The sequence below is a fragment of the Salvelinus fontinalis genome, chromosome 28 (genome assembly GCF_029448725.1).
Source record: "Salvelinus fontinalis isolate EN_2023a chromosome 28, ASM2944872v1, whole genome shotgun sequence".
Classification (NCBI taxonomy): Eukaryota; Metazoa; Chordata; class Actinopteri; order Salmoniformes; family Salmonidae; genus Salvelinus; species Salvelinus fontinalis.
The window spans coordinates 15381587-15495852 of NC_074692.1; the positions used below are offsets into that span (position 1 = coordinate 15381587).

Below are 114266 nucleotides of genomic sequence, written 5' to 3' on the forward strand. Positions count from 1 at the left end.
GAGCAGGCCAGAGGTGGATGAACGCAGTGCCCTTGTTTGGGTGTAGGGCCTGATCAGAGCCTGAAGGTACTGAGGTGCCGTTCCCCTCACAGCTCCGTAGGCAAGCACCATGGTCTTGTATACTCCTCCATAACCTTGGTTTCAACCACCGACAGGGGTTAGATGCGGCTGCGCGGAGGCGCAGAGTCTGCTAGCAGGTCGATGGCATAGTCTCAGGGGCAATGTGAAAGGAGACCTCCCGGAGATCCTGGTAAACCTCCGGGATGTCGACCTGAAGGGCATCCACAGGACACTCAACTGACGTGGAACCACAGGGTAAGGGAAAGCAGGTCTTCCGAAATCCAGGTGCCCAGGCAGTAATCTCCATTCTCCACCAGGAGATGGAGGGGTTATGGCGTTGAAGCCACGGGAGGCCAAGGATGACTTTGTGTACGGGTGCCTTAAGGAAGGGAAGGCTTTCTTGGTGCAGGGGTCCCATGGTGATGGTGAGTGGTGCTGTGATGTGTGTGATTGTCCCAGATCCCAGTGGTCGATTATACAGAGCTTGAACCGGAAATTAAGAGGTGAGCGGGTATGAGGTTTTGTTAAGGGAGGAAGCAAGGCCAGGTCAATGAAAGTCCCCGCGGAACCCGGAATCTACTAGAATTGTAGAAACAAGGGAAAGCCAGCTGATGAAAATCGGTACTAAAAGGGTTCGGTGGAAAGTGATGGAATACTCACACCTATCCCAGGAGACGGATGATCATGGGACCGTCCCTCTGCTCCAGTGGATCTCGAGTTGGGATGTAGCAGACAATTGAAGCTGGTGCCCCTCCTGACCACAATACGGACAGAGCCCCAGATGTTTCCAACGGCGTCGCTCAGTCGCAGGGAGACGTGTAGGCTCTGAATCAGAACGGTCAACAAAGAAGGGAGAGAGGTGATGAAGACTCCGTTGAACAGAGCCATAAACCTCTCATAGGAACCCAGCTCCTCCTCTCCGCTCCCCCAGGCGGCTGTAGCCGACTCCAACGCCTGTCCAGTCAGCAGTGAAATAACTGTGGCAACCTTGGACCTCTCGGTGGTAGTAGCGCCCATCTGATGAGTGAAATAGAGGGAACACTGGAGGAGGAAGCCACGACATTTGTCTGGGTGGCCTGCTGAATGGGCTGACGTGCTGGCTCGACTCTTGGTAGAGGATCCTTCGATTGTTGGAGGTGACGGCTCTTGAGGAAGATCTAGATGTTGAAGAACGCGGAGGACCTCATCCATCACCGTCGCCAGTTGTGCCAGCTGGTTGTGGTGTTGGCGAAGCAGATCTTCCTGTTCATTGACCATCTGGAAGGTGTCTCGGTTGGCTGCTGCTTCCATTTTGTGAGTCAGTATTCTGTAACAAAGACACAGGGAGTCAGGAAGCAGGTGCAGTCGGTGAGTTTAATATGAACGAACATAGCGAGAATACAAGCACAAGAGTAGTGTCTGAACATGAACACAGGGATGATCCTGCCTGATGGGTGATACAACAGAGTGATAGAGTGATAAAGGGGAAGTAATCAGGGAAGTGAGGAAGTCCAGGTGTGCCTGATGATGAGGCGCAGGTGTGCGTAATGATGGTTGCCAGGTGTGCGTAATGATGGGTTGCCAGGTGCGCGTAATGATGGGTTGCCGGACCCCTGGTGACTAGACCTGTGATGTCGAGCGCCGGAGCAGGGGAGAGGGAGTAGACGCAGCACTAAAAAGTATAACTTGCAAAACTTTTACAAATGTAATCTCTTCTATCTTCCCACTGTAATCTCCTGTGTTTGATTATTCTTTGTGTAAAAGGGGGTAAATAAATCCCTACATGCTTTTCCATTTCAGAAACATCACACAAAAGATGTCCAAGCTTCTGTCACACACTTGTTCACAATCTTGTCTCTGTAACGGAGTTAATAAGATGGTATCGTAAGCTCATTCCACAGCAAGCTTGAAATGTTGGGGATGGAGCTATCAAATCAAATTACATTAGATGTAACCGTTGGAATGTTGTCAAGGAGGGTAGTTACGTGTGTTGCTAAGCAGAGGATCACTGGTTTTAGCCCAGTATGTGGCAGTTGGACAATGGAGGAAGTAAAACTAGTAAGTGCACACTGACCTCATGTCTTCAGTGTATTCACAATTTGTTTATCACTTTTATTGAACATTTACAGTGCCTTCAGAAAGTATTCAGACCCCTTGACTTTTTCCATTTTTTTTACGTTACAGTCTTATTCTAAAATGTATTAAATAAAACAAGTTCCTCATCAATCTAAATACAATACCCCATAATGACAAAGCAAAATACCTTATTTACATAAGTATTCAGACCCTTTGCTACTCGAAATGGAGCTCAGGTGCATCCTGTTTCCATTGATCATCCTTGAGATGTTTCTACAACTTGATTGGAGTCCACCTGTGGTACATTCAATTGATTGGACATGATGTTTGGTAAGGTCCCACAGTTGACAATGCATGTCAGAGGCCTGAATGCTGGCCTGAATGCCAAGCGTCACGTCTGGAGGAAACCTGGCACCATCCCTACGGTGATGCATGGTGGTGCAAAAGTACAGAGAGCAAAGTACAGAGAGATCATTGATGAAAACCCACTCCAGAGTGCTCAGGACCTCAGACTGGGACGAAGGATCACCCTCCAACAGGACAATGACCCTAAGCACACAGCCAAGACAACGCAAGAGTGGCTTCGGGACAAGTTTCTCAATGTCCTTGAGTGGCCCAGCCAGAGCCCGGACTTGAACCCGATCGAACATCTTTGGAGAGACCTGAAATTATTGTGCAGCAACGCTCCCCGTTCAACCTGACAGAGCTTGAGAGGTTCTGTAGAGAAGAATGGGAGAAACTCCCCAAATACAGGTGTGCCAAGCTTGTAGCAACATACCCAAGAAGACTTGAGGCTGTAATCTCTGTCTATGGTGCTTCAACAAAGTACTAAGTAAATGGTCTGAATAGTTATGTAAATGTGATATTTCCATACATTTTTTATAAATGAGCAAAAATGTATAACGTTTTTGCTTTGTTATTTATTTATTTTTATTTTACCTTTATTTAACCAGGCAAGTCAGTTAAGAACAAATTCTTATTTTCAATGACAGCCTAGGAACAGTGGGTTAACTGCCTTGTTCAGGGGCAGAACGGCAGATTTTTACCTTGTCAGCTCGGGAATTCGATCTTGCAACCTTTCGGTTACTAGTCCAACGCTCTAACCACTAGGCTACCTGCCGCCCTATTATGGGGTATTGTGTGGAAATTGAGAAAAAAATGCTCTAACCTAACAAAATGTGGAAAAAGTTAGGGGACTGAATACTTTACGAAGGCGCTGTACTGTATGTGCAGTATCAATAGAAAAATTACACGGTTATCAGGACTTCAGTTAGAGAATCATCAGCTCTGTCTTCCTGGCCCAACTCCAAATGCTTTTGATGGGTCAAAAAGTTCCATCCGAGGGGCAAACGGATCACATAAATGCTGACTAAAAGGTTTAGATCACATGCACTTCAACTACCACAACTTTAACACCACAGAGTTCCAAATAATTAGTGATGTTTAAAGGGAAGCCATCAGCAGTTTTGAGGGCAATGTTGCAATTCAAACCTGGGCAAATTCTGCTGACTAACATGGGCCTGCAGACTTCCTATGTGAATTTCACATAAAAGGTGATTAATAGTTAATTGGAGTTTGACCTGACCCCTAGACTTTTAAAGTGACCGCATAGTGCTGATGTGCAGAGACAATACACTGAGTATACCAAGCATTAGGAACACCTTCCTATTATTGCCCTCAGAAAAGACTCAATACATTTGGGCATGGACTCTACAAGGTGTCGAAAGCGTTCCACAGGGATGCTGGCCAATGCTTCGTACAGTTGTGTCAAGTTGGCTGGATGTCCTTTGCGTAGTGGACCATTCTTGATACACACGGGAAAATGTTGAGCAAGAAAAACCCAGCAACATTGTATTTCTTGACACAAACCGGTGCTCGTGGCACCTTCTACCATATCCCATTCAAACTTAAATATTTTGCCTTGCCCATTTAACCATCTGAATGGCACATACACAATCCGTCTCAAGGCTTAAAATCCTTCTTTAACCTCTAAAAGTCTAAGTCATACTATAGCCCATAGAAACACATTGAATGACACATTCATAAATGGCAAAAAGGACATTCAAATTCTAAATAAGGAATATGGCTTGGAAGTGTCTGTCCTATATCTAGGAGATTTAGGACATATTTTAGTTGTTTCGGACACTTATTCAACCTCTTATCTTTGTTAGAAAAAAACTACATCCATACTTCAATTCACATACTAAAGTAAAGATCTCTTAATAGAAAATGACTCAAGTAAAAGTGAGTCACCCAGTAAAATACTACTTCAGTAAAAGTCTAAAAGTGTTTGGTTTAAAATATACTTAACTATCAAAAGTAAAGATAATTGCTCAAATAAATAAAAAACTATATTTGATCCTTATAGTTATCAAACCAGAGGGCACCATTTTCTTGTTTTTTATTTATTTATGAATAGCCAGGGCACACTCCAACACATAATTTACAAACAAGCCTGTGTGTTTACTGAGTCCACCAGATCAGAGGCAGTAGGGTTGACCAGGAATGTTCTCTTGATAACTGTGTGAATTGGACTATTTTCCTGTCCTGCTAAGCAGTCAAAATGTAACGAGTACTTTTGGGTGTCAGGGAAAATGTATGGATTAAAAAGTGCATTATTTTCTTTAGGAATGTAGTGAAGTAAAAGTAGAAGTTGTCAAAAATATAAATAGTAAAGTAAAGTACAGATACCCATAAAAACGACTTAAGTAGTATTTTAAATTATTTTTACTGAAGTACTTTACACCACTATAGACACGTTCATTTTGATTAATTAACTCCAGGAGTATAGCCTAGCCTGTAAAATAAAAGTGTTTTTTTGTTGTTGTAGAAAGCAACATGCATCGAAATTGGTTGATTTTGCAGCACTAATCATAAACACATGCGCATACACTGGAAGATGGGCCATGATATTTACTTTCTGCATCCCATGAGTTGTAGTGCTCATGAGAGCAGCATCACTAAAAACGATGTAGAACATGCTTTGAAACTTTATTTTTGATTATCAAACAATTAAGTAATAGGCCTAATTTAGATGATACACAACGCCTTGAAGAAAATGGTCTAGTTATCTGAAAAAGGTGTGCCTTTTGCTAAAAGAGCTGCAATTGATGTTTCCTGTAAACAGGCTATTAAGCTTTGCCTCTGGCGGCTACGGTCTTATGATTAGAACTGAACGTGCGTGCGCATGAGCCGTTAGGTTACTCTCCACCCATTGCCGAACAAATATAAGCCAACAAGCAATTTAACATATAACAACACTGGCAGCGCCACTTGATATAGACCTCTCCTCGGATGACTGTTTAGCCTACAAGTGGACAAGTGACAGGATACTGCGGATGCTTGCTTCCTAGACACACAGGCTACGCGCAGTCTTTTCAATGTCACCTACTTATTGCAACAGGAACAGTGGAGCGCCAGCCTTCGGAGAGACACTTTTTTAACACATTATTGGTGAGTTTCAAGCAACTTGTTTCTCTTATGGTTTTCAGAATTGGACAATTAAAAGGCTTCTACTCTAAGATGGTTTTATGTTCCACTTGTTTTAATTTCATAACTGGTTTTAGTATAAAGCACACGTGAAGCAGCCTAACCAGGCAGTTATTCATTGCAGGTTATGCAAGATACAGAATTTTCTGGTTGCCTAGTCGGCCTATTGCATAAGACCACTTTTACTGTGTTAGTCTATAATAACTTTATGTAGCATTCATGGATAAGGCCTCACTAAATCAAATAACACTGCTCTTGAAGTGCTTGAAATCTACTTTTGTGCTCATTTATTATATAAGTATGTTACTTTTATGTTAGTGTATGTTCACTGACAACTTGTGAAGGCCTACAGAAAGACTACTTTTATACTGTATTATTTCAGCGATTTAAATTAAATTTGAGCCATCATACATGATTTCTAAAGTACCATCTCTCAAATTACAGTACAAAACATAGACTCCTTAGGGTAATGATTCACATCATGGTTAACCCACCAATTCTTGGATGTGCTCTCAGTTCACAAATTAAAGGCCACTGTAAAAGAAGCCCAGACAGTTCACTAATGTTAAAGTCAATAGGTCAGCTAGACAGAGACTGGGCCAGTGAGCATGGTGGAGAGAATGGATTACTATCAAATGTCAAAAATTACAAAACAGTAGTTCTGTCTGCTTTTTTTTCACACATACAATGGTCATTAATTTGACCCCATCCAAGTTGTATCCATATTGACTTTGATCTGTCAGCAGACATGCTGTAACACTGCTGATCCATAGTGACTGTTTTGGTCCTGTCTGTTAACTCCTGGTCTAATATGTTTTTGTCACTTCAAGTATGTAATTAGTGTTCAATGCTGAAATTAAACAATGCTTTATATTTTCTAATTCAGTGTGGTGGATGAATCTTTTTGGTTGTTTTTTTGCAGAACATTGTATATCATCAACCACCTGCTGAGGCTACCACACAATGGATGTCCTTTGCATATCATCGCAGTGTCTAAGAAAACTCTCAAACCAACTTTGTATACTTAGATAACAAATATTGTTTTACCCTTCCCATTAGCCGCTTATTGAACAGAGCTCGGAAAGGAGTAAGAAAATAGCTATATTCTTTGATTTGAGGCAGGGTACCTGAAACATTTATTTATTGAATTCCAAAGAAGCAATATACCTCATTATTTATTAATCATATAATCTCGGAAATAATTATTAAGTCATTTTGAAACTATCCTAATATTTAGAATTTAGTTTTGAGATTCAAACACACACGTTGTTTTGCAATGGAGTCTACCACTATAGCATCTCTCGCAGCAGCCACCACTTTAGCTACCGCGGCCTATTCAAGCGATATGTCAGGCTACCTGTGGCTACTGATCCTGGGCTTTGTCATTGCCTTCATCCTGGCCTTCTCTGTGGGGGCTAATGATGTGGCCAACTCATTTGGCACGGCGGTGGGCTCTGGCGTGGTCACCTTACGGCAGGCCTGCATCCTGGCCACTATCTTTGAGACCGTGGGCTCCATGCTGCTGGGGGCCAAAGTCAGCGAGACCATCCGCAAGGGCATCATCGACGTGAACATGTACAATGGCTCCGAACACGTGCTGATGGCAGGCTCCATCAGTGCCATGTTTGGTGAGTGCTTATATGATGGTCACTGTTAGGAGTTCCGAAACTCCTTGCATGCTATATTGATTTGAAAGGTCTCAATGGCATTTGTTGATATCCTTTTGAAAAGGGCAACCAATTAGGATTTTGTTCATCCTTGTGTTCTACAGGTTCTGCTGTGTGGCAACTGACCGCTTCATTTTTGAAGCTCCCTATATCTGGAACCCACTGTATTGTGGGTGCGACACTTGGTTTCTCCATGGTAGCCAAAGGTCATCACGGGGTCAAATGGATGGAGCTACTACGCATTGGTATTTAAATGACTGTGGAGATATTCTGCAATAGGGACTTGCTCAGAAATTATAATTGTGAGATGACAAGACTATTAAAAGGGTGACATGTATGCATTGCTTATGACAAGTCTTACAATGTGTTATATCTGTATCATAATGCATCGTATATGTCTGTGTTAAGGAAAGTGACGAATAGTGTTAGTCAGAGACTCATTGAAATATGCATTGAAAGGATTCTCTTTTAAAATACCCCTATTTTCTCTCTGTAGTGGCATCTTGGTTCCTCTCACCTCTGCTGTCAGGCATCATGTCAGCAGTTCTCTTCTATTTTGTTCGTAAATTCATCCTGAATAAGGTAAGATGGATAAACCTGTAATTCACTATTGTTTATAGTGCTTCAACTTTCCCTTGGGGAGTGAATGTAGTAGTATGAAATGACTGTTTCAACACAACATGGGAAGTATCTGAGGAATATATGAAATAACAGTGATATTTAAGAAGAGATCCTTAGCTATGTACTCCGAGTCAGACCTTACCCATCCTGTCTTCCTCAGGAGGACCCTGTTCCCAACGGCCTGAGAGCTCTCCCTGTCTTCTATGCTATCACCATGGCCATCAACCTGTTCTCCATCATGTTCACTGGAGCCCCCTGTGAGTACAATACACACTCTGTCACAATGCACACATACACACCACCTACTTCATCCTCTCAAAACGCTCTCTCACAGCACTAATGCAGGGACCATTGACACCCCTGGAGCACGCTTGATGCCTTATTAAAGTGTCACTGGAGGCACCAAGAAGTCTGCTTTGATGACATCTGTAAATATTTCACTCCTATGTTTTGTCATTCAGCATATTTAACTACCTGAATCTTAGAAAAGCAAGCATGCCACTGTCAGAACCTCTGCAATGACATTTCTTATACTGTGTTTTGGAAATTATTTTATTTTCAAGTTGACTGAGCCACTGAGAGAAAAATGGATATTAAATGGGACATTTCCACTCCTTTGTGTTTTACTTGCAGGGCTGAACTTTTCAAGAAGTCAACTGGCCTGGGCCCTTCACTGAAGGCTGCAGGCCGGTGTATGTCATGGATTAATACACACCATAACCCCTGCACACAGCACACATTCAGCACACATAGACAGCAATATATAGGCTATTTTGTATGGTATTGCTCATTTAGCAGGATAATCATTTTTACCACACTCATTTTAATGCTTGCCCACATACTCTTTTCACATACACTTGCCCACTTTTTCTGTTTCTCAGACACTCACAGTATCACAACTGATGCTGATAATCTCACTCATTCCAACAGACACACGTAATCAGAACCACACAATTGGATGTAGTATCATTGAGAGCAGGGCTCTCCTACCCTGTTCCTGGAGAGCTACCGTCCTGTAGGTTTTCACTCCTACCTTAATCTAGCGCACCTTATAATTAGCTGGTTGATAAGCTGAATCAGGTTAGTTACAACTGGGGTTGGAGCGAAAACCTACAGGAGGGTAGCTCTCCAGGAACAGGGTGGGGAGAACCCTGATTGAGAAGATAAGAAGTGTTCTCTTGGGAGCGTCTTGCTGTATCTATGGCAGTAGGAGATTCAATGTCACTACATTACAGCATTTGACATCCTGTATATTTTTATTGTTCGTCTCTGGTGTTTGGCTCCCTCTCTTTTACTTCTGTCAAGTCTTCATTAAAATAGGCAGAGCTAGACATCTTCTTTTGCTTCATATACCACTATGAGACACTTTGAAAGAGCATCTCTTAATTACATTTACTAGTTAGCCATACATTAGTCTGTTACATTTCATTCTCTACCGGATTAAACAGGTAAGTATTTGATGAAAATGGTGTTACTAACCATATAGTATAAACATATGTTAATAAGTAGGAAACAAAAAAGTAAAAACAATTACTAGTGATTGGTACATAGTAATGCACTGGCCTATTTTAAAGTGACCCTAAATCACATAATCACTATGCCACAGCGCCTGTCTGACTCCCATTATCTGTTGTGCAGAGCATGTCCTCTGTCTGATACTGCTAATCTCTGAGGACGTACACAAACAGCTTAGCTGAAAGTTAAACATTTCTCAAGAAATTCTACCACGTGTCTCCCATCTCATGTGATCATGAAGTAAGCAGGGGCATAGAAATTACCAAGAAAGGACAGCAAGAGGGGTCATTTGGTTTGTACCATCCTAGTGATTATCAAAAAGGACTTTGAAGGCACATGCAATAGTACACTCAATAGTGTACTGGACACTGGCATAACTTAAATGAAAAGGTCACGTTCTATTTAATTACTGAGTTATGTACAATTTCTAATTTTAGAAAAGGCATCTAACCCAACTATGAATGTAAACTGAGATATGTTCGATGTTTTGTGCAGAATTTTGTTGCTATGATTGTGATAAAATACAGTGGGAAATGTTGACATTCCCATGGCAGGTGCTGTGTATGATGACCTTGGATTATGTGGAGGGTACATGTTTTAGTGAAAGCGTCCTCTGAGCATTCTGTTCTTTGTTCCCTTGTCGTGTACATAGTGCTGGGGTTCAACAAAATGCCATGGTGGGTAACACTGCTCATATCGCTAGGCTGCGCCCTCGTCACAGGCCTGGTCGTGTGGTTCTTCGTCTGTCCACGGCTCAAAAAGAAGATCAGGCGTAAGTGGCATTGCTGTACTTTTTCTTTCATTTGCAAAAAATAAATACTGGACTTCAAACTTGTGTTGATTTAAAGGGAATTGACTGATATGAAGATAATCCTGATTGCTCCCTTTCTGCCTTTTTGTCAACCAGGTAAAGTTGCCTCCAGCCCCTGTATGACTCCACTGATGGAGAAGACCCCTTCCAAACCTGCCCTACAGGAGCATCCCTCCACAATTCAACCTTGTGACTCTGTTCCCCAGACACCACCAGCCTATGAGAAAAGGGCAGCCTTTAAGATTGGAGGTTCGGAGGAGGCTGATCTGGACAGCAACATGGACACCAAAGACTTAGGCGCTAGCAGCGGTGAGATCCCCTTACTTTGTTGCAAGTGGCTAGTGACCATTTTAATTAGGGCACAATACATTATTTGTAAATGTATACATTTTATATAGATAAAGTATTATAATATTATTACATTACTAAAGTAAGTATTATAGTATTTGTACACTCATCTGTATTGTTTGAACTGAATGTATTGTTGCTTGTTATCCCTCTTAGGTATTAATGGCATGGGCCCCATGACCATCACAGACCCACACAGTGGTCAGGCTCACACTGTACACAAGGATTCAGGGCTCTACAAAGACCTGCTGCACAAGCTTCACCTAGCTAAGGTGGGTGACTGCATTGGTGACGACGATGGACGGCCCATACGGCGGAACAACAGCTACACCTCCTACACCCTGGCCATCTATGGCATCCATGGGGACCCCAGATACAAGGAGGGAGAGCTAGCAGATCAGCGGAGGAGATCGCGGCTGGACAGCTACAACAGCTACTGCTCGGCAGTAGCAGATGGTGGCACAGTGGCTAAGGAGGAGGCAGGGGCTGTGGGGCTGACACTGGAGGCTGGCCAGGACATACTCCAAGAGGAGGATGAGCTGGAGGTGGACCGGCCAGAGGTCACGCATCTCTTCCGGTTCCTCCAGATCCTCACTGCTTGTTTCGGCTCTTTCGCCCATGGAGGAAATGATGTCAGGTATGCTAGGATAGAGAATATAGAGAAATAATTACTCTGTGAATTATCATAGGCTGATTATAGGCTGTTATTCTCTCTCAGTAATGCGATTGGTCCTCTGGTGGCCCTGTGGCTGGTGTTTGAGAGTGGCTCTGTGGTGTCCAATGCCCCCACACCTATCTGGCTGCTGTTGTATGGAGGAGTGGGCATCACTGCTGGGCTCTGGGTGTGGGGACGCAGAGTGATCCAGACCATGGGCAAGGACCTCACCCCAATCACCCCCTCCAGGTATGCCATGCACTCAAACTGAATATCTGTGTTTTACGTAAGTCTGTGGGCCAATACAACAACATATCACATTGTTCAAACTCCCAATGTTTATTCGGTATGAATATCATTCATTGTACTCTTGTATCGTATTACACAGTATACTGTATAATCTCTTGTGAATCTTATTTGCTTCCTCCAGTGGATTTAGCATTGAACTGTCCTCAGCGCTCACAGTGGTAGTGGCCTCCAATATTGGTCTCCCTGTTAGCACAACTCACTGCAAGGTAATTCAACTTTAAATGTATAGATGAGTCTGTCCAATTTCTTAGCCTAACAACAAGAAACTGTCTATAGTGCTAAATCACTGTTAGAAAATATTTTGGAAAATGTGTGTTTTAAAACAACATAACGGAGGAGTCGCATGACATGTTAATAAGTAATAATTCATTCATTTATTCATTCATTCATTCATTGACCAGTGTGAGCCGGTAGAAACCAGTGTGAACCTGTGCATAGTGTTGAGTAAAGTTGTTTCTATTATGCTCACTCAGGTGGGCTCTGTGGTTGCTGTTGGATGGCTGCGCTCCAGGAAGGCTGTTGACTGGCGTCTCTTCAGGAACATCTTCATCGCCTGGTTTGTAACCGTCCCCATCTCTGGGCTCATCAGTGCTGCCATCATGGCTCTCTTCACCTATGTTATCCTGTGAGGTTCAAATGGACCTGGGATGACATTGCCTTCACCCCTGACGAGGGTCTACTACACTGCAGCCGGGGATACTGTTGTTTTCTCACTGACCATAGTTTAAAACTGTGTTGAAAAATGTGTGTTTCAGCATGTTTATGTTATCTGTACATATCAAGTCCTGACTCTGTTTCTTTGTTTCTTTATACACATGTGTTTACTGCACAGTATTCAGCATCATTGAAGTTGATTACTATGTAATGTTGATAATCTATCTATCATGTAATGAATTGTTTGAAAAATTGTAAAATGTCTAGTTTACAGAAGATCTAGGAGGTGTCCCTCCAATGGTGTTTCTAATAAAAAATTTGATTCAAAATAAAATGACATTACTAACCCATTTGTTGTTGGGGTTCTAATGTCAGGACACTTACCAGCAAGAAAATACAATGCAGTAAAAACGTAGACAATTCCTTTTAAATAGTCAATTTATATTTAGTTTGAAGAAATAATAGAAACAATAACCTCTGTCATGATTTGCATAGGCACATACAATACAGAGACATTGTAATCCTCATAAAATGTAGATTATTCTAGTCTTTCATTCACTTAATCAAGGTTGCCAGATTACAAACATTTATGCTATGTGCGGCACTTGGGTGATAAACATCTAGAGGATCATAATGAAATAGTGGATACCACTGGACAGTATTTTAAATCTATATGTAGGCTATTGTGTGTGTGTCCAGCTAATTTGACCGTGAGTAGGACTGAGGTGATCTGCCGCACAGGTATGTAAGTATTTAGTGATGGAAAAGATCTAGGAGATGATACACACACTAGCCTACATATAGATTTAAAATGCAATACATCATTTTGTTGACTATGAAATAGGCTGTGCAATAGAGATTAGACTATACACTACAACTATATTATTATATTGCAGTATGTACAATCACAAAGTGAATTGAGCAACTGCAGGCAATTTCATTACCAATTTTTTTAAGAATGGCTCAGCAGCCCAATTATTAGCTATGCCTTTGCTGGGCAGTATTCACAAACCTATATGATCTCTTGCAATTATATAATTGCCACCAAAGCCCAGTCTGGCTAATAATACAGTCAGTGCTGGTTGAGGATGAACAGTCTGGGATATGGACCAGGGACACAGTGTTGAGTGAGTTCGTGGGGCGAGTGCAATACCGCATGTGCAATAAAATAAATCATTTCTTAGCAGACGCAGCACTAACATATGGGGAGGCTAAACCCACTTTTTAATAGAGTTCAGATTCTAGAAAACCAAATCATTGCAATAATAAAAGTTGGCTGGAGCGGTGATGCTTCAACGAGTCGATAGAGGGCATTGTAGAAGAAAATGTAGCGTCGAATTTGACCTATAACACGGACGGAAGCGGAAGTAACGACTCTTGTTGTTACATCGTGTTTGTCGGGACGTATGGCCAACGCTTTTATTTACAAAAAGTACATCGCGTATCGCTAAGTGTATATATACATATATCTATAGATACAGAGAATTTCTGCTTATCTGTATTTATTGATCTAAAGCACACCAACATTGGCTGTGGAGCTAGCCAAATTTAGCGGGCTGCTCCGCAAACTAGCCATCGTTTTTCCAGTGTTGAACAACAAAAGTGCTATTACGTTCATTCAAAAATGGCAGATGTTACTGCGCGTAGCTTGCAGTATGAATACAAAGCGGTGAGTATGAAATTGAACTAAGTTAGCTAACGAGAACTATTTGGAAATATGTTCACTCAGGCTATTGTTTTGTTGCGCCTATGTAGCTAGTTCGCAGTATATAACTTTAGTTAGAGTAGCTGGACACAGCCTCTTAACTTTAACAACCAAAACTGACTAAAGTTACGGGTTACTAACCAGCCGTGTTTGCACGACCAGTTGCTAGCTAGCGAGACAAGTTAGCGAACCAACGTTAGTCTGCTAGCTAGACAGTTGATTGTCCAATGTTGGGAAACACGAATTCCTCAAAATAAGTTGTTTTTGTGCATCAGTAACTGTATAACCAGCCAACATAAGAATAACTTGGTGTAGGGAAGTTTACATTGCATTACAGTTACTCCTTTTATCTTTTGTCTCTTTTCCAATAATAGAACTCCAACTTGGTCTTACAAGCGGACCGTTCGCTCATTGACCGCACAAGGCGCGATGAGCCCACGGGAGAGGTGCTGTCCCTGGTGGGAAAGTTGGTGGGAACCAAGATGGGTGACAAGTCCCAGAGGACCAAACCTTCAATGCAAGGAGAGAAACGGGCAAAGTAACTACAAGTGCCTCTAAATTGTCTTTCTTGGTGCATGTCTGAGTCACTTCTTGACTAACTAACCCACATATGACTCTTCCTTCCACTATTGTCTTTTAATCTGTGCAGGAGGAGGAAGAGAGATGAGGACGGGCACGACATGAACAAGATGAAGGGCTTCACACTCCTGTCAGAAGGCATTGATGAGATGGTGGGCATTGTGTACAAGCCTAAGACCAAGGAGACTAGGGAGACCTACGAGGTCCTTCTCAGCTTCATCCAAGCTGCCCTGGGAGATCAGGTCAGAGAAACAACCAATAAGGCACTTGTGCAATTATGTGTCTGTCTCAAGAGTCACTGATTTGAAAAGATTGAAGAACACTGCAGACAATATATACTGGTGGAATTAACAACGTTCTATTCAAATCAATTGATGACTTGAATATGCCTGTGATGTGTGTCTGTGTCTCCGCAGCCAAGAGACATCCTTTGTGGAGCAGCTGACGAGGTGCTGGCTGTGCTGAAGAATGACAAGATGAGGGACAAGGAGAGACGGCGTGAAGTGGAGCAGCTACTAGGGCCCGCAGATGACACACGCTACCACGTGCTTGTCAACCTGGGCAAGAAGATCAGTGACTACGGGGGTGACAAGGAGCTGCAGAACATGGGTAAGGAAATGAACACAGTGATGAAGGAATGTTTACATTATGTTCACTCAACTGGAACATGCCTTTATTTCAGGCTAGTATTATGCACTCACTTCAAATGAATCAATGTTTCAACACACAGATGACAACATTGACGAAACATATGGGGTGAATGTCCAGTTTGAATCTGATGAGGAGGAGGGTGATGAGGACCAGTTTGGGGAGGTGCGAGATGATGGCTCAGATGACGAGAGTGAAGGAGAGGAAGCAGACTTGGGCTGCACCCTGACAGCCAACGTAAGACCCCTCGTTTACATGACAACACACACATCAGTGTTCATACTAAACTACAATGTATTTTTTAACCATTGCACTAATGAAATGCGTCTCCATGTTCCCCTGTAGCTTGGTGTGACAGGTGATGTGATGACAGCCAAGAAGAAGGAGCTGCACCCTCGTGACATTGATGCCTTCTGGCTCCAGCGTCAGCTCAGCCGTTTCTATGACGATGCCATCATCTCTCAGAAGAAAGCAGATGAGGTTCTGGAGATCCTCAAGGTGTGTGTTTTATTTGTTTTTGTGTGTCTGTGCGGATGCCTTGGTCTCTGACTGACTCTGTGTTTCTGTATTCCACAGACGGCCAGTGATGACAGAGAATGTGAGAACCAGCTGGTCTTACTGTTGGGATTCAACACTTTCGACTTCATCAAAATCCTTCGGCAGCATCGGCGGATGAGTGAGTACCTGTCATTTCCACAATGGCGAACATCACAGCCTGCGTTGCCAAATTTGAAAGGTCACTCATAATCAATTTATCTCCTCCTTCACAGTCCAGTACTGTACCATGTTGGCAAGTGCTCAGAGCGAAGCAGAGAAGGAGAAGATTATAGGAAAGATGGAGGCAGATCCAGACTTGTCCAAAGTTCTTTACCAGCTGCAGGAGACTGAGAAGGAGGATATTATTAGGGTAAGATGCCATCTTCATTGTTGCATTAATCACTGGATAAATCATTGTTTCTATACTGTGTAATATAAACATATTGGAACAGACTGAAATAAATAAACAAATGATCGCCTTAACATTTCATGTTAGTTCCCTTTGTCTCAAACAATGGCTGGTGTTCCATGTCTTTAGGAGGAGCGATCTCGCAGGGAGAGAGTGAGGAAGTCTCGTGTGGACAATGACTTGGAGTCTATGGACATCGACCACGGAGAGGTGAGGAGGAGAACCATGATTAATGCACACACTAATATAGCCCGTCTACCCACTGTGTAGCACACAGACGATTTGCACATACATTGCAAACATGACACACATGTTGCAATTCCACACGTATTTAATATGAATACATTGATGCTAAATACTAACTTGGAATCATTTACCCTCCCTCTCAGTCCATGGCCCCTAAACAACTGCTGGACCTGGAGGACCTGGCCTTCACCCAGGGAAGCCACTTCATGGCCAACAAGAGGTGCCAGCTACCAGACGGGTCCTTCCGCAAGCAGCGCAAAGGCTACGAGGAGGTGCACGTTCCTGCCCTCAAGCCCAAGCCCTTCGCTGACGATGAGGTGTGTGTTTGTGTGCGCGCCTGTGAATGTTTTATTTTTTGCTGTAGTCAGTACTGAGGCTTCTAGCAAGTGAATGGTCTTGTTTTCAAGAACTTTCTGCCAAGCCTCTTAATTTATTAACTGTGTTATTAGGTGCTGGTGGCCATTGAGAAGCTTCCCAAGTATGCCCAGGCAGGTTTCGAAGGATTCAAAACCCTGAACCGCATCCAGAGCAAGCTGTTCAAGACTGCTATGGAGACCGACGAGAACCTGCTTGTGTGCGCTCCTACGGTTAGTAAATAAACCACGGTCAATTATAATACTTCTCCCCACAACACACTGCTCTCTGCTCAGCACGCTGTCATGTTGCATATGTTTCGAAAGTGCCTTCAAACTCTCTTATGTTTTCTAACTTATCACTATGTATGGTCTCCCTCTGTCTTTTCCCCTGGGTGCCTCCAGGGGGCAGGCAAGACCAACGTGGCCCTGATGGCAATGCTGAGGGAGATCGGCAAGCACATCAACCTGGACGGAACCATCAACTTGGACGACTTCAAGATCATCTACGTTGCTCCGATGCGCTCGCTGGTACAGGAGATGGTGGGGAACTTTAGTAAGGTGAGACTTGTTGTCCTTTCAATGGGGTCAGAACTCAGTGTTCAATGCTGTCAAGGATATGAATTGCCAAGAAAGCTGTGTTTGTATAATTAATCATATGGCATAATGTCCTGTTTGATCAGTTTTGCTTGTCTCCCTCCATCCCAGCGTCTGGCTAGTTACGGCATCACAGTGTCTGAGCTGACTGGAGACCACCAGCTGTGTAAAGAGGAGATCAATGCCACCCAGGTCATCGTCTGCACCCCAGAGAAATGGGACATAATCACGCGCAAAGGAGGCGAGCGCACCTACACCCAGCTAGTGCGCCTCATCATCATTGTAAGTACAGACACTCTCAAACGGCCCTCTTGTGGACCTCATGCATAATCCTTCATGTTTAGTCAAACATCCCATTATTACATTTCCCAAGCATTTACATTCTTTTACATTATTTTTCAAACTAGTTCTAACCTCATTGGGTGTAAGTACTGTATGTAACGGAGTGTGTCTTATGGTCAGGATGAGATCCATCTGCTGCATGACGACCGCGGGCCAGTCCTAGAGTCTCTGGTGGCCAGGACCATCCGCAACGTGGAGCTGACCCAGGAGGACGTGCGTCTGCTGGGTCTCAGTGCCACCCTGCCAAACTACGAGGACGTGGCCACCTGCCTGCGTGTGGACCCCGCTAAGGGACTCTTCTACTTTGACAACAGGTCAGCCAGGGTTCTGGATGGAGGGACAATCTCTCCCACACTCATAATCCCACTTCAGTTTAACAGGTTTTATCGTGTGAGTGGTTGCATTGTCAGCATAAGGCTAACAGTTTTTTCTGTCCGGTAGTTTCCGCCCAGTGCCTCTGGAGCAGACGTATGTGGGCATCACTGAGAAGAAGGCCATCAAGCGATTCCAGATCATGAATGAGATTGTCTATGAGAAGATCATGGAGCATGCTGGGAAGAACCAGGTGAGGACAGCTCAGTCTCGTGTTCTTTTATTTTATTAAATTCTTTGTGTTTTTTTTATACCCCCTTTTCTCCCCAATTTCGATCTTGTCTTATCGCTGCAACTCCCCAACGGGCTCGGGAGGTGAAGGTCGAGTCATGTGTCCTCCGAAACAACATGACCCGCCAAACCACACTTCTTACAGGGATACAAAGTCACCTTTCTGCGAAATTTGCCGTTTTGAATCCAAAATAGGTGACCTGTGTGATTCGTGTAGATCCGATGAGAAACGTTTTTTTGTGTGGGGGGTGGGGGGGGGCTTTGGATGACCACTGGCTGTATGTGAACTAGTGATGCGCGTTTGGAGCAATACTGGCTGTATCCAAGGCTCAGCCAGTTGTTCACATAAAAGAATGCAGCACGCGACTGAAGAGATTGGCTAGTTACAGCATCAGCGCACGCTCTGGAAAGACAGCAGGAGAGTTGAAAGGCAGTTTACCAGTTAACTTACAGCAGCGCGTAACCTGAACGATAACTAAGGTAGGTGAGAAGCCTGACCACGGAGACGGGGGTGAGAAGGGGATGAAGCGTACTTCATGAGCTGTAACTGAAAAACAACTGGCATTTGGAACGTTTGAGGTGAGGGAGAAAGTGTGGTGGAACAAGTATTGTTAGCATTGTTAAGTATCTTGCTAGCTGGATCAAATTATCCGTTTGCTAGCCAGAGAAATGTTGAGCAACATTAGCCAACTTTACTGATCAAATAATTGAGTTCATATGTGTGAAAATTAGCAGACTAATAAAGTTAGACAGCTAACGTTAGCTAACTAACACTACATCAGATGAGCTAACATTAGTAACCTAACCAATTCACTATAATATTAACTGGTAATGTTATACGACTCCTTGCCGTTCCTCAAGTTATGTGTTAGTTGCTTACTGGACCCTGGCAATCTGTGTGACATGTTAACTAGCTAACTAACTACAATCTGTGAATTAATGTTTTCCCTTTACAGTATGTGGTTAATTTTCAGAATGAGAGAATTAGATGAAAAATTAGATGCTGCTTGTTAAACAAGTGTAGCTGGAGCTGGGCCTGGCTTAAACTGGATGCCACTAGGTGAAAGGAACACCACACACTTTCTCACTTTTTCAATACAGTGGATAAAAAGGGTTATGCCAGGTGTACTCTGCCTGAAAGAAATCAATTATGCCAACAAAGGGTATCATGCTGTGCTGGCACATTGTAGAACAGATGTACACAGGCAAAGTGTAAAATGCAGTGTAGGCCAAAGATATTGCTTTTGTTGGGTTGAACTTGACTAACACGTGTATGAGTGAGGGGGGATTATTACATTTTTTACTCAGTGAACTTTATTTTTGCACACATGTAGCCTTAGAGCAAAAATAGAATGCCTGTTTGTTTCATTCTATTTCTACTTAAGATGTTTTTTCCCCAAGTGTAATATTTAGAAGTGTGTGGTCACAAACGTTCTATTATAAAGGCTGTCATGACTAACTGCAATATTAATGTATTGTTTTTTTCTCAAGGCTTGAGTGTCATTTGCAGTGAAGTCTAGGCAACAAATAACATTGGATTGCTTTCTTTACATTTGTTTAGCTGTGAGTTAGTTTCACATTAACCACTTTTTATTTTACACACCGAGACGGATCATTTAGATCATATTCTTTGTTTAATTCGTTAACCTGCATTTCACCAGGATGGATTTCTTTTACATGTTTCAGTGCAAAAAAAGTGTCACCTTTTTGGGCCCTCACCAGTTTGCATCCTTGTTCTTAACACCCGCCCGCTTAACCCAGAAGCCAGCCGTGTTGGAGGAAACATTGTTCAACTGACAACCAGGGTCAGCCTGCAGGCGCACGGCCCACCACAAGGAGTCGCTAGAGCACGATGAGCCAAGTAAAGCCCCCTTTGGCCAAACCCTCCCCTAACCCGGACAACGCTGGGCCAATTGAGTCGTGCTCTGTAACCATCATCTGACTCCACATTGCGACCAAAACAAAACATGAGCTCTAGAAAATCCCAATGTCTGTTTATCAGAGGAAGAGCAACAGAGAGTTCCACAATCTAGTATCCTTGTGCTAACTTGTGTTTGTCAGGTGCTGGTGTTTGTCCACTCCAGGAAGGAGACTGGGAAGACGGCCCGGGCCATCAGGGACATGTGTCTGGAGAAGGACACTCTGGGGCTGTTCCTGAGGGAGGGCTCAGCCTCCACCGAGGTCCTCAGGACTGAGGCAGAGCAGTGCAAGGTGAGCTCATCTGACCTGGAGACTGATTTTAGCTGTCAATCTATGCACTTCATTGAAAACCAAATCTTACAATCTGATTATAAAAGTAAAATAAAAATTCTCTAAACAGTACATACATTTTTTTCATCCACCAGAACCTTGAGCTTAAGGACTTGCTGCCTTACGGTTTTGCCATCCATCATGCTGGTATGACCAGAGTGGACCGTACCTTGGTAGAAGATCTCTTTGCTGATCGCCACATCCAGGTTAGTCTCTTCTAAATCTCTACTAACCTCTTTCCCTTGCTCCTATACAGTCAGAGTTATTGTTACAATGTCACTAGACCTGTCCCACTGAAAATGCTTTGTCTGTCTGTTTCAGGTGCTGGTGTCCACAGCCACATTGGCCTGGGGTGTGAATCTGCCTGCTCATACTGTCATCATCAAAGGCACCCAGGTGTACAGCCCAGAGAAAGGCCGATGGACAGAGCTGGGAGCCCTGGACATTCTACAGGTTTGTCTGCATTGGCTGGATTAGATGACTGAGATACATACACAGGGCTAGACTTCATTGTAGCACAGTGTAATTTGTTAGCTAAATAATCCTCAAACTCTGGCCGTGTTTGTGAGTTTGAATGATACCTCTCTGTGTTCAGATGCTTGGTCGAGCTGGGCGTCCTCAGTACGACACCAAGGGAGAGGGCATCCTGATCACATCCCACGGAGAGCTGCAGTACTACCTGTCTCTGCTCAACCAGCAGCTGCCCATCGAGAGCCAGATGGTGTCCAAGCTGCCAGATATGCTCAACGCTGAGATAGTACTGGGCAATGTGCAGAATGCTAAGGTGAGCGTATAACTGGGGTTCACCCCCCCACAACCAGGGCTGTGTCGGTCACAAAGTTTCATCAGTCGGTAATTGTCAAGCAAATAACTGTCGGTCTCACGGTAATTGGCCGCAAATTAACAAACACATTTAGCATCTCCTGGCTTCCACACAAGGCCTACAAACCACTGATGAATCCATGTAATATAGCCTACACCTTCACAATAAATCAATTATTTATTTTAGACATGTCTAAAGAAGCATGATATGATGAAAATGTAGTCTATTACAGAAGAACAGAATAGCATAGAGTTTCCTTATGTTAGGTCCTGATCATGCTATGCCAAATGGATGTGGACTACACTAGTTCATTTAGCAGACAAGATTTGCCTAGAATTCCGTGGCATTATTTTATATTATGAAGAAAACAATTGAACAAAACTGAATGAAATAAAAAATGATATTTTGAGGGAGTGCGCACATGCGGTTATTGTGTCGAGCGGCTAACAAAGAAATAGGTACTCCTATATGCTTAGAGTTATTCATGTAACTTTAGTTGTTCTAGAAACGTTGGGCCATATGTTTAGATGTGTAATACATTGTAAGGCTGTGATGTGACTCTAAATGATGATTTGAAAAAAGTTGCTTGAAAGGCATGAGCTCTGCTTTGTTTTTTTTTGTGCAGACTGTACACACTCCAATAGTCTCTCATTCACAATTTGACAAGCACTTGATAATGCCTATAATTTCACAGCGGCATCCCATTTGTGTGGCCGTAATGCATCCTAAAAAAATCCATGCCTTGTGGCCGTTGTGCCCTTCTCCCTGAGTGCTGTGCGCTCCATCACGTGATTGGGTCTTTCTCACAGGCTATAAATGAAGACGGACACATTGGGGACGCATCTGTCGCGTCCTTATCCAATTCCGAGGTGCATATTGAAGATATTGGAAGAACTGCCCACATTCACTTTTCTATGCCAACATGAGGCCTAACGAACAGCAAAAGCACCAACCTTATGTCAATCTACTATCCTGCATAGTAGAGGTCGACCGATTGGGATTTTTCAACGCCGATACCGATTATTGGCCAATTAAAAAATATCTTGAAAAAGATTATTTAAAAAATGTTTTGTAATAATGACAATTACAACAATACTGAATGAACACTTTTCTTTTACCTTAATATAATACATCAATAAAATCAATTTAGCCTCAAATAAATAATGAAACATGTTCAATTTGGTTTAAATAATGCAAAAACAAAGTGTTGGAGAAGAAAGTAAAAGTGCAATATGTACCATGTAAAAAAGCTAAGTTTTAAGTTCCTTGCTCAGAACATGAGAACATATGAAAGCTGGTGGTTCCTTTTAACATGAGTCTTCAATATTCCCAGGTAAGAAGTTTTAGGTTATAGTTATTATAGGAATTATAGGACTATTTATCTCTATACCATTTGTATTTCATATACCTTTGACTATTGGATTTTCTTATAGGCAGTTTAGTATTGCTAGTGTAACAGTATAGCTTCTGTCCCTCTGCTCGCCCCTACCTGGGCTCGAACCAGGAACACATCGACAACAGCCACCCTCGAAGCATCGTTACCCATCGCTCCACAAAAGCCGCGGCCCTTGCAGAGCAAGGGGAACAACTACTCCAAGTCTCAGAGCGAGTGACGTCACCGATTGAAACGCTATTAGCGTGCACCCCGCTAACTAGCTAGCCATTTCACATCGGTTACACCAGCCTAATCTCGGGAGTTGATAGGCTTGAAGTCATAAACAGCTCAATGCTTGAAGCATTGCAAAGAGCTGCTGGCAAACGCACGAAAGTGCTGTTTGAATGTATGCTTACGAGCCTGCTGCTGCCTACCATCGCTCAGTCAGACTTAATTATAACATAACACACAGAAATACGAGCCTTTGGTCATTGATATGGTCGAATCCGGAAACTATCATTTAGAAAACAAAACGTTTCTTCTTTCAGTGAAATACGGAACCATTCCGTATTTTATCTAACGGGTAGCATCCCTAAGTCTAAATATTGCTGTTACATTGTACAACCTTCAATGTTATGTCATAATTATGTACAATTCTGGCAAATTAATTACGGTCTTTGTTAGGAATAAATGGACTTCACACAGTTCGCAACGAGCCGGGCGGCCCAAACTGCTGCATATACCCTGACTGCTTGCACGGAACGCAGGAGAAGTGACACAATTTCCCTAATTATAAGAAATTCATGTTAGCAGGCAATATTAACTAAATATGCAGGTTAAAAAAATATATACTTGTGTATTGATTTTAAAGAAAGGCATTGATGTTTATGGTTAGGTTTGGTGCAACGACAGTGCTAAATCATCACCCGTTTGGCGAAGTAGGCTGTGAATTGATGAGAAATTAACATAGTACAAAAGTCAACCTATTCTGTGCGAGAAATAAATATTCCAAACACAGTCTGGGACAGTTGTGGGATGTGATAGATCCCAAATGAATACAACCACTAGCATTAAAAACTTTTTTACGCGATGTGGCTGTTGCAACAGATCAGAAGATTTAGCTTAAAATGTTAATAAATTAGGCTTTTTCACATTATAAGCGCAACAATGCGCACATGGCAGTAGGCTATAAGCGCAGATATTCCATTAGCGGAAAATAGCATTTATCAAAAGTGACCGCCAATGCAATTATGCATGTACTGCTTTTATTATAAAGGTGCATTTTTATGGTAAAAATGATCTTCCCCAAACTTGAAACTCACCTGCTTCTTAAGTATGCCAGTTAGGCTCTACACCCCTTGTAAAGCAGATTAATGTCCTTAATTTTAAGAAGTTATTTGGCCACTTTAGTTGTGATACAAACCTTATTAAAACATATAGGCCTATGGGCTAGGCTACAGTACATGAGGTGTGCTACTATAATTTGAAAAAGTTGCCCCAAAAAAAGGCATTGTTTCTTATGCAGGGCATCATTCACAAGTGAAAATATATATTTCACGTGATATTGTCACCCATCAGACTATTCTTGATTTAATCTGGTCTTTACATATACAAAATAATATATGTGTTAAATTTGTTTTGATTTAGAATGGACAATTATCATGCACCTGTATCAAAACAGGGGTAGCGGGAAAAAATACATGTCTAATTATCGCCGATGTGGCGGTAATACGGTCACCGCAACAACCCTACCCACAACTCACCACAAATAACCATACAGACATGCTGTGGTGTGCTCTTGAGACTGCACTTTACCTGTACAGAAACTGGTCGGCTAGAATCATTAGTGCTCACTCCTCTCTCGTTGTCTCCTCATCAGGATGCAGTGAACTGGCTGGGCTACACCTATCTGTATGTGCGTATGCTCCGTAACCCCACCCTGTACGGGGTCTCCCATGACGACCGCAGCTCTGACCCCTTGCTAGAGCGCCGCAGGATGGACCTGATCCACACTGCAGCCAACGTGCTGGACAAGAACAGCCTGGTCAAGTATGACAAGAGGACTGGCGCCTTCCAGGTACACACCGCTCTACACATGTTATTTTTGTTCAGGCGGATCAATGACCAATTGTGAACTCTCATCAAGATTTTAAGATGGTGAACGCAAAGATTATGCTATTGATATGAATGAGACAAATTGATGTGCATAATAGATTATATTTTGGGCAACTTTTTCGCATCCCTCCCTGAAGGTTACTGACCTGGGTCGCATCGCCAGTCACTTCTACATAACCCACAACTCCATCCAGACCTACAACCAGCTGCTGAAGCCCACCCTTAGTGAGATCGAGCTGTTCCGCGTCTTCTCCCTCTCCTCAGAGTTCAGGAACATCACTGTCAGAGAGGTATGCACCACTCTGGGATACTATATCAATTACTAAAGCCTACACATTTTGGGGGTGACTTTTGGTTGGATCTACACAAAACTAGTTACTAGTAAAATGCTACAGATACATAAATACTCACATGTGGGGATTTATTTCAGGAAGAGAAGCTGGAGCTGCAGAAGCTTCTGGAGAGAGTTCCCATTCCAGTGAAGGAGAGCATTGAGGAACCCAGTGCTAAGGTATACTACATGTGTCAATGTTGTCACTGATCAGACCTGGGTTGAAATACTATTTAGGGTATTTCAATTACTTTCAAAGACTTTACATTTTTGTTGTTGTTGAAAAGACAAGCGCTTGAATACTGGAATGTATTTGGAAATACTCAAATACACTGACTCAAATACACTCCTGTGCATTTAACCCAGGTATTTGAAATAAGTATTTTTAGATCATTTCAAATAGTAGGCTATTTAGAGGAAATCCAATAGAAGTAGTTGATTCGGGCCACCTTATTTGAAAATACTAAAATACACAGAAAATGAGTATTTAATATACAACTACACATATATTTGAGCCCAGGTCTAACACTGATCAATGATATGGTACACCACTGCAGTATGTATTACTAGAGCCCTGTTGGTATGAACCAGTTCGGAGGTGTGTGTTCTTATTACAGATCAACGTGCTGCTCCAGGCTTACATCTCTCAGCTCAAACTGGAGGGCTTTGCTCTGATGGCTGACATGGTCTATGTGACACAGGTAAGCCCATGTCTGTTTGCTTGATTTGAGAGTTGTTTTAAGTATGTTACCAGCCTCTGACTGTTAAAGCTGGAATCCTTAGTTGCTACATTCATTTTTTGTGTAATTATTTTACAGTTGAAGTTGGAAGTTTACATACACCTTAGCCAAATACATTCAAACTCAGTTTTTCACAATTCCTGACATTTAATCCTAGTAAAAATCCATTGTCTTAGGTCAGTTAGGATCACCACTTTATTCTAAGAATGTGAAATGCCAGAATAATAGTAGAGAGAATGATTTACTATAGCTTTTATTTCTTTCATCACATTCCCAAGTGGGTCAGAAGTTTACATACACTCAATTAGTATTTGGTAGCATTGCCTTTAAATTGTTTAATCTGGGTCAAATGTTTCGGGAAGCCTTCCACAAGCTTCCCACAATAAGTTTGGTGAATTTTGGCCCATTCTTCCTGACACAGCTGGTGTAACTCAGTCAGGTTTGTAGGCCTCCTTGCTCGCACACACAGTTTTTCAGTTCTGCCCACAAATGTTTGATGGTATTGAGGTCAGGGCTTTGATGGCCACTCCAATACCTTGACTTTGTTGTCCTTAAGCCATTTTGCCACAACTTTGTATGCTTGGGGTCATTGTCCATTTGGAAGACCCATTTGCTACCACGCTTTAACTTCCTGACTGATGTCTTGAGATGTTGCTTCATAATATCCACATAATTTTCCTTCCTCATGATGCCATTTATTTTGTGAAGTGAACCAGTCCCTCCTGCAGCAAAGCACCCCCACAACATGATGCTGCCACCCCCGTGCTCCACAGTTGAGATGGTGTTCTTCAGCTTGCAAGCGTCCCCCCTTTTCCTCCAAACATAACAATGGTCATTATGGCTACATTTTTGTTTCATCAGACCAGAGGACATTTCTCCAAAAAGTACGATCTTTGTCCCCATCTGCAGTCGCAAACCGTAGTCTGGCTTTTTTATGGTGGTTTTGGAGCAGTGGCTTCTTCCTTGCTGAGCGGCCTTTCAGGTTATGTCGATATTGGACTCGTTTTACTGTGGATATTGATACTTTTGTACCTGTTTCCTCCAGCATCTTCACAATGTCCTTTGCTGAGATCTGGGATTGATTTGCACTTTTCACACCAAAGTACGTTCATCTCTAGGAGACAGAATGCGTCCCCTTCCTGAGCGGTATGACGGCTGCGTGGTCCCATGGTGTTTATACTTAGTTACTATTGTTTGTACAGATGAACGTGGTACCTTCAGGCGTTTGAAAATTGCTCCCAAGGATGATGTAAATGTAAACAAACACTGTATATCCTCAACATGGTTAACTATGATTTTGAAATCATGGATGGTCAGTCCTTGCATCCATATCTCTGTCTATGAATTTGAGAAAGGTGGCATTTCTCACGGCCTATCCCTCACTTTTTTACCAAAACAAAGGCTGGGTGAAAACTTTGTCTCACCTTCTGATTCTAGCTTTAACTGTGTTCTTCCTCAGAGTGCTGGAAGACTGATGCGAGCAATCTTTGAGATCGTCCTGAGCAGGGGATGGGCCCAGCTCACAGACAAGACCATGAACCTCTGCAAGATGATTGACAAGAGGATGTAAGTTAACCATTGCTGTTTATTCCTAGTTTTCACTGATTTAAGACGTTAGTCTACAGTCCTAGTGAATTACATGATGATGATACATGAAATGTGACGTTCTTCCCTGTGTGGATGTGTCCGTCCTACACAGGTGGCAGTCCATGTCTCCTCTGCGTCAGTTCAGGAAGCTCCCAGAGGAAGTCATCAAGAAGATTGAGAAGAAGAACTTCCCCTTCGAGCGCCTCTATGACCTCAACCACAATGAGATTGGTGAGTCTGCTCCAAATGCCCCACCTCAGACCTGCACCCACTAACACTACATTCTCATTGATTCATCCCCGGTTGTTAAAGTCCTTCTGTCCCTCAGGTGAGTTGATCCGCATGCCCAAGATGGGGAAGACCATCCACAAGTACGTGCACCAGTTCCCCAAACTGGACCTGGCCGTCCACCTGCAGCCCATCACCCGTTCCACACTGAAGGTGGAACTCACCATCACACCAGACTTCCAGTGGGATGACAAGGTCAGTGGTTCAGTGGCTATAGTAGTTTAACAGGATTCACTTACTGTAACACACACACAAACCGTTAACTGCTCTCTGTGGCCCATACAGGTGCATGGCTCATCGGAGGCCTTCTGGATACTGGTGGAGGATGTGGACAGTGAGGTCATCCTACACCACGAGTACTTCCTGCTCAAGGCCAAGTACGCCCAGGACGAGCACCTGGTCACCTTCTTTGTGCCCGTGTTTGAGCCCCTGCCCCCGCAGTACTTCATCCGTGTGGCCTCGGATCGTTGGCTATGTGAGTGACAATCCTCTGGCTAGATATTATATATATATATATATATATATGTGTGTTTTTTTTGTGGTTTAGAGCATTGGTCCAGTAACCAAAAGGTCGCTGGGTCAAATCCCCCAAGCTGACTAGGTAAAAAAAATAATGCCTGTGTGCCCTTGAGCAAGGCACTTAAACCTAATTGCTCCTGTAAGCTGCTCTGGATAAGGGTGTCTGCTAAATATGTAAAATGTAGTTAATTAAACTGTATGAGAAAATATAGACTTTAGAGGATGTCCATTGAAAATGTATCTCTCTCTCCTTCTCTCAGCCTGTGAGACGCAGCTGCCGGTGTCTTTCCGCCACCTGATCCTGCCAGAGAAGTACCCCCCTCCCACTGAGCTGTTGGACCTGCAGCCCCTGCCTGTGACAGCCCTCCGTAATGCCGCCTTCGAGACCCTCTACCACAACAAGTTCCCCTTCTTCAACCCCATCCAGACGCAGGGTAAGATGGCACCATGTTGGCTAACAGTTTCTAACAGCACCCATCTGACCTCAAAGACCAATGTGTCCCATTCAATGACTTCGATCAGGCACATGCCTCTATACCTTTTGGTGCTTACACTGGGAGTAAACTGTGTGGTATTGTCCGTCTTCCTCCAGTGTTCAACGCTGTGTACAACAGTGACGACAACGTGTTTGTGGGAGCCCCGACCGGCAGTGGGAAGACCATCTGTGCTGAGTTTGCCATCCTGAGGATGCTGCTGCACAACGCAGAGGGCCGATGTGTCTACATCACACCCATGGAGGCCCTGGCTGAACAGGTACAGTTATCAATATGGACTGTTTTTACATTTACATCGTTTACAAACGTTGGATTAAAGCAAGGTTATATTTTGGGTTCTGATGGGGCAGGACAGTAAAACTATGCTCGTGAGGCATTTAGAAATTATATTCCTCAAGAATCAATGGGTACATATCATTAATTTGGATGTAGGAACTGCACATTGCCCCCCTTTTTAACATAATGTTGTTTTCATCTGACTTCTAATTGTTCACACTGTTTACCCATTCCTTACACCTCCGTTTAATATCTTCCTGTGTGTGTCCAGGTGTTTGTTGACTGGCACCAGAAGTTCCAGGATGCTCTGAATAAGAAGGTGGTGTTGCTGACGGGAGAGACCAGCACTGACCTGAAGCTGCTGGGCAAGGGTGACATCATCGTCAGCACCCCGGACAAATGGGACATCCTGTCACGCCGCTGGAAGCAGAGGAAGAACGTCCAGAACGTCAGCCTCTTCATCGTGGACGAGACTCACCTCATTGGAGGAGAGAATGGAGTAAGGCCATGAATCCAAACTGATAAAACCTATATATCCACCTGCCTAGTGCTTTGATTAGATATAAACTATACAATACTTGTTTGGCATGTGAAGTAAAATACATTGATATTCACACTCATTGTCTTGCTTGTAGCCTGTGTTGGAGGTAATCTGCTCCAGGATGAGGTACATCTCATCTCAGATTGAGCGTCCCATCCGCATCGTGGCCCTCAGCTCCTCCCTGTCCAACGCCAAAGACGTGGCCCACTGGCTGGGATGCAGTACCACCGCAACCTTCAACTTCCACCCTAACGTCAGGCCTGTCCCTCTGGAGCTGCACATCCAGGTCTGAACCATGACTGTAATGTCTTAACATTTTATCATCATCAACCTGCCACCAATAAGGATTTGGCCATAAAATCTGTTATTGTTTGGCTGGGTAATATCATCTGCTCAATTGAACCTCATTGTAATGCCTGTCTCTCCTCAGGGCTTCAATGTGAGTCACACCCAGACTCGCCTGCTGTCCATGGCCAAGCCAGTGTACCACGCCATCATGAAGCACTCCCCCTCCAAACCGGCCGTGGTGTTCGTCCCATCCCGCCGACAGACCCGCCTCACCGCCATTGACATCCTCACCTTCTGTGCTGCTGACGTGGTCCCTCAGAGGTCAGACCCATAACCTCAGCCTTTAATCTCTGAGGGGTGCACGGGGTTAAAACTCTTAATAGGTATCCAGTAATGATAGGTGTAACCTGAGGTCTCAAAGCAGTAACATATGTCCCTGTCTCCCTGTAGGTTCCTGCACTGCACGGAGAAGGACCTGGCTCCCTTTCTGGAGAAGGTGACGGACGGCACCCTGAAGGAGACGTTGGCCAATGGGGTGGGCTACCTGCACGAGGGTCTGTCCACCACAGAGCGCAGGATCGTGGAGCAGCTCTTCAACTCAGGTACAACTGGCCACTCCATTAGACCTGCTGATGCCTAGTTAGGGGAATTATGGGCTATGGTTGTTAAATGACATGCTGTGTCTGGTCCTCGATCTGCAGGTGCAGTCCAGGTTGTGGTGGCTTCACGCTCCCTCTGCTGGGGAACCAACATCTCTGCTCACTTGGTCGTTATCATGGACACCCAGTATTACAACGGCAAAATCCATGCGTAAGTAGCTACGACACTGGTTTTGGTGATGACTACATTTCCTAATTTATACCCGTCAGAACCTCCTCCTGCCTCAGGTTGAGTGTGTGTTAGTGACCATGTCCTCTCTGTCCCCAGCTACGTGGACTACCCTATTTACGATGTGCTCCAGATGGTGGGCAAGGCCAACCGGCCCCTGCAGGACGATGAGGGACGCTGTGTCATCATGTGTCAGGGTTCCAAAAAGGTACATTGGCAATATCCTCATTTACTCGCCCTCTCCATTTTCACTCAGTCCCTCTCTATCTCTCGTACTCCATCATTCTGTCGTTTATAACCCACTCTCTTTTTCTCAAATGTAGGATTTCTTCAAGAAGTTCCTGTATGAGCCCCTGCCGGTGGAATCTCACCTGGACCACTGTATGCATGACCACTTCAACGCTGAGATCGTCACCAAGACGGTGGAGAACAAACAGGACGCAGTGGACTACCTGACCTGGACCTTCCTGTACCGCCGCATGACCCAGAACCCCAACTACTACAACCTGCAGGGTGAGACAGACACTCACAGCACTGCGACTGCTCTCTACTGTTGGCATTCTTACAGATGGGCTATACAGGTTTTCAGACTATATGCCTTTTAGTTGAAGTTGATTTATTTTCCAGACATACAGGTAACTGCCAAAATAAAGGAAACACCTAAATAAAGTGTCTTAATAGGGTGTTGGGTCACCACAAGCCAGAACAGCTTCAATGCACGTTGACGTAGATTCTACAAGTGTCTGAAACTATTGAAGAGATGCAACACCATTCTTCTATGAGAAATTCCATAATTTGGTGTTTTGTTGATGGTGGTGGTAAAAACTAGCTCAGGCACTGCTCCAGAATCTCCCATAAGTGTTCAGTTGGGTTGAGATCTGGTGACTGAAATGGCCATTTAGTTTACAGTCGTGGCCAAAAGTTTTGAGAATGACACAAATATAAATTTTCACAAAGTCTGCTGCTTCAGTTTGTATGATGGCAATTTGCATATACTCGAGAATGTTATGAAGAGTGATCAGATGAATTGCAATTAATTGCCAAGTCCCTCTTTGCGATGCAAATGAACTGAATCCCCAAAAAACATTTCCGCCGCATTTCAGCCCTGGCACAAAAGGACCAGCTGACATCATGTCAGTGATTCTCTTGTTAGCACAGGTGTGAGTGTTGGCGAGGACAAGGCTGGAGATCACTCTGTCATGCTGATTGAGTTCGAATAACAGACTGGAAGCTTCAAAAGGAGGGTGGTGCTTGGAATCCTTGTTCTTCTTCTGTCAACCATGGTTACCTGCAAGGAAACATGTGCCGTCATCATTGCTTTGCACAAAAGGGGCTTCACAGGCAAGGATATTGCTGCCAGTAAGATTGCACCTAAATCAACCATTTATCGGCTCATCAAGAACTTAAAGGAGAGCGGTTCAATTCTTGTGAAGAGGGCTTCAGGGCGCCCAAGAAAGTGCAGCAAGCGCCAGGACCGTCTCCTAAAGTTGATTCAGCTGTGGGATCGGGGCACCACCAGTACAGAGCTTGCTCAGGAATGGCAGCAGGCAGGTGTGAGTGCATCTGCACGCACAGTGATGCAAAGACTTTTGGAGGATGACCTGGTGTTCAAGAAGGGCAGCAAAGAAGCCACTTCTCTCCAGGAAAAACATCAGGGACAGACTGATATTCTGCAAAAGGTACAGGGATTGGACTGCTGAGGACTGGGGTGAAGTCATTTTCTCTGAATCCCTTTCCGATTTTTTTGGGGGCATCCGGAAAAAAGCTTGTCCGGAGAAGACAAGGTGAGCGCTACCATCAGTCCTGTGTCACACCAACAGTAAAGCATCCTGAGCCCATTCATGTGTGGGGTTGCTTCTCAGCCAAGGGAGTGGGCTCACTCACAGTTTTGCCTAAGAACAGTCATGAATAAAGAATGGTACCAACACATCCTCCGAGAGCATCCATCCAGGAATAGCTTGGTGACAAACAATGCCTTATCCAGCATGATGGCGCACCTTGCTATAAGGCAAAAGTGATAACTAAGTGGCTCGGGGAACAAAACATCGATATTTTGGGTCCACCACATATACAACTTGATTAATGACAAGTGTTTCCGGATTAGTATTCGTGAGCAATTTCCATTTTTTCCACGTCCACTTCAGGAAACTGCCCAGACCTTAATCCCATTGAGAACTTGTGGTCAATCCTCAAGAGGCGGGTGGACAAACAAAAACCCACAAATTCTGACAAACTCCAAGCATTGATTATGCCATCAGTCGGGATGTGGCCCAGAAATTATTGAAAGCATGCCAGGGCGGATTGCAGAGGTCTTGAAAAAGAAGGGTCAACGCTGCAAATATTGACTTTTTGCATCAACTTAATGTAATTGTCAATAAAAGCTTTTGACACTTTTTATTTTTATTTATTTTACCGTTATTTTACCAGGTAAGTTGACTGAGAACACGTTCTCATTTGCAGCAACTACCTGGGGAATAGTTACAGGGGAGAGGAGGGGGATGAATGAGCCAATTGTAAGCTGCAGTCAGACACTTATGAAATGCTTGTGATTATACTTCAGTATACCATAGTAACATCTGACAAATATCTGAAGACACTGAAGCAGAAAACTTTGTGGAAATTAATATTTGTCATTCTCAACTTTTGGCCACGACTGTACATCGTTTTCATGCTCATCAAACCATTTTGACCACTTGTGCCCTGTGGATCGGGGCATTGTCATCCTGCCCAGCATTTGTATACATGGCCCAAAGCATGATGGGATGTTAATGGCTTAATTAACTCAGGAACCACCTGCTTTCACTATACTTTGTATCCCTCATTTACCAAGTGTTTGTTTTATTTTGGCAGTTACCAGTATATGTGTAGTCTTCTGTTAAACTGCTGCTCTCCATCTCCCCTGCAGGCATGTCTCACCGTCACCTGTCAGACCACCTGTCAGAGCTGGTGGAGAACACCCTGCATGATCTAGAGCAGTCCAAGTGCATCAGCATCGAGGATGAGATGGACGTGGCACCTCTTAACTTGGGCATGATCGCTGCCTACTACTATATCAACTACACCACCATCGGTGAGAACTACCACAACCAACAACCCACTGTCACGAAATATGGCTGTATCAGTCACATCACCTATACTGTGAACCATCATTGAGTATATAACGTGTTGCTATGTACAACAGTTCTGGAGTTACTGACATTTTATTTGTGTTTGTATCAGAGTTGTTCAGTATGTCCCTGAACGCCAAGACCAAGATTCGTGGATTGATTGAGATCATCTCCAATGCTGCGGAGTACAAGAACATCCCCATCAGACACCATGAGGACAACCTGCTCAGACAGGTAAACATACTAATGCACATCAATAATCATAATATGCATTATGAGCAGACTCATAACCCACTCAAATACCCATGTAGAAGTGGAAAAAATGGAAATTGCTCACGAATACTAATCTGGAAACACTTGTCATTAATCAAGTTGTATATGTGGTATTTTCAGCTGGCCCAGAAGGTGCCACACAAACTGAACAACCCCAAGTTCAACGACCCACACGTGAAGACCAATCTGCTGCTGCAGGCTCACTTGTCCAGGATGCAGTTGAGTGCTGAGCTGCAGTCAGACACAGAGGAGATCCTCAGCAAGGTGAGGAGGAATGGCTAACAGCTCCCTGAATGAGACATTGATAGATACTCTGGTGGAATCTTAGCTGTGGTAAATGGGCTCTGTAGAGCAATCCACATATATTATGATGACATTTTGAGACGTTTTGGACATGGGCAAGGGTTTTTCCGGCTGTTCGGGCACAACTTTTTTTCTAGAGGCAAGCCAAAGTCGGAAGCCGAGAACTACGCCCCCTCGTTCGTCGATTTGGTCAACAGTAGGGATTCTTCAATTAATTTATTTGTAATTTCTCTGACGACTCGCCCTCATGCATATTTTTCCCAAATTGCACCAAACATCCTAGTCAGAAGCAAAATTGTTGACTAAGATCTCGCCTGCAAAAATGTGTAAATTAATTACAGATTTCTTGAGTTCTTTGACTTTTGAGGAAGTGTATTTTGGCTATGGCAGGGATCATCGACTAGATTCAACAGATGGTTGGGGGGCCAGAACATATTTACAAATATTTTGTTGACTGCAAGAAGCCCAAACATACAGTACCAATCAAAGGTTTGGAACACCTACTCATTCAAGGTTTTTTCTTTATTTTTATTTTTTTCTACATTGTAGAATAATAGTGAATACATCAACTATGAAATAACACATGGAATCATGTAGTAACCAAAAAAGTGTTAAACAAATCAAAATATACACTGCTCAAAAAAATAAAGGGAACACTTAAACAACACAATGTAACTCCAAGTCAATCACACTTCTGTGAAATCAAACTGTCCACTTAGGAAGCAACACTGATTGACAATAAATTTCACATGCTGTTGTGCAAATGGAATAGACGTGGAAATTATAGGCAATTAGCAAGACACCCCCAAAAAAGGAGTGATTCTGCAGGTGGTGACCACAGACCACTTCTCAGTTCCTATGCTTCCTGGCTGATGTTTTGGTCACTTTTGAATGCTGGCGGTGCTCTCACTCTAGTGGTAGCATGAGACGGAGTCTACAACCCACACAAGTGGCTCAGGTAGTGCAGTTCATCCAGGATGGCACATCAATGCGAGCTGTGGCAAAAAGGTTTGCTGTGTCTGTCAGCGTAGTGTCCAGAGCATGGAGGCGCTAACAGGAAACAGGCCAGTACATCAGGAGACGTGGAGGAGGCCGTAGGAGGGCAACAACCCAGCAGCAGGACCGCTACCTCCGCCTATGTGCAAGGAGGTGCACTGCCAGCGCCCTGCAAAATGACCTCCAGCAGGCCACAAATGTGCATGTGTCTGCTCAAACGGTCAGAAACAGACTCCATGAGGGTGTTATGAGGGCCCGACGTCCACAGGTGGGGGTTGTGCTTACAGCCCAACACCGTGCAGGACGTTTGGCATTTGCCAGAGAACACCAAGATTGGCAAATTCGCCACTGGCGCCCTGTGCTCTTCACAGATGAAAGCAGGTTCACACTGAGCACATGAGCACATGTGACAGACGTGACAGAGTCTGGAGACGCCGTGGAGAACGTTCTGCTGCCTGCAACATCCTCCAGCATGACCGGTTTGGCGGTGGGTCAGTCATGGTGTGGGGTGACATTTCTTTGTGGGGCCGCACAGCCCTCCATGTGCTCGCCAGAGGTAGCCTGACTGCCAATAGGTACCGAGATGAGATTCTCAGACCCCTTGTGAGACCATATGCTGACACATGCACATTTGTGGCCTGTTGGAGGTCATTTTGCAGGGCTCTGGCAGTGCACCTCCTTGCACAAAGGCTGAGGTAGCGGTCCTGCTGCTGGGTTGTTGCCCTCCTACGGCCTCCTCCACGTCTCCTGATGTACTGGCCTGTCTCCTGGTAGCGCCTCCATGCTCTGGACACTACGCTGACAGACACAGCAAACCTTTTTGCCACAGCTCGCATTGATGTGCCATCCTGGATGAACTGCACTACCTGAGCCACTTGTGTGGGTTGTAGACTCCGTCTCATGCTACCACTAGAGTGAGAGCACCGCCAGCATTCAAAAGTGACCAAAACATCAGCCAGGAAGCATAGGAACTGAGAAGTGGTCTGTGGTCACCACCTGCAGAATCACTCCTTTTTTGGGGGTGTCTTGCTAATTGCCTATAATTTCCACCTTTTGTCTATTCCATTTGCACAACAGCATGTGAAATTTATTGTCAATCAGTGTTGCTTCCTAAGTGGACAGTTTGATTTCACAGAAGTGTGATTGACTTGGAGTTACATTGTGTTGTTTAAGTGTTCCCTTTATTTTTTTGAGCAGTGTATTTGAGATTCTTCAAAGTAGCCACCCTTTGATGACAGCTTTGCAGAATCTTGGCATTCTCTCAACCAGCTTCGTGAGGAATGCTTTTCCAACAGTCTTGAAGGAGTTCCCACATATGCTGAGCACTTGTTCCTTCACTCTGCGGTCCAACTCATCCCAAACCATCTCAATTGTGTTGAGGTCGGGTGATTGTGGAGGCCAGGTCATCTGATTCAGCACTCCATCACTCTCCTTCTTGGTGAAATAGCCCTTACACAGCCTGGAGGTGTGTTGGGTCATTGTCCTGTTGAAAAACAAATGATAGTCCCACTAAGTGGAAACCAGATGGGATAGCGTATTGCTGCAGAATGCTGTGGTACAGTAGCCATACTGGTTAAGGGTGCCTTGAAGTCTAAATAAATAAAATACAGTGTCACCAGCAAAGCAGCCTCAAACCACCTTCATGCTTCACACTTGCGGAGATCAGCTGTTCACCTACTCTGCATCTCACAAAGACATGGTTGTTGGAACCAAAAATCTCAAATTTGGACTCATCAGACCAAAGGACAGATTTCCACCGGTCTAATGGCCCAAGCAAGTTTCTTATTATTATTGGTGTTCTTTAGTAGTGGTTTCTTTGCAGCAATCCGACCATGAAGGCCTGATTCACGCAGTCTCCTCTGAACAGTTGATGTTGAGATGTCTGTTACTTGAACTTCAAAGCATTTATTTGGTAACTAAGGAACTTATCCTCTGCAGCAGAGGTAACTCTGGGTCTTCCTTTCCTGTGGTGGTTCTCATGAGAGCCAGTTTCATCATAGTGTGTGATAGTTTTTGCGACTGCACTTAAAGAAACTTTAAAAGTTCTTAAACTTCTTAGGGCTGCAATCCCGTTAACGGGATCGATATGACAACAGCCAGTGAAAGTGCAGGGCGCCAAATTCAAACAGAAATCTCATAATTTAAATTCCTCAAGCATTTCACACCATTTTAAAGATACACTTCTTGTTAATCCCACCACAGTGTCCGATTTTCAAAAAGGCTTTACAGCGAAAGCACCACAAACGATTGTTAGATCACAGAAAAACACAGTCATTTTTCCAGCCAAAGACAGGAGTCACAAAAAGCAGAAATGGAGATAAAATGAATCACTAACCTTTGATGATCTTCATCAGATGACACTCATAGGACTTCATGTTACACAATACATATGTTTTGTTCGATAAAGTTCATATTTATATCCAAAAACCTCAGTTTACATTGGCGCCATGTTCAGAAATGCATCCAAAATATCCGGAGAAATTGCAGAGAGCCACATCAAATAACAGAATTACTCATCATAAACTTTGATGAAAGATACATGTTTTACATAGAATTAAAGATAGACTTGTTCTTAATGCAACCGCTGTGTCAGATTTCAAAAAAGCTTTACGGCAAGAGCACAATATTCAATAATCTGAGAACAGTGTTCAGCCACAAAAGGAAGCCATACAGTTACCCGCCAAATTGTGGAGTCAACAAAAGTCATAAATAGCATTATAAATCTTCACTTACCTTTGCTGATCTTCTTCGAAATGTACTCCCAGGACTCCCACTTCCACAATAAATGTTTGTTTTGTTCGGTAATGTCCATCATTTATGTCCAAATAGCTACTTTTGTTAGCATGTTTGGTAAACAAATCCAAAGTCACAAAGCGCGTTCACTAAAAGCAGACAAAATGTCAAAAAGTTCCATAACAGTCAGTAGACACATGTCAAACGATGTATTGAATCAATCTTTAGGATGTTTTAACATAAATCTTCAATAATGTTCCAACCGAAGAATTCCATTGTCTCCAGAAGTGCGATGGAACAGAGCTCCCTCTCATGTGAACGCGCATGGTCAGAGCATGGTCAGCTCATGGCAGACCTTACTCATTCCCATCTCCTTCGGCCACACTTCACAGTAGAAGCATCAGACAAGGTTCTAAAGACTGTTGACATCTAGTGGAAGCCGTAGGAAGTGCAAACTGACCCATATATATATATCCCACTGTGTATTCGATAGGCGATGAGTTGAAAACCTACACACCTCAGATTTCCCACTTCCTGGTTGGATTTTTTTCTCGGGTTTTTGCCTGCCATATGAGTTCTGTTATACTCAGACATCATTCAAACAGTTTTAGAAACTTCAGAGTGTTTTCTGTCCAATACTAATAATAATATGCATATATTAGCAACTGGGACTGAGGAGCCGGCAGTTTACTCTGGGCACCTCTGGGCACCTTTTCATTCAAGCTACTCAATACTGCCCCTGCAGCCATAAGAAGTTAATTTTCCAGATTGACTGACCATGTCTTAAAGTCATTTCTCTTTGCTTATTTGAGCTGTTCTTGCCATAGTATGGACTTGGTCTTTTACCAAATAGGGCTATCTTCTGTATACTACCCATACATTGTCACAACACAACTCATTGGCTCAAACGCATTAAGAAGGAAAGAAATTCCACAAATTAACTTTTAACAAGGCACACCTGTTATTAATTGAAATGCATTCCACCTCAGGTAGCTGGTTGAGAGAATGCCAAGAATGTGCAAAGCTGTCAAAGCAAAAGGTGGCTACTTTGAAGAATCTCAAATATAAAATATATTTTGATTTAACACTTTTTTGTTTACTACATGATTCCATGTTATTTCATTGTTTTGATGTCTTGAAATGGAAAAAGAATGTGTGGATGGGTCTAAACTTTTGACTGGTATTGTATATAATATTTGACTAAAACATAATTTCAAACCTTGCTTACATCTATCTGTATATGATCACGTGTCTCTATTATGCGTGGAAATAATTAAATAATTGGGAGCAGATTTCCCAAATGTAAAATAATTTGAAGCTGATTTCCTGATGTTTTTACAGTTTTTATACATACGTCTCAAAAAATATATTATTTGTATAAACATTTTTGAAAACTTGGGGGGCCAAATAGGCCACCAGTTGGGTAACTCTGGGCTACGAGATCTCAAAATGGTCAAACAGTACTATTGCTGCTTTTTTTCTCGTTTTTCAATCAAAGGTCTTTTACGGGAGTACGCAAGCACACTCGTTCAATTCGGCTAGCTGGGATCGGCTAGGCGCCAGCCAAACTGAAGCATGCTTACACCTTAAGACTGTGGTATGACCTAGTGTTAAACTGCTGAGAGAGCAGTGGGTCATTTTGAGTTATGCTAGTGTTTAAAATCTGTTTATGGTTCTGTCTTGTCCAGGCTGTGCGTCTGATCCAGGCCTGTGTAGATGTGCTGTCCAGTAACGGCTGGCTAAGCCCTGCGCTGGCTGCTATGGAGCTGGCCCAGATGGTCACCCAGGCCATGTGGTCCAAGGACTCCTACCTCAAACAGCTGCCTTACTTCACCTTGGAGCACATCAAACGCTGCACAGACAAGGTAACACAGCCACTACTGCCTGTTACTCTATCCATTTGTAACACTTTAATTTACCAGACAAGCAATGAACATCTTGCTCGGGTGTGGATCTTGAAGCTGATCTCTCGATGTATTTCTCAGGGTGTGGAGAGTATCTTTGACATCATGGAGATGGAGGATGAGGATCGTAGTGGGTTGCTGCAGCTCTCAGACACACAGATAGCTGACGTGGCTCGCTTCTGTAACCGCTACCCCAACATTGAACTGTCCTACGAGGTGGCAGAGAAGGAGAATATCAAGAGGTGATTTAAATGGGGGCTGTTAGGGGTATAGGGGAATCTTTGTGGGGAAATAGCTTGACTGAATATAAAGAGATCAGTACCACAGGAAACTGTAAATTTGCTTAGGAGTTTGATAATGTTTTTACTAGTTACTACTACTGCCCAGTGAATCTATAGAACATTGAGAATGAGAGAGAAACTGAGTAGGTGTCTGATCATATCTTTGTGTTCACAGTGGAGGTCCAGTTTTGGTTCTGGTCCAGTTGGAGAGAGAAGAGGAGGTGACTGGGCCTGTTATTGCCCCACTCTTCCCCCAGGTACCTATCATCACCACCAGCTTGTCAGAACTCCCATACTGATTTGTTCAAAAAGCACAAACTCAACAATGGCCCTTTTTAACATTTGATTGTTGTGTTATTGTTCCAGAAACGTGAGGAGGGCTGGTGGGTGGTGATTGGAGACCCCAAATCCAACAGCCTGATCTCCATCAAGAGGCTGACACTGCAGCAGAAGGCCAAGGTCAGTTAAATACCACACATCAATCTGATCTTGTGGAGCCAATGAATACCTGCAGGCAACTGCATATGTTTGACAAAATTGTTGCTTGTGGGTGTAAAAAGAAAGTAGACAAATAATCTTAAAAGTGAATGCCCTCTGTCAGCAGTGCTTGGCCTCACTCTGAGCCCCTTTCTCCCACTGCAGGTGAAGCTGGACTTCGTTGCACCAGTGCTGGGCATTCACAACTACACACTGTACTTCATGAGTGATGCCTACATGGGCTGTGATCAGGAGTATAAGTTCAGTGTGGACGTGAAGGAGGCAGAAAGTGATGGAGACAGTGACTCAGACTAATCGGGGATCTATAGAAGGAGAGAAGTCTCCCCAGACTGGGATCAGTAGGGATTGTTGGTTTTGTTTTAGTTAAGGCATACACGGGTTAGCTGAGAACGTCACAAAAACGATGTGCACGCTTCAATGGGGCAGAAGTCAGCGTTGTGATTCTGGATAGCTAGCAACAATGACAAGTAGCTGCCATATGGGGAATTGTAGGTGGCTAGTTTTATCTTGTTCTTGATACCATGTCTTGTTTTGAGGTGTTATGTCTATGCTAATATGGCTATAATTAGCTAACCAACAACTAACTATTTGAGACAATTGCTCATATAGATTACATGTCAACAATCTTAGCCAACCCTGTCTTTTTTGCCCCAAAGTTTTGCATGCGTCGGTTTTGTTGCTAAACCGTCTAGTCGTTTTTCCCCCCTTTATATGCTCTTGAGGTAGTGTTAAACTTTTTCTAGGTCTACAGTAGTTTTTGAATTTGGATCAGTCGAGAATAATGTATATAGTACCTATTTAGCGATGTCAACCACAAGGTTTGAATTGTACATGAAAGAAGCATACTATTTTAGTGAACAGTCATTGAATATTAAAGATGTGTCTACTATAACTGTTTCAACAACATGATTAATAGATTGACCTGTTTTTTTTTTGTAAAATGCTTGTGCAGTTTTTTTTTAACAATAAATAATCCAAATTGACCTGACTGCTTTGACTGTCAATTTAAAGGTAGACTAGCATAATGACGTTGCCACAAGTAGCACTGCAGATATTGCGATGAACGAGGTGTTAGACTTCGCTCTCACACGGTGTCTATGGGTTTGCTTCATGCTCTTTCGTGGTAGCCAAAGGACCGAAATTTACCTACTATGCATTTTACTTTGTGCATTTGTCATATAGCTGAGTCTACCTTTTAATATGAGGACAATAATCCTTACGAACAATTTGTAATTTTTTTAATGCAATGGTATTCCATCATCGCTTACAATTAAATGCTTTCTTTCCCTTACAACGTTTCTGGACAATTTTAGCTAGCACCAGTCCTAGACATCCAAACGTGCCGAACCACTCAACTTTGATTAAATAGCTATAACAATTTTATTTTATTGATATTACAAAATGCCTTTGGAATATGTGTAAATTGTATTGTTTTTCAAATACATAATTATGACAATACACATTTGGGACCCTTGAAACCACAATTTATGAAGCACAGAACAAGTGCACAGGAAGGAAAGAGTCTTATCAGTATCACATGAGACCAAGAAACCTAATGTTATAACAGGAAATTTCAAGAGACAAACAAAATACATGACTATTTTAGTGCTGGTAGCACCCTCAATTGTACAAGGTAAATTCAGCACTGTTAAACACTGGATGTCGAAGTCCTAACTGGCCCAGCATACTGTACATTTTCTCAGACCGCAGACTGGTAGTTCCAGACTGCTATCTCCCCATTGTCACTGCAGGAGACAAGGAGCCCAGCCTCCTTGGGGTGCCAGGCGATACAGTTGACATCCTGGCTGTGGGCCTTGGGTACATGGGCAGACAGGGAGAAAACAGGCTGGTCTGGGTCAGCCGTCTCATCCTCCTTAAACACACGCACTCCGTCATCACCACATGCAGTCGCCAGGGCACCGGTCAGCGGACACCTGAGTACAACAAATAAGTACTAAATTGGATCTGTGGCTGCATTTATCAATATATATGTTTTATATAAAGAGGATGCTCACCATGCAATATCATACACTGTCCGTCCATGAAACCCTGAAAGGGTGCAAACACATTTCCAAGCCGTGTCTGTGCCTTCAGTAAAAAAACAATCAGGTGTTAAATGGGCATTTATCTTCCTTTTCCCTTACATCATCCACACATTCACAGAGCATCTTGCCCACCTCCAGGCTGACATTCTTTCCAGATCTTCACAGTACGGTCATCACTGCAGGAGGCCAGTCTCTGGCCACTTGGGTCAAAGGTCAAACCCCAGACAGTGGAGGTGTGACCCTCCAAGGTCGCCCTGCACTCCCAGTCATCATCCTCTTCTTTATAGACACACACATTGTTGTCGTAGCTACACGAGGCCAGGAGCTGCGTAGAGAACATTTAACTTCAGTGGGTAAAAACACACAATGCAGAATACTGAAACGATTAGTCCAGAGAAGCCTTGCAATAGTGTTGGGGTGTGAAAGGATTATATAATGCTGCTATTTAGTACAAAGAGTGAAACAGTATGAAATAGGCAGTACCTCCTGTGTTGGGTGCCAGACAACATGCTTGACATCCTGTGTATGAGAGTTCACCACGCTCACACACTCATACTCATCCTCCTCATCCACTGAGAAAGATGGAGAGAGACTGTTCAAAACTACATACAGATACACAACAGCTGAATGTTTGTGGAACACAAGTAATGTGATAAAAATACAAGGAATTGTATTCCTATGTTAATGCAGCACTAACCCTCCCAGATCCAGACGCTCTTGTCTCTACTACATGTGGCCAGCAGGTTACCGGATGGGGCCCAGGCCACACATTTGACCTCATTCTCATGTCCTTCCAACACAGTCAAGCACTGAAAGAAAAATAAACAGTGTGATGCTCTCACGGGCCATATCTTACTATCATCATCACAAAGCATTTGGTCAATTGTCTGTGGACGACTCACCTCAAAGTCATCATTCTTCTTCTTCCAGATGCAGGTTGTGGCATCAAAGCTGGCTGAGGCCAGGTAGTTTCCACATGGGGACCATGCCACCTTTCTGACAGCTCGCTGGTGTCCATCCTGGAGCACTGTCTTGCATTCCCAAGAGTCACCTACACAGACAAAGGGGGTATTTTTTTCTGTTTTCCACCTCTGATATGGTTAATTTCACACAGTGGATTTCGGATATTTACCTTCCCTTCCCCATATCCGAATGGCCCGGTCACCACCACACGAGGCCAGCAATGTGCCATTGGGGTTCCATGCAACATACCAACAGCGGGAATCTGGATGCGCGTTGAATTTCTGTAGAAGGGCCAAAGTGTCCTTCATTGCTAACAAGCTTGCTATCTTGCTGTTACTGGCAACTGATACGCACAATGTGCAGCCACCAAACTAGTCGTAGCTATGAATGATACCAACAAAACCGTATCCCCAAGAAGATAATGCAAATATCATACAGACATAAACAATGAAGATAGCTAATATCCACTTAAAATACGATATTGTTATCCGGTATATGTAAATACATTTACCAACCAAATCCAAAAACGCTCAACCTCAACTTCCTACTTTTTCTTCCTCTTCGTATCTTAGTTACTGCTGGCTGCCAATCTAACGTCCATCTGGCTCATTACCGCCCCCCTGAGTACAGGGTGAACATTGCACGTGTTTCTGGTGTGTAGCTGCACAATAACCCAGTAGATGGCGGTAATAACCACAAAAGTACCTTGGTCTGTGATGAATAACAAGGAAGGAAACAATTTTACAGGAAGCTAGCTAGCGAATTGCCTGCCTTTTGTTTTTGTTTTTAGCGTGAGAGCTAGTATAAATCCTGATGTTCGCGGTTGAGATTGTAAGTATCATATCATCAGGTTGTATTTATTATGCCAGTTCACGTTACTGTTTTGTTTGAAGTGATTCAATTGGGATTGTATACTTAGCTAGCTAACGTTATACGTCTAAAACGAACTAGATAGCTAACTTCTGCTGCTAACAGGCCTAGTTCGAGATCTTAGCTAGTTAGAATGAAAATTATCGGTCTATTTTCTTAGTCATTTATCATATCACACCCAACAGTTAAAACGTATTTATTTTACAAATAATGTAACTAGTTGACCTTCATTATCGGTTTTGGTGAGCTGATTATTTCACAGGCGGAAGGGCGCATTGTTAAAACAAAAGCTGTCCGTCCTTTGAGTGACATAACATAGATATACATCAGGCACTGAGTCCTGGTTGAAGACAAAGCGGGAATTGAATGACAATGTATGCACCACCTGGTGCCACTGTCCCTGGAAACCGGCGAAGGAGAGGCGGTACCGCACTACCCAAGCAGCCAGAGCGAAGCCTGGCATCTGCCCTCCCCGGAGCACTCTCCATCACGGCTCTATGTACGGCATTGGCCGAACCAGCTTGGGTCCGAGTTCATGGAGGGACGTGTCCCAGGCAGGAGCTTGGAGTGGCTGATGTCCTGGGATACATTGACCCAAAACTCATGGAGGGTAAGTAATGATATTGTCAACATTGGCTCGAGCACCGAATGTGAAATCACGTTGGCATGTTTACAAGACCTGTGGTTTGTGTTAACTATCACGAACTTCTCCTAAAGATTACTGCGTGAACTCCCAGACCATCTTACTGATAAGGGTCATTGCTGCCTTCTGCTTCCTGGGCATCCTGTGCAGCCTGACAGCTTTCCTGTTGGATGTCTTTGGGCCCAAGCACCCTGCCCTCAAAATCACCCGCAGATACGCATTTGCACACATTCTCACAGGTATGTTTGGGCGGTGGAAGGGGGAGGGAATGAGCTTTTCAGCTAAAGAGTGTGAAAACAATTGCAAGGCAAGGTAGAAACAATGGAAATCAAAAAATGATTTTCCTGCTTGCTGTTATTTTGTATGTTTTCAGTGCTGCAGTGTGCCACAGTGATCGGGTTCTGCTACTGGGCCTCAGAGCTCATCTTGTCACTACAGCAGCAGCACAAGAAGTACCACGGATCCCTCATCTACGTCACTTTTGCCATCAGCTTTTACCTGGTGGCGGGGGCTGGTGGAGCCTCTATTCTGGCCACCGCTGCCAACCTGCTGCGCCACTACCCCACAGAGGAGGAAGAGCAGGCTCTGGAGCTTCTCTCAGAGATGGAGGAGAGCAGTGAAACATATCCTGCTGATTATGACATTGCCAACCAGTTCCAGCCGCCTCCTGCATACATGCCTTAATGTTGCCAGACAGCCGCCTCTTTCTCTTACATCCATGCTTCTCTATGAGTACCACTTTTGGCCTCGTAACAAACACATATACAGATATGTGATCCAATAATTGTACCAAATGGATATTCTCTGCAAATAGCTTACTCTCCTTTCCTTTATCAACACACTAATGAACACACTTATTTCTTGATTGTGGGTGCTTGAGTGCATGAAAGCTTCCTTTTATGATGGCAGAGATTCAATACTTGAATCTTATTTTCACCACTGAAGCTTTTAGTAATTTGCATGTAAATGGCATTAAGGTCTTGACCCTTACATGTAAAGCAAGAGAAAGTGGTAATATATGGGGTGTTAATTCATGCACTACTGTGCGGTTTGGGTCTACACCTGGTTATTGAATGATCAGATATGGGTTGAGACTCAACTTGGTATATGACAGTGTATGACAGTCATGGCTTGACAAAGGTCAAGTTTTGAACAAAAGTTTTGAGTTTCGACAGTGTGTCAGTAGTATTTGGCCCTTGGTTTGAAGCATTAAATACCCACCGAACATCCAAAACTTGGTGACTTGCCTGCCATTTGAATATTATTTGACATTTTATCAGTTAAACCAAATAAAAGGCACCAAGATTACACAGACACTGAATTGTGGACATTTATTTTTTAATTGAAATGGACCATTATTTAATAACTGCCTGTCCTTGGTGTGGTAAATGTGTTTTTTCTTTTTATGTGTATGAAAGGCACTGTTTTGCATTTTATTTAGTCTTGCAGTTTTGAACTTGGAAATTAATAGGTTTTCAATATTCTGTAAGATTGGTTTGTCATGGTAGTGAAAAAAAAGTTATTTTACATGATTATGGCTAGTGATTGAGGCACTCATTGCTGTGAAAGTAATTGGTGGAAAACCATGAGAAATGTGAAGTGTCTCATTATTTTGCAATGGACATTATTCAAGATGTTCCTATGTTGGACAACTAGAGGAACATTATTTTCTCATTTTAACAATGGGGGAAAATGGGTAGAACGTCATTGTAGAATCATCAATCCACAATGCATTGGTAATTTCATAAATTAAGTAATTTCACTTAAATATACACAACTGATTGACAACTCTTAATTGTACTTTGTGATTACTTGGCTTGAGTTATGTGACAGTTGTATGTTGTCTGTGCATGAGTTCTTCCCCCTTGATCCTCAAAATAGTGAGAATCTGATTGTAATTATTTGGGATGGAATCTTACACACACCTATCTTAACTTGTGTTCAGATTCAGCCCTGTACTGCTTACTTTTTTTATTTTTATAAATGTGATTAATAATATAGTTTTACCATAGGTGATTTGTTGCTCTATTGTTTTTTATTTTAGCCTTTCCCCTCATTGTTGCTTTACTTTCATCAGTCTGTAAACATGTATTGTGGACTGTTTATACAAAAGCAGGTCATATTCAAAATAAAAAAAGATATTGTCCAATTTTCTTTTAGATAATTGCTTTCAATGTAAGAACTGTAAATGTAGGCTCGTACCCGGCTCCACGAGGGTACTAAAGGGGCATGCTTCAGTTCGGTTAGCGCCTAGCCTAGTAGAACCGAACGAGTGTGCTCGCATATTCCCTTAAAAGTCCTTTGTTTAAAAACGAGAAAAAAGTGGTAATTGTACTGTTTTCCCATTTTGAGACGCTGTAGCCAGTAATACTTCCTCAAAATAGTCAGAATTCATCTAAGATTAAAACCCCCCTTTTAAATTATTATTAACAAATCAATACAAAAGGTACATGGGAGAACACAAGTGTGAGATATGTGTATAAAGAATATACAAAGGACAATTGGGCTAGGGGGGTACAATATCACATTACACATGGACCTTAAAGGGACATACACACACATTTATAATTCTTACGTTTTTTTTGTTTGAAGAGTATAGTTGTCTTACATTTACATTTAAGTCATTTAGCAGACGCTCTTATCCAGAGCGACTTACAAGTACATACATTCATACTTTTTTTTTTTTTTTTTTGTACTGGCCCCCCGTGGGAATTGAACCCACAACCCTGGCGTTGGTTGCAAGCGCCATGCTCTACCAACTGAGCCACACGGGGCCTAACAGCGGTCTTACAGTTCAATTTATTTTTTGTAAGGTAAGAAAATATGATGTTTTGTTTGTAAATTTACATTTGTGAATATGAAATTTGGCCAAAAGAATAATACAATTAATTACATCAAATTGTTTCAACTTATTTCTATCGTAGGTAAAGAATCCAAGCAGTACATCTCTCCATAAGTGTAAAATCTTCATAAATGTGTTCGATTATACATCTACTGAAGTCTTGCCACAGATTCATTACATGAATACAATGCCAAAAAAGATGCAACACCGTTTCTGGGAGGTCATTACAAAAGGTACAATTTGAATTCATGTTTTTCTTAAACTTCTTCATATAGTGGTTGGCAAGATAATATTTATGAATATATATATTTTTTTAAACGTCCTTAATTTTGCTAATACAGTAAGTGGGTATGTGTGTGGCAACACCCAAACTTTTTTTCAACAGATATGATCAATAAAACCATTCCAATAAGGCATGACATAAGGTATCCTGCTGAAAGAAGGCTTGTATTGTTTTTGGATGGACCAAAAGAGAAACAAATGTTTCCTGCTGATGAGTCAACAGGGTTCATCTTAGGTATGTTCCGAGGGTCAGGCCTTGACATGTTCCTGAATAATAAAGCAACACCTGCGGGAAAGGCATCTAAAACAATTGCACATCTTTAGGTGTTACAGGGATCTTGTAGTGATAAGAATTCCTTATAATTATGTAAAATACCCTCTGCAGCCGAAAAAAAACCTTGCCGAAGTCCAAAACGAATAAAAACGTCACAAAATTGTGTCATAATATGGGCTCCAGAGGAGGTCCGCAAAGTCTAAGGCACTGCATCTCACTGCAAGAGGCGTCACTGCAGTTCCTGGTTTGAATCCAGGCTGCGTAACATCCAGCCGTGATTGGGAGTCCCATAGGGCGGCACACAATTGGCCCAGCGTCGTCCGGGTTTGCCCGGGGTAGGCCATCAATGGAAATAAGAATTTGTTCTTAACTCACTTGCCTAGTTAAATCAAGTTTAAATAAAAATATATATGTACTAACTCTTCCGGCTAGGAAGCATGCGAACGCCAAAAATGTGCCACCTCAAATTAAAACTATTGCCAAAGACATTTATAACTAATCTGTGTTGTTTACAAAGTGGGAAGCATAGTGGGCCGAACAAGCAAGGAGCTGGTCAAAGTCAAGCGCGAGATCCTATTGACTCGTTGTAGCATACATTTGCATATTCCGTTAGGGAACGCCTCTTCTGAAGTGCACGACTGCACAAATGCGACCTTGCACTTTTAAACGACTTTTTATTTATGTTTTACTTTGGCAAAGCGTCAAGTCTATAAAACTTAGTGCATTGTGTTCATAACAGATTCTAGTTTTGGGAACATACAAATGTATTGAGATATTTAATCAATGAGAAAGAATGTTGGCTCGGTTTCACCTAGTTCCATCCTCTCCCATTACCCGCGGCAGGACTTCATCTCACTACCATATGTGGTGGTGAGAAAAAATTCTAAACGAATGCTTCAACTTTATAGCCTCTGTGACGTGTCTGGGTTACCCCTTCTGTCTGTGCTATTGCCCCCTCAGTTTAAGTTTTAATACATATGTGTGTGTCTGGGTATCCTGTAGAAAATGGCCCTCATGTTGAACTAGGTTTCCATCCTTCTTGAACCCACCTGTTCTTAGGGTGTCATCCTCACAGCATACAAACACAGACAATACAATTATTATTGATGATTTCGATGGAAAGATGGAAATCAAGGTTTATACTGAATAACATCAGATGTGATCAAATCAAAGTTTATTGGACATGTGCAAGATACTAGGCTAAACCTTGCAGTGAAATTCTTACTCATGTGATCTTCTCAACGGTGCAGTACACATCCACCATTACCTAAGGTGGCAATATCTGTTCATGACAATGCAATAACAAATGTCCCAGTGATGTGTATACCTGTATGTTTCGGCTGGCTGAGTTGAGGACGGTGGTCACTAGATTGGGCTGGGGAATACACTTTAATTTATGATGCAGAGACATGTTGTAAGTTTGTGTGTGTAAACGTCTGTGTGACGTTACAAAAGCTAAAAATTGGTTCCCCTTGAAGTCTGATAGTCCTGTCCAGCTTAAGGTGACCAGATTTCTGAAATGAAAACCGGGTTCATTTTCAGTTCAGCGGTCAATATATAATTAAAATATCCAATGTTATTATCTATGGGGGAAAAAAGGGGGACAATGCCTGTTTCATTTATTTAGTCTAACAGGCACACTGTGATAGACAGAGAAAACAACTATATTACAGAAACACTACAGACAAGACAGAACTGTCCGATCTGAACAGCCATTCAGTGGTCCTGGTAGTCTGGGTAGAATAAGAGCAGAAGAGAACATGAGCAAAATTGAAAAAACAGACAATAGTATATGTGAAATACTTACCAACATAATAAAGAAATAAGACGCTGATGAGGTTGGTAACTACATAATATACTTATACCAACCTAATCTGTATATTTCTCAGAAGAATGTATTTTATTCAGGATTGCTCTGTCTTGCTTCTCCATGAACTCAAGATTGCTTCTCCATGAACTCCTGGCAGGGGAGGTTAAAGTTTATCTTCACAATAAGCATGGCCTTGATGGTAGGAGCAGTGAACCTATTTCTTGCTGCTGTCCATAGAGCATTCATTTGGGAGAACACTCTCTCGACTGATGCATTACTTCCAGGTAAGCACATGACAACAGACGCTAATCTAGCCAGGTTAGTGTGTGGGATGTCATTCTATTTGAAGTGGGTAACCACTGTGCTCCATCTCTGACTAAGCGGTGTCTCAGATGTTTTCCATTCTTCAAGCGATCCCCCCTTTAGGAACTCTTGCAGGACAGTAACCTCGTCACACAATGCATCCTCATTGATGGTCACATTGGGGCATTTTTCCTGCAGTGTGCCTGCTGCCTTCTGGATCTCTTCACGCAGAGGTTGCCTTTTTAAAAGGAGACAATGTAAATCTTTTAGATTATCTGTGTGCTTTCCCCATGCTTGCAAGTAGTTCACAGCCGTAGTAAAGAATGATTGGGATGTTTTGAGAAAGCTCTCTTTAGACATGGCTCCATTTTCCTCTAGCTCTCTCAGAAGTCCTCTGACCAAAAATGGAATGAAGTTGTCATCACGTCTTGCAGTAAATTTTGCCTCAAAGTTTCTCAGAATTGCAGCGGAGTCCACAGCACAGTGGTCCTGGCCTCCAAGCATCTTGATCGTGTCACTGAATACAGTCAAGTTTCCATGGACAAAGGCCAGCCAAAGTTCAGTCAGTGGATCTTCGAACATTGTTCGCAGGACAACAGGGCATTTGTCTTCAGAAATGAAAAAGGATTTCAATGGCACATACATTTTCAGCACTCTTTCTAGAGCAGGGAGCATGGACAGCCAGCGAACATTGCTGTGTCCTAAAATGTTATGGTACTCCTGGCCAACAAACTCACAAAAGCCCTTCAGTCTTTCTACTCTGACGGTGAAAATATGAACATATTCAAATATCTTTGTGAGCAGATACTCAACATCATATCCAAAGCTGTTCTGGCCGTGTTATGAATGATGTGGGCAGGAAAACCTAAGCCAATCACCTCCCACTGCAGAGCATTTTTAACTTTGGTATGGACAATGACTCTCCCCAGCCTATTCAGTCGTCCAAAGTTGGTATTTGTTGTCGGCAGAGAATGTTTTCCAGGTTACATTTTTGGATGACCACCAGGACCTCAGCTGTAATTTCCTGTGCCGTTTCTCCATTCAATTCAACAAAATCAAGCAGTTTTGTTTCCACAGATGTGCTGCCATCATATATCTTACAATATCTGACTACTATTGGCAGCAGCTTTACATGTCCATGACTGGATGCATCAATGGACAGGGACACAAATTCAACCTGGTCTAGGTCCTGTGTTACCAAAGTACTTGCCCATGTTACTAACACATTACTTACTATGGCGTCACATTTTGTCCTAGCACATGTAAACTTTGGCTCATAAAGCTTCCATGTCAGTTGTGCTGTGCAGTCCATAGATCTGTAACTATGATTGTGTCGCATAGTGTGGTATGCAAAGACACCCTCCTGCAGCTAAACCATATTCTTCTTGGGAAGGCTCTACCTTCTTGAAGAATGTGGTGACAGAGGACATACCAACACGGGCAATCAGAGAGGCTTTATGCTTTTTCGTCTGCTGATGTTCTACCACTGCCGTTCTTCCCCGGCTGCCAATTGAAAGAGAGGATGCAGTGAACCATTCTATCGTCTTGACCTGAGCGTATTAAATGGAAATTCTCTCATCATGTTTATCATAAAAAGTGCATTTCCGTTTCTTGGAAAGAGTCATTGTATCTCCTCTGTCTGCTCTTCTTCACTCTCCTTGTGCCACTCTTAATTACTCTCTTAACTTTCTATTCTCCTCCTCTTTCCTTCACTCGTCTTCCTTTCCTTCACCTTTCCACCTCACTCTTCTACACTCTCCTTGCTTCACTCTTTTTACTCCCTTAAATTTTTCCTTCTCCTTCCTCTCCAATCTGTATTAATAAATAGCATACTATTAGATAACCAAAGTATTTTAACAGATTCCCATTGCTTGCATCATGTTTGTATTTTATCTCAAAAACATTGTTTGGAATAATAAATTGGCAGGCTCTGTAACCATCTTTACCTTTGCTCTTCTGTCTCCTTCACTCTTCTTCCTATCCAGTCTTCCTCCTCTCCTTCCTCTCCACTGCTAATGCTATCCATGAACATTTCTAAATATATTTTCACACTACTTATTATAATGCCAAACCATTAAAATTGTAATCTACAAAAATATTCTCTGAATTAATTGTGCATTAATTTAATATAATCATATTTTCAAAATAGCCCGTCCACTGCATGTTTACATGTGAACGTTTTTTTTAACCTAGCTACCATAACAGTAGCTAACTAACCTAGCTAGTTAGTCTACATAGCTAACGTTAGCTAGCATAACCTATTTAAAACCTTATAGAGCAGATCATCTATCTATATAATAAATTGTGACATTATAACATCACTAGCTAGTATCTCAAACGATTGTAATTTACCTGGCTTGAAAAGACGTTTGTGGTGATGTTGTGGGTTCACTTGATACTTGCTAGCTTCTGGCCGAGTTTTCCATAGCAGTTTTCTCTAAAACTATCGCAAGCAAGTAGTTAGTAGAAGAGTGAATGAAGCTGCTATAGAGAGCAGCCCCCTCTGTTGGCCTAAACAAGCACAACACGATTGCGACGTCAACCCGTAGGCTCTGCTGCCCGGTGTTTCTTGCCAAGTAAAATATTTCACTTTGCGGTCTGTTTTTAACGCACAGTTAAAAACGGGGACATTTCCGAGGACAGGCCACCAAAAACGAGGGACTGTCCCCGGAAAACGGGGACGTCTGGTCACCCTAGTCCAGCTGGTCTGGAATCAACTCAGGTATCTTCCACTATAAAGATATAACTGTAACGTCCTGACCAGAGTTCTTATGTGTTTTGCTTGTTTAGTGTTGGTCAGGACGTGAGCTGGGTGGGAATTCTATGTTGTGTGTCTAGTTCGTCTGTTTCTGTGTTCAGCCTAATATGGTTCTCAATCAGAGACAGCTGTCAATCATTGTCCCTGATTGAGAATCATATATAGGTGGCTTGTTTTGTGTTGGGGATTGTGGGTGGTTGTTTCCTGTCTCTGTGTTTGTATTCTGCACCAGATAGGACTGTTTCGGTTTGCCACATTTTGTTTGTTGTAAGTGTTCACTGTTTTTGTTTAATTAAACATGTTGAGCACTGGCTACGCTGTGTGTTGGTCCGATCCCTGTTTCACCCTCTCTTATAGTGAAGAGAGGGAAGGCTGCCGTTACAGAACCACCCACCAAACTCGGACCAAGCAGCGTGAGTACGAGCAGCAGCGGCCCACTACACAGGAATCCTGGACATGGGTGGAAATTCTGGAGGGTAAAGGACACTGGGCTCACATTGGAGAATATCGCCGCTCTCGGGAAGAGATGGAGGCAGCTAAAGCCCAGGAGCGGTGGTATGAGGAGGCAGCACGGAAGCGTGGCTGGAAGCCCGTGAAGAAACCCCAAAAATGTCTTGGGGGGGGGGGGGGGGGGCTAAAGGGTAGTGTGGCGAAGGTAGGTAGGAAACCTGCGCCCACTTCCCATGCTCACCGTGGAGAGCGGGAGTACGGGCAGACACCGTGTTATGCGGAAGAGCGTACGGTGTCTCCTGTACGTGTGCATAGCCCGGTGCGGGTTATTCCACCTCCCCGCACTGGCCGGGCTAGATTGAGCATTGAGCCAAGTGCCATGAAGCTGGCTCTACATATCTGGCCTCAAGTACGTCTCCTCGGGCCGGTGTACATGGCACCAACCTTACGCATGGTGTCCCCGGTTCGCCAACACAGCCCAGTGCGGGTTATTCCACCTCCCCGCACTGGACGGGCTACGGGGAGCATTCAACCAGGTAAGGTTGGGCAGGCTTGGTGCTCATGGGAGCCAGTACGCCTGCACGGTCCGGTATATCCGGCGCCACCTTCCCGCCCCAGCCCATTTCCTCCAGTTCCAGCACCCCGCACTCGCCTTATGGTGCGTGGCCCCAGCCCAGTACCACCAGTGCCTACACCACGCACCAGGCTTCCAGTGCGTCTCCAGAGGCCTGTTCCTCCTCCACGCACTCTCCCTATGGTGCGTGTCTCCAGCCCAGTACCTCCAGTTCCGGCACCACGCACCAAGCCTCCTGTGCGTCTCCAGAGCCCTGTACGCACTGTTCCTTCTCCCCGCACTCGCCCTGTGGTGCGTGCCCTCAGCCCGGTACCTCCAGTTCCGGTACCACGCACCAGGCCTATAGTGCGCCTTGAGAGTCCAGTGTGCCCTGTTCCTGTTCCCCGCACTAGCCCTGTGGTGCGTGCCCTCAGTCCGGTACCACCAGTTCCGGCACCACGCACCAGGCCTACTGTGCGCTTCAGCAGGTCAGAGTCGGCCGTCTGCCCAACGCCGCCTGCACTGCTCGTCTGCCCAGCGCCATCTGAGCCATCCGTCTGCCCGGCGCCATCTGAGCCATCCGTCTGCCCGGCGCCATCTGAGCCATCCGTCTGCCCGGCGCCATCTGAGCCATCCGTCTGCCCGGCGCCATCTGAGCCATCCGTCTGCCCGGCGCCATCTGAGCCATCCGTCTGCCCGGCGCCATCTGAGCCATCCGTCTGCCCGGCGCCATCTGAGCCATCCGTCTGCCCGGCGCCATCTGAGCCATCCGTCTGCCCGGCGCCATCTGAGCCATCCGTCTGCCCGGCGCCATCTGAGCCATCCGTCTGCCCAGCGCCATCTGAGCCATCCGTCTGCCCAGCGCCATCTGAGCCATCCGTCTATCACGAGCCTTTAGAGCCGCCCGTCTGTCCCGAGCCTTCAGAGCCGCCCGTCTGTCCCGAGCCATTAGAGCGTCCGTCAGTCAGGAGCCGCCAGAGCCGTCCGTCTGTCAGAAGAGCCGCCAGAGCCGTCCGTCTGTCAGGAGCCGCCAGAGCCGCCAGCCAGTCAGGAGCCGCCAGAGCCGCCAGCCAGTCAGGAGCCGCCAGAGCCGCCAGCCAGTCAGGAGCCGCCAGATCCGCCAGCCAGTCAGGAGCCGCCGGCCAGTGAGGAGCCGCCAGAGCCGCCAGCCAGTCAGGAGCTGCCAAAGCCGCCAGCCAGTCATGAGCCGCCAGCCAGTCATGAGCCGCCTTCCAGTCATGAGCCGCCTTCCAGTCATGAGCCGCCCTACAGTCATGAGCCGCCCTACAGTCATGAGCCGCCCTACAGTCATGAGCCGCCACTCAGTCATGAGCGGCCTTCCAGTCATGAGCCGCCAGCCAGTCAGGAGCCGTCAGCCAGTCAGGAGCCGCCAGCCAGTCAGGAGCCGCCAGCCAGTCAGGAGCCGCCAGAGCCGCCAGCCAGTCAGGAGCCGCCAGCCAGTCAGGAGCCGCCAGAGCCGACCGGGAAGTCAGGAGCTGCTAGAGCCGCCAGCCAGTCATGAGCCGCCTTCCAGTCATGAGCCGCCTTCCAGTCATGAGCCGCCTTCCAGTCATGAGCCGCCTTCCAGTCATGAGCCGCTTTCCAGTCATGAGCCGCCCTACAGTCATGAGCCGCCCTACAGTCATGAGCCGCCACTCAGTCATGAGCCGCCTTCCAGTCATGAGCCGCCTTCCAGTCATGAGCCGCCTTCCAGTCATGAGCCGCCTTCCAGTCATGAGCCGCCCTACAGTCATGAGCCGCCCTACAGTCATGAGCCGCCCTACAGTCATGAGCCGCCCTACAGTCATGAGCCGCCCTACAGTCATGAGCCGCCCTACAGTCATGAGCCGCCCTACAGTCATGAGCCGCCCTACAGTCCGGAGCCGCCCTACAGTCATGAGCCGCCCTACAGTCCGGAGCCGCCACTCAGTCCGGAGCCGCCACTCAGTCCGGAGCTGCCCCTCAGTCCGGAGCTGCCTCTCTGTCCGGAGTTGCCATTAGTCCAGAGCTGCCTCTCTGTCTTGAGCTACCTCTCTGTCTTGAGCTACCTCTCTGTCTTGAGCTACCTCTCTGTCTTGAGCTACCTCTCTGTCCTGAGCTACCTCTCTGTCCTGAGCTACCTCTCTGTCCTGAGCTACCTCTCTGTCCTGAGCTACCTCTCTGTCCTGAGCTACCTCTCTGTCCTGAGCTACCTCTCTGTCCTGAGCTACCTCCTAAATCATGCCTTGGGGAGGATTCTTAGGCCGAGGTTGTGGGCGAGGGTCGCCACTCAAAGAACGCTAAGGAGGGGGACAAAGACAGTGGTGGAGTGGTGTCCTCGTCCTGCGCCGGAGCCGCCACCGCGGACAGATGCCCACCCAGGCCCTCCTCTTGAGTTTTAGGGGTGCGTTCGGAGTCCGCACCTCAGGAGGGGGGTACTGTAACGTCCTGACCAGAGTTCTTATGTGTTTTGCTTGTTTAGTGTTGGTCAGGACGTAAGCTGGGTGGGAATTCTATGTTGTGTGTCTAGTTCGTCTGTTTCTGTGTTCAGCCTAATATGGTTCTCAATCAGAGACAGCTGTCAATCATTGTCCCTGATTGAGAATCATATATAGGTGGCTTGTTTTGTGTTGGGGATTGTGGGTGGTTGTTTCCTGTCTCTGTGTTTGTATTCTGCACCAGATAGGACTGTTTCGGTTTGCCACATTTTGTTCGTTGTAAGTGTTCACTGTTTTTGTTTAATTAAACATGTTGAGCACTGGCTACACTGTGTGTTGGTCCGATCCCTGTTTCACCCGCTCTTATAGTGAAGAGAGGGAAGGCTGCCGTTACAATAACTCAGAGACAGACACACAACTGATAATGTAGCTTAGCTATACTTCATAAGAATGTGTCATGACATCATGTGTTGCCATGCATAAATTACAGTATTGTGATAATCAGATTCCATGTGAGGCTAAGGTATTCACCAGATGCATTCTTTCGCTCCCTCTCATATTAGCTAGCTACTTCTCTCAAACTCACGATTACACACAGATGGCTTCAACCTAACAAGCTTAGGAAACATCAGTGTCGTAACATTAGCCATTTTGTTTGCTAAATAGCTAACTAGCAACCTAGGTTAGCTAAAAAAGCAAAAACAGCTAGTTAGCTAGCCACGTCCGCTAACTCAACGATTTACGATATACTTGAGTTTAGCATGGTTGGCTAGCTAACGTTAGTGAGAGAGCTATGTAGATCCTGTAGCCACAATGGAGCCGAATTGAATCTAATCTATATAGCTAACTAGTTAGTTTAGCTGCTGTTATTATTATATCGCTAGCTTGCTGCAGTTAGCTCGTTAGCTAACTATCTAGCAATATCAACAACAAACAAAAATGCTCAACCAACCAAAACATAATAGGCAATTGTAGCAGCACGTTATCACATCAACCCGCATTTCTTCCAATCCGTCCCCTGGACTCTACTAGCTAGTTATGAAGTTTGCACTTACAATCGTACGCTCTCCTTCCCATAGAAGTCGTCACTCCCGGTTCTCGTTGCATAAGCAGTTCGAATCTCCCAATAATCACTCTATTGCGGCATTGCCTCATCAGTTGTTAGTTAAATATTACATTTTACAATCGAGGTATAGCACGCATTATGCCTCATACCCTAGCGCCGATTGGCATGAGAGAAAGAGTGATCTTGGGTCTCATCAAACAGAGCCTAAACTCCAACATAGAAGAGAGAAGGAACGAACTGTGCTGAAATCCCGTCTGAGAAGAGTGGTGCTGTAGGACACAACATAATAATCACAAATTATGCTTCCCTCAGTTTTGAACCCAGTTCACTGAATGGTGACCTCACGTGTAAAGTCTGAAATAAGTAAAGGTTTAAAGTCTGTGAATGATTCACTCTTGAGTTTCATCTCACTGTTACCAATAAAATGAACATGGGTGCAAATTGGATAGTTCAGGACCCCGTTCAAGACTTTTCAATGTCAAATCATAATGTCACATTCTGGTACATTCAGAATAAAACAATTTATTCAATACAAAAATAAAAACGACAATGACAAGAACCAAATGAGCAGATATTGAAAAAACATCCAGTTTGTACAAAACATCAAACTTATTTTAAAAAATGCCAATGTACTCCAAATGTACAGATCTACAACTGCTCCATAAGTATAATACATGCTTCAATTCTTTCCTTTTATGAAATTTTATAAGAAATATCTCTCTTGGTTACTGTAAAACAGTTCTATTATAAAGTACAGTTTTTTAAAATTAAATAACAAATGTCAGGACACAATTTTGGATATAAAATGTACAACAATAAATGGAGACTTCTTATTCCAGCAGAATTCAGCTTAATGGAGTATATTCACAGTGTGCTTTTCACATCAATAATGTGAACTTGCATGTAAACATTGTTGCATATCAAAACTCATGTTAATAAATATACAATAATGTTCAATAATGCTTATAGTACAAAAGGTGATGACATACATTATACACAGTACTTAATCTCAAGCCATATTGTTATTCTTGAATTCCAATAATTGAATATAGGCCTAGTTTGGGAATAATGTTCAACCATATTTGTGAATGGTGAACTACCATTTTTTTGGACAAAGGTAAAGCAAAGATGATACACAACCTGTCCCTGTCATGGACAACTTCATAACATCTTTTTCATATGATCAAGGATTAAGATGTTGAGTTGCTATGGTACCAAAAATACAAGGTGTAATTGTCTAGGGCTACAGTACATGAAAACATTGACACATAAATTACAGCAATCACTCAACACTTTCCTGTTAGTCTGAAATACTCTGCTGAGAAAACTGAGTATAATTACAAACACAACAATGAGGGAGATTTACCTGTTTAACTGGGAAATGAATAAACATGTTTTTCTGCTCAGGTAATGGTGAGCTAGCTACCCACTCACTGTAACAATGCAACACAAAGATGAAGGCTCGCTCACTCAAAGCTCATGTCATTTAGGTGGCTAGTACTGTACTAAATCTTCATATTCAGTGTTTTCACATACAGATCCATACATTGTCATAAACTGACTTATGTTTTCATCAAATTTGTATAAAATGGTGGTGGAAGCAAAAATACTTTGTCCTTGATGTGAAATACTCCTTGGACTTGAAATACAGATCTCAGGCACAAGTTATAGCTTGCCACCATTAGCTGGCCAAGTGGTTATGTACAAGCATGAATCCAGTGACTTTTCCAATATCTTATTTAAAGAGGGCCAACTGTGTTTATTGTCCAAGCTTACCAAAAGCCCATAAAACACTTGTTGTTTTGGTTTACATTTGTACTTGCCTCTTTGAAAGGTCCCTGGTCAGTTTCACCAAAACACAAGAAATGTAAATATCCAGCATCTCATAACAGGCTCCAATCAGGGCAAAGTATTATTCTGTGTCAATAATGATGGCACACCACAGGTATCAATATCTGTGGCAATTGGTGTGTACGATGTGAGCCATATGATCAAGCATATCCTTTCTCTTTCAGTTGGTTACACTTTTGACAGTGTTCCGTCCACAGAGGATCGAGTTGGATTGTCGAGGATTTGGATTTTGAGGTGTTGAGGTATCATGAAGCTTCAAAAAAGATATCCAGCATACATCCAGGACCACAGTACTGTCAGTTCTCTGCATCTGAGAAACTATTTGGTTCCTTTCTTTGACATATCTGAAACACAAAATGTTAAACACCGTTAAACACATTCCCAGGACAAACAATATAAGATTCAGAAAGACAAACATCAAAATACTGTGAGATTAGGATTTCATTAGCTAGTATAAAGTGGTGCTTTGCTTAAAAAATTGAGTGTTTTAAAATGAACAGAAAAAGTGAACGCACAATTTCACAACAGATGGATGAAAACTAGCAGGGATAGAGGCAGGCAGTGAGAGGTCAAAGAGAAGGTGAGGGGGTAACAGTAGCAGGCAGAGAGGAACGGACCAGGGTGGGCAGGCAGTTAGAGCAGTGCTGAGTTGGAGTCAGAGTCTGTGTCGGAGGGGAGGCAGGGATCACTGGTGCAGGAGGATCCCTGAGAGCGCCTGTACTCCTGGTACTCCAGGCGGAGTGCGTTGAAGCGCGCCTCACTTAGGGAGCGGGTGTATTGGCAGTGTGGTAGGTTGGAAACTGGTGGACTGACTGAGGGAGGAAGGCCTGAGGGGCAGGATCGAGAGGAACAGCATGGAATGGGAAGAATCATGGGTACAACTCACATCACCACAACCACAACAAAAGGTACATGATATGATACATTCAGTGTGGTGAATAATAAAATACAATTGTCTTACCTTTCCTGTAGAGGTCCTGAAGGCCAGCCACAGAAAGGACTCGATCATGCCTGCCCTGCCCCCTTCCCTTCCCTACCCCCGCCTGTGGCTTCATGGCCTCCAGGACTTCCAAATCTACACAGACATCAGCAGAATCCCACTCATAACTCTCATCTACTGATGTGTTCCTTCTAATGACAGACACACAAAACAAGTAGTCAGAGTCAGACATACAGGGGACAATAGCAATAATTTAACAGTAAATCAATAACATTTTGGCAATATCCTCAATTTCTTCAGCTGTGAAGACACCTGTGTGTGATGTTGGACTGGTGCGGTAGTTTCACCTTTTTTTTCTCCACTCACGTAGATCCATCTCAGCTCTGTGTCTCTGTGTCTCACTTTCCTCTGTTGTCTCCGGGGAGCTGAGAAGGATGGGAGTGATAGAGAGGGACTGACGGAGGAGGCCAACGCTACCTCTCCCACTGCTCTGACTGGCATAACTGGCCCTCCCTCCTTCTCTGTTGTCTCTCATCTCTGCCTCAGCCCCTGCCCCCTTCCCTGTCCCTCTCTCTGCCTCTCTATGACTGTCTACATCCCTGGCTAGGAAAGGGCCACCCCGGTAGGGTGAAGGCCAGCTATACATCCGGGGCAGGTTGGGCCTCGGTTGGCCCCTCTTGGACTCCATTGGTCTGGGGTAGTCTCCCCTCATGCCTGGTCTGGGTGTGTACTGGTCTGGTCTGGGTGGGTACTGGTCTAGTCTGGGTAGGTACTGGTCTAGTCTAGGTAGGTACTGGGGTATTGAGGAGTTCATAGAGACATATCTTTGCTCTACAGACCTCAGAGCATCCTGATATGTGATAGGCGACGTGGCGGCATCAGGATAAGCACTGGCCTGTCTACATGGATCTGATAAGTCTCGTCTAACAGAGACTGGGGGTTGTCTTGGTGGGTACATGGAGGGGCTGAGGTAGGTATAGGAAGAGCTGGCTAGGGATCTGTCATACCGAGGCCTCTCCAAGGATCTGTCAGCATTCAGAGGCTTCTCCAAGCTTCCTACACTCGGTTGTCTAAACTGGACCCCTTCCCGCCACGAGGGGTCTGGTCTGGAGAAGGAGGATGGAGGGGTGCGTCCTAAACTATACGATTTGACCCGGACGTCTGGGTTTGGGAACTCATCCCAGTAACATTTCTCTGAGACATAAGTCCTTGGTCTTTCAAAATGCTCCCATTTCTGTGACCCTAAGCTGATGGACTTTTTTATGAATGGACGAGGCTGTCCCATGCCTGAAAGTGTTCTGCATGGGCCAATACTCAGAGATTTCTTGATGAACGGTGCAGGGTGTTGATAGATCCTAGAGGCTATTTTATTAGTCCTGTTGCCCTGAGAATGAAGTCTTTGGGATTGTTCTGAAGCTGACTCTGGTTTCCCTGCAAATGTATTAGTGTGTTTAAACACAACTTCTGCCATGCTTTTAGCTGCACTAGCCAACGTCTGGGCTGGACTTAAACCAATTCTCGTTGGTGGTCTCTCTAAGCATGTGGTCTTTTGACTAATAAGTGGTTGTGACTGCTCATAATAACGATAATTCCCTGTGTATTCTGACCCGGGTGCTAGTTTTTTTGACCTGTCTGGAATCGCAGCGCTGTGGCTTGAATCTCTTGCTTGCACTTGCAGAGAGTATCTATAGTCTGGCTTCTCAGTTGCCTTTGAAGTTCCTGCTGGACCAACAAAGTGTCTGTTTTCTAAAAAAGAAACTGTGTTTTGGCTTGAACTTTTCTCTAGCTTCTCCTGCACATCCCAGTTTTTTGGAACCACGTCTGGCTTACCTTCCAGAGACGTCTCTGTCTGTGGCTCTACGCTTTTGCAAGCAGTGTCTGTGAGTTCAGATTCATCCCCAGAGTTGTCCACACTCATCTCAATGAAACCCGGGAGGCTCAAATACTCCAGAATTGCACTTGTCTGCAGTGGGGACATTTTGGGTGCCTGGGTTGCCGGCTTATTCTTGAAAGACTCTGTTATTCTGGCAGCAGAGAACTGGGACTGATCGCTCTCACACGCTTCCAGAAGAGTTAAGGGGGAAATTTGACTGGGGCTGTCACTAAAAAGAGCCCTATCACTCCTTCTGGAGCGTGCCCTGACTCCCTCTCTCTCCTGATCAGGGTTTGAAAGTGAACTCCGAGGGTCATCCCCAATTTGATCACCTCTCACTTTCCCTTTGGCCCCTGCTTTGTGGAGCTCATATGGCAAGGTAGAGTAACCAGAGGGAATTTGATTTAATCTCTCCCTATCATCCATTGTCTCTGTTCTCTCAGACAGACTATATGGTGCAGTGCCTGGGTAAGGCTGGCCAGAACTTGTGGCCCTCACTCGCTCTGCTGAAACAGATCTTTCAGCTGTTGGCTCCAGATGCTGTGTACCATAAGCAAAGGACGATCTTGGCTTTAAGGCACCTCCCCCTGACTGTTTTGTCTCCCTCCAGCCCTCCTCAACCATAGACCTTCTACGATACATGTCCTGCTCTTTTTCTACAGTTCTGTCAGGACTCCTTGACCTGGCTCTGCCTATGTTTCTCTCTGTTCCTTGACTGATAGGTGGGCTTTCTGAGGTAGGGGAGAGCTGAGATGGAGAGGTGCATTGAGTGACTGGGCAGCGTGAGCAGTCCACATGTAGTGAGTCCTCCATGGCCAGCCCAGCATGACGTTGGTGAGGATGTTGGGATCTTGGTGTGGTGCTCTCTAAGGGGCTCTGCACTGGGACAAGGCTGCTGATAGAGGTGACTGGGCTGATGTCCCATTGGATGTAGGAGGAAGGGAGCCGGTCCATTGGGCTGCTGGTGTTCCCAAAGTAGCAGGCCCTCCTATAGTCCGACAGCTGATGGGTCTGCCCGGACGCCTGGTGGGCTTTGGGACGTAAGGTAATGTCCTGTGGCTTCCATATAGGATCCTCATCCCCTGGACTGCCCAGTTCTCTGTTAGGGCTTGTTGCCTTTTCAAGCTGGTTCTCCTCTTTCTGCCACTCCCTTTCCCTCTGGCTGGCAGTATAGTTATCCAGCTCCCTTTCCATCATCTCCCTCTCTTTGGCCAGCTGCAGACACTCTCTGAGGTTATCCTGCTTTTGTTCACTTGTGTCAATCTGTGAGACCAGTGTGCTGGCGTTAGTCAGCTGGCTCTCTCTCTCCATGGGTTGGTAATCTGCTAGGTGATGCCTGTCCATCTCCAGCAGTCTGGCTGTCCTGCCCAGGCTGGGGAAAATGTCCTCTGGGTGCCCAGATCGGTATCTTTTCAGGGAGTCACAGACTCTCTTCTCACTCCTATCGGAGTGGAAACTGGCTCTCTCCAGCAGAGCCTCTGAGAAGCCCTGCTCGTCATCAGAGTAGAAGCAGCCGTGACGGGAGAAGTTCCTGGCCATTGCCCTCACTCTGCCCGGGGAGGCAGGGGGCTTGCTGAGTTCTGTAACCTCCACTGTCAGGGGGGAATCCTTTCCCTCTCCCCTCTCAGAGCTCAGACTGCTGGACTTTGGAGAGTCTCTGAAAGATGTCCGGTTGCTCCCTGTGCCGCTGCCTCCCCTATTGGTTTGGGTTTGTAGGAAGACTGTCTTCATGTTGGAAAGAGTAGGCGCCTCTGGCAGGGGTTGGACAATGAAACGTCCATCTGGGCCTCTTAAGATGGACTCCAGAGCAGAGGGTGAGGGGTCCTTACCCCCCAGGTGGCTCTCAAAGAGGGTGTAATGTGGTGGGGGAGTAGAGCTGGACAGGAGCTGCCTGCGCTGGTCCTGGTACTCTCCACGGCTGCCTTTATTGAAGGAGGAACGATCAGCCTGGGAAGACGAGGAGTTGGGGAAGAAAGACAGGGTAGGACAAAACTTGATCTTCAGGATGCTGTCGGGGCTGTCAGAAGGCGAGCGAGCTCTGAGGAAGAGAAGAGTCATAAAGGAGGAGAGATGAGTTAAACAGTACAGGTTAATGCATTATTACATTATTGTCTCAAGCTTAGAAGAACCATATGTAAGGATGCATTCAGTGGATACAAATAGTTATGGTTGTTATGAGTAGCAGATCAAATAAATACACATTCATTTGCAATGATTCTCAAAAAAATGCACAATAATGAAACATGGGTTGGTGAGAAGACAGCCAATGCAATGAGGAAAACATGCTGGTAAGGATGGGAACTTACTCTGGAGAAAGACTCTTCTGGAAGGCAGAGGGTTGATCTAAAAAGGTGGGGAAGGGTGAAAAGGTCAAACAATGGCACATGTAAAATAAACAAATAGATGGGATGAAAAGAAACGCTGTCAACTGAAATACACTGAGTATACAATTCGTCGGGGCATGGACTCTACAAGGTGTCAAAAGCGTTCCACAGGGATGCTGGCCCATGTTGACTTCAATGCTTCCCACAGTTGTGTCAAGTTGGCTGGATGTCCTTTGGGCGGTGGACCATTCTTGATACACACGGGAAACTGTAGTGTGAAAAACCCAGCAGCATTGCAGTTCTTGACACAAACCAGTGTGCCTGTCACCTACTACCATACCCCGTTCAAAGGCGCTTAAATCTTTTGTCTTGCCCATTCACCCTCTGAATGGCACACACATAATACATGTCTCAATTGTCTTAAAGCTTAAAAATCCTTCTTCTTCCTCCCCTTCATCTACACTGATTGATTTGGATTTAACAAGTGACATCAATAAGGGATCATAGCTTTCACCTGGATTCACCTGGTCAGTCTGTCATTGAAAGAGCAGGTGTTCTTAATATTTGTATACTCAGTGTAGATTAACATGCATAGCATGCAAAGGAACCACTTGACAGTTACAAAGAGTTGCTCCAGTCACCAAGGCTTTGGAACTCCAACTTAGTAGGCTTTGAAAATACTTTCTTAAAGATAACTTCTAATAAAACAAAAGCTTGAAATTCTCTGTCTTAGTATCAGAAAAATGTTAGGATACAACAGTCTTTACCATCTCTCCTCTTCCTGCGCCGATGGGCTCTTCTGTGACTCATAACATAGGCTGTCACCAAGGAGAGGATGATTGCCACGAACAGGAAGCACACTCCACCCAACACACCAGCCAATAGGGGCTCTGGGACAAACTCCAAGAAGCTTGGCCGGACAGGGTACATCGCCATCCCTGCAACCATACCAGGCACAGTGTCTGAGTAATACACTACCAACAGCGTAGACAGCTGTTGTCGGAAATACCTACGCAATACATTTATCAACATAATGACAAGTGTCATGACCATTGATTATTATCAAGCACAATTGATATACCTGCTACATAATATTTAGGAATGTTTAGTCTAGGATTTATGAACCTAAACAGTGTTTCCATCATGCAGTTGATCACAGCTGGCTGTACAGTAATGATACTAACCTGTGGTGTTCACATTGACAGACTCACTGGGCTCACTCAGTAGTTTGTTGCTGCGAGACATCAATCTCAGATCATAAATGCAGTCCTGAGAGGGGAGAAGGACAACTGTTTAGTAGCCACAATTCTGGGCAACGTATCTGAAAACACATTAGAGTTTGGAGGTCATAGCCTTCAGATTACTGTTCATTACACCTCATTTATCAAATAGTCAGTGTCTTCATTCATTCTGCCAAGGTCCAAAATTATCATCGCCTCTCACCCTCAGTAATCCTTGCACCAGTAGTTCACTCTGGTTGGTCTTCACAGCACTGTTGAGAATGACCCATTGGCCTCTGTCCCTCCGAGCCTGGAGGACATACCCAGTGAGTAGTGTGGCCTGGGACTCAGGAGGATACCACTGCAGGACAATCCCCAGCACTGTCCGATTGGCTGACAGGAACAAGGGAGGGTTGAGAGTTGGTAGACTGGTTACCACTGTCGGTGGATATGTTGGCAGGGCTGTGAAAGTGAGACAGGATAAGATCAGACTTGTACATACAGTAAAAATGTAGATAAATGTCCAATACAGACAAATTAAGGAGTACTTTGTCAGTTAAAATTTGTACTGACCCTGCGTCCTGACAGAGGTAATTTCACTGAAGGGTCCGGAGCCCAGTTTGTTCTGAGAAAGGACACTGAACTGGTAGCTGGTGCCAGCCAGCAGCCCTGTCACCAACAGGTGGGACTTGGAAGTGGGCACGGAGATAGATCCCCACTCATGTTTCCCTCTGGAAGTCTGCTTGACCCTGGGGGCAAGAGGGAGGAACAAAGAGATTCAACCACCATGTTCCAGAGAGCAGTGTTGAGTTGAGTCTCATTCTGATAAACATTGAGATGAGTTACTAACCAGACAGTGAACTTCTGGGTGTATCCTCCATCAAAGCCAGGTTCCCAGGACACATTGGCCTGGTTCATCCCAGTACTGACTGATACAGATGAGGCAGCATGAGGGCTGGTGCCTGGGAGAAAGATGAGGAGAACAATGAGAATACACCAGCGGAACTGTACACACCAGTGTCTACGTAAATAGTATAGCATGTCTTGTACCATGTTGCTCCATGCAGTGGGCACTCACCCAGCACCAAGACCACAGTGGCAGTGCCGACGGTGGCCACACGGTTGGTGGCGAGGCACTCCCAGCCCCCCTGATGATCTTTGCTGAGAGGCTTCAAGAGGAGGGAGCCATTGGACAGAACAGTGTACGGGGAGCGAGGAATGGGACCAACCTACAAATGAAAGGGACAACATGTAGAGATAGCGTAAGTAGAGAGAGAGAGAGGGCTATGATTTCTGGGGTTCCTTCAGCAATGTCTATCAGGGACACCTCACCTTGCTCCAGGTGATATTGGGAGAGGGGTCTCCATCAGCTTCACAGGGGATGACCAGCTCCCCGCCCACCTCCTGCAGGTACTCAGCACGAGGGGACACCGAGAATGAGGGTGGGTCCTGCAGAGGGAGAGAGTTTTAAGTCTATACACTCTCAGAAAAATGTTCCCTGGGGTACAAAAATATCAAAATACGCATAACCTTCAGATACACAGGAGATACACAGTATACCAAACATTAAGAACACCTTCCTAATATTGAGTTCCCCCCCTTTGCCTTCAGAAAAGCCTCAATTCGTCAGGGCATGGACTCTACAAGGTGTCGAAAGCGTTCCACAGGGATGATGGCCCATGTTGACTCCAATGCTTCCCACAGTTATGTCAAGTTGGCTGGATGTGCTTTTGGTGGTGGACCATTCTTAATATACATGGGCAACTGTTGAGAGTGAAAAAGCCAGCAGTGCTGCAGTTCTTGACACAAACCGATGCGCCTGGCACCTATTACCATATCCCGTTCAAAGTCACTTCATCTGATGCAGCACTCCACACTTAACCAGCATAACTACCACAGCATTCTGCAGCGATACGCCATCCCATCTATGATGGAGTGCTGCATCAGATGACCTAGCCTCCACAATCACCCGACCTCAACCCAATTGGTTTGGGATGAGTTGGACCACAGAGTGAAGGAAAAGCAGCCAACAAGTGCTCAGCAAGTGAACACCTTCAAGAGTGTTGGGAAAGCATTCCAGGTGAAGCTGGTTGAGAGAATGCCAAGAGTGTGCAAAGCTGTCATCAAGGCAAAGGGTTTGAAGAATTTGAAATATAAAATATATTTTGATTTGTTTAACTTTTTTGGTTACTACAAGATTCCATATGTGCTATTTCATAGTTTTGATGTTTTCACTATTATTCTACAATGCTGAAAATAGTAAAAATAAAGAAAAACCCTGGAATAAGTAAGTGTGTCCAAACTTTTGACTGGTACTGTATACATATTTCCTGAGATTTCTTATATCTCCTAGATATAGGACAGACATGTCAAAACCTTACTGCTTATGATAGATTTTTTACTGTCTTTTTGCCATTTCTGAATGTGTTATTCAATGCTATGGGCTTAGTAGTAAAGGCCACATTCAAAATTTTATCAAATTGTTTTTAAATATATTTGTTTTATACCTAAAGAGTTCCTAAAATTCGAAATCAAATCGCTAAATAATCCATGGTATGACCATCTTAAAACAATTCCATATGTTAGCTTAGTAGTACGAACAGCAAGGATTTGACTATATACCTATAACTAATGGTACCTTATAGGGTACCTACAGTGACAAGCGTTTGTAACCCTTTAAGTACAATTCGGTACCTTTTTTTGTGTACACATTTACAGGTAGCACTGTAATCCATAACCAGGGAACAGAGGCCTGGGGTACAGCCTTACCTGCAGGATAACCTTAGTGGGTTCAGACTGGCCCATGGTCCCGTAGCTGTTATAGGCAGTACAGGTGTACATACCCACTGCATTGTCATTAGCTGTGGCTATAAACACAGAGCCCTCGGCGTTCACCAACCAGCCAGGGAACTGAGCAGGCAAAGACAGAAGGAGAAAAAACAAATATGAAATACAACAGAGATTAATGGTTGTGTGATAAGATTCATGTTGCCCTGATTGCCTACATTGTCAAGGTTTAAGTTGTTCCCATCTTTGGTCCAGTTGACAAAGATCATGGGGGGCTCAGCCTGGACTGGGCAGAAGATGACTCCTCCCATGCCCGTAGGTAGATACGTCTCCCTGGGCATCCGGCCCACCCTGGCAGGGTCTAAGAGAGATAGAGGAAGTAGATACAGTAAGTCACTCTCCCAGAGATGGACTAAAACACACAAGCCAGGAAATCAAGACATGCATAGCCATAGTCAACCACAATTCTTACGTTTGACTTTGAGGTGTGCTGAGGCAGAGGGTGAGGTCATCAGCCCATTGGTTGGTATACAGGTGTAATTCCCAGTGTCCTCTGGGACAAGACTAGGGATGAGGAGTGTGCCGTCCACTAGGATCTTCACACGTGTCTTAAGATACCTGAGGACAAAACACACACACATCACAACCCGGCCTTGAGTTAGTATCTTCTTAGTTGCATTATGCACCATTGTCTAGGGATTACCTGTGGTGACAATGCTGCTTCCGGTATTTAACTGATTTACTAACAATCCAATTAACCTGAATTGTAGTGCCAATGGCTTTGTACGATTACATGGAATCAATGCTTGAAAACATAAATGCACAACATAAGAAAAAAGGGTTCAAAAAGAGTTCTTCGGCTGTCCCCATAAGAGAACCCTTTTTGGTTTCAGGCAGAACCCTTTTGGGTTCTATGTAGAACCCTCTGTGGAAAGGGTTCTACCTAGAACCAAAGCGGTTCTAGCTGGAAGCAAAAAGTGTTCTTCAAAGGGTTTTCCTATGGGGACAGGCAAAGAACCCTTTTAGAACCTAGATAGCACCTTTTTTTCTAAGAGTGCAGTATGATTCTCACATATCCCTGTAGCTACTATAGTTTGTGTTTTTTGTGTGTGTTTGTGTTGTAGTCAACTCACTCTATATGGTAGACATTCTGTCCCTGTTTCCACCACTCATAGGTGAGGTTGGACGGATAGGCCTCAGCTTGGCACTGTAGAACTGCATCCTGTGATATGTTGAGGGTGGTGTCCTCTGGGGCGATAATGATGAGTGGAGGACCTATTTTGAATTTGGGAGATTTTCAGTTACTGCATGTGCTTTTATCTGGCTGTAAAACAAGTGATTCAACTGATTAACCGTAATGATACAGTTATTCTCATGCCAAATAAAAGCTTCACAGTCAGATCACGATTTGATGTGACAAGGGCAGTGCATTTATAGACCATACACCACTAGATGGCAGTATGACAGTAGCTCTGATCTGAACTCTATTAGCTATTCTTAAAGAGAGATTCCCGCATTTGTTTTTCTGCTGCTCATTAAAGGACAAATCCACTCAAAGACTATCTTTTGGTATTTTTTTCATTAGTCCACTGTTGATACAGTCCCAAAATGTTTTGCATGTCAGCAGTTTTCAAGAATTTGGATGTTCAAAAAGCAAAGTGTCACTTGCCACATCATCATATGATGCAAAACACATCATTTGATGCAAAACGCATCATCGTGATGATGTGGCAAGTTACATTTTTGCCGCCTTCACGTGCTCTTCGGAACTAAGAAACTCAGACATTTCTGACTGGTTTAAAATAATCAAATGTACATTTATTTAATTGGGTTAACTGCCTTGTTCAGGGGCAGAACGATTTTTACCATGTCAGCTCAGGGATTCGATCCAGCAACCTTTCAGTTACTGGCCCAACGCTCTAACCACTAGGCTACCTGCCGCTATAACTGTAACCGTGTTGCAGTTATACACGTGTCGCCTTGATCCAGTTAGCAATCTTTTGGGCACCCGAGTGGCGCAGCGGTCTAAGTCATTGCATCTCAGCGCTAGAGGCGTCACTACAGACCCTGGTTCGTTTCCAGGCTGTATCACAACCGGCTGTGATTGGGAGTCCCATAGAGCGGCGCATAATTAGGGTTTGTCGTCCGGGTTAGGGTTTGGCCGGAGTAGGCCGTCATTGTAAATAAGAATTTGTTCTTAACTGACTAACCTACAAAAAATAGCTATTCGGAAATGTTTCCGCGTTCTGACTAGCACGTAAATATGGCATTAGCTTCTTGACTGCTGACATGCTAAACATTTTGGGACTATATCAACAGTGGACTAATGAAACAAATATGAATATATTTCCTTTAAGAAAAAACTAAGATTTGAGTCTTGGTGGTGTGGTTTAATGTGGCTGTTATGTTCACTTTATCATACCCTGGCAGTAAGAGTTGTTTTTCCCTCTTGAGGCACGGTAACAACAAAACAGCCACTACCACTTCCTCAAAATAGTCAGAATTAATCTAAAACGAATCAAGAAATCTGTCTATTTTAAATCTAGCTAAGGCAGGGGTGTCAAACTCATTCCACCGAGGGCCTAGTGTCTGCAGGTTTTTGGTTTTTCCTTTCAATAAAGCCCTAGACAACCAGGTGTGGGGAGTTCCTAACTAATTAGTGATGTTAATTCATCAATCAAGTATAAGGGAGGAGCGAAAAGCCGCAGACACTCGGCCCCCCGTGGAATGAGTTTGACACCTGTAATCTAAGGTGTTTGGTGCAGTATTTCTCAAGGAAACATTTGTGCATGAAAAACTAGTCTATTACCAGAGTGTGCATCTGTCTGGCAGTGTTTCATAGTGTATCATGTTACAAAACAGGTCGTGACCTTGGGACTATAAGGTTTTATCTGCGCAAAGCATAGTTCTGAGATATTGAGCATCCCAGTTTTCACATCCCAGATCTCAGAACAGTTTTGTAGTGAATGCTTCTTTCATAACCCATTAAGGTCTTCGTCCATAAAGGTACCTAGAGTACAGAGTATCAAAATACTGAAACATTTTAGTGGGTTGCAAAAGCAGATAAAACCGTATGGCTCTGAAATGTCAATCTGGGTTTAGCCATAACGTTCTATCTGACACTTCTGAATTAGACATGTTCCGTTTTTAAGAAAACTGTTATTTTCATACATAAAAGATAGAATAACACTATTTTACCCAGATAGAGTCAGAACACATCATCAAATACATTAAGAAATGTATTATGATTATCAGACCAACTACTGCAATCACTGAACAACGATGTGACAACATCATTTACTTTAAGATTTTTGACAGTGTTGTTTTTTTGCTTGTGTGCCATTATTGCTGGTTAGACTAGCCTAGTCCATACTTAGAGTGAGATGGCAAAGACATACAGTATGTTTTGAATGGTCCATCTGTATTTGTTCAGGCTTGTTATTGGATTGCAGATAGAACATTGTGTTTATGCTGATATAACTTTTTGGTAGCCTAGCGGTTAATAGCGTTGCGTCAGTAACCGAAAGGTTGCACTAACTGAGCTGAAGTGTCAGCAGAGGGAGGACCTTTCTGCCTCTCCCAGATGGTTAAAAAATAGTCAGACTCTGACCTTTGACCTGCAGCTGGGTAGTATGGGTCAGATTCCCTTCCGAGTTGGACACCTGACATTTATACATTCCTGATGTCTCTCTGGTGACGGTGGCCAAAGACAAGGTGCCATTGAGTACCTGAGCGAGAGAGAGAGCAAGAGAGAGAGCGCGAGAGAGAGAGCGAGAGAGAGAGATGCTTTAAAACATAACCAACAACTTCATCCAACAACAGAAAACATACGTTTTTTTTTTTTTTTTTACATACCGCCATCTTTTCATGTTTCTCAATTGGGGTCTCATCTTTATGCCATATAACAGTTGGTCGAGGATTGCCATGGGCACCACAGCTGAGGGCCAGGGAATCCCCTTGCAAGACTTCTACAAAGGTAGGCGGAGTCTTGATAAATACAGGTGGGGCTGTAATAGAGGAACAATTGATGATCTTTTAACAAATGTATCACAATTAGCTAGCTAGTTAATTAACTAATGTGTAACAATTAGATAACGAATGGCAAACTATGAATTCTGTTATTGCTACATCTGTAAGCTAGCCATGGCCTTTGTGCATTACTTGGAAATAACACAATACTTGCCCTGATGATATCCTATTTGATGCATGAAGGAGACAGAAAAAAAGACAAATGGAAAGAAAGAGAGAATGGGAGGTAGATAGTAAATTGGAGTGGCATGTGTTTTGATGTCAGTGTGGATGGGAAAAACAGAATAGGAAAATGAGAGAAGGAGAGAGTGACAGTAGGTGGAGAGTTGATCCAGGACAAGAGAAAGAGAGAGTGACAGTAGGGGAGAGATGATCCAGGACAAGAGAAAGAGAGAGTGACAGTAGGGGAGAGATGATCCAGGACAAGAGAAAGAGAGAGTGACAGTAGGTGGAGAGAAGATCCAGGACAAGAGAAAGAGAGAGTGACAGTAGGGGGAGAGATGATCCAGGACAAGAGAAACTGCAACACAAATCACTGTTTTCCCTTTAGCCCCCACTATCCTGGTGAGGTCACATGCACTGTGTCTACGTCCCCTGTGGCTCCTAACAGACACTCCTGTTTCAACGTCATCCCACAGTGAACAGCAGAACCAGACAAAGATGAGACGTGAGCACTGTGTAAAACACTGAGCATTATGCAACAACAGCTCACACACCGCAATAAGACTCCATAGGAAGATAAACAGGAGAGGGACTGTCATGCTCCAGCCTCATGCTGAGGATATTTTAAAGGGAAACATTGATGGTTGTAAGCAGCTGGAGGATTTCCTGTCCTGTAAGCGCTAGTCCAGTTCCTCTGACTGCCACAGAGTCCCACTGAGCTGCACCTGTGATGGAGAGGAAGGTCCAGGTGCCATTGCGGAACTCGTCGGTGGTGCGGTCCAGGAGCAGGATGCGACACTCGAACCAGCCCTCGTCCTCCAGGCTCAGCCCCTCCACCAGCAGCGAGGCCCCCCGGGTCAGAGACACACGGCCTGGGCACAGAGAGAGACAGGGAGCCCCCAGCGTCAGAACACACAACCAGACTGCAGAGGCAGCACATGCAAACAGAGGGCTTACCAAGCAGAGGACACAGGCATCCAGTTTCACAAAAGGCCACAGTCAAAGTCCAACCTCATGGGTTTTCAGCTAGGTTCAAGAGGACATTAACTATGCTGTCCCATAAAGTTTGCTGTTAGTATCAAATATTCAATTATGCATTACATCCATTCCCAAAGAGGTTTGGACTCGGGGCTTTTTGGTCTGCTGAATGGAATGAGAAAAATGGCAGGGAGATAATACAATTTCAAGAGAAGCCAGAGACCTTGGGTTAGGGAAGTGCAAACACATGATTCACTTGTGACAAGTAAAGCAAGATTATAGTTGAGGAAGCTTTACTATGTTATTTAGACCTCTTGTTGTTTACAATACGAAGAGTGCAGAAGGCAGTTTGGTACCAAGATCAACATATAGAGAGAAGCTCCTACCAATGTCAAAATGTCAAGATTTCTTATGAAATGTACCACCTGTTTTTATTTATCGTGGAGGAGCATATGGCAGAGAGAAACAAACACAGAGAGCGGAAGACACCCCACGTCTCTCTATTTCTCACTCACACCCCTCTCTTTTTCTTTCAACTTTGAAACATGATCTAGTGGTTGCCTGGTGACTGAAGCCTGGTTTTCAGGGTACCCACCCTTTTATTCTGTCTCTCAATTATAATTTTTTTTCTCCCAAATGCAGGGTTTTAAATGATAGAGGATGTGTATAGTACAGTACATCAGGGGAAAACACATGCACTTAGCAGGCAACTGCCAAGCAGTTTGAAAATAAACAGAGCAGTCACAGAGAAACCTCATGCATCCCCTGAGAACAAAACAAATGCAGGCCTACCCAATCAGTTACCTATAACTGTAATAACGTGTGTAGCTTTATATGAGCAGAGGAGAAAGTGCATGGCTTCTAAAAACAGGAAATAGACTTAAGGTTAAGGGAAGGGTTAGCTAACATGCTAAGTAGTTGCAAAGATGCTAATTAGCCTAAATGCTAATGTTGTCTGTGATGAAATTTGAACACGCAACCTTTGGGTTGCTAAATGTTCACGTTATACACCCATTCACCCTGACCAACCACCCTACTTCCATTTTTGCCTTACCATACTAAACACAACATATCATACTAATTTGAGTGTCCTGGATTTTAATTTACTATGTTACTTCTAGTCTATGAGACCAGGCTGAGCAATAGTATAGGGAAATTATCAGACCAAAGGTAAGGACACAACAGTTCACCTGACACGAGACTGAATCCAAAAACTTTTCACAGCATTTGTCAATGATGAAATCTGAAAATACTCAGTAACATAATACAAATATTAATTGTAATTTTGGAGTAGGTGCAAGATAAGAAAAAACGATTTAGAGGGTTTGAGTGAAAGGTCTAACTGGTGTCTCCAAGTGGCCACACCCCTCTGCACAGCTCTTAAGTCATTTCACTGCACTTTTATGACTCAATGAAAGACCCTTCAACTATAAGGTGAAGGAATTTGAACGAATTGAGGAATTTAAGCAAGCACACTTGTAGTTTTTTGTTTGGAAAACAGCCCTGTGTCCCCACCATCACACTGTTGGTTGTTATAAATCGTTTTAAAGTTGGGTCAGGTGGGCATCATTTGAAAGATTGTTCTATTGCCAACATGGCTAGCTAAGTTATAAAATACGATCTTACAGTGTTAGGCTTTCAAAATGCACTTCAGAGAAACATAGTCTCATTCTGTTCAGGATAACCCAGGGTATAACGCATGTCATCCTTGTAACTGGTTCCCTCATTTCCCTCACTCAGACAACAACAAATGTGCAAAAGTAGCCCAATTAGCGGGAGGGATGGGGGCATCTTCTTGTCGGGCGCGGTGCTCAAATTTATTACGGCTGTCAGTCAAAAACCACCTATATCATGTATAGCATGTTACTGTACAACCACTGCATTCCAACTTAGGCGCTTATCAATGACAAAAATCTGCCATTTACAACCCGTATATGGGATGACAGTGGCTGTGAGTGGAAAGGGCTACACATATTTTTCAAGGTGAAAAAGTTGGACCAATCAACCCTGACAAGGAATATGATTAGGTCTGATAAATGCTTAGGCTTTATAAGCCTCTGTAGTAAGCAATTATAATAGATAACCAATCGAACTCTAGAGCCTACAGAATCTGGATAAAAGACTGTAGGCACCTTGTACACTAAATCCTATGATTGACAACACAATGTGTAAAAAGCCCCTATTTGAAACCTGGTCTGTTCATTGAATAACCATGAGAAAAGAAACAGAGTAGCACCCTCATCATTGAATCTTTTCACCACACAATCTTGTAGTTCAGCTCTTGCGGTCATCTCTCCAGGGTGTTGTATGACAGAGATTTATTGAATTCATGTCAACCTTAAAATTATGCCAAAAAACGTCAGAGGAAAACCCAATAGCAACCCTATTCAGCTTTCCAGGATGTTTTCCCTTCAGACAGCAGTGAACAGAGGTAGCCTTGTGATTAATTATGCACCCACAGGGTGCAGGGTGAAACACCACACTGTGTTTAAAAAGGAATTATAGTGACTAACAATTGACCCCACATTCCTGACTGTGGCTGTTGCTTTGGTTAATAGTAAGGTGTGCTTGCCGAGGCAGGGATTGATCTGCTTAAACACAGACCCAACCCTTACTGGGCGGCGTTCAGTTTGTGCTTCCATAAAAAGGTCCCTTTAATCCTAGGTCAGTGTTACCAGGAGAACTGACAGAGCACTCAGAGAGAGGAAATGTGTGCTGAAATGATAACAGGTGTATGAAAGACTTCATCCACTGGCTGATATCTCAAAGTGAGGGATCCTCCCTGAGCTGCCTATTTCCTATGTAGGCTTTTCCCCAAACAGCAATGGAATTGATTCTACACCTAGTGAGTGAACTGGAGGAAAAATACTTTCATGTGCAACACCACACAGACTCTTTCTCACACCACATCCCTGTGTGGCTAAATATTGCGGGATATTTTAAGCTCATTAAGATTTCCAGTACCTCTAAGAATGGTTAAGAAACAAACACAAACCATGGAATTTTTAATGGCTAATTAAATCCAAATGCAAGCGAGTGCTAGTATGTAGTGCCAACTGGCTTACCAATGGGGAATTTCTCATTTGACCATCAAACACTTAACCATTTCTTGCTCCCCTCCTGCCTGTCCATCACTACAAAGGGACTGCAACCCCCTTCCCACACCACCCCTCGTAATTCTCTCAGGTTACCATAGTGATGAAACCAAGAATACCCCAGGCTGGGCGTTTAAATTTGAATTCAGTTGCTGTAGCAACGGGGAGCGACGGCGGCAAAACACTGGGAAGGGAGGGTCGATGACAGGGGTTTGTGCCTGTGATTTGAAAAATGACACGTGGAAGAAAACCTGTTTGGATTTAAAGAATGGGTAAATGGCTTGTGATTGGTAAAACAGTGTGAAATGGAAAGAGAGTGAGAGAGAGAAAGACTGTTTTCATTTGAATCTGTGGTCAGACAATAGCCCTTGACATAGAGTGACAAATGCAGTTTAATTTGAATTTGAATATTTATTTTCTAGCCATGGTAAAAATTGCTTCCATTCATAAAAATACAATTAGGATAATATACAAATAAATATGTGCCCTGTCAATGATTGCTTTTGTTAAGATGGACAGACAGGTCTCTACCACATTATTTAAAATATGTTCCAAATTTAAACTGTGGAGAATTTCCAATCCATCCCAACTCAAAACAAAAATATGGGGATCTGAATACTAATCAAAGATGACCAAGTATTGATCAAAACGGTTAAGTGTCCCATCGCTGCATTCCACAAGGAATACAATGAGAGGTTATGGAGGGAATTTTGATCAATAATTCACCGACTGCTACCAATGAGTGAGAGACCTCTATGACCTCAGTGAGCCTGCAACACTCCAGCAGAGACATTGATCACTCCCCCTTCGTCTGCATTAGCACAATGTCTAGAGGTCCTCTACACTAGTCTCTACACAACACAGATCCAGAGAAACAATAGCTGCTGCTTTCTCTTGTCTGTTCTCCTCACTGCTTTTCCACCCCCAGATATCACATGACGGCTCCAGTCTACCTTTAAATGAGCTTCTATTCTGGGTGGTGTGCAGTGAAGGGTGCAAAATAGAAACACTATAATCCACCCACATCTCTAAAACATACCACCCTCTTCACATTAGCCAGAGTCAGGTTCTCCCCTACTGGGTGGCAGGTTAAAAATCACTCAGCTCTTTCTGAGCTGCACCGCTCACTGCACTGCCAGAGAACTGGCTAGCCTGTACTCTGACAACCGTTTTTATGTAACCATGGCCTGGGGGTTTTAATATACAAGGACTCTCTCTGTGGTGTACTGCATTGTATTTCAAATCACTGTGCTCCCATGCTTACTTAATTGAAACTAGTGTTAAAATCATATTAATTTTACCCACATAATTCTAGTGACCTCGCAGTGCTAGCTGTGCCACTAGATATTCTGGGTTCGAGTCCAGGCTCTGTCGCAGCCGGCCACAACCGGGAGACCCATGGGGCGGCGCACAATTGGCCCAGCGACGTCCGGGTTAGGGGAGGGTTTGGCCGGCAGAGATGTCCTTGTCCCATCGCGCACTAGTGACTCCTGTGGCGGGCCGGGTGCAGTGCACGCTGACAAGGTCGCCAGGTGTACGGTGTTTCCTCCGACATATTAGTGCGGCTGGCTTCCGGGTTGGATGGGCATTGTGTCAAGAAGCAGTGCGGCTTGGTTGGTTTGTGTTTCGGGGGACGCACGGCTCGACCTTTGCCTCTCCTGAGTCCGTACGGGATTTGCAGCGATGAAACAAGACTGTAACTACCAATTTAATACCATGACATTGGGGAGAAAAAAGGGTAAAAAAATATATAATTGACAAAAAAATGGAATGTTGTAATGCGCGGGGATACAGAATTTCATATGCTACAATAACAGTGACACCTATGGAGGAAGACAGATCATTCTGAGAGGCCTCAGTTTTGTTGTTCTTTGTCTGTTCCGTATGTGTTTAAGGCAGTGGTGCATTGTGGGATGTGTTTTGATTTGAATACAATCATAAGTCTGGGGCTGGACCCCAGCCCCTGGCAGCCCATCCCCTCTCTTCCTCCAAAATGTCTCTCTTCAATCCTCCTCTCCCCTAATCACTTTAACCCTCTTATGAATAGCTCTTTGTCAAAAGATTACAGGTAACTCTGTCACTCACACTCTGTCCGACTGTGTTAACCCCTGCTCACATGTTCAAGCCACTGCTTGACACATCCAAACTTCAGCACTCAGACAACTTGGCCAACTTCAGCATGACCTGCCATTGCCTGAATCAAGAGAACATGCAATCTAGTCAACCATGGTCTGTGACAGAGCACGAAAGTGTGTCAGTGTGTCATTGCTGTTTTTAACAACACTGTATTTGACACTTACTAAAACATGACTTAGAAATCACCATGTGTATATGTTCATGCACATGTGAGTTCTCTCATAATCCCTTCTGTATTCCACACATGATGTGCTGGTAAATGATTCACAGTTAGATTGACTTTCCAAAATATATGCAGCATATTTTGGGGCTCATTCAGGCAAGTCCAACCTCTTTACTTGCATACTAACATGATGCATCAGTTTAAACCTTTTTAAGTGAATTCTACATAATGAATCAAGCCTTTCAGCGGTGTGTAATAACACACATTTTAAATTTAACTTATGGCCCTATCCTTGTAAATCACTCTTCCAACAGTAGGTAACAGAGACCTGGCTCAACCAAAGCTTCTCTCTTCTCTCAGGTCTGGGATAAGGTAGAACGTCCCAGGAAGTGTTTGGGACTGAGAGAAGGCTTTCATACAAAAGCTCCCAGGCAGCACAATACTGGGCCTGATCTCCTTCCCCCTGCTCTGATCCCAATCCCATGGGACACACCTACAGCGTTGTGACAGAGCCTTTGTCTTGACGGATCACCTCAGAGCTGGAGAACCTGCCACAACCTCACTTTACCCCAACCTACATGTACAAATGACCTGGACTAACCTGTACCCCCGTACACTGACTCGGTACCGGTACCCCCTGTACATAGCCTCATTATTGTTATTTTACTGTGTTCCTTCTTTAGATCTTTTATTTTTACTTTAGTTTATTTAGTAAATAGTTTCTTAACTCTATTTTCTTAAAACTGCATTGTTGGTCAATTAAGGGCTTGAAAGTAAGCATTTCACGGTAAGGTTTACACCTGTAGTATTCGGCACATGTGACAAATAACATTTGATTTGATTTGATGAGCTCCACGGGTCCAGCCTGGGTTCTTCTCTTATTGTGTCACTGTTTGGCAAACGTCTCCCTGGTCCAGTTTCAGCAGAAATGCAGGCTGCAGCTGGATCATGTGGATCGGCCTCAGCTGCCACCTATGTTCTGGCTTAGGTGGTCAAATAGGGTTATGTTTACTAATGAAAATGTAAATTCCAATTAAGATTTGTGGTGGAACAAGGCTAATTTATTGAGGTTCTTTAATGTGTGTATTTGTATAAGGGTGAAACAAAGCTATGACTCCCCCAGCGTTTAGGGCTCACACTGAGACCGAGTAATGGGGGCCTGCTGGGCTGAGTCTGGGTTTTTTGCTGCTGTCGTTCTACCCCCTACACACCGTCTCCTCTCATTTACTTCAGCAGAGAGGACACATTTGATCTTTTTTAGAGTAAGTGCCTCTGACAGGGCATCCAGTGCAGGGAGACTCACAAGCCAGCCTGGACTAAACATTTCCTCAACAAGCACAACTCGAACAGACTTCACCAGTCAAGTTGACTGCACATTCAGTCACTATTTATTTGTCTGTTCCTCTGTTTTGTCAGGTGATTGATGTTCAGTCCTCCAGGGTATGTTTAGAAAATAGACACAGAGGGAGAAGGATGTGGTACTGGGAAGCCTCCTTCAAAAGGGTTTCTGATTCCCTCCAGAAATAAGAGATTTGCAGAGCAGCCTGCACAAGTAATCTGTCTGTGTTTCAGAGGGATTGGCTTCTAATGGGGTCAACAGAAGAACATTACTCTGTTGCACAGACACAGACATAGACACAGCAAACACTCCTCAAGCACTCACTGTCATCAGAAATACACCTGATATCCTACCGGAACAACTGGACGTTAAACGCATGCCAATATTATGTCCTCATCCAAGATAACGCTTCCTCTCATTCTGTGACATTTTTAGGTTGGGGGATGGCATCAGGGCAAGATTGTACATGAGAGACAGAGATGACAGAACAGTCTTATAGGCTCTAAATAAGGTTTAACAACAGTGAGTCAATTCTTCTCCTTACTAAAAAGTTGCTTTTGTTCATCCCTGAGCATAGACTACTTGAGACAAAGACCAGGAAGTGGTTGTGTTTCATACTGTCTAGTGAGGTGGGGCTGTGGTTAAATCCCAAAACATTTTAATTTGAGGGTAGAATATATTAGATCTGCAGTGCTGATACGCTTCACATGTTGCCATCTGCCTCCAGAGGAAGGGGAGCTGAGAGGATATGAGGCAGACAGGGGTTAAGCAGAGCCCAGACACACAGAGAGGGAGAATATCCCTCCTCAAAACGAAGTAATAAACCGTTAGACTGTTGTTGTATCTTTTCTGTTGTTTTTACCCCCATAGATTCAGTGATGAATTCTGGGTCATGGAGCATCACATGATAGCCCTAAAACAATAACACTGTTAATGGCCTATCTATGGGTGGGTCAGACAGACTGCCAGACATCTGTTGGCCAGTGCTCTCCAGGCCATTCCTGAGTGGTCAGAGTCTGGTGTGTGTCCAGTGCATGCCAGGGTCCATTTGATCTTCAGTGTGATAGCTGAATGTATCTAGTGATTGTTTTTAAATGAAAACGAACTCTAGGTGGACTTGAAAAGCTTCCTGCCAGTTCAGTGACCTAGATGAGAGGGTATGGGATTTTGGAGTATTGGCATGGGCTCTGTCAGAGGACGTGGGGTGGGGTGGTGGGGGTGACATAGCCTTTGTCTTATTTCTCCGAGAGACAATGACTAGATTATGGTACTCAATGAAAGAGAACTCTAATATTCCATATGCTTCATCCATCCTCCTTACAGCTAAACAAGGTCACTCCTCTGAATACCAAGAACAAACTGTCAGACCACCAGCCCCCACCTCAGCCAAGCCTGTCTCAATTTAAGCCCACTCTCTTCAATCCATACTCCACTTGCACTCACATAAACACACACACACATACAGACACACAGACACACACAAACACACATCCACACACAGCCCCGCCTGTCATCCCACCCCCCCTGACTAACATATTTCCGTCCTCGCCTAGTCCCTGTCCCAGTGCCCTGCCCTACCACACACAAACACACACACACACAAACACACACACACACACACACACACACACAGTCTAATTACAGGACTCTTAATTGATTACCTATTTGGAGTATTCTCACCACTGAAACCTTCCAGCATTCAAAAATACCAGTGTAGCCCCCTTCCCCATCCCAACTCAAAACAAATCAGCTTTACTTAAAGCACATTCCCAGCCAGTTCCTCGTCAGGGGAAAGGAAGGCTGAAAGGAAGGTCATTGAAAGTTGTTTTAAGACAATGCAACCTTATTGCACGCAATCTCTTCAGATATAATCAGATACATTTGTCAGGTCCTTCTCTTCACTCCTTTGAGATACCACAACTGCTATCGTCGCGTCTAGGTAATTGAGGTTAAACTCTCCTTTGTCCTTTTCCCATACGCTGCACTGTAAAAAATCAGTAAAAACACTGGGCTGTCGTGTGCAGGCAAATGGCTCCCAATAAACAAACAGGACAAAAGATTCAATTGCACCAGGACTCTGAAAGTGAGAACCAAAAGGTTCAAATGTTCAGTCATGGTGTATAACTGCAATTACCACAATGCCTTTCCTGTGCATTGCGTAATTTGAAATAAAGCAGTGCTAAGACATAGATCTAGGACAAGAGGACTCACCCTTGTAGTTGGGATGCACACGTGGTGCGTACACTCCGAATTTGATGAGGATGGGAACATTGTAACCCAGGCGAACCCACTCCACCACGTGCAGTGGGAACAGGTTTGGGGTGGTGGCTCCTGTAGAAGGGGGGGTAAGACTGCAACTGAGCTCTGCAGTCCCCCCAACCCTGGCTCGTACCACCGCCTCCACACCCTGGGACGTACCTGAGGAGAAAGCACACAGGTAACAATAATACCACGGAGGAAGGCTGAGCATGACTGGTGAATCTGCAGTAAAACATGCTAATGTCTGAACGGTCAACAGTCAACACCCACAACATAAATCAATATTTAAGAGCTCCTTAACATCCATAAGCTATGTGGATCTGTTCCACATAGGTTTGAGTGTCATGCAGAACCAGATAAACTTTGAGTTTTTTTCTAAATGCATTCAGTGGAATTTCTGGTTACACATTCCAGGAAGATATTGAGCAAATATTCCATTTATTTTTTGCAGGGCAGAGAACTGATGATAAAACTGTTTTGCCGCAAAAGCGTCGCTTCATGAGGGGGAAGGGGAGGACAAAGACAGGAGAAACAGGGCTATAACCAAAAGGCATGGATAGAGAAAAACTGTAAGGAGATTGAGAAAATAACAAGCAGTAGGCCAAAGGGGAAAGAGACTAGAGTAGATAGCATAAACACACATTTAAATGTGAATAAATATTTATGAGTTGGATGCCAGCCTGAAAATCTCCAGAGTATGCTCTGTTTAAAACAGGCACACAGAGGACATGTAAAACAATGGTACTCCATTTGGTGACAAGATCACTAGGCTGCAACCGGCTCTGTAGACATGCTGCAATCTCATTAATGACACTTGGGCCAGGGCCTGTGTTGTGTTGTCTCTGCACCTCGTTTAGCCTGGTGATTAAGTACTAATCTTAAAGGGCTTACCTGTAGTCTTTATATCGAGCAAAACACGACAGCGAAGGTACAACACTACATAGACTATAGACCCCTCTGCGCAGTCAATGTATGCATTGTACAATATGCTGAGTTTCCCTGTACTTGGGCGGGAAACAGCTGTGAAAGAGCAGTAGCCAATTGCGTGTTTGTGTTTGAGTCTGTTATTAAAGAATGTGAAACAATGTTGTGTCTGTTCGCTGCTTTTCATTAAATCATGTTTGGCTATTTTTTTAGGCTATGGCCTAAAATAAATGTGCTAATATGGGCAGAATATTAGGCTTGCCTATAAGCCTATAGCCTACGGACATTTGATCAGTTATGGAAATATTCAGTCCATGCAAAAATATAAGAATCTAGTAAAAGGCCAACATATTTTTCAATAAAAATTTAGTATTTGTCACATGACTATAGAAATGTAAACAGTGTGGTTTTAGAGACTCAATGTATGACTGTATGATTAAAGGGACTGCAGTCAATCTGTTACTGGGCTCACACCATCATTATCATTATCATTAGGCACTTCACATAATTCAAATTCCATCAAGTCACATGCACAATTCGATCGCCCGTCATTCATTCATTGTCATCAGTAAGGAAAGACACATTGGGTCTAACAACACCATAGATCTAGGAATATGATGTAATACCTCTTTGTCATGAAATGTCATAACCAGTTCATTTTGTTAATAAGCCCACTAGGCGACTCATTTGTTGTATGTCCTGAATAATGGTAAGGAAAATACCGTTGGCTGTTGGGCAATAGCAATAGGCCTACACAATTGTGCACAGTGGACTAGGTGTTGATGGGTTATCTCCAATTTAACTGGAGAACACAACTATATCCCAGACAATGCTCGGATTCGGATCCGAAAGGTGATGAACGGCCTCAAGGAGAGAAGCCTGGAGACCCAGGAAGAAACCGACCAGGTTGCGGACCGTGGTACACACGGTTTGAGCTTATTTGGGGAGAAAATATATTCTTTCAATGGCGACCCGTCATTCAGGGCAGGTGGGGCAGAGCATGTTTTGAGCCCAAAATCTTTTGCAAAAAAAGCAGCAAACAAACATTTTTGGGGGGGGGGGGGGGGGGGGGGGGGGGGCATTTCTGTTTTGCATGTTATTTTGGCATTAATACGTGTCACATGTCAGTTTGCAAACAATGTCAAAAATGTATGTATTTAAGCCGCATACAAAAGCCTTGTACAAACATGGTCTCTTTCTGTTTTCTTCAGTAAGGCAGCTCCAAAATGCAGGTGTTTCAGCCCAGCTCAGTGCTTTCTGTGGTGGTGGGGCAAGCCAGCAGAAAATACGGCGCAATCAGTGTTCTATCACTCATGGGGACACATTTCCTCTTATCCTCTTGTCGTCCCCTTATGCCATAGCTTGTACATCTCAATTGTCAGTAGAAACCACATTTGTTTAAGCAAGTCAGCCATATCAGCTATGTTTTTTTAAAGGCAGTAAATGAGGCTGAATGAACTGTTTCGCTGCCAGACAAGGCTCCGCTGATAGCCAGGTGTAGCAGTGGTCAGGTGTTGGGACTGCCGTTGGGACAGCTTTATGTAGGCCCTAACAGTTTGTGGGCACCGTTTTTCACTGTTAAAGTGCAATTAATGTAATGTTTAGTGTTGTGATGTGTAATGGATTTGCTGGCATGCATCCCACCTAAAAATGTTTTTGCCCCACCAAGATTGCCATGCTAAAATCGCCAGTGCAGTCTTTAAAAAAACACAAAAACACATTGTAGAAACTAGAAAAATACCTAGATATAGTATAGGCTGTTTTTAGCCTTCAGCCTTTACATAACCATATGAATTAATTTATATACAATTTTCTGCCCATATGAACGAATGCATATACAATATTTATATTCATACGTGACTTAAATGAAAATCAGTAAACATAAACATTGCTTCACATTCTTTAATAACAGACTCATAAACACAATCACGCAATTGGCTACAGCTCGCTTCACAGCTTCCCAGGGAAATTCAAGGCATTGTATGCCTCACGCGGACAAAAGAGTAGTGGAAGGAGTTCGCTTCTGCTGCACTGTTCTCTGTAAAATATAACGCGTTGCGGCAGTGCTTTGCTCAAAAGGGGACACTCCCTGATAGATGGTAGGGCAGCAGGCCCCTCACCCCTCCCTCCCGATCCACAACCCCCTGGGGTCCACACATGGCCTCGCTCCACTAAACTCCCCTCCCCCTAGAAGCATGCTTTTTGGATGGGACCAGTATAAATCCCAGATTAATCTAAATCCGCACCATCAGATTTATTTTGTACATTAGGATTTCACCCCATTCCCTTGTACACACTTGTGTCTAGACCCCCGACCCCCTCCTCATCACTTTCCCCAATCTATGTCACGTGTACATAGTGGCTGATGTCAGAGACTTATCAGTATGATGCTTTGAATCATATGTTCTAGGGAGTGCATTCAGAAACGTCCTCCAACCAGTACATGAGAGCCAAGGCCTTGGACTCTTTGCCATTACTTAAGCGTCCATGTAAACAAGGAATGTAAAGAGAGTGGTATAAACTCCAGAGGAAAATATATTGGTAATTAAGGGTGGAAAAGGATGAAGAGAGACAGAAATGGTGAGAGGCAGATAGAGAATTGAATGAGAGGATTTCTCGAGAGGCACATTTTATATGATTTACAGTACATAACTTCACTATATTGATGTACCATTGTAATAGAAATGTATGAAGTGAATTACTTGGGTAGCTAGGAGAGCAAGGCAGGTGTAAGGAGAGAAACCAATAAAATGTTATGAGCATAGCAAATGCACTGTGCAGTATTATACTTACGCAGCAGACAGAGGGCAACAGCAGTGGTGACACCCAGAAGCCACAGCCTCTCCAATCCCATCGCCGTCCCTCACACTGCTTTACATATCTCCCAACCTGAAAACACAGAAACACACACATTCAAATCAAACCTCTGACATAAAGTAACACACAGCCTTCAATACTGTACAAGGACATTCCCACTGCATCTGGCATCAGACAAGACCAAGGTAATCCTCCAAGTTAACATCAACCCTAAAGTATTTCATAATCCCTACTTCAAACTGTATTCCAGTCTGTTGACGGCTTGATAACTAACTGTATTCTGTAAAAAGTCTTTGCCCACTGCAAAATTGTATGTCTGTTTTATGATTTGGATTTGGATTAAGGGAAACGTGCTTATTCAAACTAGCTTTGGGAGTGAAAATATATTGATGTGTGTGTGTGTGTGTGTGTATGTGTGTGTGTGTGTGTGTGTGTGTGTGTGTGTGTGTGTGTGTGTGTGTGTGTGTGTGTGTGTGTGTGTGTGTGTGTGTGTGTGTGTGTGTGTGTGTGTGTGTGTGTGTGTGTGTGTGTGTGTGTGTGTGTGTGTGTGAGTTTGTGTGTATCACCATTAGACAGACCTGTGGGTGTCCCTGTCACTGATATGGTCAAAAAGATGAACCTTCTGCCTGTGATTGGTCCAGCTCATACTGTAGGTCTTGTCTCATGCTAACTGGGCTAACAGCTTTAGACAGGTGACACATGCAAGAGGAAAACATCAGGGACATCTCTGCTTATCTCGTCATCCCAACCCCAGTCTAATGGTCAATGCACTTTCAATTCATATTTACTCTTGTGTTTCAATATATTTGAAAAACATTCACAGTATTCGAGAAGAGAGCCCTGTAAATTCCATGAATGTCATTTCTATCTCTGACATTGTGCATTATTGCACCGACCCACTGAATGTGAACTGAATATTACTGTAACCAGACTGCTCAATAATCCACTTCCTAGAAAGAAGAATGGATGGAGCCTGACAATGCAAAGGGTCAATAAAGCTCTGAAAACTGAATCTGTGTTGCATTGTCTGGCCCATGATGTGTTAAAGTAGCAGCATACAGCTTAAAATCATCTACAGTTTAAGCTTTCACCTTTCCTCCACACACACATATTCACTGTATCCTCCCACACACGTAATTCAGAGTCACTAATACCAGCTTATCACTAGTGTAAGTTAATTACACTAATATAAGGAGGCTATTTTTAGAAAGCTAGGAAGTGTAATAGCAACAGATATGCCAACTCAACTCACGTGACCCATTTGGTTTCATAGTAGTAACCTGACATAGTAAACAGATCTGGGAAGAATAGGTTAGGGATATTGTTATCCTCTGCACTTGTCTGATAAGGGTATGGGACTCAGCGGGACTCTTTAGTCCTGTTGGGAATTAGCCATGGCATCTGTCCTGAGTTGGTTTAATCAGTGTGATATTTATCACTGATTTGGTGGCAAGGCAACAATGATGTTATTATATGAGAGTAGCAGAAATGGCAACATGGGCTATGTCATAACCAAAACAAAAGTCGCTCCTCTCTGAATGGAAAAGGAGCAACAGAAATTGTTTCACAGGCATACATGATACCTATAACTTGCTCTGACAGGATAGAGATGGAAGGAATAATGATGTCCTCTCGTTCCTGTCTTACGCCTGAAATGCCAAATTAAATCGAACAATGCCCATCCCATTCAGTTTTTTCCCCCTACTGCACTAGCTATTGTGTCATCATCCCTGCAAAGTGACAGAAACACACTATTACTTGTCACTGGAGCTGATTGCACAGCACTGCATCATTCTCTGAGGTAGAAATAGTCTTCCTAGGTAACAGTTTTCATCATTCAGCCACATGGCATCCAATCGAGCACCCAGCCAACCAACCCCCTCTCATGTTATGTTGCTGCTATTGAGGGAAACCTCATTTAACTGCTAAAATGTTTATTTTGGATAGCTCTTTATACATGCTTATCACCTATAGGTACTTATATCACCTGTCAAATTCTTTAGAGTTTCTCCAGCCTTATAGTTGGTGCTTTGACAGGGCAGTTGAGAGGGGAGAGCCAGACTACAAACCCTGCAGAGAGAGCCTGTAGGGTTCCAGGTCTATAGGTGTAGACAGGAGAGACAGAGTACAGCACCCACCACTATTATGTGGCTTCAGGTATGACCTGTTTCCCAGGGCAGGAAGTCATTTAATTAAATGCAAACAGAGGAGGCCTACAAGATGCTACATCATACGTAGTAAGGAGGGGTTGCATAGGTCACTGATAGTATACATGTTAAATGACAGAGCTTGGAGATGCACAGTACACAAAGCATCATATCAAAGTGCCTTTAATCTCATAAAGGAAAAGCAAATTGGGTGCCTTTAGAATGATTATCTCTCTATCTTCAAACGAATGAGAGGACTCAGTGTTCTTTCTAAAAGCATATTGTCAAGAGAAATCATTGCAATTATGGGAGCTGCTCAAGGAGGGTTCTGATTTTGCTTCTTCAATGAAAAAGTTGCTGGTTGCATACAAATACACCAAGTCAATTATTATGAATTATTGGATTATGTTAATATTGCCCAACAATCATTTAAGTTTATTTGACTAAAACCTGGCTTTAGTTTACAGGGTTGGGAGTTGTAGCTAAGCCCCTCTTATACAGTCCTGAACAGCAGACAAATGCAGCTCTGCCAGGATCAACTGTACATGGAGCAGATGCGGGTTAGGAAGTGAGGGGAGCTGAGCCTGAGGGTATCTGAGGGGAACACGGAGACGTTACATAAGTGTCTAAGTCACACAAAAGAAGCCATTGAGGGAGATCCGGACCGTTCTGTCATACTGAGTAAGACTGTTCTGTCAGTACACAACCGATACACAACCTCAGACACTCAAATAGTCTGGGCCTTTTCTCCCATACGTCTGGCAATCAATGCAGTAGACTAATACACACTTACACAGAAGACATTTTACTTTGAAATGACAGTGTAAAGACTTTCAAACCTGTTAAAGCTGCAATATGAAATTTTTTGGGCGACCCGTGAAATGTGAGTTAGAGACCTGTCATTCCCATTGAAAGCAAGTTTAAGAAGTGGTAGATCTGTTCTATGTGCTCCCGTTCTTAAGTTCAAACAGCTGAAATGGAAAATATTCGTCCGAGCAGTTTAGATGGTATTATTATTATTATTATTATTATTATCATTATTCTCTACACGATGACTGCTTGTTTTGCCACTTAAACTGAAATTAGGCCAACCAGGAAATGGCGGAGCGATTTCTGCATATTGCACCTTTAAGAATAGTTGCATCTCTTACTGGGCTTCAATGAGACAAATGACTTTGGACTGCAGCCTTGTGAACACCTAGTCTAATCCAGTACTGCTGCTCCCAACCTTAATAGTGTAATCGAATTAGAAATCAAAGATAAAGGGCATCTGTCAGCAGCATGCTGTCCTGTATATGCTTTTACAAACAGTTGGGGAATGTTTATTAAGCACTGCTTGCCATAGCAGAGTGACAGCCATTGATCTAACTGACAAATGTACCATACCATACCAAACCTTCCATCCATGCCCTGTGAGAGAGCCATCATACATAAATCCATAATCTATCAAGACTGTTGTCTTCTCCTCAGTAAACAGTTGTCAGCAAATACTGTACCATAACCTGCCAGATTGTTCTGTTTACAGGGATGCTTGCCATTTTGATGGCATTATAAATAACATGGATGGTTTATCCCATCTAAATTTGGCACAGCGTGTATGGCACAAATTTACAGTAGCGCTAAGGGAGCAAATGACAGACAGGGCTGAGCTGGATCTCACAGGTAGGATGCAGCACAGTTTGAAGAGCCCTGCATTAAGAGGTAAAGAGGTGAAAACATGGAGGGAAATTATCCCCCCAGGCCAGGCCAGGCCAGTAGTAAGCCCACTGAGAGTAAACCCCACCACCCCCAAAAAAGTTTTGCCGAATTCGCACCCAGACAAAACCGCAAATGTGTACATCAAACTCATAACAATCGAACACGACACTATCCATCTGACTAACTCTCTACGTTCACACACTTGGTAATACATACTAAGAATATCCTATCGGCCTAGCGGCCAAGGCCCATCTGTGATGTTGGTGATAGAGACGGACCTGATAAGCAGCTGTATTACTTTCTTAGTAATCCTGGTTAATCCTGCTTGGGCCATGGCCTCAGAACAGGCCTGCTGGGTTTGATGGGGGAACTGATGGCCCTATTGCAGGTGCAAAGAAAGAACACACCTACTAGTAAATCATAAACAAATAAAGAATTCATCCACTGCACATCCCACCAGATTACTTCATAAAAGGAAGGGATTAAGACCAACAATCAACATTTTACTGACCAAATTAGCGAGTATAGAGACCAAACTCTTCTTTCAAGGTGTAACTTAGTGTAGTGGGGAGAGAGAAGAGATGGATACGTCTGTCATCATTGAGACCCATTATTAATAATAATAATAATAATTTGGTTGGTGCTTATATTTGTGTGTATTGTACTGTACGCATGTGTGAATTGGATTATTATTATTTTTTTCATATCCAAACTCCCTCTGATACACCCTCTACATCTTGTGTACTGACATCCTCCATTAATTCAACCAGCCCTTTAGAGTAGCTTGCCCCACCCCATGACCTCTGGTGGCCATGCAAACCTTCATTTAGGGTCAACCACTGCATTGATGTGAAATGAAGTGTCTCAAGGCATAGATAGCTGATTGCTGCACCTGAGCTAGAATACTTCACACGCAATAACCACATTGGCCTTGTTAGAAGAAGGAGAGAGACAAAAGTGAGATGCTGCCCTAATGTATTGGTTGATCGAAAGAAAGCTAAAATAACACTAAAGAACCCATTTGGTTCTGGAGGTTCATTTATACCTCACCAAGTCAACTCTTACCATCTACGACTGAGAAACACATTCATAGTTTCCAACAACACTGCAGATTGAAATGTCCATGTCTATACAATGGTGCCTTTTACACTGCATTCAGCTGAATAGGTCTTTATTTGCTCCCTTTTTCTAATCTCCTTTAGGTTTTCCCTCAAAACTCTAAGCGGTTTTGTATCAAATCCGTGCAAGAAGCAAAAACTTGCTTTATTACACCTCGATGCTAAATAATAACGTTCCTTTTGCAACTAAAACAGAGTTTCTATTGGACAAATTCTGTTTGGTTCCATTTTAATAAATGTTTTGCAACAGAATCGGTGGAATAAATACACCCCTGATCACCCGTACAGCAGTTACACCGGGCCCCAGTGGTAATGAATTAATAAAACTGAACACTTACCTTGACTTGGAAGAGTTGCTGTGTTGGATATCTTTAGCCAGCTAGCTAACATTAAGTAGCATTCCTCTCTGTTTGAGTCAGCTTGTTGAGTAGGCTAAATTAGCTGCATTAGCTACATAAGTGAAAGGTAAACTAAAAAGCTAAAATACAACAAAATATAGTTATCTCTCTCTCTCTCTCTGCTGCTTCTCCTTCATTTTTGAAGATTTTTTATTTTCAAAACTGTTCAACTATTGTCCTTTCTCTCTTTGAGTCAACTACTCACAACATTTTATGCACTGCAATGCTAGCTGTAGCTTATGCTTTCAGTAATAGATGAATTCTCGGATCCTTTCATTGGATGGACAACATGTTAGTTCATACTGCAAGAGCTCTAATAGGTAGGAGGACGTCCTCTCGAAGTTGTCATAATTTCTTGTATTGAAGTCAATGTACCCAGTGGAGGACGGAAAATAGCTGTCCTCTGGCTACACCATTGTGCTACCCTAGAGGGTGTTGTTGATGCTACTGTGGACCTTCATTGCAAAACTGTGTTTTAATCACATATTTGTTGATGTGAATATAGTCAGTACAGTTTTATCTAAAAAATGATAACTTTTTTTATGTTTCACTATTTTTATTTTTATGAAATTCACTGAAGAGGATGGTCCTCCCCTTCCTCCTCTGAGGAGCCTCAACTGTGCAGAACATAGAACCACAGAGTCCGGTAAATCACTAAGGCCCATGGATGAACTGAGCTTTACAGTTGGACTTTGGTCACCTGAGTAAGCAATTAAAATCTACAAAATCAGCAATAAAAAAACATCACTGATACAATGGACACTTTACTATATCATGAAATAAGTGCCATGGTAGATAACTGAACTATTTAGCATCAATGATGCCCTTGTGTCATGACTCATGAATTGCCACAGTTCAAGTGAGGATATCCAGTATAAGTAATTCATAAACATATCAAACAGAAGAACTGAAAGACACAATACATGGTCTTTCAGATTGAAGTCAGTCTCAATAGCCAAGTGTGGATTGAACTGGTGACTCATTATGGAGTAGTGTAAGCAAATATGCATCATATTCTGTTGGGTTTTTGCCTTTATCCACATTGGGGGATGGGAGGGTTTAGTAGCAGATGCTGTTTTCATTGATCAGTTTTCAAACATAAAGAAAAAATATAATATGTGGCATCAAGGCTGATATCTGAATGCAGTAAATAAATCAAGAATAGGAATAACATCATATATCAGAAAATAAATCTGAAAGTCATTGTTATTTTAGAGTAACTAGATGGTTTGTTTACAAGGATGCCCCATGTCAGTCTCCATATCAGGCAACAACAACAAAAACAGGTGCCTCTATTGTCTGACATGGACTGGGAAGGGACCCAACCTGAATACAAAATGACCATTCTGCTGTGATTGAACATTGTTCTCAGTATGCATTCATTTAATGCATTAATTAATCTTAATTTCACGAAAGGCTATGAATATTCTACCTTGTTCCAAACCTACACTTAAAAGCTAACGCACGCTAAATAAATCACACCTCAACCTGTAATCATAAAGCAACATGTCTAGAGCAAAATGATCAACAAGAACGGACATCAACACAATGCACTTCAGGGAATAGTCTGCTTGTCAGACTGTTTTAACTGTAGGTTGAATAGGCTACTTGAGACAAAAGTAGAAAGCTACAACGGAATCTTTGTCTAGACTAAAAAAAGGGTGAGGAAATGTGTGTTTGTGAAAAAAAAGTATATTCTATTATAAGTGAATGTACATTTGCAATAAAAGTGGAACACATGTGTAACTCACATAAACTGTTATTCACATGTAGAATGTGGCGGCGTCGATTTACCTTGCTTGAGGCACTTCTCTGAGTTGACCAGAATACAATCAGTCCATCGGGTCCTTTGCTTTTTTCAGCAGTTGACGTATATAGGCTTTCATTGGTTATTCTAAAGTTTGATACGTTTGACTTAAAAATGCAGGTGTTCGCATATTTTATAACAGCGTGAAACTGTCTTTCACGAGCCCCTGATAGGTGCTGACTCAACAAGAGTGAAGATAGGAAAAGCTCCGTTTAGATGTAGCTGTAGCAGTATTTCATTCTATTCTAAGTCATTAAATCCAATATAACGACAGAGAAAAATTTAAGGAGTGCCTAGATTCGTTTATAATCATTTGAAAGTTTCGGAGCATATTTCAATTTTTCTCCTTCTTGCAGCTTTGTCCAAAGTTATCCAAAGTGTAGTAAAAAGGAGCAGTAGAAAAAAACTATCTGAATCCATTAAGCACATTTATTTAAGTAATGCGTTGCTCAAAAAAATCCCCAAATGATGTGCACCTCTCAGTTCTACCCTACAATGACCGAGAACGTGTAAGAGTATAGTCGTCTATTCATGCACCACGTTCCTCGCGGTTTCTTACCCTTCCTCGTATCTCCCTCCTCCTCCCTAAGATATGCACTCCGTTTGAGCGCTCCAGACAAAAGCGCTTTTCCGTGGGAGAGGACTTTTTGGAGACCCTAACAAAAGAGACATGCTATACAACGGGACACGTCCATAAACAATGACAATGTAATGTTGCCTATGCCCCCAGTCATACATTTTTAATAAAGGTCCAAATTTAATCCAAAATGTCTTGCTTCTGTTTTTCTCATGTCTCTTTCCGTGATGCAATGATCAATAACGGCTTTATTACAGGGGGAAATACTTTGGCCCACAAAGTTACAACAAAATGCCTTCACAACATCACTTTTTTTTTTAAATCAATATGGGTGGGATAGTTTTCCTATATGAATAGATGTCCCTCCAACAACTATTTTTTTAATGGTTTGGGGTCTGAGGTCGTTGGGGTAAACTGGTCCTAAAGACCCTCATTTAGTGGTAATCTCGTTCCCAAACACAGAATAGCCTGTGCGCAATAGCCTGATGAGGTTACCTTAGTGGCAACGCCCTACATGCTCGATTTCGGCAAAACTTCATCTACACTACCAGTAGCATCATTTACCCAAATATGTCAAATAATAGCTCTCAAAGAAACACAGATCTTACATTTTAGAAACATTTGGTTCAGACAACATCAATGGTTGTCGGTAGAATATTGGGTTTGTTTTTTCCCGCTGAGAAAACTTTGGAACACCACATGGGGGCGTGAGTTGACACAAAAGTGAAGATGGTTGTTTATGATAGTCTTTTTTGAGCTGGTGCACAACCACAATTGCCTTTCTTTTCAACATATGGATACACTCCTGGCTTCATTGCCAGTGGCAATGCCTCTCAAACTTAGTCAGTAGATATCTATACCAGACACTTTGAGCTCTGTATTGTTGTGTGACTACTTTTCCCTCTTGACTCTCACAGGCCTAGCAGCACAGCATATGGAGATCAAAGGATTGGCATTAATCGCATAAGATACTCCTACCAGCAAACCCTACAGGAAAGCACAAGTGACATTTCAACAGAAAAACAGTCAACTTTCAAGTTCAGCCATAATGTCTCAAACTCATGGTTCTGTTTATGGTTACAGTGATCAGGACTAACAGTTGGACAATACATTCAACTCATGCCTCCCTCACAGCACAGCTAAGTATTTTATCAGCACAGAAATGACATCCTTCTCTTTTATATGTTGAAAAAAAATGCATCCTAGAAACACATTTCCAATTGATCCGTCAACTAAAAAACATGTTCTTTGTTAGAAACAATAACACAAACATATCTAAACTAAATATAGTAATCAATCATAATGAACTATGGTGGTAATTCAGTCAAAGAACAAAAAGTTAAGACATTCTATGATTAACATAAACATGAAAGGACATCTGCTTTAGGACTAACCTAGATCCCCGTCTTATTACTGGATTCAACAACACTATATCAAAATAACACATGACTCTGTTAAGAGTGGCTCAGTCATCAAAATCTGGTATATCATCATAGGAGTAACCACGGTAGCCCTTTGATGCATAGTAAGCTATCCGCAGGTGATAGAATCCAGGAAGGAAAACCAGGATTCCAATGATGAGAACAGGCACAGTCCGGTCAGCATGCTGAAACGAAAGAAGACAGATATATCAATATTTTATAGATTTTCTAAGGAACACATTAGAATGTGTCAAAGTTAACTGTGTGAAAATGTATTTGTTGTAAAACATGACAGGAATGTACAAATAGACTTAATTGTCATACTCACTGTGACTTCAAAGTATCCTGCCAATAGGAGGGCTCCAATGGTGATTAACAGAGAGCCAATCAAGAAGAGGCCAGTGGCCAGTGCAATGGCTTTGTATGGGACCTTGGGTGGGCTCTTTTTGAACTGGGGGGATAAACATTACTTAATAACAACATACTACAGAATATCAAACATTTTGTAATTTGTGTTTCACCAAACCATCCAAAAAGCTTTTTTCCAATACTGATATTACAACATTATTCCATATACAGGGTTGATTGACGCAATAACGATATTGTACTATGTCTATAGTTACATAATGATGATGATGATAGATTCCCATAATTGCCATGGGCAGTTCATTTCAAATGGCCTATAGATTCGAGAAATCCATTTCAACCCTACCAGGCCCATTCTAGCACTCAAGCCCTTACCTGCAGGTCAATGTAGCCGTCATCATCACTGGCTAATTTGGAGTACCTGACATTAGTGTTGGGTATTCCATGTGTTACACTGTTGCGAGCTGTCATCTTTGCTTTAAATTACAGGAAACAAAAGTATCACTCTTGCTTAAAAATGTTGCATTGTTCTGTTATATTGGCAGCCGATTGTATCCTTTCCTATTGAGAAATGCTACACTGATGGCGCCCGCCTTGTCAGCTACAATGTTGCTTCTCTCGATAATTAGCCTACTGTAGCCTACGTTGCAACCAAGTGTAAATAGAAAGAATGGTACCGCCGTTTCAGATAAGAAGTTAAAAAGAGAGGTAGCCTAATTCTGTAGAAATCAAAACGATGGTCTGTAGTCCACCTAGCTACTCATGCTGAAGTGACCTCTTCCGTTGTTTCGTCTGTACAACGCCTGCGCAATGCGCGTTTCTTTTCTCCACATAAGAGAGGTGTATTCATTACGGAAATCGTTTACCGTTTAAGAACCAAACGAAGCAAAACAGAGCTAAATGAAAGTTTATATTAGACGAATTCCATTTGCTTTCGTATGAGAAACGTTTTGCATCAGAATGGGCAGAATGAATACATTCCAGGTCCCTAAAGTGTATTGGAAGTAAGCTACCACTAAGGGGCGCTGCCGTATCACAGCTGAAAAACAATTTGGTACCACTCAAGTGGATCACAAAAATGTAGGCTATATAGGCTATATCTTGTGATCCTCACCGGCAAACCTACTGTTCCTCTGGAGCTAGGAGAGAGGAGCTCTCACTCTTACCGCCCAGGGTAGTGCTGTTTATTAGTCTTTGTATGTGGCATAAAATAAGGATTTGACCTGGATGTCACCATAAGGACTATTTCAGGTAGATTGTAGATTTAGTTCTTAAATTAATCTTAAATTACAGAGCGATAAAGAGGCCGCATTCACCTACGAGTCCCTATAGTGGCTATAGTGGTCCTGATGTTATTTCATGTGCATTTAATAACTTTTTTGAGCGTGTGAGTTCCTCTTTGTCAAAGAATATTTAGAAAACTGATGGAAATCCCTTGGATTACGTTAAGTGGCATTTCCCTTCTCTGCTTCAGTTTGATCCTCCTGATGTAGTGGATGTAGGTAATGGAGGTAATTGCTAACTTAAAGATATCAGCAGCAGGTCATGATGAGATTGGTTACTCTTTGGTGAAATCAGTGTCTTCCTCGTATATCTCCACCAAATCTATAAAATAATGTATTGTTCCTGAAGATTTGAAAATTGCCAAAGTTATCCCCCTCTATAAATCTGGGAATCCAAGATCTTTTACAAATGATTGGCCAATTTTAGGACTAGAAAAATTGGTGTGTTGAAATATTTAAATCAACACTGCATTCTATATGAGCACCAATATGGTTTCCGTAAAAACTACTGAAACTTGTGAATAAAATCTTTAGTCGTTAACAACAATGAATACGCTCTTGGCATCTTTTTAGATTTATCCAAAGAGTTTGACACGGTTGATCATGAAATATTATTATATTAAATATTATTACGTTTTTCATGATTATACATTTAATTGGTTATATAGTTATGTTCATGATAGAGAACAATTTGTTTATGCAAATAACTGTGCATCTACCAGGGCCAAGATATCATGTTGTGTGCCACCGGGTTATAATTGGGCCTTTGTTATTCCTAATCTATATCAATGACCTTGCTGCTGTGTCTTCTATCGTACTTCACATTCTCTTTGCTGAGGATACCAATTTGATTTTATCACACAATAATTTTGATTCACTAATTAATGAAGCAAACTCAGGTAAGGCCACATTTTCCGAATGGTTCCAGATAAACAAATAGTCTTTAAATGTTACAAAAATGCAACTTTATTGTATTCACTAGTAAGAATAAGAAATAGTGTTGTTTTTTTTAAAAAAGAGCCCGAATTTCAATTGGTGGGAATGAAATGGAACAAGTCACATCCACCAGATTCCTCTGAGTTCTAATTGATGAAAAGTTATCCTGGAAAGATCATATTCAATTTGTCTGTAGCAAAGTGATGAAATCTGTTGGTATCATCAGAAAGATTAGTGGTTTGGTTCATCAGGCTTGTGTCCTAACTCTATACTATAGCTTAATTGACCCATATCTCATTTACTATAATATTGTCTGGGCCAGTACATATACCTCGTACCTACACAAATTACTCATCATACAAAATACATTTGCAAGACTAGCCACCTCCTCTAATTACCTGGCTCCATCTGCACCTTTGTTTAAGAAACTTGTCTATTTACAACATTAATGTACGCCAACTATGCACGTTCATCTACAAATACTCCTACCTCCCAGACAGTTTTGTAACGGCTTCGAGGAGTAGTGGGTGGAGGAATCAGGAGCAGAGAGCAGAGGTAGTTCAATCGTGATCTTTTAATCCAGAACTAAAAGTAACGGTAACGCCAAACACTAAGGCGCATCACTTTAAATCAGTCCAAAAACAGGACCAACCAGAGAAAATAGTACACACGAAACACACCACATGAACAGAAATACAAGCCCGCACAAAAGCAGGCGGGCATACCTGGTTTAAATAGCCCAAATCAAAACCCAAACAAGGAACAGGTGTAACAAATCAGACAAAACTAACTGAAACAGAAAAGGGGATCGGTGGCAGCTAGTAGACCGGTGACGATGACCGCCGAGCGCCGCCCGAACAGGAAGAGGAACCACCTTTGGCGGGATTCGTGACAGTACCCCCCTCCTGTCGCGCGACCCGGAGGGCGAGGCGCAGGGCGATCCGGATGGAGGCGATGGAAATCCCGTAGTAGTGATGGATCCAAAATGTCCCCCACCGGTACCCAGCACCTCTCCTCCGGACCATACCCCTCCCAGCCCACGAGGTATTGCAGGCCCCTCACCCGGCGTCTCTAGTCCAGAACAGCACGTACTGTGTATGCCGGGGACCCCTCGATGTCCAGAGGGGGAGGAGGGACCTCCGGCACCTCACCTTCCTGAAGGGGACCAGATACCACCAGCCTGAGGAGAGACACATGAAATGAGGGGTAAATACGATAGTAAGAGGGGAGTTGTAATCTATAACACACCTCGTTTATCCTCCTCAGGACTTTAAATGGCCCCACACACTGTGGCCCCAGCTTCCGGTAGGGCAGGCGGAGGGGCAGGTTTCAGGTTGAGAGCCAGAACCTGTCCCCTGGTGCGAACACAGGGGCCTCACTGTGGTGGCGGTCAGCGCTCTTCTTCTGCCGTCCACTAGCTTGCTTGAGAGATTCCTGGACTGCCCTCCAGGTCTCCTTAGAGCACTGCACCCACTCTTCCACCGCAGGAGCTTCGGTCTGACTCTGATGCCACGGAGCCAGGACCGGCTGGTAGCCCAGCACGCATTGGAATGGCGACATGTTCGTGGAGGAGTGGCAGAGTGAGTTATGTGCCACTTCCGCTCATGGGACGTACCTCGCCCATTCTCCTGGCCGGTCCTGGCAATACGACCGCAGAAACCTACCCACTTCCTGGTTCACTATCCACCTGCGCATTACTCTCGGGGTGATAACCAGAGGTCAGTCTGACCGAGACCCCCAGACGCTCCATAAATGCCCTCCAAACTCGGGACGTGAACTGGGGACCTCGATCAGAAATGATGTCCTCCGGCACCCCGTAGTGCCGGAAGACGTGGGTAAATAGGGCCTCCGAAGTCTGTAGGGCCGTGAGTCCTCTCCGACCACAGCAGGTGCAGGAGGAGCCTCCTCCTCCGGTCCCCCTTGATGCAGCCCCCCCTAACTCCATCGGAGTTGGGGCAGGAGGGCTGGGAGGTGGAACTGACAGGACCCCTTCTGAACGCCCGCGGGCAGCTAGTAGGTTGTCCAGCCGGATTGACAAGTCTATGAGTTCGTCGAGGGAGAGTGTGGTGTCCCGACAAGCTAGCTCCCTGCGGACGTCCTCCCGGAGGCTGCACCGGTAGTGGTCCATCAGGGCCCTGTCGTTCCACCCCGCACCAGCGGCCAAGGTCCGGAACTCCAACACGAAGTCCTGCGTGCTCCTCGTCTCCTGTCTGAGATGAAACAGTCGTTCACTCGCCGCTCGGCCCTCTGGAGGGTGGTGGAACACGGCCCGAAAACGGCGGGTGAACTCCGGGTAGTGGTCCCGAGCCGAGTCTGGGCCGTTCCAGACTGCGTTGGCCCATACCAGGGCTCTACCAGCCAGGCAGGAGACAATGAGGCTCACACTCTCTTCCCCTGAGGGAGTCGGACGAACGGTAGCCAGGTATAGCTCGAGCTGGAGCAAAAACCCCTGGCATCTCGCACCCCGCGAGACGTAACGCGCTGGGACCAGACATCGCCGGAGGAGGAGTGGGTTGCGTCGTCGGTGGAGGAGCTGGTGGTGAAGTAGGCAGACCACTCCTCTCCCATCGCTCCATTCTCTCCATCATTTGGTCCATCGCCGAACCGATCCGATGGAGGATGGCCGTATGATAGAAGACGCACTCCTCCATTGATGGAAGAGGGGTGGTCGCTGCTCCTGCTGACTCCATAGGTTTGGTGCGGGCTTCTGTCACGGCTTCGAGGAGTAGTGGGTGGAGGAATCAGGAGCAGAGAGCAGAGGTAGTTCAATCGTGATCTTTTAATCCAGAACCAAAAGTAACGGTAACGCCAAACACTAAGGCGCATCACTTTAAATCAGTCCAAAAACAGGACCAATCAGTCCGGAGAAAATAGTACACACGAAACACACCACATGAACAGAAAAACAAGCCCGCACAAAAGCAGGCGGGCATACCTGGTTTAAATAGCCCAAATCAAAACCCAAACAAGGAACAGGTGTAACAAATCAGACAAAACTAACTAAAACAGAAAAGGGGATCAGTGGCAGCTAGTAGACCGGTGACGACGACCGCCGAGCGCCGCCCAAACAGGAAGAGGAACCACCTTCGGCGGGATTCGTGACAAGTTTACCTAAACCCTTCAATGGATTCTTCCAGATTCTTTCTTTCTGAAATCCATCTATATAACACAAGACACTATGATAACCTTCACCCTCCCTACTGCCACACCTCACATAGCCAATTCTCTATCAGATACAGAGGCACCATACTCTGGAATTCTTATCTTCACATTGCCAAAACCTCATCATCTCTCAATAACTTCAAGCGAAGACTGGGGGTCAGCTTTATGAACCAAACTACCCAATAATCTCCACCATGTAGCCTAACTCTCACACACACACACACACACACACACACACACACACACACACACACACACACACACACACACACACACACACACACACACACACACACACACACACACACACACACACACACACACACACACACACAATCAAATATGTTTTTTCTTGTTTTCTTGTTTACTGAGTACATTATGTACAATTATAATTAATATGGTTTGTTTAACTGATTGAAGACATTATTTTTTAAATTTATATTTGTGGTGTGGTTTTCATATTACCTACCATATTACCTGGCATTCTTCTCGGCAGAAGATGCTAGCCTACTGGCTTGGCGACACTTACTGACAACGTCATTATCTGTCTTTTCATAAAATCAATAGATCTATCACATGTAGGTTTACATAATGTGATACTGTCAGTGATGTTATTAGTTAGTTAGTGCTGAAATATTCAGTATATTGTGATTTAGTATTGGTTTTAGTTGACAGCTTTCTCTACATCGTCTTTCCATGCATTATTTAACTTATAACCTTCACCTTGAGGTAGCTGTCAAATCATACACGATTATACATGTTCGCAGTATAGTGCATAGTCATGACTCATTTATTTTGTATGCATACAGATGCCATATCTTAATTTGATCATCCTGTTGTTGCAGGAATTTTCCTGCAGAGCAGAAAAGCAAACTTGCAGTGCATTCAAGGTTTAAAAAGGCTTCTAAGGGACTGTACGTTATTTATAATGATGGATACCTGGAGAAAATATGACTTCTCTGAAGTGAAAATATATCTTTACTCGATCCTCCATGAACGCTTGAAAAAAAATCTATTGACCATCCCCTATACCCAAAATAACAATTAAAACATAAAGTGGATAGCAGAGAACATGCCATTTAACCTCACTCTTATGACAGACCAGGACCTTAGATATGCAGTTTTAGAAACTGTTTTGTAAGCATTACATGGCAAAGTAGCCAGAAGGTTGTGGATAATGCAGACCGCATATCATCAGGTAGGGTGAAACTATAATTTTCAAATGTATTCTATTTTATTCCATGATATTGTTGTAACAAAAATAGATTTCTGTTGACAGTGATTAGGGCATGGGAATATAAATGAACAAACTAGGCATGCATAGTTCACCGCATGATCACCAAACCTGACTGGCCAAACTCATGTTTCTAAAAGTGAATTCAAAAGGCACTGTATAGCCTAATAAGGCATTTTTCATTTCATGATTATTTAATTCTAAGCCATATTTTTTTACATTTCACTTTATGTAGTCTAAATGCGAAATGTATAGGCATGTTGTTACATGCTGTTGTTACATGCTGAGTGTTCCTTCCAGTGTCACGTTCTGACCTTTATTTTCCTTTGTTTTGTCTTTAGTTAGTATGGTCAGGGCGTGAGTTGGGGTGGGCAGTCTATGTTATGTGTTTCTATGTTTAGGTCAGACGAAGAGGAGGAAATCTGCCGTTACAGAAACACCCACCAACAAAGGACCAAGCAGAGTGGTAAAGGACAGCAGCAGCAGCGGCAGAAGACACAGGATTCATGGACTTGGGAGGAGATTCTGGACGGCAAAGGATCCTGGACTCGGGCAGGGGAATATTGCCATCCCAGGGCAGAGTTGGAGGCAGCGAAGGTAGAGAGGCGCTGGTATGAGGAGGCAGCACGGTGACGCGGTTGGAAGCCCGAGAGTCAGCCCCAAAAATGTATTGGGGGGAGCACACGGGGAGTGTGGCTAAGCCAGGTAGGAGACCTGAGCCAACTCCCCATGCTTACCGTGGAGAGAGAGGGTGTCGTACTGGTCAGGCACCGTGTTATGCGGTGGAGCGCACGGTGTCCCCAGTACGCGTGCTTAGCCCGGTGCGATACATTCCAGCTCCTCGTATCGGCCGGGCTAGGTTGGGCATCGAGCCAGGTGCCATGAAGCCGGCTCAACGCATCTGGTCTCCAGTGCGTCTCCTCGGGCCGGCGTACATGGCACCAGCCTTACGCATGGTGTCCCCGGTTCGCCAGCACAGCCCAGTGCGGGCTATTCCACCTCGCCGCACTGGCCGGGCTACGGGACGCATTCAACCAGGTAAGGTTGGGCAGGCTCGGTGCTCAAGAGCTCCTGTACTCCTTCACGGTCCGGTATATCCGGTGCCACCTCCACGTACCAGTCCTCCGGTGACAGCCCCCCGCACCAGGCTGTCTCTCCGTTTTCTCTCTACAGTTGCTCCCGCCTGTCCAGCGCTGCCAGAGCCTTCTTCTTCTCCAGCGCCGCCAGAGTCTCCTGTCTATCCTGAGCCGTCTGAGCTGCCCGTCTGTCCTGAGCCGTCTGAGCTGCCCGTCTGCCCAGCGCCGTCTGAGCTGCCCGTCTGCCCAGCGCGGTCTGAGCTGCCCGTCTGCCCAGCGCCGTCTGAGCTGCCCATCTGCCCAGCGCCGTCTGAGCTGCCCGTCTGCCCAGCGCTGTCTGAGCTGCCAGCCAGCCAGGAGCCGCCAGAGCCGCCAGCCAGCCAGGAGCCGCCAGAGCCGCCTGCCAGCCAGGAGCCGCCAGAGCCGCCAGCCAGCAAGGAGCCGCCAGCCAGCCAGGAGCCGCCAGAGCCGCCAGCCAGCCAGGAGCCGCCAGAACCGCTAGCCAGCCAGGAGCCGCCAGAGCCGCTAGCCAGCCAGGAGCCGCCAGAGCCGCCAGCCAGCCAAGAACCGCCAGAGCCGCCAGCCAGCCAGGAGCCGCCAGAGCCGCCAGCCAGCCAGGAGCCGCCAGCCAGCCAGGAGCCGCCAGAGCCGCAAGCCAGCCAGCCAGAGCCGCCAGCCAGCCAGGAGCCGCCAGAGCCATCAGCCAGCCAGGAGCCGCCAGAGCCGCCTGTCATGCCATATTTAGGTTGCCTGTTTTCACGCCACACGGGACTGTTTCGGTTAGGTTACTTTGTTATTTTGTATTTTTTGTCGTGTTCAGTGGATTGTATTAAAACATGGACACTTACCACTCTGCGTCTTGGTCCGATCCCTGCTACACCTCCTCTTCAGACGAAGAGGAGGAAATCAGCCGTTACATCCAGCCTGTAGCGTGTCACAAATCCTTCACAATTTATTTCTTCAATGACACGCTATAGCCTTGAAATAAGAATAATATAGCCTAAATAATTCACTTCCGTTCCTTCTTAGGCTACCTGGCTTGCTCCTGACTGATTTGGAGTAAGTATGTTGTTTAATCACCTGTTGAAATGTTGAATATCAATTGATAGCAGTGGAGTGTATTCATGGTTGCCAAAGGAAGCTAGGCTTCCCCAAATAATGGACCAATAAAATATTGACTTTTAAAAAAATAATTGAACTTTCCTCTCTGTGTTTCATAATTTTCTTTGAATTCGCAAGAAGCTGAATGTTTCTCACATGAGAAAGCATCCGTGCGAGCAAAACAGCGCCCCTCTGTCTCTCTACGTATAGGCCGTCTATCTGATGCTGTCTGGTCGAAACGAGTATCACATTGTTGCTGCCTGTAGCATTGAAGACAAGGGAAGCCAGCAAGCTTTTGTTCTTTCTTGATAAAAAGGTATAAAACATTAGCCAATCAGCTGTGGGCTAAACAACTGTGAATGGTCCTGGCGCACCAAAAAAAGTGTCAAGTGAAGCCAGCTTGGCATCATTCCTATTCAAATCCCATTGAGAGCATATGTCATTGACAGAAAAACTTGATTTGTTTCATCTCCTTCTGTTGTTGTCCTCCGGTGACTAGCTAGCTAAAATAGACCTTTTCCTAAATTAGCCATGGATAGAGATAGGGATTTGGACTTGTGGTTTTACTTAATTCTCCATACTGGCCAATGATTATAAGGCGATTCAATATAAGTTAAGTTCAATATGTAGCTAGATGTAGAAGCCTAATGTTAACTAGCTAACGATGCCCATGAACAGAAGTTAGGCTAACGAGCAAGCGTTTTAGCCAGGTAAAAAAAAATATTAGCGTGTACTGTATGACAAAGTGATAGACCGTTTCGTCAACATGAAAGAGAGGAGGATGGCATTGGTGTTTCTCTACAAGTAGGGTGAGTCAACATGTTTTTCTACTTGCATGAACACGCACCCACACACACAGAAATCAGAACCATGGACAGCCACATATTTAGCTTAAATTGATTGGACTAAATTGTTTTTGGTATCTTTTAGTTGTCACTGTATTAGACTAATTAGAGGTGATTTAACGATTTTGAAATGTTGAAGTTGAAATGGTGCTGGAATAGTGGAGGCAGCTCTTGTTTTCTTTGCGACTTGCGGTACCTGTGGTTCAAAATCAATAATTGTTTAGTGGTCCAAAAATGTCGGCTTCCCTAGTGATTTTACCCACGCACCGCAACTGATTGATAGTGACAGAATCACACATTACTTCCCAAGCATAGTCAATGTTTTCTCTCCTCAGGTATAGAAGGTTGTAGCGCAGCCTCTGAATGTCATACAGACAAACCCATATGATATCCCATATGTATCGGAGTCACGTCTTTCCCTGGAATTTTAGAGTTTGTTTCTAGCACAAAGCATTGCGGACTAAAGCGTTGTTATAGATCGCTTTATATAATCAGGTCTATAATATATATATATTATATATATTATATATATATTAAACTAACAAGGGGTTGCCCTATGCTTTTAGACATTTTCTTTAACAAAGACCACAATACCCTCACATTACTCCTCAATTCAAGCACTGGTTTTAACTTAACACTTAACCAAACCATTCACTGACACTGAGATATTTGAAGGAGTGCATGGTGACTGAAGGAATTGGCAGACACAATATATGCATAGTAGACTATAATTTTGTCTGTCAAACTTATTTAACTTTTTCTTGAATGGGAAGAAATAGGTTCCAACATAAAGCCCCTCTTGTTCTTAGTAGCCTAAATTACAATTCAAATGAAGACATTTTAAATGAAGCCATCTCAAATTGGCCTACTTTCAGCACCTGCGCTGTCCATCTCTGTGGCTGCCAAATTCATAGTAAATGATGTAAACATGGCTTATTGTGAGGTCAATAACTCTGATAATTAGCTTCCTTATGGGCAAAGAAAACATATTGTTTAATAATACAGCAGTAACAAGCTTACCTCCAGTCATCTTCACTCTCTCTCTCTCAAACTGAACAGGACATCAGTAGGCCTAGTCCACACCACAGATATAGCATTTTTTGGACACAATATTTTGTTGTTGTTATAAGAAGCCCCTGAAGTTGTTATAAGAAACCCCTGAAGTGACACTGGTACACAGCACAGCACAGCCAGGGCAGGCCAGGCCAGGGCTTATGATTGGGAAAGCATATCACTGCAGTGTATAATGCAGTGTAGCCTAGTTTTATATACACCATCCCAGCAGCGCAAAAACTCGGGAAGGAAGAACATTTTCTTAGAAATATTACTTTGCCCTGCGCTTCTCCGAGCATGCTATTCGTGTTGGCCTATAGCCTACAGTATAAGCTATGGATCATTTGATTGCGACCATTCTAGGCGCAGTTGATATTGTGCGCCCAGCTGAGAATCAGGAATGAGAGGCAGCAATGGGCACACATCGAGATATAACAAGCAACTAATTCTCAAACACTGAGCAATATGACATTTAATCGATTACAAATTACATGACCCTCCCCTGGACTTAATAAAAAAATACTAAACCCTCCCCCTGACTGAAATTGAAAAAGCATGACCCTCCCCTGTTTTCCTCTGGGTAACAATTGTGTAGATTTCGACCTCTCCCTAAAGTTTGTAATTTTTACTTTGAATTTTCAAACTCGATTTGCGCTAACAAAAAATGTATCAACACCTACACAAATGTTTCATTAATTATAATCCACATAAAATTCTCATTTCCTTTTATTGCAAGATTATTTTCCTGCTGTAGCAAACTGGCTCAAATTAAGATCCTAGATCTGTATGAAAAAAAGTCAAATCAACAGATGGTAACTGTATTAGAACCTCCAGCTACTGCATCTGTCACTTCCTGTTGTTTGTGCGAATAAAATTAAGAAGCTCTGTTGAAATAACAATCAAAACTGTGCAGGGATCACCTCCCACCCCTACTCAAACACACACACACACACACACGCACGCACGCACGCACACACACACGCCATCAGTTGCACCTCAACAGCCTTTGTCAATAAACATGAAATGGTGCACATTTTCATAGTAATCCATGTTAGACATTCATTTTCATACGATGACAACACGTCAGATTGAATTGGCAATTACTGTTATCTGAAATTGTTATCTAATATGGTTATATCACATCCTTTGCCCTGAGGCTTGTACTCAGATATGGATTGATGTGCTTAAATATACTGTTTCTCTTATTCAGGGCAGTGTTTCCTTTCTCTAATTTTTTTTTTTTTTAATCTCTGTATATTTCTCCCATATATTTGTCTCTAACTTATCTTGCTTTCAGTCAGTTAGACAAATACAAACCCCATCTCTCATCTTTGTGTCCAGTGCATTTTGAAGTGGCATGTTTTGATATTTTTTTATGTTTTATGTACTGGACATGGTTTTACGGCTTGGTTTCCATCGCAGTATCCTTATACACATACTTACTGAGGTACATTCCATGTGCACCATTCACTCCCATGCTATATTTCTGTTCTCATCAAATTGCCTCAGAATAGACCAGTCTTTGCAGGGTCAATCTTGTCCAGAGCTCTGTGTTCTGTAAAAATATCAATTAGCCCTCTAGTCAATGTATGTGATACGATAAGTCGACTTTTTCAATTAATGGTGATATTGACTCAACAAAACAATTAAAGGCCATCACTTCCCAGAATATGTTGCCGTTGACCAAGGCTGTGTCTCAGACAGTGTTTAACAGACTAGAAATGATTTGATTATCTATCCGGGGTCTGTGCAATAAGAGCTGTGACTGATCGCTCTGCACAGGTCAATAAAGTAGATACACTTGGTGTTGTCTGAGAAGAGAAAACAGGGCAGAGGCAGACAAAGTCTAGTCAGGTTACCTGATGATTCAAACACACAAAGAATAACAATGCTGCACGACTTTTACACTGATAAATAATTGATGTCGTTGCAGATGATAGAGGGAAATTGTCTTCCTTCCCTTAAAAATACTATATTATTCCACATTGCCCCTCTGGTCCTGGGAAAATTGGACCATCAACACAGACAAACTAGAGAGCCCCGTTTAGGAAGGAGTGTCTGATAGCATCGTCACAGTACAGCCCTCCAGCTAGCTAGCGGGGAAACAGTGATATGAGCACTTTGCCAGGGTCACACACAGCGTTCATGGAGTAAATGCTCAGATTATGAATTATCTTACGGCTAAATGTGAGTCAAACAAGGAAGATTTAATTTAAATATCTGAGGACCCGTTCCGCCGCTACTGTGATAGACTGTTATAGAGTTGCTTTGTATGAAATAAATTAATCTCTTGTCTGGCAAGTTATTAGAATCTTGAGACAACACATATCCATCTGGATACACACATACGACACGTACATGCTGCTATTTGTATTGTCATCACACTTTTGAAGTGAAAAACAATACAATCTTGTTCCTCTGGTCTTGATGTTCTAAATGTTCTCTTTTACAATGCAGTACAGCATTTAAACAGTACAGTGCCTTCAGAAAGAATTCACACCCCTTGACTTATTCCACATTTTGGTCTGTTACAGCCTGAGTTCCACTGATCTACACACAATACCTGTCACGTTCCTGACCTGTTTTCCTTTGTTTTGTATTCATTTTAGTTGGTCAGGGCGTGAGTTGGGTGGGTTTGTCTATGTTTGTATTTCTATGTGGGGTTTTGTGTTCGGCCTGGTATGATTCTCAATTAGAGACAGGTGTGTATTGTTTGTCTCTAATTGAGAGTCATACAAAGGCAGCCAGGGTTTCACTGGTGTTTTGTGGGTGTTTGTTCCTGTGTCAGTGTTTGGGCCACACAGGACGGTTGAGGTTAGTTAGTTTGTTGTTTTGTAGTTTGTAGTGTCTTGTTTGCTGTTCTTCATTAAAAGATGGCTTATTTCCCTCAATCCGCATCTTGGTCCTATCCATGCTCCTCCTCGTTTGAGGAGGAGAACAACATTGACTGCCTTTACAGAAACACCCACCACAACAGGACCAAGCGGATTGAGGAGAGAGAGAAAGAACTAAGGCACTGGACACAGGAGGAATGGTCTTGGGAGATCATGGACGGAAAAGGACCCTGGGGAAGGGTTGGAGAGAATCGCCGCTCTCGGGAGGTGAAGAAGGCAGCCACAGCCCAGGAGCGGTGGATTGAGGAGGCAGCACGGATGAGAGGCTGGAAGCCCGAGAGGCTCACCCAAGAATTTCTTGGGGGGGGCTAAAGGGGAGTGTGGCGAAGCCGGGTTGGATACCTGAGCCAACTCCCCGGGCTTGCCGTGGAGTGAGAGGGCGTCGTACTGGTCAGACACCGTGTTATGCGGTAAAGCGCACGGTGTCCCCAGTACGCGTGCTTAACCCAGTGCGGGCTATTCCACCTTGCCGCACTGGGAGGGCTAGGTTGGGCATCGAGCCGGATGCCATGAAGCCGGCCCAACGTATCTGGCCTCCAGTACGTCTCCTCGGGCCGGCGTACATGGCACCAGCCTTACAGGTGGTGTCCCCGGTTCGCCTGCATAGCCCAGTGCGGGCTATTCCACCTCGCCGCACTGGCAGGGCTACGGGGTCCATTCAACCTGGTAAGGTTGGGGAGGCTCGGTGCTCAAGAGCACGTGTCCTCCTTCACGGTCCGGTATATCCGGCGCCACCTTCCCACCCCAGCTCAGTACCACCAGTGCCTACACCACGCACCAGGCTTCCAGTGCATCTCCAGAGCCCTGTTCCTCTTCCACGTACTCTCCCTATGGTGCGTGTCTCCAGCCCGGTGCCTCCAGTTCCGGCACCACGCACCAAGCCTCCTGTGCGTCTCCAGAGCCCTGGACGCACTGTTCCTTCTCCCCGCACTCGCCCTGAGGTGCGTGCCCTCAGCCCGGTACCTCCAGTTCCGGTACCACGCACCAGGCCTAGAGTGCGCCACGAGAGTCCAGTGTGCCCTGTTCCTGTTCCCCGCACTCGCCCTGAGGTGCGTGCCCTCAGCCCGGTACTTCCAGTTCCGGTACCACGCACCAGGCCTATAGTGCGTCTCAGCCGGCCAGAGTCTGCCGTCTGCCCAGCGGTGCCTGAACGGCCCGTCTGCCCAGCTCCGTCTGAGCCATCTGTCTGCCCAGCGCCGTCTGAGCCATCTGTCTGCCCAGCGCCATCTGAGTCAGCCGTCTGCCACGAGCCAGTAGAGCCGCCCGTCTGTCCCGAGCCAGTAGAGCCGTCCGTCAGTCAGGAGCCGCTAGAGCCGTCCGTCAGTCAGGAGCTGCCAGAGACGCCCGCCAGTCAGGAGCTGCCAGAGACGCCCGCCAGTCAGGAGCTGCCAGAGACGCCCGCCAGTCAGGAGCTGCCAGAGACGCCCGCCAGTCAGGAGCTGCCAGAGACGCCCGCCAGTCAGGAGCTGCCAGAGACGCCCGCCAGTCAGGAGCTGCCAGAGACGCCCGCCAGTCAGGAGCTGCCAGAGACGCCCGCCAGTCAGGAGCTGCCAGAGACGCCCGCCAGTCAGGAGCTGCCAGAGACGCCCGCCAGTCAGGAGCTGCCCGCCAGTCAGGAGCTGCCCGCCAGTCAGGAGCTGCCCTACAGTCCGGAGCTGCCCTACAGTCCGGAGCTGCCCTACAGTCCGGAGCTGCCACTCAGCCCGGACCTGCCGGAGTCCCTCAGCCAGGACCTGCCGGAGTCCCTCAGCCAGGACCTGCCGGAGTCCCTCAGCCAGGACCTGCCGCCCCTTATCCCGGTGCTGCCCCTTGTCCCGGTGCTGCCCCTTGTCCCGGTGCTGCCCCTTGTCCCGGTGCTGCCCCTTATCCCGATGCTGCCCCTTATCCCGGTGCTGCCCCTTATCCCGGTGCTGCCCCTTCATTTAGGTGGGGTTAGTGGGAGGGTGGTCATTGGGAGGGGGATAAAGAAGCGGGGATTGATTATGGTGGGGTGGGGACCTCGTCCACCGCCAGAGCCGCCACCGTGGACAGACGCCCACCCAGACCCTCCCCTAGACTTTGTGCTGGTGCGCCCGGAGTTCGCACCTTAAGGGGGGGGTTCTGTCACGTTCCTGACCTGTTTTCCTTTGTTTTGTATTCATTTTAGTTGGTCAGGGCGTGAGTTGGGTGGGTTTGTCTATGTTTGTATTTCTATGTGGGGTTTTGTGTTCGGCCTGGTATGATTCTCAATTAGAGACAGGTGTGTATTGTTTGTCTCTAATTGAGAGTCATACAAAGGCAGCCAGGGTTTCACTGGTGTTTTGTGGGTGTTTGTTCCTGTGTCAGTGTTTGGGCCACACAGGACGGTTGAGGTTAGTTAGTTTGTTGTTTTGTAGTTTGTAGTGTCTTGTTTGCTGTTCTTCATTAAAAGATGGCTTATTTCCCTCAATCCGCATCTTGGTCCTATCCATGCTCCTCCTCGTTTGAGGAGGAGAACAACATTGACTGCCTTTACAATACCCCACAAGGTCAAAGGGGAAATTCGTTTTTAGAAATGTTTACAAATTAATATAAAATGTAAAGCTGAAATGCCTTGAGTATTCAACCCTTTTGTTATTGCAAGCCTAAATACGTTCAGGAGTAAAGATGTGCTAAACAAGTCACATAATAGGTTGCATGGACTCACTTTTTTAATGATTACCCCATCTCTGTTCCCCACACATACAATTATCTGTAATGTCCCTCAGTCAAGTAGTGAATTTCAAGCACAGATTCAACCACAAAGACCAGTGCGGTTTTCCAATGCCTCACAAAGAAGGGCACATATTTGTAGATGGGTAAAAATACAAAAAGCAGACACTGATGATCCCTTTGAGCATTGGTGACATTAATAATTACTCTTTGGATGGTGTATCAATACACCAAGTCACTCCAGAGGGGAAGGAAACCACTCAGGGATTTCACCATGAGGCCAATTGGGATTTTAAAACAGTTACAGAGTTTAATGAATGGAGTAACAACATTGTAGTTACTCCACAATACTAACCTAAATGACAAATATTCCAAAACATGCATCCTGCTTTCAGTAAGGCACTAAAGTAATATTGCAAAAAAAGTGGAAAATATATAAACTTTTTTTCCTGAATACAAAACATTATGTTTGTGACAAATCCAAAACAACAACACTGAGTACCACTATTCATATTTTCAAGCATGTTGGTGGCTGCACCATGTTATGGATATGTTCGTTATCGGCAAGGACTAGGGAGTTTTTGGGGGATAAAAAGAAACAGACCAGAGCTAAGCACAGGCAAAATCCTAGATGAAAACCTGGTCCAGTCTGCTTTCCACCAGATACTGGGAGACAAATGCACCTTTCAGCAGGACAATAACCTAAACTCAAGGCCAAATATACACTGGAGTTGCTTACCAAGAGGACATTGAATGTTCCTGAGTGGCCTAGTTACAGTTTAGACTTAAATCGTCTTGAAAATATATGGCAAGATGTCTGTCTAGCAATGATTGACAACCAACTTGACTGAGATTGATACGTTAAAAAAATTATAATGGGCAAATATTGTACAATCCAGGTGTGCAAAGCTCTTCGAGACCGACCCAGAAAGACTCACAGCTGTAATCACTGCCAAAGTGATTCTAGCATGTATTTACTCAAGGGGGATCAATACTTATCTAATCAAGATATATTAGTGTTTCGTTTTTTCTTGGGGTGTGAAAACTTTCTGAAGGCACTTTAAATGATGCATTGCGTAGACTTTTTAACCATTTTCTGGTATAGATTTCTGGTAGTGCAGAGAGCGCAAAGAAAATGTCTGTGGGAAACATTTATTTCCTTGTATAGAATTTTTGAGTAAACAAAGCTACTAAAATGTATCGGTATTGTTTAATTAATGATGGCCCAACAGTTCCTTCTGGAATTTGGTAATGGAATCTTAAATAATGGTGTATTGATGTGAAACTGATAGATAATTACTCTGTGATCAGATATAACAGATGGTTAGACTTGATGGCAAGACTTGATGACTTGATGGCAACTTTGAACATACAGATGTAATGGCCATTTTAATTGGAAAAATATTAGTACTGGTATTTTTTTTCTGTTTCAGGGTGTAGGCATTGATTTTCCTTTTCAAAACTCACTCATTAAGACTCAAAAGACATGTCACTAAAGCCAGTAAAACACATCAATATAGTAAAATGATTCAACCATGTGTGAAACCAAGCCCT

The 114266-nt window shown here is 44.0% G+C and overlaps 6 protein-coding genes across 7 annotated transcripts; 3 read left to right on the top strand and 3 right to left on the bottom strand.

Annotated features, from left to right (window-relative positions):
* The first annotated feature begins 5329 nt into the window (after positions 1-5329).
* On the top strand, positions 5330-12534 carry slc20a1a (solute carrier family 20 member 1a). Its single transcript, XM_055886777.1, has 11 exons — positions 5330-5568; positions 6527-7232; positions 7376-7516; positions 7768-7853; positions 8053-8149; positions 10060-10179; positions 10315-10527; positions 10723-11203; positions 11285-11470; positions 11652-11736; positions 12004-12534. Exons 2-11 carry the CDS (start codon positions 6881-6883, stop codon positions 12157-12159), a joined length of 1917 nt encoding a protein of 638 aa, XP_055742752.1. The 5' UTR covers positions 5330-5568; positions 6527-6880; the 3' UTR covers positions 12160-12534.
* A 1008-nt stretch (positions 12535-13542) lies between these two features.
* On the top strand, positions 13543-41736 carry LOC129826251 (U5 small nuclear ribonucleoprotein 200 kDa helicase-like). Its single transcript, XM_055886778.1, has 44 exons — positions 13543-13853; positions 14264-14427; positions 14539-14710; positions 14885-15077; positions 15199-15353; positions 15462-15614; positions 15693-15792; positions 15887-16023; positions 16192-16272; positions 16452-16625; positions 16758-16895; positions 17067-17222; positions 17370-17540; positions 17721-17914; positions 18042-18165; positions 20265-20414; positions 20549-20659; positions 20775-20906; positions 21049-21237; positions 24531-24728; positions 24904-25056; positions 25197-25277; positions 25715-25798; positions 27297-27403; positions 27537-27655; positions 27753-27907; positions 27998-28187; positions 28492-28665; positions 28824-28984; positions 29273-29500; positions 29637-29828; positions 29973-30151; positions 30281-30432; positions 30532-30640; positions 30758-30866; positions 30982-31171; positions 33564-33728; positions 33878-33999; positions 34159-34302; positions 39759-39935; positions 40056-40216; positions 40431-40512; positions 40622-40714; positions 40898-41736. The coding sequence occupies exons 1-44, from the start codon at positions 13809-13811 to the stop codon at positions 41045-41047; spliced, it is 6414 nt and encodes a 2137-aa protein (XP_055742753.1). The 5' UTR covers positions 13543-13808; the 3' UTR covers positions 41048-41736.
* Positions 41737-41974: 238 nt separating this feature from the next.
* Positions 41975-44409, bottom strand: LOC129826252 (probable cytosolic iron-sulfur protein assembly protein ciao1-A). The gene is made up of 7 exons (XM_055886779.1): positions 43931-44409; positions 43701-43849; positions 43496-43607; positions 43282-43370; positions 42931-43123; positions 42769-42841; positions 41975-42687 (listed from the first exon to the last, which is right to left on the bottom strand). Exons 1-7 carry the CDS (start codon positions 44067-44069, stop codon positions 42453-42455), a joined length of 990 nt encoding a protein of 329 aa, XP_055742754.1. The 5' UTR covers positions 44070-44409; the 3' UTR covers positions 41975-42452.
* Positions 44410-44496: 87 nt separating this feature from the next.
* LOC129826253 (transmembrane protein 127) lies at positions 44497-47423 on the top strand. Its single transcript, XM_055886780.1, has 3 exons — positions 44497-45241; positions 45349-45513; positions 45648-47423. Exons 1-3 carry the CDS (start codon positions 44998-45000, stop codon positions 45956-45958), a joined length of 720 nt encoding a protein of 239 aa, XP_055742755.1. The 5' UTR covers positions 44497-44997; the 3' UTR covers positions 45959-47423.
* An 11108-nt stretch (positions 47424-58531) lies between these two features.
* Positions 58532-95409, bottom strand: LOC129826254 (protein turtle homolog A-like). 2 transcript variants are annotated; one of them, XM_055886781.1, is made up of 22 exons: positions 94082-95409; positions 86903-86998; positions 83138-83344; positions 73941-74087; positions 72880-73031; positions 72635-72752; positions 70158-70299; positions 69497-69642; positions 69243-69385; positions 69007-69147; positions 67570-67686; positions 67316-67466; positions 67088-67199; positions 66811-66986; positions 66461-66699; positions 66202-66286; positions 65785-65955; positions 65000-65036; positions 61168-64731; positions 60842-61011; positions 60498-60707; positions 58532-60224 (listed from the first exon to the last, which is right to left on the bottom strand). In XM_055886781.1, the coding sequence occupies exons 2-21, from the start codon at positions 86961-86963 to the stop codon at positions 60514-60516; spliced, it is 6273 nt and encodes a 2090-aa protein (XP_055742756.1). In that variant the 5' UTR covers positions 86964-86998; positions 94082-95409; the 3' UTR covers positions 58532-60224; positions 60498-60513. The 2 variants fall into 2 exon arrangements, with proteins under 2 accessions (XP_055742756.1, XP_055742757.1); XM_055886782.1 differs by lacking the exon at positions 60498-60707.
* A 293-nt stretch (positions 95410-95702) lies between these two features.
* LOC129826256 (transmembrane protein 230-like) lies at positions 95703-97273 on the bottom strand. Its single transcript, XM_055886783.1, has 3 exons — positions 96834-97273; positions 96421-96543; positions 95703-96277 (listed from the first exon to the last, which is right to left on the bottom strand). Exons 1-3 carry the CDS (start codon positions 96927-96929, stop codon positions 96137-96139), a joined length of 360 nt encoding a protein of 119 aa, XP_055742758.1. The 5' UTR covers positions 96930-97273; the 3' UTR covers positions 95703-96136.
* Between the last annotated feature and the right edge of the window lie 16993 nt (positions 97274-114266).

Coding starts and splice junctions, on each gene's coding strand:
- LOC129826254 (XM_055886781.1), bottom strand. CDS start 86,963: ATGGGATTGGAGAGGCTGTGGCTTCTGGGTGTCACCACTGCTGTTGCC. Junction 73,032..73,940: donor GACCTTCCTCTCCATCACAG/GTGCAGCTCAGT, acceptor CCTCTATTACAG/CCCCACCTGTATTTATCAAG. Junction 69,643..70,157: donor CAGAATGTCTACCATATAGA/GTGAGTTGACTA, acceptor TTTTGTCCTCAG/GTATCTTAAGACACGTGTGA.
- LOC129826253 (XM_055886780.1), top strand. CDS start 44,998: ATGACAATGTATGCACCACCTGGTGCCACTGTCCCTGGAAACCGGCGA. Junction 45,242..45,348: donor TGACCCAAAACTCATGGAGG/GTAAGTAATGAT, acceptor CTTCTCCTAAAG/ATTACTGCGTGAACTCCCAG. Junction 45,514..45,647: donor ATTTGCACACATTCTCACAG/GTATGTTTGGGC, acceptor GTATGTTTTCAG/TGCTGCAGTGTGCCACAGTG.
- LOC129826256 (XM_055886783.1), bottom strand. CDS start 96,929: ATGACAGCTCGCAACAGTGTAACACATGGAATACCCAACACTAATGTC. Junction 96,544..96,833: donor ACGGCTACATTGACCTGCAG/GTAAGGGCTTGA, acceptor TTATCCCCCCAG/TTCAAAAAGAGCCCACCCAA. Junction 96,278..96,420: donor CAGGATACTTTGAAGTCACA/GTGAGTATGACA, acceptor CTTTCGTTTCAG/CATGCTGACCGGACTGTGCC.
- LOC129826251 (XM_055886778.1), top strand. CDS start 13,809: ATGGCAGATGTTACTGCGCGTAGCTTGCAGTATGAATACAAAGCG. Junction 15,354..15,461: donor GCTGCACCCTGACAGCCAAC/GTAAGACCCCTC, acceptor GTTCCCCTGTAG/CTTGGTGTGACAGGTGATGT. Junction 31,172..33,563: donor CAACTACTACAACCTGCAGG/GTGAGACAGACA, acceptor TCTCCCCTGCAG/GCATGTCTCACCGTCACCTG.
- slc20a1a (XM_055886777.1), top strand. CDS start 6,881: ATGGAGTCTACCACTATAGCATCTCTCGCAGCAGCCACCACTTTAGCT. Junction 7,233..7,375: donor CTCCATCAGTGCCATGTTTG/GTGAGTGCTTAT, acceptor TGTGTTCTACAG/GTTCTGCTGTGTGGCAACTG. Junction 11,471..11,651: donor ACCCCAATCACCCCCTCCAG/GTATGCCATGCA, acceptor TGCTTCCTCCAG/TGGATTTAGCATTGAACTGT.
- LOC129826252 (XM_055886779.1), bottom strand. CDS start 44,069: ATGAAGGACACTTTGGCCCTTCTACAGAAATTCAACGCGCATCCAGAT. Junction 43,850..43,930: donor TCGGATATGGGGAAGGGAAG/GTAAATATCCGA, acceptor TTGTCTGTGTAG/GTGACTCTTGGGAATGCAAG. Junction 43,608..43,700: donor AGAAGAATGATGACTTTGAG/GTGAGTCGTCCA, acceptor TTTTTCTTTCAG/TGCTTGACTGTGTTGGAAGG.